General features: G+C 40.1%; 2 protein-coding genes across 6 annotated transcripts in view; one reads left to right on the top strand and one right to left on the bottom strand.

Moving 5' to 3' along the window:
* Window positions 1-6,547: 6,547 nt before the first annotated feature.
* LOC130931798 (RNA binding protein fox-1 homolog 2-like) lies at window positions 6,548-83,248 on the bottom strand. Of its 4 annotated transcripts, none has more exons than XM_057860868.1 (13): window positions 82,289-83,248; window positions 54,645-54,695; window positions 37,287-37,487; window positions 36,891-37,064; window positions 33,884-33,937; window positions 33,651-33,743; window positions 22,422-22,509; window positions 20,399-20,455; window positions 19,956-20,109; window positions 17,354-17,396; window positions 13,203-13,309; window positions 12,562-12,637; window positions 6,548-9,167 (listed from the first exon to the last, which is right to left on the bottom strand). In XM_057860868.1, exons 1-13 carry the CDS (start codon window positions 82,541-82,543, stop codon window positions 9,123-9,125), a joined length of 1,398 nt encoding a protein of 465 aa, XP_057716851.1. In that variant the 5' UTR covers window positions 82,544-83,248; the 3' UTR covers window positions 6,548-9,122. The 4 variants fall into 4 exon arrangements, with proteins under 4 accessions (XP_057716851.1, XP_057716852.1, XP_057716854.1 ...); XM_057860869.1 differs by having other exon boundaries at window positions 20,399-20,452; XM_057860871.1 differs by having other exon boundaries at window positions 37,338-37,487; window positions 82,289-83,247.
* A 14,119-nt stretch (window positions 83,249-97,367) lies between these two features.
* Window positions 97,368-113,820, top strand: part of zgc:65811 (uncharacterized protein LOC393524 homolog) — a 23,511-nt gene continuing 7,058 nt past the window's right edge. The window contains exons 1-9 of one of the 2 annotated variants that reach the window (XM_057816957.1): window positions 97,368-97,484; window positions 97,692-97,784; window positions 104,251-104,356; window positions 104,431-104,528; window positions 106,830-106,904; window positions 106,979-107,080; window positions 111,240-111,335; window positions 111,415-111,498; window positions 111,967-112,163. In XM_057816957.1, the coding sequence (XP_057672940.1) occupies window positions 97,719-97,784; window positions 104,251-104,356; window positions 104,431-104,528; window positions 106,830-106,904; window positions 106,979-107,080; window positions 111,240-111,335; window positions 111,415-111,498; window positions 111,967-112,163 (824 nt within the window). In that variant the 5' untranslated portion in view covers window positions 97,368-97,484; window positions 97,692-97,718. The remainder of the gene's footprint in view (window positions 97,485-97,691; window positions 97,785-104,250; window positions 104,357-104,430; window positions 104,529-106,829; window positions 106,905-106,978; window positions 107,081-111,239; window positions 111,336-111,414; window positions 111,499-111,966; window positions 112,164-113,820) is intronic. The other variant, XM_057816959.1, reaches the window with a different exon arrangement.

The raw sequence follows: 113,820 nt of genomic DNA, 5'->3' as shown, positions 1-113,820 counted from the left end.
AGCAAGTGACAATTTTTGGTCAATAAAAAATAGCAATTTTACATTTCTTCATAATTATTAATCATTATTGTACATTTTATATAATTTTTCATAATTTGTATGTTAAACCCCCCCCCCCCCCCCAAAAAAAAAACAAACAAAAAAATACACAGTGGTTACGGCCACAAGTAACACTCAAAAAGTTGTTTATATTATATATATAATATTAATCATTGCATGTCATTGATGGCGTTAGACGTCCAGTTCACTTAAAACGGGAAGACAGTCTTTGAAGGCCAACGTTTCAGTGCCACTGAGGGCGCTAGACATCCAATTGGACGTCTAGCTCAGTCAATGGCAGCCAGTAAGTGCGTATGACACCAAAAAGTATGTTTAGTTCATATTTCACACAGTGTTTTATGCTCCTGAATGAAATGGACCGCTTGGATGTGTGTGGAAGCAATCGTTTTATATATTCAACTTTTGAATCCCGCGCCATGAAAATGAGTGACTTTCGGCTTCAGTCTCGGGTTTAGGACGAATGTGAATGTGACATCACCCTGGTCAGCATCTCTCAATACGGCGTTGCTTTAGATCATGCAGATAGACTGTGGATTTAGCTTATTTTGCGTATTAATTTGTTTATTTTTCACATCACGCCAGCCAAACGGCTGCAGAAAATTGTTGCTGCAGTAGGGAAAGGCGTGTGAGCTTTTTTGGGTTTAAAAAGGTTCCCGTTCACCGCGGATATTGGCCAAAACAAGCCGTACTAATGTGGGACCATTGGACTTATGAGGAAGTGAGTAAACATCGTATTTTGTATGATATCAAATAATACTGGGATCATGGCATGTTTTAACCCGGAGGTGGCTTTCATTTTGTGGCTGATTGTCCACCGAAAATGCCACTTGGCCGACGATGGGCCGCTTGTCGCACACACCCCTGCCAGGAGAGCGCTATACTCGGCTTATTGCCCTCTTCGTGTGCCCAGTGTTTTGTCAAGTTTTCACCCCCATCAGAAATTGCAACTTTGTCTTAAAAATGGCCGCGAATACAGCGATTACAAAGTAAACACTTCAAACTTTCTTTAAATAAAGGACTATTTACTTACATTTGATCATGGACAGACATGTAGAAAGGTTCTCCTCAGACACATCCTTCCATGTTAGCTGCATGCCGTTCTCTGTTTATGTCTTCGCCGTGTAGTAAGGCATTATTTGGCAGCTACGTGCTGGTCCGACGTTGGCCGGTTTGTCCGGCGGTACTCTCCAGCTGCTTCCCGGCGAGCTCTCCTCTCGCATCAGCGGAACGAGCTGTAACTTGCTCACCGCCGGGCAGGTTGCCGATCGGCGAAGACAATCGACAACCCCCCGGCTGTGTGACATGAGAATACACTTTGAAACATCACTCGGTTTGGGTTAGCATGTCAGCTAGCTGTCACGCCTCTTGGTTTGTTTACATTCTCCGAAGCCGGGCCAGGGAAATGACAAAAGGCTGACTAACTACGGTGGCATAAAATATCGTTCGGGAGGTGAGACAGTAAAGGTGAAGTCGACAGTTTTGACCATTATGGAGTAATTTTGCCATGTCGTACTGAATAGAAGAATTTTTATTATTTCATATTCCATTTAGTACAAGACTTACTTGTCATGACCACACAATTTATTTAGCAATTGGGGAAAAATACTTCGATATAAAGAATATACTGTAATATCCTGTATATCCTGCCGACGTCATCCTGCTGTTAGGGACGCTAGAGCCCTATTATGGTAGGCGTAGCCAAACGGCGGATTTAAAGACTAATTTTTCATCATCTGCGCTTTGCCAAATTGTTGTATATAGGTGAATCGTCTCAAAATATGATTCTAATTCACAAAATAATGTTAAGACTTTTTTATGCTGTCGTACGCACTTTAAATGAACAAAAATAAATAAATAAAAAATACTTTGGGCCTGAAAAGGTTAATAATTATATTTCTGGACTAGAGGAATAAATGAATATGATTTTAATGTAATTAATATTCGTTGACTTTAAATGTGAGTAGAAATTTTATTATATTTTGTGAGTTGATTTACATTGTGTGACCCTATAATGTTAAAAAAATATATACATATATAATAGACAAATACAGTCCTTATGTACCGTATGTTGAATGTATATATCCATCTTGTGTCTTATCTTTCCATTCCAACAATAATTTACAGAAAAATATGGCATATTGTATAGATGGTTTGAATTGCGATTAATTGTGATTAATTAATTTTTAAGCTGTAATTAACTCGATTAAAAATTTTAAACGTTTGACAGCCCTAATACATACATACATACATATATTAAAAAAAAAAAAAAGCCCTGGATATCATTCAATTTGTTGTTGCGGTGCAATTTTAATAATATGAGACTATGAGAAAATTTATATGGGTTGGGAGACATACAATATGGCCACAATGATGGGTTTGACGCCCTGCAACAGTAACAGCGCATTGCGCAAAGGTCAAGTCATCCCTTCACAAATCCCCTTCAATCACATTCAAGTCATCCCATCCTAACAGTGAGCAAGAATTCCCATCAAACTGGCAATTGTCCCCTTGTGTATCAATGCAATTAGCTGGCATAAAAGGCTTGCCGCCGCATCCAACCCATTTACAGCCATTAACAGCACATTTACGGTTAACTGAGATTTCCAGATTGCCATTCACTTCGCTCTCCTTGCTAGAAATTAAGAGGGGATGAAGGAAGAACTGATCAGCGCAGTAGATTTGGTGCAGAGCAAAAGTCAAGAAGCATTAATGCTGCACAATAGTTTCCTCCATCCATCATCCGAGTCACATGAGTTAATGTGCTGCAAGGAACGCGATTCACGTGTCAGAAGACTGCAAAGCTGCTTTCATATCACTCGGCTGTGGATGAAAACAGCGGTCCTTTCTCTTCTGTATTATGCACCACAACGTAATTCACGCAGTGCAAACAAACAAAACTAGCATGCGTGCAAGAGTGAGCAGCACTAAATGTTGGCAATTGGACACAAATTTAGAAGTCATCTTTTTCATAATTTTTTTTCTTGAATTTTACAATGCTCACAGACACAATGATGTCCCTTTATACAGTGCTACCTGTACTTACGAATGTCTCTACAAAAGGAATTTTTAGGTTACGACACATCTCAACGGGAAAATTGGAACAGATCAGGGCATTTACATGGAAAATACGTTTCTACTTACAGAATTTCAGTTCACGAAACTACTTCCAGAACCAATTAATTCCATAAGTAGAGATGCCACTGTGCAGTATTTCATTCAAAAATTCTAAATAGAAGGAAAGCTATCAGGGAAAGTGCGCTAATAATTGGCCCATGGACACAATGATGAAGCCCATTACTTCTTGTGATCCAAATACGGATGAGAAATGGTGGATTCGAATGTTTTAAGCCAATTTTTTGTAAACCAAGTTGTTGGAATTGTGCATAAAGTTAAAATTTTATGCTTTCCTTACTATAGTTAGTCACCAGATAGGATAACTTCTGTCCAGTCAGCCTTTCCTTTGTCCTGGACCATTTGACACCCATGTAGTCTCGGTATTCTATTCTATGTTCTACGCAGAGGTTGCGCTAGACTTTTTCGTTGTCTGTCATTTTGACTGACAGGGTCATAAAAATCCGGTCATAATCTATTTTTACCCGTCACTTAAATTTTTTAAATGATAATAATGACTTATTCCATAGCAGTGTTGGTCAAAAGCGGTGTGTTACTTACTCAACTCTGAATAAATTGAAGAAACTACCAGCCATGTTGTGTCTACTCTCTGCTCTGTTGATTTGTCATCCAAGACTCGGGGTGCGTTCAGGTTTGAGAATAGCGCACGTACTTCTGACTCAAAGCTGTTTGTCCCTGCTCATTCAATTAGGCTACGTTCATACTACGGGTCTTAATGCACAAATCCGATTTTTTTGTCATATCCGTTTTTCTGGCGTGGCCGTTCAGACTACTTTTGTCCATTGAGACCATTCAAGTATTACGCATGCGCTCTAATTCGCAGTCCGACACGCGCCGGTGCGCAGAAGCATCAAAACAAATGACAAGTCATCCGTCATTCCAGGGATATCATATTTTGCTTTTCAAAAGGAGGAGACAAATAACAGACATAAATAATCCCCGTTTAGGCTTATATTCACAGTTTATATGGATCGATAGCATGCACGCACTGTCCGTGCGTGTCACACACACATATGGGCAGTTTGCCCCAACTCTCCAAGACGGGCTGCAGTCAGACCCCTCTCCCGACTCTCGGCCGTGTAGGAAATGTTGAAATATAGCTCACATAGAGCAGAGAGAAAACCGATCATTCTCATGCTTATCCTCAACCCATTTTTATTTTTTTATGACTGTTGTCAAGCCCGGCCCTTCCCCAAAAGCCGTGTTCACCACAAGCTAGGCGCTAGTAACGCACAGCTGAAATCGGATTTGGGACACTGGACGGTACAGACCGCCGCGACAGTCTGGAAAAATGTGGCCCAGATCGGATTTGAACCGCATACAAAAATGACCCAGGTCGGATTTGAAATGGTCCACTTCTATGCGATTTGTCCCGTTCAGACCGTCAAGTTAATGCCTGACTCGAGTCGGAAAAACACGAAAAAATTGGATTCGTGCATTAAGACCTGTAGAATGAACGTAGCCTTAGACAATGACAAAGCTTCCTAACGTTTCCGTGTTTGCTACACCTGAATGCTAGTTCGGACATTTTTCCGAGTAAGGCCAACGACGTCATGCATCAAGAGAGACAATAGCTAATTAATATGCTCACTCGCCATCCTGTGGTCTGGGGTGTGAATTGCAACCTGTCAAAATGACGGATGGACTTCAGTTTTTTCTGTCACCGTTTTAAAAAACTGGTCAACGACGGAAAATATTCGGTTAACGCGACCCCTGGTTCTATGTTACTTTTCTGCCGGGCTCCAAAGTCAAAGGATTCATCAGCGGGGCTTGCTCCGCAACCATATGCATGGAACGCTCACACTCTGATGACGTCACCACTTGCACACATCACTTTGGGAGTGCGCAGCGCTATTAAACATCAAAAACAGCAAAAATGGCGGAATCTCTGCTCTCATTTACTGTTTTTATAATATTTGTAATTTAAATATGTTTAGTGTTTACATTTTTGTGCTTTTTGGAGCAAAAGAAAAATGCCATTGCATGGAGTTGGCGGGTAAGTTGTCTTCCAGGCTGAGGTTGATTGTGTCAAGGAAGTTGCCTGGTATACCAGACTCACCGCTAATCCAGCGATTGAGTCTGGCGACCGTCCGGCGGATCAAATTCCGAGGGCGGAACAACCCACAGCAAACAGACAGCGGAGTGGACCAATCAGCGACGGGCAGACGTGACGTTAAAGCGACAAGTAATTAGCGTGAGCGGAGAATGGAGAAGTTTATTCAACATGGCTAGCGCGAGCCATGTTGACTGTTGTCAATGACTTGTTTCAATGTGTTTTTGGTCATTTAAAACTGGTTTTACCAAGGATTGGAACATATTCCCGGCTCTCCCGTTCGCCATCTGTGTTGTTGTAGAGACGAGTTTCGACGCGCAAGAGTGACATCACTCGCTAAGAACACGTCACGCAAAAAACAAATCTGATTGGACGGTTGATTTTGTACCTTTCTCGAGAGGCCGTTAATGGGCTGGGTCCCAGACTATTTCTCACAGTGTTTGAAAAATACAGGGAGAATAGTCTGGCTGTGCCAGGCAATCAAGGAAGTGCTGTCGCCTTGTAAATCTGCACTCCCCCCTAGGGCCTGGCATGAATACTACATCATTTTCATGCAGAATTGTGACATCGTTCGAATGGAGATGGAACCATATACAGTAAGTGCAAACATGAAATGTGTCGTACTCTCGCAGCGTCACCATGTAAACCCCTGGGTTTGTTATTCCTTGAGAAGTTACTCAAAAATTCCTAGGTTTTATATGCATATATAAAAGCCTTTCCAAGGGTCTCATTAGGACTTGGAAGAGTACTTGAAGGACATTTGTCTTATAACGGGTTTAACTTGGCTTGGTATTCCTTGAGCAATTGCTAAAAAATTACTAGGTTTTATACGGGTGTGTAAAAAAAAAACACAAATTTTCAGTACATAATGTTTTATGCCTTACATTTCCATCACTGAAATGAAAATTTAAAGTTCAAATATCAATCCACAACACCAAAAAGGTGTAACACTATATGTTTTATGTACTTGCAAAAGACAACATAGTCCAACACCAACAATATCGGTACTGCGAGTCTTAATTTAGTAATTGGCTAACCGCTAGCATGCTTACACAACAACAATAATTGGAAAAACTCACCAATTTACTCTAGTTAATACTTGCTCTGGCAATGAAAAATGACTCATCTGTGGTAGTGGCACCTAAAATTTGACAGAATATCAGATGTTTTGGTAAAGCAGCACTTTCCTAAGGCATTTAAATGAAGGACAGTCCCCCATAAATCTAGATGTATGGCCACTGTTTTACCACTTACACTCTGGGGTGAATCCAAATGAAGCAATCACTCATATCCACAAAGAAGTATAAAAACCAAACAGTTTTATTATATACATTCAATAATAATGGAGAATAAACAAAGCAGATACAAGGATGGCAAAATAAAACATTGTGAGAAAATACATAATGAAATGAAAAGTCACTTTGTCAAATGCAATTTTAAATAGCATGTGATACAGAAAAGAGGCCACATGCAATTCATACCCACTTCCTTCATCCCTAGTCATGATATTCCAGCAAGCAGTTTGATGCCAGTACCGTGCAAGGACTGTGGGGTCAGAGTTGTGGACCAGCTTTGTGGAAAGTTGGCTTCTGTCATTCAAATTACACAGTTTTCCCCCCACCTTAGTCATTCAAATAAGATCCCCTCTAGTGAAAAAGCTGATAAAAGTATCATGAACTTTTTTTTTTTTTCCATCTTTTTTTTCCCCCACTGACAGGCAAAATTTTGAAGTGCACCACAGAGGGTCTGCCTTAGCATTGTTATCACTTATTACAAAAGGAAACCCACAGGGGGACATTCCAAATTAAACTTCCTACATATCTGATATGACTGCTGATTAACAAGACGCAGTGAGAGGCATTTGGCCAAAATCAGACAGATTATTAAAGCAGACTGAAATCAGCTCTGGGCTCGGATTTTTCTCACTTCCCTCCCTCACCTCTTATTGGGAAACATCCAGATAATGCTCCCTCATCCCACTATGCTGGAAAAAGACTTTGCGGTCCTCCCCCTTGTCATCTTCCAGCACTAAGATTTGAATTCATGCAAAAAGGAAAAAATCTGTGACATCTGTCCTCCCTCAGGAAAGCATGCATAGCAACACTTGTGGTAATACTTTTAAGGAGTAATAAGACAAAAAAAAAAAAAAAAGAGCGCACGAGAAATACTCACTACAGCACACTGTGTCACAATCATACAAAACATCCTCACAAGGTGCTGCTCTATGAGCAACTCCGGAAAGAAAAATGGTGTCCTGTCAACTGCAGGATTAATCATCTTCACCTCAATATTACCCAGTTTACATCCACATAATGTTCCATTGTTCCAAATTGGAAACATAGCCCTGTTCCAAAAGCCTCTAGGTTTGGCAATTTCAAAAAGCTGAACATGTTCCAAGTCAGTCATCTCTTGATTGATCATCTCTTGATTGATCCAAACAGTTTGAATATTGGGGAGGGGAGCAATCCATCACCAAGTGATCAAACATTCTATGAACAGTTGGAATTGTAGGTTCCCAAAAGTGCTGCAAACATTTGAAATGTGTCTTGCGCACTAAACTGGACTGTTTCAGCCTCTTAAAAAACAGCTGAAAACTAGAGATTAAAAAATACATAATAGTCAAGTACAGGCAAAACCACCAAAATATCAAGTCTAAAATGTGCTTTCTTCAACAATAACAACAACAAAAAAAATCTTTGGAACCAACAAAGGCAAATAATAACAATAACATAGTGCGAGTAAATGGAGGTCGATTACATGGTACAGAGACTTAGGCAGGCCTCCTCAAAAACAAAAAAAAAAAGCAAATCAGAGTGGTGCCAGACAAGATAGAAGAAAATAAACAAAAAGAAATCCTTCCAAAATTGACTGTGTCCTGAATGTACATAAACATTATAATTGTTTATTTTATCAGACCAGCAGCAAGCGGATGGACTAAATTTATAGGCCAAAAATGCATGTCTTGTATAGGAAATCTCTTACGGTAATGGTTCTATTTCTTCTCATTCATCTGTTTGCTTTAGTCACTGCATTACTGTTGGAGCTACAAAGTCTGACAGAGAGGAAATCAAAGGTGTCCATTATTTGGGGTGGAGGCAAAAGAGCAAGCTTCCTCCTTGATAGTCCACTGAAAAGATTCCAACTGGCTCATTTTCTTCATGAAATGAAGAGGACCAGAAATAAAGGCATGTTAAATAAGTATGGCAACAAAAACTGTAGCAGATCAACAAAATACTGAGGTAATACAGAACCAAACTTTTTTTTTTTTTTTTTTAAAACACACACACATATATATATATTGATTTTTTTTTTTTTCAAACTTGCACCCATGGGCGAGTAGATGTGTTGGGGATTCCACGGAAAATCGAGTGTTTTCCATGGTATTGGTTTCTTGGACTGTAGTGGTTCCTGTCAGTCAGATGCTCCCATGTTCATAACAAATGCAGTAGGCCGTTGCTTTTCGTCACTGTTATGTTTTAGAATCTATTGTAGTAGTAATGCTTATCTTGTGGCAGCTCAATCACTGAAGGGCGCAGAGACTTGAGCGTGGGTTTACAGAGGATTTAGAGAAAAAGGTGTAGTGTCGTGTGGCGGATCAAATTAGTCTCTTTTCTCCAGATCCAATAGTGTTTCTAAAAAGTTGCGGTCATAAATTGTGCCGAGAGCTTTTTTCAATAGATCCTTGTCAGACAGACAAAAAAGGGACTTGGTGATGTGGCAACGAGCTTTCCTGCCAATAAAAAAAAGGAGGGGGGAAAAATGGGGGGATGTCACTCTAGTCCACCAGCAAAAAGATTGATGGGTACGTCTGCCAAACAAAGAGCTTAAAAAAAGGCTTCTGGAGGGACATGAAATTCCCTGGGTGGAATTTGTGGCTTTAGTATGGCGCAAACCTACTGTATCCTGCCCTGTATAAACTGGCCTGAAAGAGAAAAGAGACAATGGTCATGTCAGAGCTATTATTATACATTAGGGTGGGTGGATTTGTCTTACAGAAATTCTGTGGATAACTTTAGCTTTATGTATTGTATAATGGAAGGTCAATGCTAAATGCCCCGAGCCAGTACAACTCAAAGAAAAATGAGGAAAATATGCCTCATAAAGTTAAAAAAATACCAAATCTAGCAAGATTGGTCAACTATCACGATAACATTATCAACAACAATTAACTTAATAAGTGACATGGCCCATTAATTTTTTTCAATGCTTTGTTTTTGAGGGTCACATGCAACATTCATAAGTGTTGTATACAGTAACTGCCAACCTGTCTCAGTGCAATGTCCTTTTTTTCTCCCCCCCTCTTTTTTTTCCCCTTAAATTTTCTTAAGCATAATGCCTTTTCCTAATTTTACTCATGTTTGATCTTGTTGTCATCCATAATTACAAATAAATACATACTATATATAAATATATTTGATGCCTTATAAGCGTGACGTGTTTATATATACAGTGCCTTGCAAAAGTATTCGCCCCCTTGAACCTTGCAACCTTTCGCCACATTTCAGGCTTCAAACATAAAGATATATAATTTTAATTTTTTTGTCAAGAATCAACAACAAGTGGGACACAATCGTGAAGTGGAACAAAATTTATTGGATAATTTAAACTTTTTTAACAAATAAAAAACTGAAAAGTGGGGCGTGCAATATTATTCGGCCCCCTTGCGTTAATACTTTGTAGCGCCACCATTTGCTCCAATTACAGCTGCAAGTCGCTTGGGGTATGTTTCTATCAGTTTTGCACATCGAGAGACTGACATTCTTGCCCATTCTTCCTTGCAAAACAGCTCGAGCTCAGTGAGGTTGGATGGAGAGTGTTTGTGAACAGCAGTCTTCAGCTCTTTCCACAGATTCTCGACTGGATTCAGGTCTGGACTTTGACTTGGCCATTCTAACACCTGGATACGTTTATTTTTGAACCATTCAATGGTAGATTTGGCTTTATGTTTTGGATCATTGTCCTGTTGGAAGATAAATCTCCGTCCCAGTCTCAGGTCTTGTGCAGATACCAACAGGTTTTCTTCCAGAATGTTCCTGTATTTGGCTGCATCCATCTTCCCGTCAATTTTAACCATCTTCCCTATCCCTGCTGAAGAAAAACAGGCCCGAACCATGAAGCTGCCACCACCATGTTTGACAGTGGGGATGGTGTGTTCAGGGTGATGAGCTGTGTTGCTTTTACGCCAAACATATCGTTTTGCATTGTGGCCAAAAAGTTCAATTTTGGTTTCATCTGACCAGAGCACCTTCTTCCACATGTTTGGTGTGTCTCCCAGGTGGTTTGTGGCAAACTTTAAACGAGACTTTTTATGGATATCTTTGAGAAATGGCTTTCTTCTTGCCACTCTTCCATAAAGGCCAGATTTGTGCAGTGTACGACTGATTGTTGTCCAATGGACAGACTCTCCCACCTCAGCTGTAGATCTCTGCAGTTCATCCAGAGTGATCATGGGCCTCTTGGCTGCATCTCTCATCAGTTTTCTCCTTGTTTGAGAAGAAAGTTTGGAAGGACGGCTGGGTCTTAGTAGATTTGCAGTGGTCTGATGCTCCTTCCATTTCAATATGATGGCTTGCACAGTGCTCCTTGAGATGTTTAAAGCTTGGGAAATCTTTATGTATCCAAATCCGGCTTTAAACTTCTCCACAACAGTATCTCGGACCTGCCTGGTGTGTTCCTTGGTTTTCATAATGCTTTCTGCACTTTAAACAGAACCCTGAGACTATCACAGAGCAGGTGCATTTATACGGAGACTTGATTACACACAGGTGGATTCTATTTATCATCATCGGTCATTTAGGACAACATTGGATCATTCAGAGATCCTCACTGAACTTCTGGAGTGAGTTTGCTGCACTGAAAGTAAAGGGGCCGAATAATATTGCACGCCCCACTTTTCAGTTTTTTATTTGTTAAAAAAGTTTAAATTATCCAATAAATGTTGTTCCACTTCACGATTGTGTCCCACTTGTTGTTGATTCTTGACAAAAAAATTGAATTTCATATTTTTATGTTTGAAGCCTGAAATGTGGCGAAAGGTTGCAAGATTCAAGGGGGCCGAATACTTTTGCAAGGCACTGTATATATCTGTTTATATATATATATCTTAGCTATCAATTATCTTAGTAGTCGATTAATGTATCAATTTATTAGTTAGAAAAATCGGATTAGAAACATTTAATGCGTTGGAGAATCAATTTTAGGAGATGTAAAACAAAGGCACAAAGGCTTGCTAAGATTGCATTTTCAACAGAGCATTAAATGCGAATGCAATATAAAATTCCAGAGTTTCTTCAAACTATGCACAATTGCATTTTCATTTAAAAATAAATTAAAATACCCGATCTTAGCCTTAAGCTTAAATGCTATAAACTTTTAACGTTTTCTTTTCTTTTTTTTTACCATGCTCTTAAGTCATTAAAACACATATTCCCACAAAAAAACGGCTAAATACACCTATATATTAAATTACGAAGGCATAAAAAAACATTAGCTCAAACAAAAACTTACCTTATGGAGTTCTTAACAAGGATTCAATCATGTTAAATGAGTTATGTAATATTCATTGTTGCCACTAGAGGGCATTGTACTCACCCAAATCAATAAAGCTAAGTGCAAATACTTTCAAAACAAACCATCACAACGCCACTCTAATTAAACGAATACCCGAAGCAGCAAAATTTGATTCGAAGCTTTTTTCTAATCTTATTACTCGAGTTAATCGATTGCTACAGCACGATATATGTTTATGTACTGCATGTATAGCTACTGAAACAACAGTATTTATCTATAGTGCAGTTTTTGTATGTATAGCTACTGAAACAACAGTATTTAAGTTTTGTATCTATAGCGTTTTTTTTTTGTTTTTGTTTTTTTTTTTAATTCCAAGGCATATTTACAGCCAAACTTAAGACAAAAATATCCCTTTCAATTTATTAGTATGGGCCAAAAAAAATAAAAACGTAAGAATGTAGTTAATGATCTTCACTGTTTTTTTATAGTGTGCATGTGCGGTAAAACGTCAAGCTGGAATCGTATGATGGTTGTACACAAAGCAGTTCCTTGTTAGCACAATAGCATGTTTTATATTTGATCCGAGTAGTCGACTAACCTAAAAAACTAATCAGTGTTGACTATCGATAAAATCATTCTTGCCAGCCCCCCAAAATACAGCAACTGAACCAGACACTGTAACATCAATCATCAACTCCAAAGATCTTCAAAAATGTCTCCACTAATACAGTAAATACAGAAACTGGTGAAAAGTCCAACTTATCAAAAAGTGCAATGAAAAGGGAAGTTGTGTTGGAAAGTCTCACCATGGCTCCCACGCCATACGCAGCGGCAGCTGGGGCTAAAGCGTGGTACGGATCTGTCGTGTAAACTCGGCCATAACTAAAAGCACAAACATAATACAAAAACATTTTATTCACAAACAATATTTGGCGGCTATAATCGCCAAAACACTGAGTATTAGGGCCAAACAAAGAAAAAAAAAGAAATTAAAAGAATAAAGTCATTTTACAAAATTTAAGACATAACATTATGAGAAAAATGGTCTTTTTTATGTAATTTTACAAGAAAAAAAATCGGAATATCACTATAATAAATTCGTTATATTATGTATCTTTACAAATTATGAATGCATCAACTAATTTAGCTAAATTAGCTACTGTGTACTTTACGTAGCGCTTCACCCCCTCCATTAAATAGAATCTTGTCATGCTATTTTACAATCAGTTTCACTAATAAGGATGTGTTTTAGGACATCTACATCAAATTTTAATCAACATACAGATTTATACTAATACTTCGTCGTAGCTCTAAATTTTTTTTATTTTAACGGAGGCAGTTCAGCATCTGTAGAGGAACTACACAGCCCAGCAGGACTGTGTAAAGAAGGCGCATCTCAAGCACTTCTACAGGACAGAGAACTTCGTTTGTTGGCGTTTGTCCTTACCTGTCACTGTATGCGGCAGCAGCTGCGGTTGCTCCGGTAACAGCCGCGGGCTGAGTGTACCGATAAGCGGCGGCGGCGGCTGCGGCGGCAGCAGCAGGATAGCCTCCCTGGAGACACGTGCACAACACAACTGACTAAAGGGACTCCTGGAAGAGGGACTAATGGGTTACCGCAAGGAAAATATATAAGAAAGTATACTTGAGTTAAGGGGCCAGTGCTGTGCAAACGGCCCATATTGATATTTGTTGTTTTTAAATATGCTATAATGACCAATTTATGTTATTTCCATAATAGCCTGACTTACAACCCCCGTGCTCTTAAAATTATTCCTGATAACTCAAATCAGAAAGAAAAAAAGCGAGAGAAAGCTCAAGACTTCAGCATATTCCTTTAAACATGTTACTTCTACTGTACCTTCTAAAATGGTTACCGTAATTTCCCGAATATAAGGCGCACCCGTGTATAATGTGCACCCCAAATTTACTTGTAAAATTTGGGGAAAATTATTGTACCCGTTTATAACGCGCACCCTAATTTTAGCACCAATAAACAGAAGAATACAAGAAAACAGAGCTCGTGTACAGATACAGAGATGTCATTTTACTGACTGGTGAAACACAGCACAAGCATAGCACATTGGTAGTTCAAAACATTACCGTAAACTGACAATATTTACGGTAATAATATGATTTGACAACTTCTCCAACTTACCAGAATCTAGGAGAAAACAAACGGATGTGACTTTTCTTTTAAAGGCTGCTGTATAACTTGCTCGTTTCCTCATGATGAATAAATGTTTCTTCCATGGATTGATACGGTAAAACTACTGAACTATTGTTATTTGGGTTTGAGTTTCCCGAGGGACCGATATAGTTGACGGACACCGGAAGTGTGTGTCCTTACATTTGTTATGCTCCGAATTGTGGAGCTGCAATAAACGTCGACTCAAATGAGTTCAAGGAACTAAATTCTGTGCTTTATGAAGAGTGAAAAAAGCAGAATTTAACACAGACGAAATCATTCGGCCGATTAGTGTGAAGTATTACCGAAACAAAATGGTGACGTCACGTACCGTAATGGTCGGCAACGGGTCGCCGCATACGTTTCTTCAACACAACGTGGCCGTGTCAATGAAAAAAAAATCGGTTTATATATATATATATGTAATACATATATATTTCTGTCTCCATCCATGTACCCGTTTATAATGCGCACCATGAGTTTACAAGTTGATTTTGGGGGAAAAAAGTGCGCGTTATATTTGGGAAATTACGGTACATCAACATTACTTTTGCCAAATGTCACTGATACCCACTATAAGCTACATTAAACAGCAAAATTCAAGGTTCAGGTTATTTTCAAATTGAAAACATTCTCTGTACGACATCTCACATATTTTCACCAATTGGGGACTGGTTTGGAAAAAAATCCACCCCAAAATGAGGGTTCACTGTAGCAAAATTATGACAAACACATTTCCAGAAGGGTGAAAGGTCAAACGGCCAAAAAGGACCATGGATTATCATCAACTGCAGGAGACAGTAGGAGGAAAATAGTGGCCGTTATACACGGATGCAATTCATATTGTTGGAAAATAGTATGAAGTTCAATATTTTTTTGCCAGTCATTTCAGAAAGCGAAACTTAAAACATTACATAGATGTGCTATATCAGCTGCTGGTGTTGGTCCACTGTGTTTTCTAAAGTCTACATTCAATGCAGCCATTTACCAGGGAATTCTACTGCACATCATTCTTCGTCTCTACTTCAAGGTGTATGGAGATGCTGGATATAGCACCTGCCCACACTGCGAAAGATACCAGAGGCTGGTTTAACGGCCATAGTGTTCACACTGTATTTTATTGGCCAACAAACTTTGCCTGGAACTCCAGACTCACCGCTGTTCCAGCGATAGTCTGGCGTCCGTTCTGCGGATCAAATTTCCAGGGTGGAGCAAGCCACAGCAAACAGCCAGCGGAGTGGACCAATCAGCGACGGGCAGACGTGACGTTGGTAAAGCGACAAAAAACTCTAGCGCGATGAAATAAACAACGAGGAGAGCAGAGAAGTTTATTTAACATGGATAGCGTGTTGGTTTTAGCGACTCGATGTTTTTGGTCATTTAAAACAATTTAAAAACTGGATCGGAATATATTCTCTGCTCTTCCGTTCACCATCTGTGTTGTTGTGGAGACGACTTCCGACGTGCAAGAGTGATGTTGCTCGTTAAGAAAACGGCACGCATATTAACGAATCTGATTGCACGGTTACTTTCGTTCGGGCTCGAGAGGCCAATGAGGAGCTGGGTCCCAGACTGTTCTCCCGGTGTGTAAAAAATACAGAGAGAACAGTATGGTCGTGCCAGGCAACAACAAACTCCCCTGACCTGAACCCCATAGCAAATCTATGTCTAGTGGATGATGAGAAACACGATACCCAACGATGTTGGTAGCCATAAAGCAGCTTTTAAAGCAACCTTCTTCTAAACCCATGCAGTAGCACAGGTTTAAAAACATACCTTTCAAAAGCCTGACATTTTTGCGCAAAAATCCTTTTTAACTTGGTCTTAACTGTTACTCTAAATTTCCAGCAGACGGAGTTTTAGGTTTGCGTCATCTATAAACCATAATAATCCAAATTAAAAGAAAAAAAACTCACTCTGTGTAACAAATCAACATAACAGTGCCACCTTCTAAAAATTGACATACAGTATATTGAAAATTCCCATGATAGTTAAATTATATAAGATATGCCTGTAAATGTTTATATAACTAAATAAGCATGTACAGCAAATGAACAGTTTTCCGGGAGTGTATCAACAATAACAGCTACAGAAAAAACATTTCATTTTCATGTGGATTCAGAAGTGGACAGGTCAAAGAAAACAGAAGGGTAGACTTGGAAAAAAGATCACATACTCACAGACAAAACCACTCACACAAGCTAATGCTGTCAATGAATATCATCTAAGACTGACTGCATGCTTGACCGAAATTACTGTTCCAACCTAATTGAAACACACCAAACGCCCTTGTGACCTGATCAGAGGACAGCACAGCAAAGCATAAAAATAATCCCACCTGCAACACAACACACTCAACACTGAGGCTTGGTGGATGGATGCAGGGTAGAGAAGATTGGATTATTCATGAGACAGCAAGGCCTTTTGGGTGAGTGAAAGGAGTGGAGGTTGTTAGCAGAAACACAGCTTGTCAGCATGCGGCACACATGCTTGATTAACCATCAGGAAAAGACCATGTTCTCCATTTTAACTTGAGGCCATCAGAGAGTCTCACACAGCAGGCGGCCACACCTCGCTGTGAATGGAACTTCTCATTTTAAATGAAGGGCACTCTGACTTAACATTTGTACCCAAACCGTCTTGCTTCCATTTTCAGCAAAAAATCAGCAAAAAAGAGTGGTAGGTCAATTCCTCAAAATCTTTTCAACCAGGCAAAATCAGGCTCTACTGAAACTGGAAATAGAAACAATGTAGTATTTTAGTGAAGACCCCACAATCAAAAAGTGCACATTTCAAGGAGTTAGTATACAACAAAAAACTAAGCACAATTGGAAGCAGTGGAACATCTACTAAAAGACAATGTATTGTGTTCCAGACCAGATCAAAAAATGATTAAGGTCAAAGTAGGGAGCACAGGAAAGCAATGCACACTGTGGGTTTGGTGTTCAGTTGACCCTACCTGAGGCAATCTGGTACTAAGGACTGAGTCCTGAAACACTAGTCTATAGAGAGAACAGAAACAGCTGTTGTCAACCTGGATACACACACACACACACACACACACTTTATCATACACCTGCAACACTGCTTCATCCAGCCACAGAACAGCTTGTCATAGCATTTACTAATTCTTTTATTATCTTCTCAAATTGGTTCAGCCAAGTTTCACCAGAGTCAGGTTCAAATTTAAAGATTTGCCACTTCCAAAAATATATGAATGGGAAATTTCAAATGAGTGGGAGTATGCTGTGCTTCATACGAGTTCACCACAGCCATGTCCACTGGGCTGGCAGCTCTGTGTTGCGAATGACAGGACGAACATGCCGAATCACACCCAGAGGGAAAGAGCAGGAGGAAGCTGTGAGAGGAGGGGAACAGAGCCTGTGCTGGTGGGCGTTGAGTTTACTTACATATAAGTCTGCAGCGCCGTAAAACCCATCCTGATACACCACGCTAAGAGGAGAGAAAGAGCACGAATAGACAGAGAGGAGGTATGTGGAGATGGATGGAGAGAGAAGAGGTGGAGTGGGGCCAGGAGTGCAAAAACAGAATGGTGCACAATCCCAAAAACCATGGTGGGTGGGTGAGAGAGGGATAGAAAGAAAGAGAGAGAACAAAGACAAGAGATAGAGAGAAGAGAGAGACAAGAGAGAATTATTTCACACCCATGCAGCATGCAGAAGAAACAATCCATTCGATAAAAAGGATACAATCCGTAGACAACCTGAACAAGCTGTTTAATGCTACAGGGGTCAGTGGTGCAAAAAATATGGGAATTTCCCCAGGTCACAATTTGTAAAGTGTTTACAACATGAATATTTTAATGCTGCGATTCCTAACCAGGGTGTTGTGACACACAAGTGTGCTGTGAGAGATCATCAGGGGTACTGCAGGACACTATTCTCCTATGTTTGTCTGAAAATTTGTGTTTATGTTTTTAAAAAGATATAATCGTTCAGATATCTAGGGACGGTTATACAGTACACATGAACTGTATAAGAATCTATAGCATTATCAACATTTGAAAATTTACGAATACAGAATAAGAATTTAATGCTATTCACTAAAAGGCATAAGGTATAAAAATCCACTTGCCATTCATACAACTCTAAGTCATGGCTTCTTGAGAGTAAATCAGGTTCATGTTCAATTTTTCCTTCATTTATTCTTCTTCTGCAGCCTATCCCAGCTAACTCTGAGAAGGAGGCCACATACACCCTGAACTGGTTGTCAGACAATTGCAGTATGTTTAATTGAATGGGCCCAAATTTTATACTGAGAAAGTAAATTTTGGCGTAATTTGAGATCACCATTCTAGTCTATATACGTTTTTTGTTTTGTTATGTGCCATGTTTATTCTAATCTAAAATTAGGGCATTGTTTTAAATCACAACATTTGAAAATTGGCTTGGTGGATATACTTTAATCGTATTAATTAAGTGCATTAATTCCCCGATTGCTGGATGGGGTTACTCATGCTGAAACCTGTTGACAGGTCAAAAGCTCCGGAATACTACTTGTGCTTCCGTGACTTGAGGGGAAGCAATGTTGTTTTTGACAGCTAGCTTGTTCAGGTGCTTACCAATTGTCCTTATAAGCTCCAACCAAAACATCTAATATAATAATGCTTATAACTTAGGAGACACATAGGTGATGTTTACAAACTATAAACTCACAATGTTTTTATAAATATCAATGTCAAGAAAAAACAACTCAAAGAAACACTACAAAGAAAACTCCATTGGTAGAGCGATAACGAGTATATTTACATCATGTTTATTAAATGTGAACTTGATCTCAAGTAGCCACAAAAGCCTGATGCCAAGATGTCAGTTGTGCTTTGAATGGAATATTTCAGCAGTCAAATGTCCATTATGCAAAAATCACAGCACAAAAACATGCAGAGTGTCTATAACTCTGGGGACCGTAGCAAATGGGTGTGCGGCTGTGTGCGTTATTTTCTTAGCATAATGACCGAACGTGGCTGGTGTGTGGTTGTGCAAAGCCACTGAGGCACTGTTTTAATGCCTTTATATCTGTGTTTATTCAAATCAACCTGCAGTCCAAATCATCGTCACGCTTCGGTCCAGTTGACACACTGATTTCTGAGTGGAGTATGATTGTTTGAGCTTCTGCATGAGCACAGCTGTGTTAGACAAACACCTGCTCAAACAGAATTTGGAGGAAAAAAATCTCAAAATAGCGAGGAAAAAGCTGTTACTCAATAGTAACTGATTTCGTTTCTAATGTCTTTATTTTATTGGATATAGTATGTGACTAGAGCCTTGTAGGCAGTGGTGACTGATGTAACTCTTTCAGTGCCATTGACGATGCTGTACATCAATCCTTTACAATTATGTTGCTCTTTTCAACCTTTTGTCGTGAATTTAAATGAGATTGTTATCAGTAGACGTCCAATCCATTTGAACTGGGAGGGTTGCCAACGAATGAACATTTGTTTGTGCGCATTCAGCCCTCCCACTTCAAATGGATTAGAGATCTAGTGGCATCAATGACAGCAAATGATTTAAATACATTGGACTAGGGACAGTCTCTTTAACCAATCAGATTTCTTCTAAGACCACCAAGCTGGCCCACCTCACAATTTTCCGCCCTTTGACTGGATAGCCAGAGCAATCCAAGTTCCACTTATAAACCACATCTCTAGCAATTTGTTCACAATAGTACAATTAATAATCAGGTTTACTGAGTATGATTTAAGATGTTGTTGTTAATAGGAATCAAGTATACTATGAACTGGTTTAGACAACTTTTTATACGTGGCAAAGTGAAATGCTGTTACATAATACAAGGTGGATTTAAAAAAAAAAAATAATATTGATAGTTTCTATAATTGTAATCGTGTTTGCATTAAGTGGATCAATGCGTGTTTGTATTAAGTGGATTAATATTAAATCCTCAATGAAGGTTCTGCAACCGATTGCACCGTCTGCCACTGTACACACCATGTGAGATCTGTCTATTACATGTACAGAGTTGTACAAGTCTTACCCAGGGTATGCAGGGATAGCTGCCTGAGGCACAGCTGCCCGCACCGCGCTGTAGACAGGTCTGCCCCGACCCCGAAGGTGGGCACCACGGAATGCAGCAGCTGCTGCAGCTGTCGTGGCTGCTGCAGCTGCTGAAGGATAGGGGAAACCTGGAACTGAAGACAGCAGAGGACAGGGGAAGAAATTAAGAAAATTTAAAGAATGATTATATATTGTATTGGTGAGGAATAAAACAATACATGTTGAAGCCCAGTGTGAAGTTAAGCAGGGGAAGAAAGCAAACAGATGGCAAGCGTTTTACCAGAGCCTTAAGGGTTTCATTTTATTAAGCAGCAGTAGGGACAAGTGCTAAGCAAGCACACATTAATATAAAGTAAAGCCTGGAAGGTGAATATGGAATTAGGATGAAAGTTTTCCATATTTATTAGGGAGATGGAACCTTACCTGCATAGAGCTCTGGTCCATACACAGCCCCAACCATTGGGCTCAATTTCCACCCTGCTGAAAGTTAAGAGTAAGAGAGTGGGCCAATCGATACAGATACAGGTCCTTCTCAAAAATTAGCATATTGTGATAAAGTTCATTATTTTCTGTAGTGTACTGATAAACATTAGACTTTCTTTAATTTTAGATTCATTACACATAACTGAAGTAGTTCAAGCCTTTTATTGTTTTAATATTGATGATTTTGGCATAAAAAGTCAAGAAAAAACAAAAATCCCTTTCTCAAAAAATTTGCATATTTCATCCGACCAATAAAAAAGTGTTTTTTAATACAAAAAAAGTCAACCTTCAATTAATTATATCAGCTATGCACTCAATACTTGGTCGGGAATCCTTTTGCAGAAATGACTGCTTCAATGCGGCGTGGCATGGAGCCAATCAGCCTGTGGCACTGCTGTGGAGGCCCAGGATGCTTTGATAGCAGCCTTAAGCGCATCCACAGTGTTGGGTCTGGTGTCTCTCAACTTCCTCTTCACAATGGGGATGGCGTAGCTCAGTGGTAGAGTAGCCAGAGGTTGTAGGTTCGATTCTGTGCCCTGATGAACTTGCCTACGTATCGTTGAGCAAGATACTGAACCCCACATTGCTCCTGGTGCTGCGTCACCGGTAGGTAGATGAGGATGAAGTGTAAAGCGCTTTGAGCGCCTTAAGGTGGAAAAGCGCTATACAAGTATAACACCATTTACCATTAACAATATTCCCCAGATTCTCTATGGGGTTCAGGTCTGGAGAGTTGGCAGGCCAATTGAGCACAGTAATACCACAGTCAGTAAACCATTCACCAGTGGTTTTGGCACTGTGAGCAAGTGCCAGGTCGTGCTGAAAAATGAAATCTTCATCTCCATAAAGCTTTTCAGCAGATGGAAGCATGAAGTGCTTCAAAATCTCCTAATAGCTAGATGCATTGACCCTGCCCTTGATAAAACACAGAAGACCAACACCACCAGTTGACATGGCACCCCAGACCATCACTGACTGTGGGTACTTGACACTGGACTTCAGGCATTTTGGCATTTCCTTCTCCCCAGTCTTCCTCCAAACTCTGGCACCTTGATTTCCGAATAACATGCAAAATTTGCTTTCATCTGAAAAAAGTACTTTAGTTTGGACCACTGAGCAACAGTCCAGTGCTGCTTCTCTGTAGCCCAGGTCAGGCGTTTCTGCCGCTGTTGCAGGTTCAGAAGTGGTTTGACCTGGGGAATGTGGCACCTGTACTGTAGCCCATTTCCAGCATCAGATGTTTTTACTCCAGACTCAGTCCACTGTTTTTGCAGGTCCCCCAAGGTCTGGAATTTTCTCTTCTCCACAATCTTTCTTAGGGTGCGGTCACCTCTTCTGGTTGTGCAGCGTTTCCTGCCACACTTTTTCCTTCCCACTGAGGTGCCTTGATACAGCACTCTGGGAACAGCCTATTCGCTCAGAAATTTCTTTCTGTGTCTTAGCCTCTTGCTTGAGGGTGTCAATGATGGCCTTCTGGATAGCAGTCAGGTCGGCAGCCTTGCCCATGATTGCGGTTTTGAGTAATGAACCAGGCTGGGAGTTTTTAAAAGCCTCAGGAATCTTTCACAGGTGTTTTGAGTTAATTCGTTGATTCAGATGATTAGGTTAGTAGCTTTTCATGATATGCTAATTTTTTGAGATGGGGATTTTTGGTTTTTCTTGACTTTGTTTTTGCCAAAATCATCAATATTAAAACAATAAAAGGCTTGAATTACTTGAGTTGTGTGTAATGAATTTAAAATATATGAAAGTCTAATTTTTATCAGTACAGTACAGAAAATAATGAACTTTATCACAAAATGCTAATTTTTTGAGAAGGACCTGTAGTTAATGAAGGGGATAAACACAACATGACAAACACTTTGAGGATCCTTAGCTGAGACCATATCAAAGACAGACTAGTTTGTTTTGATGATCAGGCGAGCACATTGCTTCATTGTTAGTGAGTCAGTGCAGTTGTTACCATAAGGCAGCGTGCTCAGAGCCTCTCCATTAGGGTAGGGGCTGACCATTTTCTTGTTAGTCATCACCCTGGCAGTGGCATTATTCACCTGGCAATTGAAAGGGGATACAGTCAAAGCCCCAAAAACGACTGGACAGAGGACACTTAACTAGACTTCAATGTTGACTACTTCATTATAAGGCCATCACTGTGTTATATTTTTAGAAAACGAGTTAAACTGATATGCCTGCAATTATGTGGTGCAAGTTTGCTTGCCTAGCCAGTCTTTGTGCAGTCATGAAATTGATGATACTGCAATATTAGTTGCAACACTCTTGACCCTAACTGTGTGCAAAAGTAGGTGGGAGCAGTTGTGGTTATTTTTGAGTCATCATGCAATTAAGAGCGAGCTGTCTGGTAAAGATCTGCTGATTCTTTGTGAGATACGAGGGCTGCCACAGCCTAAACTGGTTACATTGCTGCAGTGACTACACGGAGAGCAGGACATTTTTGGCATGCACGATGGAGGATATTTCAGTCTAATAAGAAGGTTGTCCAATCCAAGATTGCTGATTACCACTTCTCGTATCGGAGCTTCAAAGGAACCCACTATGCTTCAATAATTCATCCTCATCTGCTTTTGATGAGCTTAAAAACGAGAGTATCAAGCTCTCTGCCCAAACTCCTATATCAGACTATGCCGCAATGCTAGGATTTATGACCTTTAAGCAAGATGAGGGAAAGTGTGTGCCTGACAAAGAAGGAGCGAGACTGAGGAATGAGAGTACTTGTGTGCTCATAGACACTGTGCTACCATTTAGAGACCATTAATGGCTAGGATTGCCTTCCGTACTGCCTCTCGAACTGCCTCATGTTCTTTATCTGCTCAGCTTCATTCAAATGGAAATTAGGTTTGCCTTCTTTTTCCTCATTGCAAAGGACATGGCCAGCGGCAAATGATACAATTAACTTAGCTTGCCTATCTGTCTAATGTAGACGCCTACGACACTTAAGGAAGTAAATGCATTAGTTTAGTATATTTTTGTTCCAAAGTTAACTTTCATACATGTTGTGAAAACCTGGAATATGCCTATTTTATGGGAATAAACGTCAATGTGTGTCTAGTATGTAGCTGTGTTTGTATCATGTGCAATCAATGGAATAGGGTAACCTGACAGGAAGTCATGCAAATCAACAGAGACCAAAATGGAAGGTAAATCTGAAAATGTCAAAAGGTTAATAATACATTCAGAATTTCTGTCGCTAATGCCCCACCAGTCCAGTCCGACCAACGAACCAAACAAAATAAAATCTAATTTCCATATGAAACCAAATCTGTGGGGTTTACACACCTAAAACAAATACAAACAATACAAGGGAGAGTAAAAGGGGGTGCAAAAACATTTGTTTTAAAAAAATCAATCATATAACACATAAATTACAAGCAGCCAAATATGGGCGCATCACATGACCAAGAGTGAGTAATAAACCAAAAAACGGGAAAGAAAAATCAGCCAATCAGCAAGCATCGGATGCAGCATAGAGACCAATCAAAACAATCGCAGCACTCCCACATCAAACACATGAGACAAAAATGAAACTGGTGATTTAATAAGAGGAAAGGATGCGGGTGAGAAGTACAGAGACAGAGCCAGTCCATATACAAAAAGACAAAAATAAGAAACAAGGGATATTTACATGAATAACACAAAAACTTGTCTAAATCCAAAAATATATATAAGTATATGAAGGTGCATCATTCAATTAGATCTGGTGGCAATTCTCCCGAAGATCTTATATGGTGGGTTGAGAAACAGCACCAAAGGATGGATGAAACAGAGAGTGAGAGATTGAGAACAAGAGAAATAGAATAAGAGGAGAGAGAGGTGGAAAGAGAGAGTGAGGGAGAAAAAGAGCAATCCTCATTCCCAAAAAGGAGAGAAATAAAATGGACATGAGACACTGTGCCAGGCAAGAGAACTGTGTCACAAACTAAGACCAGTACACTATGACTACCACTACAACTACTAATACACAGACAATCCACTACAAGAATACCAAACCAAAAGAAAACAACATGGCAGCATAATAGAGCCCCCAAAAACAGCAACGTAAACCCCGCATCGGTTTGAAGACGCATATGGTTACAACACAGCCTGATTAGTGAGTCGGGGGAACATGGTTTTTCTTTTATAATGTGGTTTTAAAAAAATATATATTAGAGGGGGGTGATCATTTTTTTGTTAGTCATTGTGGGTCTTAGTTCGTCAACTGCAAATTTAGCACAATCGATCACTGTTGATTCCAAAATTTGAATTTGCTTGAATAGTGTGAAAAGGTAACATAGGTTGTATGTATGTTATGGGATTTGCTGAGGTGGTTATTTATTTTTTATGTCCAAGAGGTTCAAGTTGATTTCTCTTTAATTTGGTTTAGAGCAAATTATTGTGCCATAAAGAATTTCATCATGAATATGAAGCTTCCAAATGTATTATATAGCCAAACTCAGTTTTATGAGTAAACTTGCGAGCATGTAAAATGCAGGCAGGTCAATAAAATGAAGAAATTAGCGGTCTGCATTCACTGAAAGAAAATTGTACGCAACAGTGATTTTTTTAAAATAAAAAATAATCAATAGGATAAATACTTCATACACTGATGGACAATAAGCAGAAAGACTGGAAAGCCGTGTCATTGCATAGAGGAGGGTGATTACATTCGATCATTCCCAGTGAGGTGTTAATGGCATGGTGGGGGTGAGGGAATGGGTGCAGAAAGTATTACTGTTACACCATCCAGACTATTGCATACAGTGTCTGTGTGTGCAATGTTGTGACTGCAAAATGATAAAACTACCATGGTAAATATAATGAGTGGCACTGTACTCAAGCGCCCCAGTATTGCAATAGAATAACAGTGCTAATTTTACAATCTGTATGTCGTCCATATTGATAAAGACGCCCATTCTAGGGGTGAGGTGGACAGGGGATCAGTTCAGTGATAAATGTTTTTACACAACTTACCATTGCAGCAGAAACAGCGAGTGGTTACCGTGGAGACTGACAACAACACACAGAAGTCGTCAGGGAAACAGAAAAAAATATAATAAATAAAGGAACAAATAATCCAGGCAACAAAAGAAAGCTAGACGTCATCCCGTCACCATCCATGTCAAAAAAAAAAAAAAAAAAAAACTAATAGCAGCAATATTACAGCTCAGGAGAGAATATGAGAGAAAGATACAGAGGGAAAGGGAATGGTAGCCCTACAGAGACCTGTGCATTATTACAGCAATTAGATACGTGAATGAAAATGATTCTGCCTTCTAAAGACCCAATTTGTGAATGTGAATGTAGCTTGGGTCCAACTGTGCTTTAACCAACAACTGACCTATAGTGAAAGAACAGCAAACAATTAAAATGTAGCCAATAGAGAAAAATATCTTCCTAGTGTATATACGGTGAAGGTTCTCATCATTTAGATGTAGACCACAGAGAACAGCACTTTATTTAGAAAAATGATTTAGGTGAAATAGCAGCAATTTTCACTTTTTACCTACCAACCACCCTAAAAATTTAAGACTAAAGTCAACTAGTAGAAGACATAAAATGGCAAAACTAAAATTAAAAAATTGTGTAAACGATTGCAAAAAAATAAATAAATAAAATGACAAAAAAAAAAAGACTAAATCAACCGGCAATGGAAGATTGAAGAGTTTAGGAAGACAAGGATTACATGTCACAGAATGAAGGACAGAAAAGCCAAAGTGCTATCTTCTTTTGTCTTTTCTTTGATTTTAAATGTACATAATTTTACACATCAAACAGTTTTAATGATTAATTTGTGTCATCTATTTAGAGTCCCACTTTAAGGCAATGATAAGGAAACAGCAATTATATATATATATATATATATATATATATATATATATATATATATATATATATATATATATACACAGTGGTACCTCTACATATGAAGTTAATTCATTCCAGGACATTTTTTTGTAAGTTGAAATAATCATGTCGAGCAGTATTTTCCCTCAAGAATAAATGATAATTTCATTAATAAATTCCACAGCCCGAAAACCTACACTAAATCCTTAATAAATACTGCTGGTACTATTACAAATGGCAATTACACATAGCAAAATAAATCATAAATAAAAAAAATCGGATTTCCTTTAATAATTTAACGAATCGGGTTCTAATGGGGCGAACGTGACAGAGTGAAAAACGTGTGGTACAGATTTTACTTTCTCTTTTAATGTTTTGTTGTTGGCGTCAACTGCGGCAGACAGTAGGCATCTTGTGCTGGACAAGTTCCGAAACCAATGATCAAAAACCTGACGAAGCTGGCGATTTCACCACAATAATAATTGTCACCTAAACCTATAAAGACTGGTGAACGGCGGTCTCAGGAGGACCGTTGAGATCTTAGACATTTTACGGACGTATTGTCGAACCAATTCACTGATGCGCACACCGCGCTCATATTTTTCTATCATTTTCGTCTGGTAAGTGTCACTTTTTTAACTACCTGCACTTGGAACCAGACTTGTCTCTCACAAGAAAAGCTGCGGTGTGTCCGTCGTGCGGCAAAACAAAGAAACTGTGGCGCCGTCATAAATCGTTGTATTTCGATGTCGTCGGATGTAGAAACAAATGGCGAGTCAAATTTTACATCGGAATTGGAAAAGATTGTGTGTCAAAGCGATCGTATGTCAAGGTACCACTGTATATCAAAATGAATCTGGTCAAATCCACACTGTTAGGGCAGGGGTCATTAATCATGACGGCTATCATCCAATATCTGATTTGTCACGACAGATTGGAAATGCTAAAGGTAAATGGCAACCCAAATGAACAGTGCATGGCACCATGAAAAGTGGGGGCTGAAAAGGTTTCTCTACACATACCCATGCATTTATGAGCAACATCTCCAATAAAACCCATTTGGATGATATTACGCATGCAAAACTACATCTCTTGTGGTATACGTTGAGCTTTGTGTTCCAATGCGTTCCAATGTGTTCCAAATTAAAACACTGCGCTGTGGAGGAGCTAAGACATCTTGTTAAGACTCCATCTCACAGAACTAGGGCCAATACTCAATTCAAAGCATGGGATTAGGAAATGGACGTTTAATAGGATGAGTGTTTGCGTTTTTTTCTTCTTTCTAAACAAAAAGGAACTAAAACCTTTGAAGAGCTTGTGTTTTTTTAGTATATGAAAGCGGTATCGGTGTTTATTATCAGTACATTTTACAAGTATGGGCACTGTAGATCCATAGTTTCGGCATTGATACAGATACTAATTTTGGTATACATCCCTCCTAGATAGCATTGCAATTGTTAACTGGTAAAAATGAAATAGATACAATAGAAAAGGTAATCATTCCAAGGTATGATCAAGTTGAAAAACTGAAAGTATGTTGGGATTTGCCAATGACAAGCAATGCCCAAGTGAGAGAGTGGCTAGACTCATTTCTGCCTAGCACTGGGTATTAATACAATCACAAATACTGTACAGGTTTGCATGCCTGGATACAATATGGCATAAACACCAGAGCCATCTTAGTAGGACGTGGCAGTTTTGATTGGGCCACTTCTGTGAATACATTAGAGGTCTCCAGCAGAGTGAGCTTTTCAGGGCGCAGAGTTTTAATCCAGAAAAAAATGGCAATAGAACATAAATAGCAATGATTTCCTCACTCTCAAAATTAGGTTATACGTGCATTCTTAGATTCATATTGGCATGTTCAAAAAATAAATTAAATAAAATGTTGATTGCAAAAAAATACTTTTTTTCACCTTGTGTATAAACATTCCAAATAAGAAAAAATATGCAATGGTTATTCAGTCCAGCTGTAGTAAGGAAAAGACAATGACTTTGATCTGGCCAAATGCCAAATTCCATGCTAACAAAACAACCCCATCACCAAAACGTACTTACATATAACAAACAGCTTAAAAATAAACATGCACGGAAAGAATCTGCACGCCCAGATCATACCTTAGACTGCAAAATGTATTTTCATATGAAGACACTAGTCATGCATAATTAGGCTAAACTAACTTAACTCATGCCAGTGAAAAGTAAGCCTCCTTTACTCATTTAAGTCAAACCAAACAAAGTAAACAGTGGTTCGATATATCAGAGTTTGTGAATTATAATGCTTATTGGTGTGAATGTTGTTACTGGGTTGCCAACTTTATTGCTGAAAATAATATAGTTCAACAAACTCTGAAATGACCAATAAAAGGAAATGTTTACAAGAGCAACTGCACCTGCGAGGCAGAACTTCCAGGCAGCACTGCCACAAATAGAAGTGCCTGGCGTTTTCTCCAAAGAAGGAAGAACTTATAAACCAACTCAGATGTGCCCTTTGCCAGCCCCTTGTTTCATCAAGCCCATGCACCATAAACGAACACTGTACCAACTAACTGTTTAATCACTCACGACAGTCCAACATGACTACTTCACTACTTGTAACACAAGTACAACATTGCATGCATCAAACTTCTCTCAGAGGCAATATTGATTTCATGCATTAATTAGATTGAGACACAATCATCTTAAAGCAATGCAACGGAAAAGACAGGCTGGCACTCCAAGCAACTCCATCCATATCCATTCAGTTTGCTGATTGACTGAAAGTGGAGCTGGCAGAAGATGTAGCAGTGGATGCAGGCTGCTATTTTGTATTTGGAAACGCAACATAGGACCAGAATACAGGACTGAAAGGGACAAAAGGTCCAGCCTACATTCGTCATGCAGGTCCTGCTGACACACACTCTGACACATACAAATGAAAGACAGCACAGTTAGCCCATGCGCAGTTCTGGTTCTGCAGTGACCAGGGTCAAGAAATCCGTAGCAAATAACGGACACAAAAATCTGAATAAAGAATTGCTTAACCCTTTATAGGGCAGTTGACTTTTTTCGTTCATTAAAAAACTACCTATGAAGACCTGGCGTCCCCATAGATGGACATTGCATTTTGGGTCATGCTGGCCACAATTTTACCATTTGGTGTAGTACACGTAAGGCCTACGCGTCCTTAAATGTTGTGTCTACATAAGTGGATGGCAGGTCTCAATTACATTATTATTATTATTTTAACAGCGCTCATTATTAAAAAGTAAAATTACAAATGAATGAAATCAGATACAAAAAAACAAAACAAAATAAATACACTCTGGTTAGGGCCCCAATTAATACTCTGAAGTTGATAAATAGTATATAAAATAGCAATAATAACAGATAACATTTTTAAACCTTCTTTTTTCAATAAACAAAGAACAATCACAGTTTTATCTTTTATTTTAGTTAGTGTTAAAAAAAAAACAAACCCTTTGTTGAATTAATTTATTTAGTAAACTTCCGTCCCACTTATCCTTACAAGGGTCCCGGAAATGAAACCAAGTTTAAAAATTAATAAAAAAACAATGAGAGAATTTTGGCCATAAACTCATTGGCCGCCATTGACAACAGTAGATGTTAAATTCATTTACCGGTAAACTGGGACAACTGGCTGCAAATGCTCATATTTCGGTGTCATTGAGAGCAGTCCGTCAATGGCAGCCAATGAGTTATTAGGTGTTGCTTTAAATGAGCGCCCTAAAACAGTTAAGTAAAATATATGAATGGACTGTATAAATCTCTAGTACAAATTAAGATATACAGTCGTACCTCTACATACGAATTTAATTCGTTCCAGGACCCGGTTTGTATGTCGAAATGGTCGTATATCGAGCAGGATTTTCCCCTAAGAATATTAACATTTCATTAATTCGTTCTACAGCCCAAAAACCTGAGCTAAATCTTTAATAAATATTGCAGGTACAATTACAAATCGGAATAGTAATAACAATAATAATATAACGAATCGGGTTCTAATGTGGCAGTTGTTGCCGTCGGCTACGCCGGACAGTTGCTGTGTTGTGTTGCACATGTTCGGAAATAAATGATTAAAAACCTAATGAGATTGGCGCCTTACTTGCCGACGTTACAATAATAATAATAATGAATAATCGGGAAAAAAAAAAATCCTTTTTATTGTCACCTTAACTTAGACTTGAGGACCGTCGCGATCGTAGATATATTCTGGCTGTGTTGTCGATGGTTCGCTGACACCCACATGATGCTCATATTTTTCTATCATTTCCTTCTTAATTTCAATGGTAAACATCACATTTTTTCCCCACCTGCACCAACCTTTTTGGGACAGAAGTTGATTTCTTTCACAAGAAAAACCGCTTCGCCATGCTGCCGTCGTGGGGGAAAACAATGAAATTGCGACGCTGTGGAAATTGTCGTATGCATGTCGTCATATATTGAGACAAATGACGAGTCAAATTTTAAGTCGGACGATGAAAGGATAATTTGTCGATGCGTTCGAATGTCGAGGTACCACTGTACATAAAGTAAATATTCGTCAGTGCTGCTGTGATTCCCAGCATGCGTCTATTGCATTAGGTGCCACTATCTTGCCCAAGCCACAAGAGTGAGGAAAATAAGTATTTGAACACACTGCAATTTTGCAAGTTCTCCCACTTGGAAATGATGTGCGGGTTTGAAGTTTTCATGGTACGTGCTTGTCCACTGTGAGAGACAATCTAAAGAAGAAAGAAATCCAGAAATCACAGTGTATGATTTTTCTAACAGTTTATTTGTATTATACTGCTGCAAATAAGTATTTGAACACCTGAGAAAATCAATGTTGATATTTGGTACAGTAGCCTTTGATTACAATTACAGAGGTCAAACATTTCCTGTAACTTTTCACCAGGTTTGCCCAGACTGCAGCAGGGATTTTGCACCTCTGCTCCACACAGATCTTCTCTAGATCAATCAGGTTTCTGGACTGTCACTGAGACACACGGAGTTGGAGCTTCCTCCAAAGATTTTGTTTTGGGTTTAGGTCTGGAGACTGGCTAGACCCTCCAGAACCTTGATATTCTTTTTACGAAGCCACTCCTTGGTTATGGTTTCGGGTCATTGTCATGTTGGAAGACCTAGTCCCGACCCATTTTCAATGCTCTAATTGAGGGAAGGAGGTTATTCCCCCATATCTCACAATACATGGCCCTGGTCATCCACTCCTTAAAACAGTGCAATCATCTAGTCCCTTAAAAAGAAAAACACCTTCAAAGTGTCCTTGGGGAGGTACTCATCATTCTTCTTCCTCCAAACACTATGAGTGGAATTAAGACCAAAAAGTTCTATTTTGATCTCATATGACCACCTGACTTTCTCCCATGGCTCCTCTGGATTATCCAAACGGTCATTGGCAAACTTAAAACGGGCCTGGACGGATGCTAGTTTAAGCAGGGGAACATTCCGTGACACAAAATTTTAAATCATGACGTCTTAGTGTGGCGGCACGGTGGCTGAGTGGTTAGCACGTCTGCCTCACAGTTCTAAGATCAAGGGTTCAATCCCGGGCTTCGGCCTTCCTGTGTGGAGTTTGCATGTTCTCCCCGTGCCTGCGTGGGTTTCCTCCGGGAACTCCGGTTTCCTCCCACATCCCAAAAACATGCATGGTAGGCTGATTGAACACTCTAAATTGTCCGTAGGTATGAGTGTGTGCGTGAATGGTTGTATGTCTCCTTGTGCCCTGCACCAATGATATTGGCTGGCAACCAGTTCAGGGTGTCCCCTGCCTACTGCCCCGAGTTAGCTGGGATAGGCTCCAGCACCTCCGCGACCCTCGTGAGGAAAAGCGGCATGGAAAATGAATGAATGAATGAATGAATGAATGAACGTCTTAGTGTATTACCAACAGTAACCTTGGAAATGGTGGCCCCAGCTCCCTTCAGGTCATTGTCCAGCTCCTCCTGTGTAGTTCTTGGCTGATTCCTCACCATTCTTAGGATCCTGGAGACCATACGATGTAGATCTTGCATTGAGCCCCAGTCCGATGAATATTGACGGTCATATTTAGCTTCTTCCATTTCCTAATTATTGCTCCATGGGTGAATCTTATATCACCAAGCTGTTTGGCAATTGCCCCGTACCCCTGTCCAGCCTTGTAGAGGTCTACAATTCTGTCTTGACCGTGGTAGGAAGTTTTCCTGCTTATATGGGGTGGACAGGTGTTTATATGCAGCTAACTGCCTCAAAAAAGTCAAAAGGTCACACTCAAAAAGTCCACCTCTACTCCACTTATTCGTTGGACTTTTTCAAGTCGACTAAGAGGTCTTTGAGGCTAATATTTATAATAATATAATTCTAGCTAATAGACAGGTGTTCAAATACTTATTTGCAGCAGTATAATACAAATAAACTGTTAAAAAATTATACACTGTGATTTCTGGATTTTTTTTTCTTCTTTAGATTGTCTCTTACAGGGGAGAGGCACCTACCATGAAAATTTCAAACCCGCCCATCATTTTTAAGTGAGAGGACTTGCGAAATCGCAGGGTGCTCAAGTACTTATTTTCCTCACTGTATCAGGACAGAGTAAAATTCATTGTACACAGGGGGTAGAAATTTAGAGCATCCGAGAGCAATCTACCATGCATTTTTAATATTGGATGTTTAGCGATCACTCGCTGCCACCCTCTTTCATTCAAAATGGACTCGAAGTCTAAAGCATTTAATGGCAGCCAATGAGTTAAATGAGTGCCCTATAAAGAGTAAACAAAAAATATATAAATGTACTGCATAGACCTTCAGTACAAATTAAGATATACATAAATTAAACATGCGTCAGTGCTGCTGTGATTCCCAGCATGCGTCTGTTGCATTAGGTGCCACAACCACCACTAAGCCACAACATCAGGAGAGAGTAACAGGATTTATTGTACACGGGGGGGAAGAAATTTAGAGCATCCGATAGCAATCTGCCATGCATTATCCTTTCACAGCATTCCTCTCGTGCCCTCCGGTGCCAACCACAAAGACCTCATTCCAATTGTTGGTGGAAAGTTGATGTATCAAATGTGGCTTACAAGTTGCACATCAAAAAGCATTAGAGACAACAGCTTCAAGAGGAAAAAAATGCTGCAGAGGAAAAGTACCCCAGCATGCCTTAAATGTGTTCTTGCACCCCCAATCAGTCTCACCACAAAAATAAATAAATAAATAAAATAAATTACAGCGGACCAGGCAGTGGGATATGAAAGCGCTATATCACAGTATTATTAATGCTAGCTAGCTAGTAATCAGAGAACTACAGAATTAGAATAGTTATAGAGCGTGAGATAGGGCAGAACAGTGCAGTTGTGGCAGATGGGAAAATTACCTCAATCTTACGACCTTCCACCAATGTGCCATGGAGCTTTTCACGGGCTTTTTCTGCATCTGCGCTGGTCTCAAATGTCACAAAGCCAAAACCCTGTGGCGTAAAGCACGGGCAAAATAGGCAGACACTGAGTCGTCATGGGGGAGTAACATTCCAATGATACATTATACATGTTGAGAGAAACGTATACAGTACATTGTGGAAGTAAAGTGCGGGCCGCATCAATGGCTTACCTTTGAGCCTCTCTCATTGAAAATTATTTCCACGTCCAGAATCTTTCCATATTGCTGCAAGCAAATAACACATACCAAGTGCAAAAACATGAATAAAGTTGCCGAGTTTGAAATTCTGAAACTTCTGACTTGTTCAGGTCACCATCTCGCACTAGGGGTCACTAATGTACATCAGACACCGTGTAAAGTTGTAAATTGACCCACATACAATTGAATGTTGACCCCAGAATCTTTCCACAGCTAAATATGGAGCCCAGCTTTAGGGTATGGACAACCCCCCCCCCTCCACATATTTACACTGGAATGTTTATCATTTTAAATTAAATTTTAATTTATAAACAGATATCAATGTATACAACAATGTAAATATGTGTCAGGGTCCATATTCTATACCCTAACTCTAAATTGTGACGGCTCATATTTTAACCCTTTAACACCCGGGCCTATTTAGGCCGAATTTGCATGCCTTTGATGTTGCCTTTATATTTCAAAGGAAAAATTGTTCACAAAAGCCTGGTTGGGTCCATTTTTCAGGACACCATAACCTTTATGTCCAAGCTGTTGTTTTTTCACAGACCAATTATATAATTTTGGACCCATAAACAAAAAAATCCCAACATTTTTTGTCAAAATTTGTAATATTGATGATGTCCCATTGACAACCAAACATGCTCAACGAAACATTTTAAATTTTGTTAATATTTTCAACTTATTATGATAAACATTAAATAGAAAAAAAAAGACTGAATAGTTTAGATTTGATAATCAGCGTTTTTGTTCTTTCTACATACTATGTTAAAAACAGGTGGTGAACATACGTATAACATACGTATAACATCTAACACAAACAGGATTTGGAGGATATCTCTTTGTGAGGTTAGGTATAGCCCCCATCACCTTATCAAATGTATATACATGCAATCAAGCTTATTCAAAACACACACAGATATACAAATCCAAAAGATTGACAGTGGGGAAAAAAAAAACAAATATAAAATTGAAAAAAAGTATTTTCTAAAATACTGACAATAAACTAGTTCAGTTTAATTTTTTCAGGCACGCCACTCTATTCTTAGATATGTTATACTGTATGTGCTAGAGATGTCCCGATCCAATATTTGGATCGGATCGTACGCCGATATGGGCAAAAAAATGTGCATCGGTATCGGATCGGCCAACACGGAAAAATTCCGATCCAGACTTCCGATCCAGTTTTTTTTAAAAGTCTGGTCCGGGTTTTCCAGCGCACCGATTTACATAATCCATTCCCGCTTTTGCTTTGGTTTCCCTAAAATCCGGTCCGCATTTTACGGCACACCTTCAACACACTACATTTACATTACCGTCTCACAATTTACCGAGAGACTTTATCGGTAAAAATGTCAGCTGTATGGGATCATTTCACCTTAAAGGACGACAAAGGCGAAGAGGCAGAGTGCTACATATGCCACAATAAAGTCAAGCGTGGTGGTAAAGCTGTAAGAAGTTTTAATACAACCAACCTAATCAAGCATTTAGCGAAATACCACCACAAACAATATAAGAAGTATGTTAAGAAAACCGAAGACAAAAAGAAAGGTCCTACGCAACTAACACTGGCAGAAACATTTGCTATGCGTGACAAACTGGCACTCGAGTGTCCCAAAGCCCAGGGAATAACAAGAGTCATTGCCGAAGAATTCATTCTGGATGACGAGCCATTATCTCTCGTGATTAAAGACGCACCATCCAACACTTAGAACCACGGTACAACATGCCCAGCCGTCATTACATCCTTGAGCGATTCGGCCGTGGAAGATTCGATAACGATTCACAGACATCCAAATTCCGATTATTGAAATATGTCAAGTAAGGCAGAACTAATACACAGCGGGGTCTTCGGAACGCAATGACAAACGGACCGCATTGCGTCCCAAGAGTAAACATCATGCTTGTCATAGACCCGGGTAATGCCAATGCTTAACTCACGGCTTTAGCTCAACTCATGCCGCTGGATAAAAAACACAAGACTACCTGACTGCTGCTGACAGTCGCTACAAACTACGTCAACATTGTTTTACTGTAGATAATAGATATCATATGTATATAGAACTAGATGCAAAATGACAGACTCGACGGCGTTAGCAACATTGAAGTATTGAAAACTAGTTGCATTAGTTAACAGCCGCCATCTTAAAGCAGGAGACTTCCCTAGTAGGCTGTTGTGAACCTTCCAAGCGAACCTAATTAACTTTTTATCTAAAATACTCCTAAATCGGCAAAATCATGACTTGAATCTATCTTCAAAACAGTTATAAAACTTTCACATGTCGAAAGTAGACAGAAGGGAAATTATGGAATAACGGGAGCAATGTTAACAACTTTAACAGTTGATTCACAAAATTAAATGAATTGAATGTAGTTTAAAGCTGCTGATACAGAATGGGGACTTGAGTATTTTATTTACGATTTTAAAATGTTAACTTGATACTGAAATAGTCGTTTATTTAAACCTGAGAGGCTTTTTATACAATTTTTGTAATTAATGCACGAAACATTAAAAGCATCGAATAGCTTGGGGGGGTTTGTAGGATTTTCCACTGAGGATGTTTGTGTGTTTTGCTTTTTTAAGACAGTTTACAATATTATTTGCACATTTTACTGACTGACTATGCCATTTCTGTTTGTTATTTATAATGTTTTGTGTTTGTCACTGAATAAAACGGTCAGTTTCTTGTTACCAACCGTTGTGTGTTATTCAAACTCACCTAATTCAGCTGGCTAGTTGGTATCAAGAGTACTAAAACCTTTTTCAACATGAGTCTGACAACTAAGTAAGGAGGCTAAATAACTTTAAACTTCAACACATGCTCAGATAGGCCGGTATCGGCCAGTATCGGTATCGGATCGGAAGTGCAAAACAATATCGGTATCGGATCGGAAGTGCAAAAACCTGGATCGGGACATCCCTAGTATGTGCATAATATAATGAAATTTAAACTTAGTTAAACTGTTGCCATATTCTTACCCCAAACATCTGTCTGAGATCCGGGTCACGGAAGCGGAATGGGATGTTTGAAACATGGAGGCGTTTGGGGGTTCCTTTGGCCTCTGGCGAATCTCCACCAGATCCTCCTGCTGCTGGTCCTCCCATACCACACTGGACAGCCGTCTCCCCCTGGGATGTTTCCTCAGTCTTACCCTGTGATATAAGACGGAGAATGAAGAGGCATTGGGAAAAATCAGTAGTTTCAATTTCGCAACCAGTTGTTATTTTGACGTTTGAAAATACAGTAAATAGATAAGGGAAAATAAGCAATTAAGAGGTAATTATCCGTGTATTCCGAAACAGATTCCACGCAGGCAGATAAATGTGAGGCTTGACAGTGGACCAGGAAACTATTAAGCACCACACAATGCTTACATTGTTGTTGATGGTGGTACTGGTGGTGTCCGCATTAGCACCAGCGCCTACCTCAGCTGTACCTTGACCCCCTGCGCCAAACATAGCCCCCGAGCCAAATTCTGTCCCGGCTATCCCATTCTGGGGAGGGGGTGGAGGAGGGAACGCTGAGAAGGGTGGGGCCACCAAACCATCCTGTGCGCCTGTTGAATCCTGAGACCCCTACAGCAATAGAAAAGAAAAAGGAAAAAATTGTCAATGCACATGTTGAAAATGTTTTTTTTTCTGTTATATCGTCATTACACCCGCCCAATCCATTTCTGCCCTCCCCCCTTCTTTTACCTGCATTTCTCTAACAGGCTCGTTTTCAGCTAACCAGCCATGAAATATTTACAACACATGCATTATTGAGGGTATGAAAATTCAATACGCGTTTTGAAATTCAAAGATATAATGATGCACACAAAAAAATAAATATAATCAAACAAGTTATTCATAACAAATTTTAAGACACTGATGCTGAAGTTGTCAATACTAGACTACAGTAGTCAGTAAACACTAATAGATGTGTCTTGGGCCAGATTTGTTGACTACAACAGCTTTTTCTTGCCAGTAATGCAACAATAAAATTAGAGGTGTGCGAAATTTCCGATTCTTAGATTATTCGCGATTCTGCCGTGGAAGATTCGAGAACGATTCACAAATATCCAAATTTTGTTTATTGAAATATGTCAAGTAAAGGGGAACTAAAACAGTCAGCAATGTCTTCGGGATGCAATGAGGAACGGACCAAGAGTAAACATCATGCTTGTCATTCCCTGGGTAATGACAAAGCTCAACTCACAGCTCTGGCTCAACTCATGCCGCTAGATAAAAATACAATAATACCTGACTGCTGCCGACAGCCGTTATAAACAGCGCCCACATAATACTACGGTACATATCACATGTAAAAAGAACTAGATGCAAAAAGACAGACTCTGCGGCGTTAGCAGCACATGTATAGGAAACGTGATGCGAAATGACAAACCTGCCGGCGTTAGTAAACAGCCGCCATCTTAAAGCGGCAGACTTCCCTGGAAGGCTGTTGTAGTGAACCTTCCTCGCCTAGATATCTCATGCATATAGAACTACATGCGAAATGACAGACTCGGTAGCGTTAGTAAAGAGCCGCCATTTTAGAGCAGTAAACTTCTCAGAAAGGCTCTGTTGTAGTGCACCTTCCTAGTGAACCTCAGTAACTTTGTATCTAAAATACTCCTAAATCGGCAAAATCTTGACTTGAATCTATCATTAAAACAGTTTTAAAACTTTCACATGTTGAAAGTAGACAGAAGGGAAATTATGGAATAACATGAGCAATTTTAACAACTTTAACAGTTGATTCACAACGTTAAATTCATTTAATGTAGTTTAAAACTGCTGATACAGAATGGGAACTTGAGTATTTTATTTACCGTTTTGAACCGTTAACTTGATACTGAAATAGTCGTTTATTTAAGCCTGAGGGGCTTTTTGTACAATTTTTGCAACTAATGTACGAAATATTAAAAGCAGCTAATAGCTTAGAGGGGGGAGATGTCATCAATAATCATTTATAATCAAATCATACCCTCTGAATCATAATCGTGATCGAATTGTTAGGTCCCCAAAGATTCCCACCTCTAGATACCACCAACAATAAAATCTACACAGACTTTATAGTCATGCTGCTGTTGGGGCACACCAATTGTATCTTGAATTTGTTTGTGGGTGGTGACAGCAATATTGCTTGCTCATATTATTTCGAAACACACAACACCAAGGCATAGGAAGAAAAACTGGCTGGGTAGGAAGCCATAAAATGATTGGATACACTGAAAGTAAGACACAAAAGCGGATATGAGGTGATGCCGTTCCAAACAGCGTATCAAGCAACATTGTCCCCTGTTCTGCTCACTGCTATGGGCTTGGGTGACGCCTAGAAACACGTCGTTTCTAGGAAGAGTTTTAATTACCGTAACTAAAATGTTTTGCCATAAATGTCTTTTTCTTTCTACCCTGATTGCTCAGTTTTGCCGCAGCCACAGAGGCCGTTAAAAGCCAGCTGAGGCTTCTGACCCATCTGCACCAAATACAGTGTTGGTGTTTTCACGCTTAAAAGATTGAGCTGTACTAAGCGATGAAGAAGCATTCTAAAGTAAAACCTCTATTTGTCTTAGCTGATCACATGCTTCGCTCTTTCATTGCCAACAATGAGAAATCGTCAAGTGGAATCCAGTTGAAAGAACAGTCAAAATTTTCGAAATCGTCTGGCACTTTTTTTTTTAAGCTACTCCTTGAGAAAATGTTCAGTGAAAAAGGAGCCTAGCAGCAACTATAAACTATTAGAGGACATCACTCCCTTTCCCCTGCATTGTACCTACTCAGTTTGCCATAGATAGGATTGGCTCCAAGCGACATATTTTGGGGTGGTTGATTTCCTAATACAGAAGAAGATTGCTTGAGTTGCAAGAAACTGCTGCTTTTATTAGTTTGGATATTGTATAGGTCAAATGCATCAGGTACAAGATAACAAGCATTGGCAAAGACAAGAACGTGGGTTTCTTTATTGTAAATGTGGTTTTAAACTTGGACTTTCAGTTAAAACACACTTCACAATTAAGTTTTGATTAAATAAAAGTTTGACTACAAGCTATTCACTGCAGCAAACATTAGGGAGCACAAAACAATATCATATTCTATTTTCAACCTTTAATACCAAGTCTCAGTAGTATCCTTTACAGCATTGGTTGGTGTGTTATCTTGTCAAGATAAAAATTATTTTACTGTGCCATTGCAGAAAATGGCAAGTTGGAGGCTCCACATTTTTTTCCAGAGGTCATTTTGACACTTTGATGGAACTTAAAATGGGTGTACTATCTTTATCCCCATAGTTCCAATTCCAAAAATCACTGCCATCTCTTTGATGATTTGTTGGGATACTTACCATCCGGAATTCCACATATTATGGACCATCTAGGTAGCATGAAATGACTTTTGAACATGAATTAAAGCATATACGTATTTAAGCCCAAAGAGAGCCTTTCTTTGTGTGAGACTGGTTAGGGATTGCTGAAATACAGCTTCAGGCATGAATGTAAATCTTAGGAGGATCCTGGCTTCAAATGGTTCTTGGGACTCCAAAATCCCCCCAGTAGAGTCAAATACCTGCTTGTACATCAATGGCTTTTTAACAGCTGTTCTCCTAATGCTATTCATTTTCCAAACAGAAATTTTGCTCTATAAGTGTTTCGTAAATCATGTCTGTTTTGATTTTTAAATGAATAAAGAAATAGTGCCTATTTTTATTTATTTTTTTAAGTGACTTGCCAAATAATGTGGAATAACCTTTTAGTTAGACTGAGCTGGTAAACTAATAATCAGCCTGCCTGAGAATTGGATCAGGGATCTAAATAGACAGAAAATGTAAGCAACCAACAACAATAGGAGCAAAGTTCACAAGGAGACATGTGCCGATTACCGGTTTCAAGGTATATCATGGTATGAAAATGTCACGGTTTCAAAACCACAAAAATTTTGTGTCATACCGTCCCTAAGGTACCGGTATTAGCGATCTTTTATGTCCCAAAAATGCAGGGAGAAATCCCTCGCTTGCAGCCACAAAGTTCAACCTCCTCTACTCATTGCGGCTCAGTGTCAGTGTGTCAGCTGTGCAACACGATGGTTGGAAGAGGTGAAACTCCTGAACTTTTTCCCCCCACGACGAAAACGAAATCGCTGGTATGGGAATACTTCGGCTAAAGAAAAGTTACAGACGGCCGCGACTTAGAGGTGGAGGGCCAACCGACATGTAAAACATGTTTGCGGACGGTGGCTGCCGAGGAGGCAATACCTCCAATATGATTTCGCATTTAGACAAAATCAAAGGTTAGTAAACACTGTCATGAACGTTTCCCACCAGCGAAGTGAGTTAACTCCAGCGTGTTTAGTGTCTAGCGGTGGTAAAACGTGTTTTTTGTTTTTTTTTCTCTGTGGCATCTGTCTGTGTTGAGAAAGAGTATGGGTATAATGTAAACACGATACGAGTCGTACACATGTGCTTTTTATGGAAAATAATTCAATTATTTTTGTTCTGATGGTAATAATGTTGAGCTCTTGGTTTTGGCTCCTGTTAAATGAAAAAAAAGTTTTTTTTAACCCAGATATCTCAAAGTAACACTTTAGAGTGGTTATTGCAGTACCATGACACCGTGATATTTTGGCTTACAGTTATCACACCGTCAGAACCTCATAACAGCACATGCCTATTCGCAAGCTGTATTTTTATATCCATATTCAAGCAAAGTTATTTGTACTAAACAGTCTGCTAGGTAAATATGTTCTCTCCCTCTTCTTTATGCTCTATCTATATATATATTTCAGGACCCCAATGCAAAATGTACTTGCTATAGATAACGTGCACTGCACAAAAAAACAAAGAAAGTACATTTTCCTGCTAGTTGTAAAGTATCTCTTTATAGTTTAAAGTTGACCGAGTTACATGATGGAAAAAAAGTTTTTAAAAAGGTGAGGGAAATGAATTATGGGGGGAAACTGATGCTCTAATGGAGATAGGTCGGGTTTCAGTTTACATTGCGCAAACAATGAGGCTGTTGGTTAAGTACAGCAAAGCATGTAATGTACTGCATCAGCAGACATTTTAAGAAGCTCCATAGTAATATATGTGATTATATTTTCCTTCCCGCCTCATGTACACACAATAGAAGCCCATTTGTTTTACCTGAGACACCATATGTTTTCCCATACACAGAGCAGATGAGGGAGGGAAAATCTGTCTTTCACAGGAAACTTTTCAAGCATGACTCTAATGATAGTCTGCTGACCTGTCTGCTGAGCCACAGTGAAGTATACACTAGCCAAAGATTCTGAATGTGGGAGCTAGCTCCCGACAACAACTTATCAAACAATTCCCATTCCTGTTACTTTGCCCAAAGTTCCATGGGAGAGATCTGGGGGGAAGAAAATTCAACTCTTTTCCATTAACTCGTTTATATTACAGTGACTAGAGAAATACACTCCACCCCTTTCTTTCCCTCCATTCCCAAGTACAGTACTGATCCACCCAGCCACTCAAAACCCATTCATTGTAATGTCCATCTAAGTAAAGGCTACTGCCCATCTCCTTAAATGGACGATTGAGTAGAGAAGCCCTCTTGTGATCCTTGCTGACTGAGGGCTATGCATTAGAGGTTCCTTAGAAGTACATCCGCTGTTCATTGGCCCACCCTTGGAATTGACAGCTCTTCCTTGACAGGAAAGAAATTCAGAACAGAAAATTATACAATAATCATATTATATATTAAGTGCGAAACATTAGAACTCGACAGAAGTCAAAACTGCCATTTACAAGCGAACAATATCTATGTATGGGATGATGAAAAGATTTAACAGCATCATGTCACCGTTTCACCATTACCACCCTCTGGTACAAAGGTAAAAAGTCAAGGAAAAATAAACGCGAGTTCAAACTTCATTTCGTCTATATTCATCACAGATTTATAGGTGCTGTTAATCGCAATGTTCAGCAAAACTCATTCATCAATCACTAACTGCCGGTGCAGGTGGGGATTATGACTGGGTACAAACTACAACGTCTTTAATTCAATTCTTCTTATGAAAATGTACAAGGGCAAAAATTACCTGTCTTCAAATGTGTTTTCTTTTTTTCTGTATATGTACTGAAGCTTAGTCTGACAGACGGCTACTGAAATGTAATAAGCAGTGTTGTTAATCTTAGTTTCAAAAATTAATTACAGTTACAAATTACTTCTCCCAAAAGGTAATTGCGCTAGTAACTCAGTTACCTGAATGTAAGAATAATTAGTTACTTGGCAAAGTAACTGGTGATAATTTTCATGTTTTTTTTTTTTTTTTTAATCAAAAACAAAAACAAAAACAAAACAGGTCACACAATGTGAAGTTTAAAGGGTTTTTGGGACAATTGGCCCTAGCCCAATTCTTTACCCTAAACTTAACTAGACACAGGGATATTGCGGATATTGCAATAATTAGTAACCTTTGCTATGTGTGGAAGTCATTTAATGTTGTGAATCAACCGTTAAAGTTGTTAAAATTGCTCCCGTTATTGCAGTAGTTCCCTTCTATTTTCGACATGTATAAGTTTTAAAACACTTTCATCATTTAAAGATAGATTTAAGTTAAGTTTTGTCGATTTAGGAGCATTTTAGATCAAAAGTTACTTAGGTTCGCTAGGAAGGTTCTCTAGAACAGAGCCTTCCAGAGAAGTCTGCTTTAAGATGGCGGCTGTTTACTAACGTATCTAGTTCTTTATTATACATGTTGCTAATGCCGCCGTGTCTGTCATCTGCATCTAGTTCTGTATATACAGTATGTGATATCGACCGAAGCATCATGTGGGCATAGTTTGTTGGCTATCTGCTACAGTCAGGTATTATTGGAGCCACCTAGCATAGTAGCATCGCTTTTGCAACGGCGTCACACTCCCTTGCCTCCTCCACACTCCTGCTCTGCTCTCTCGTCTCCGTGAGTCCATCTTTTTCTGACTTTTCTCGCGTCAGTCAACCAACATCGTAACGCACGCCTTTCCTGCCTCAGAAATGGTAACTGCGTTGCCAAGATGAGAAAAGTAATTCATTAGATTACTCACTAATGAAAAAAATAACGCCGTTAGTAACGCCGTTAAATTCTAACGCCGTTATTAACAACACTGGTAATAAGGACCCTAAATTGGGAAATGCAATTAAAAACATGATGTACCTTGTCACATAATTGCTTGACAGACATGAAGGTTAAGATTGGCGGTGTGCCAATTCATGGATTATTAGATTAATCGAGATTCGACACAAGACAAATCGATTACGATTCATAAATGTACAAAAACGATGATCTTCCCTAATAACCTAATGACAGCCGCTGCCAGCGGAACGAAATTCAAGACATGTCTGCCGCCCGGACACGTTAAGGGGCGCACAATGTGAGGATGGCGACAGCGGAAGTTACTGATTTACTCCTGTACAAAAGACTCAAAAATAAATTGAGTATGAGAGAGGCAAACTCCGGGTCATTGCACTTTGGGTCCTCTTGTGTGCATAAGTTATTTTTTAGAGCGAGAGGGGAAGAGAGATAGTTCACTGCTGCTTGCCTTTCAGTTGTCTAGCAATAGTTTCAAGTCATGTTAATTGAAAAACGTCCCGAGTTTGTTGCTAAGTCCCGTGTGCGTCTATAAGAGGTGAGTAGACTAACCTTCTTGTACTGTTTAGCCTTTATTGTTGTTTTTGAGATGTTAACAGTTAGCGCCGAGCGTTAGGCTAGTAAGCGAATTTGCTAAAATGTATTTCCATGTCCATTTGTGCGTTTTTCTTTGGTGTACAAAAGTTACTCCATATGCAGATGCAGAACATGTAAAACTGGGATTAAGTACAGCGCTAAGACTTAAAAACATGCGAAATAGCACAGGAATCTGTGAAAACAAAGTATATTGGATAAAAGAGGTCTTTTATTTCTAAAGGCTCTTCATGTTTTTTCCAGAAAATGTGAAATTTGTTCCACCAGTGTAAATTTTATTGTATTATTGAGAGAAATAGGTACTGCCTTTGAAACAGGTAATGTATTTTCACCTTCTTGTGAAAAAGAGCAGCTTAAAGTCAGCTTTGTGTTGTATAGGCATGTTTCCATTGTTCCTACTGGATCATTAGGTGATTAGAAATAAAACGCAACGGACATAAATATGTTTTGCTGCTTTAATTAATGAATACTGGCAAATATACCTTACATAAAAGTAGCCACAAAGTAAGAAAAAAGAAATCCTGAAAGGAAGGGGGAAAATGCATCGAAAATCGTGATCATTGTTTATACCGTGAAGGTAATCGTTCAATAATTGAATCTTAGCACTCTGAATCGTAATCGAATCAAATCGTGAGGTGCCTTAGATGGCACACCCCTAGTTAAGATTGATGTGACCAAAGAGTCAACTTGATTATTAGGAATGCATTGTATACTTAAAATTGGTTAAGCACAGATGTTTCAGAAATACCAGCCACAAGTTTTTTTTAATAACTTGATGGAAATAATATTGCACTCTTCAATATCTAACTACAGATGTCTTAATTATATTGGACACTGAAAAAGGGAAGCATCAGAATTTCAATCAGTAGCCGATTGATAAGTAACTCACACATCCAGTTTGATTATCCACTCTACAGAAGACATATTTTTCAAATGCTCCTGCTGAGTGTGATTTAGACTGTACTTGTACTCTTTTAGCCCACGAGTTAGGCACCATGGAATTAATTTATCTGTTGTTTGTCAAATATCCAAACCTAATATGAAAGACTCGTTCAGTTTTTCCCTCTTGTGGATGTCACTCAGATTCAATGTTAGACTACTAGGAATCGATTGAAGAAATGCTGCCAAGCATCAGAAAAAGATTTTTAAAAATTGAGAGAAAATGTCCAAGAATGAAAGCAGTGATATATGTTCAATTAAAAAATAAAATAAAAATAAAAAGACAATGATTTCTAAAGGATGGCGACTGAAAATGTTTTCACAACCTACAGTTGCAAAAGAGTTTTTTTTTTTCTTTCTTTTTTTTTTTTTTTTAAACCTCTCAGATGATACATTAAATGTGTGTTCTCTCTGCAATGAAAATGTGTCAGAACAACCGGGTCTTGGCACCTGTCAGCATCAATCCAAAGACACTGGAGATTAAGATGCATAGACATCTTTGTTGATGAGGTGGGATTGCTTAACCAGAATGTAAGCACATTACATCACATGAGACAAACAGTATACTGTACATGACACTGTGTGCAGTCATACCAATGGTTCATGCTTGTCAACACAAACCATTTAAGCAAATTTTGCTGCCTCGTTTTACCCTACACAGGACCAATAAAGAACTCAAACAGCGACGATAACATGCTTAAACAGAGCCTGTATACAGCTCTAATCCCTAGCCAGTCTATCTGCTACGGAGCACAGAAACAGACATTTAATAGCAGTCAGGCGTGCAACTGCAATCAACTGTAAAAACATAGTATGCAACAATGTTGCTAATAAATATAGAGCTGTGCTCCTTTCAATCTCTAAATCTTAAATGGGTGATATACTGTATATGCATGATCAAAGGTATATTAAGATGTTACAGAAAATTATCAAACATGAGAGCAGCTCCTTGTCAAGTATGATGATTTTATACAGACATTTCCAGTGCCCTTGGTTACTGTTTGTATGAGAACACACATTCGTTTCACACTTCCGGTCTCAACACTAAGTTGCTAGGCTGTGTTTAAGAGCTTACCAGAAGTGTGGTTTGGTAGTAGACCCCCATCATGGTCTGATCTGGTACAACAAATCTTGGCCAGCTCTCCACTTTCACGGTCTTTCTTGTCTCTTTTTCCTGGTACGTCTCTTCCCCCCTCCCTGCTCCTCCGCTCTTCGGCCTGGGCTCCACGACCATGAGCTGACAACGTCTTCAGTCCGCATCCGTCATGCACATTCAAATTCTCCCTCGTCAACTCCTCCCTTCCCTTGCTGTGTCGCTTCTTCCAAACAAGCCTCAACTGCCTGTCACTGTCTGGCTCTTTTTCGGCGTCTCACCAGCCTGCTCTGCTGCTCTGATCCCTTCAGGCCTAAGCGTCTTTGCCTTCCTGACAGTCAGTCTCTCCTCTCCTCCTATTGCTCTCTCGCCCTTTTCTGTGTCTGTCTATCATTCACTCGCTCACGTTACACGTCCTGCTCTTCCCCAGTTCCCGCCTCTCTTTTAAACTTCACCTCCTTCTCAGTCTCAGTCTCTCCAATCGAATAGAATATCCATGAAGCCAGCTAAATCTTCACTGGGTTTGAATCAGAAAGGATTCACTGCAGTGTTCCCAGTCCCTGAGTGAAAAGGAAACGGGAGTGAAGAAAAGGCTTTCTTCAATTCAGACTGGTGTGAGAGTACAGAAGGCGACCCCCACTGCATTGCAGCTTTTTTAGATGATTTATTTATTGCATGACAGCTCTTCGGCTCCAAAAAGAACAGCAGTAGCTAGCTACTAGGGCAATCTGAAAAGACCAAGCTTTGTGGGTAAGATCCAAGTTCTCCATCTTCTACAGCCGCTGCCTTCAAAACATAGTTGGAAGTCTTGCAATAAGGAGTGAATGCCACGACTATAAACACAAACCTTATAATTATCTTTATTATAATGCTATGTATGTATGATTATTCTAGACGTGGCTCCACATATCCAAACAGCGTATTGTTGCAGAGAGGAGAATGCAATTTTCTGCACGTGCACCATGTGCAAGGTAAGAAGCACTGCGGAAAGAATCCCTGATGCCAAGCTTTTAGACATCTGCTGAGTCTGGCTGGAACTGAGTCCAGAGGGAATGAGTAAGGGCGGGCTCAGAGTAGGAGTTGGTGGGGGAAAGGAGCATCGGGAGGGAGTTGTCCAGAGTGGGGGCAAGGACAATGGACCAGTGGATGTGAGCGACAGATAACAGGATGAAGAGATAAATGGATAAAGGGGCTGAGTGAAAAGAAAGAGTGAGGGATGACAGGATTAGGGCTGTAAGTGAAGAGGATGAGAATGAATGAGGGGATGAGCTGAAGATTAAGCACATGAACTGAATTTTGCGATAAACACTCAAACACATGCACAATATGTACACAGCGATGTGCTATGATCATATGCTATTGAACCTTCGTTGGCACACAGAATCAAGTAAAATCAGCTGACAAAGGCTTTCCTCAACAAACACCATCCACAGTTAGCCAATAGGCTGTGCTTTTATAAGACTAAACAAGTAAACATTGTCTAAGTTCATGACCACCCAGTTATGTTGGGAAAATGTTATTTATTGGTCACCAACAAGTAATGTGCGATGAAAGATCTTAGCGACTCACAACCAGGGTGCTGTGAAATGATCAAATTTTACTTCATTCATACAAAATTATTTTATAAAATCCAAATACATCTTTGTCCATCTATCAATGGTGACTTGCAGAACAACCATAGTCCTCTCCAGCGTTTCCCCTACACAGTAATTATCGTGGCGGGCCGCCACACCAAAACAAAAGCCACCACACCTTGCAAATGCGTTTTTAAAAAAAAAAAGATTTAAAGATCCATTCTAATTTTTAATTTGTATAGTTTAACATGACTTCTAAATGAATATACAGTGCCTTGCAAAAGTATTTGGCTCCCTTGAACCTTGCAACCTTTCGCGACATTTCAGGCTTCAAACAAAGATATAAAATTTTAATTTTTTGTCAAGAATCAACAACAAGTGGGACACAATCGTGAAGTGGAACAAAATCTATTGGACAATTTAAACTTTTTTAATGTTGTTCCACTTCACGGTTGTGTCCCACTTGTTGCTGATTCTTGACAAAAAAATTAAATTTCATATCTTTATGTTTGAAGCCTGAAATGTGGCGAAAGGTTGCAAGATTCAAGGGGGCCGAATACTTTTGCAAGGCACTGTATGAAGCTCATTTGTACGCACGATTTACCATAAGTCTTGCAAAATTGCACGTAAAATACAAATTGTTCCGTTACACGCTTTATTTTGAGTGTATCAGTTCTACTGAAAGCTTGCGGCTGGTACGTCGGCTCCGCGCAGAGATGGAAATCGGAAGACATAACCACAGAAAGGCATTTGAAGTTATTGAATGTACTTCTGGTTTAGGACCGTGAAAACGACCTTGATATACTGACATTGACGTAATGTTTATGTTCAATATGTGTTTTTGACCCGAATCGGTCGCGTCCTACTCCTAGCATAGCATTTGTTCGGTGCTGACATCACTCGTTGTGACTGAAGTACTGTATTTTGGAAAGAGAAAAGTTCCTGAGGACGAGGGTCCGCTAACAAAGTGACCATTATTGTTATTCGAGGTGGGAATCTTTGGGCACCTAACGATTCGATTACGATTCAGAGGCTACGATTCGATTATAAATCGATTATTGATGACCCCCACCCCACCCCCCACCCCACCCCCCACCCCACTATTAGCTGCTTTTAATGTTTTGTACATTAGTTACAAAAACTGTTTAAAAAAAAAAAAAAAACCTCACAGGCTTAAATAAATGACTTTCAGTATCACGTAAACAGTTAAAAACAATAATATACTCAAATCCCCATTCTGTATCCGCAGCTTTAAACTACATTCAATTAATTTAATGTTGTGAATCAACTGTTAAAGTTGCTAAAATTGCTCCCGTTATTCCATAATTTCCCTTTTGTCTACTTTCAACATGTGAAAGTTTTGAAACTATTTTAAAGGTAGATTCAAGTCAATATTTTACCGATTTAGGAGTATTTTAGATAAAAAGGTTCGCTACAACAGCCTTGCAGGGAAGTCTACTGCTTTAAGATGGCGGCCGTTTACTAACGCCCGCATCTAGCGTTCTGTACATGTGCTGCTAACGCCACCGAGTCTATTTTGCACCTAGTCCTATATAAATATGATATCTACCGTAACATTATGTGGACGTACTTTGTAGCAGCTGTCGGCAGCAGTCAGGTATGTCGTTGTTTTTTTTATCTCGCGGTATGAGCTGAGCTAAAGCCGTGAGTTGAGCATTGGCATTACCCGAGGGGCCGGGTAATGAAAGCATGAGGTTTAGCTAATCTCGCTCCGTTCCTCATTGCGTCCCAAAGACTGTGCGGCGCGCTGAGTGTGTTTTGCTTCCGCTTTACTTGACATATTTCAATAATTGGAATTTGGATGTTTGTGAATCGTTCTCGAATCTTCCAGGGCCGAATCGTGAATAATCTAAGAATCGGAAATTTCGCACACCTCTAATTGTTATGATGATTTAGACCGTCACGTTCCGAAATATTTAATTAGCATCTGAGGCAAATTAAATATTTCGGAACGTAAGGTGCAGTTCAGTTGCGAATGTATTACCTCTCACGTTCGGAGGAGTAGAAATAACCAAATGGTTATGGCAAGCGTAGTATTATTTTTAATGTTAAGAGAAGGTTTTCAAAAACTGAATGAGACGAGATAGCACGTAGAGATGCAGATCAGGAAGGCGCACAGTCCAGGGTAGGAGAAGTAAGCAAAAAAGCAAACAGGAAATCTAGCTAGGACCCAACATGGACAAAAATGGCAAAGTTCAAGCCGTGGTTGTACCACAAAAATCAAGGTGAGTGTTTACAATCGTGCACCTATCATTTTTAATAATCATAATTGTAATTACTTTACCTTAGATTGTGATACTGAAAAAGGTTCATTGTCTATAACCTGGCATAATCATTACTGGAAAAAAAATTACAAGACAGATGGCATATTTGCATTTAAAGAAGTATTTTTCATCTCATTGAAACAAATCATTATATGAATTTGTACTAACAATCAGAAAAGTAACTCCCACAAAGACACCTCAGTTTGAACTGAAAATGCATTGGCTAATGTAAATTTTAACATATTTGATTAAAATCCAAATGGGTAATCCATTGAATGTGTTTCAGAATATGGACCAGGTCAGCACGATGTCAAAGATGGCATCACAGACTGATTAATGGGGAGTGCTGCTGACGGCAACCGTCGGACATTGCGTTGACAATGCCCATCTCAACAGTGAACTGGGAGATTTTTCTTCAATGAACTGAGTAAGACATTTGGTCAACTATACATTGTACAGACTGTACAATGTGGGTTTGAGATGCTTGAGTGTTTTCATTTCCTAGATCTCATTTTTGTCCCATTTCTGTGTAGTTGAAGACAGACTTCAGGAACAGGGGAACCATCTTGCAGCATTCCTCACATTGACTATAAATGGACCACCTATTGCCGATTCCCCCCATACCCACTCTTTTTTTTTTTTTTTTTTTTTTTTTAAAGTCCAGGAAAATCAAGTGTACCCAGGCAGGATGCAAACAGGTCTTTGTTATGGTTCTTGAAAAAAATGAATGATGAAAAAATTAAAAAATAATTTTAAAAAATCTTATTTGTCCTGATATGAAACAAATTCGCCGCGGCACAACATGATGGGGTTGTCAGACTCGGACGCAGTCCACCGCCACCACAGCTTCAAAAAATCCTAGGGGAAACCCTGCTCTCCCCTAGAACAGTCAGTCATGGATCAGTGAAAGTGTTGTATATAAACTAGGGATGCACCCAAAGCAAAATTCTTGGCCTAAGCTGAAAATTGGAAACCAAAAGGCCGAATAATACACATGGAAACAATTCATGTTTTTTTTTTTTCAATTATTATTTTATTATTATTGTTATTTTTTTTATTTAATTTTTTTTTAGATCAGGTGGAAATAAAATATGGTCTCTTCTCACAAATGCGCAAACATCTTACAAAATGTCCTACGACCCCCGAGGCTCGAGAAATTTTGTTTGAAAGGTGCAGAATGAAACCCCTTGGGAGGATGCGTTCGCGGCGGCAGGCAGCATTTTGTGGCAAACTCTGAACGCGTCTTATAGCAGTGGTGCAGCCGTCGCCGTAACATTTTTTTTCGGTCGGCTTCATGGCCGACGAAACCTTGATAAATGTGCTTTCGTGGAAGTTTGGGACACTCGAAAAATGGGTGTCACGCCTCCAGTTGCTAAAATAAATGAGATCTCGATGTACATTGGTCTGGAACTGAAGTTCACAACATCAACAGCTAGTAAATCATCAAAGCTAGTAAAGCTCTTTACAAGGCTATTAGAATCTCTCATCTCCTTAAAATAGGATTCGCCGTTATCTTGTGCAACAAGTGGGATCGATCGAGAAGTTGCTCCCAGCCGGATTAAACGGCGACTGGCAGAGGGGGATTGAAAAAAATGTGACAAAAAGAGGAAGTGGTCGTGCCATAAAGTTATTGTACTAAACCACAGCAAACGCACATGTATGCATTTAAATACTACTTTATTTGTATACTGCTCGCTTGATAAAACTCCAAACTACTCACACACGGGCTCAAATGCGCACTACTCCATGTGACACAGGACGAGAGGCAACTTTGCTTCTCGCAGTGTTTTGATTGCCTCATCGCAAGAGGACTATGGTGCTTCACACTGTTCGGTAGTAAACTTTCGGTCTTTTAAACGAAAACGAAATTTTAGAAGGTTTTCGGCATGGAATTTTCGGTCACATCTCTAATATAAACTGCATTCAACTTTAATATATAACAATAATATTAAAAAAATGATTTTTCATTATTTTAGTATTCAATGAAGTTCGGGAAACAAAGTATCTTAATTCTGCATGGTAACCCCTGGATTACAACATATGCATTCTAAATAATAATTTGTGCACAATGTGTGTTGAATAAATGAGTAGTAAATCCTTTATAAAACAAGTGAAGTGTGAACATTCAGCTTACGACCAATTATCCCAAACCTCTTCTAGAAAGCAGTCACTTAACACACAAAGCTTTTACCTGTGATGACAAAAATGCATAATTTTTGTATATTAATTGAATGTCTCTTTCTTACTAGCAGACATGGGTGATATAAAGACAATTAGCTAGTTTTTTTTCACCATACTTGCTTAATAGTGGACCTTTAAACTTCAAGATTATGGCTAGGCATGTGCCGTTATGATATTCTGATGGTATGATAACCTTACACCAAAATATCCCTGTTTCACAGTACTGGAATTATAGCTCTAAATTGTGTTACTTTGAGATATGTGGGCTTAAAAAAACAAACAAACAAACAAAAACAAAAAAAACAGCCACAACATTATTGCCATCAGAACAAAAAAAACTGAATTATTTCCCATAAAACGCACGTGTGTATGACACTTATCATCTTTACATTATACACACATTCTCTTTCCCAACACAGACAGTTGCCAGAGAGAAAAAAAAAAACATCTTACCACCGCTAGACACACTTAAACATGCTGGAGTTAACTCTTGTAGCTGGTGGGAAACTTTCATGACAGCGTTTACTAACCTTTAATTTTGTATAAATGCGAAATCATATTGGAGTTATTGCCTCCTCGGCAGCCACCTTCCGCAAAAATGTTTTACATGTCGGTTGGCCCGCCTCCTCTAAGTCGCAGCGTTAGTCGCAACTTTTCTGTAGTCGAAGTATTCCCATACCAGCAATTTCGTTTAATTTGATAGGGGAAAAAAAGTTCAGGAATGTCACCTCCTCCAGCCATCAGCGAGGGATTTCTCTATACTTTTTTGGGACATAAAAAATAGCTAATACCTTATGGACGGTATGACGGAAAATGTACAATAAAAAACAGTACACCTTCCCTGAACTGTGTTTTCATGATAGGTGCCTAACAGCAGGGAAGTCATCTTAAATGCTTTGCTTCTGTTAGTTTTATATCTCCTAGTTCTTCCCATATACTGCCTTTTCTAATTCACGTAATTTACTTGAGAACACTACAGAAAAAAATCAAAAGACAAGTTGTTCAAATGGAAACAAAGAAAACGACATAAAATACTTAAAGCAGACTTTGTACTTGACAGTTAAATTCTTCTACGCGTGCTCTTTTGCCCTAGCCATGGAATCTAAGATAGCTGTATTCCAAGAAAGGAGATGCTAAGTGCAGAGAAGGATAATGAAGGGATGGGGAAAAAATACGCATATATGGGAGGATACATTTTCCATGATGGGCTGTGCAGACTAAGTCTCTGGGGGAGAAGCATCTCACAGAACAACACTTCCCTCCTGTGGCACCGCCAGAAAGCTACAACCCAAACACTGCAAAAAAAAAAGTGTGTGCTCTCAGGCATAAAGGTGGGGACACACAAGCTCTTTGTTATTAGCCCACCAAAATAGAAGTTGCAAATGCATACGCAGAGATTCATCCCCCGCTCAAGCACTGAGCTAGTCTGAGCTGCCGAAAGTGCACTGCTGCACAGGAGAAGATAGGAAAATTGTCAAAATGCCTTCCACAACGCAGCACATAAGGCTGTCATTATGGCGAGCCGAGCAATATTCATGGGAGAAACGCTTAAAATAAATTGGGGAGTGGAAAAGAAACAATATGAAACAGTATTGCATGTGGAGGGTGACGAGCCTACACTTTGAAATAGGAGCTCAATCGCAAGCTGGTTCTTTCATCCTTTCCTCCGAGAGGCTTTTTTATGAGCTACCAACGGATGACGCAGCCGGGAAATTAAAGAAAGCCTGGCGGAGTTAGAAAGTAAATCCTGCTATACAACTAAATGGATGGCCTTGCTCAGTTAAAAAAAAAAAAAAAACTATTAAAGGATTGAGGAACATATTACTACCTACACCTAACTTTAATAAAAATGCTCAACTACGGTAATTGATCTCAAGTAAGAAAAATTTACCATTTGGACAGTTGCATTTTAAAAAGTTATGCATTTTCTATGCAAATTATGTATGTATTTAAAAAGTGTCACTATAAACCTTTGTTTAAAAAAAATTACTACTCTTACCTGATTGTGAGGAGCGTATCCATGGAAACCAGGATTTAAGGGCTCATTGTTCTGAAAGAGACAAGAAGAGGAGAGAATTAAGTGGTATGTATGACGATGTATATGACGGATAACTTAACTCATCTGGGAAAGGGGAGATGTTTTTGGGGGTTTTTTCTGTATAGAGTGAGATTTTTGGATTAATGGTTCTCATTCAGTTTTCATTGGTGCAAAAATGTGTAAATACTTTAAAAGCAATTTTCCAACATTAACAGATGGTGGCCACGGTAAAAGTACACAATGTAGGAATGATGGCCAAAAATGGTACTGCAACTAGATCAAAAATATTGACTGGCACAAAATGCCCTCCACCTTCGGGTTGCCAGAATAAAACTTCACATTGGAGAACCTGCAGAAAAAGAACTTGAAGTGGCAAGCGACGAGTCCTATGCAGAAGGTATATCTTATTTTTAATTTTCATGCAAGATGTTTTCAATGTAATAATATTAATGTAGTAATGACGATTAAAAGATCTGTGATACAAGGTCCAAGTTAGTTTATGTCACCATGACCATAGTGAGGGAGGGCTACTTTTCTCAATGTATAAGCACACTGGCAAAGAAATATATACTGTAATTTGGTAATGCATTGACAGCATCCACAAAGACAATATAATTGCTCGATCCATTTTAATTTAAATTACTGACTAAATATATACACACACGTAAAGATTTTGTCTTTGCCCCGGTCAATTGATCCACATCCTAAATAATGTAGCACAACCACGGCAAATTAATGCATATCCTTGTTTTGCTTCTCTTGTTGTCTTGAATCCTTTGAGATTCATAACGATATTTTTTTCCTGAGAGGTAGACATAATTCAGACTGTCAAAGTTGGCGCAGCCTTAGTTCACATGACGTTCAGAGCTGTGGCAACCCGGTGAAAGACTGGAACCTGTTCTCTTGATTGGCGCCAATGATGAACACTGAAGCAAAACCGAAACAAATTTGCGACATGCAAATTGTCTTTTAAAATGGGAAAATCTCCGCTTAACCATTGAGAACCGTTTTAGAAGTATTTCCAAAAAAACATGTTTCTTTAATATCTATTGAAATATTATGGCCGTTTCATGAATAAATGAAGGCGCAAATCCTACATTGTGCACCTTTAACAAACTTAACAGCCAGGGGATTCACACATCAGTGTAACTCACAAAACGGAGGGAAACCTACCCCTCTCAACCAGTCAGAAACTACCCCAGAAACCGGTGCTGAGTTTTTTTTGTTTCGTAATTAATTTTAATTAGATTATTCCTGTCCCCTGTCCCCTCTTTCTCTATCATCATAGTGTTATTTTGTCCCGGTTAAAGCAACTATTGTTTGCTGCAGACTGCGGTGACGAGGAGGCAAAGGGGAACAAAAGAGGGGGGCAGTAGGGCAGGACTGGAACAATGGGTAAAAGTTAACCAAATGCTGATATTTTGACAGCAGACAGGGAGAAGACACGAGCACAGAACTGCCTGCTGGCGTGCCTTGCAGAGAAAACATGACCTCCTACTGAGACTCATGCCAAAACTCTCCTACAGGAGATGAAAAGAGGAAAAAAAACATGAGAATGTCGTTGAGGGGTCGAAAAAGATTGTTTTGCGCATGTAGCAGGATGAACAGAGGATGGTGCAGAAAATTAAGGTAAATATATGAGGTTCAAAGCTATAGCACTAAGGATCAAGAAAAAATGTTTCAGCATGTGCAACTCCACAGTAGCGAGAAAGACAGATTTGGATTTCTTATGAAAAGTCAAAAGAGTTAATCTCCTAACCTCTAGCTGCCTGGTGAAGGAATCCATTCCTGGTGACATTCATTCAAACAATCAAATACAAGTGAATGAAAAAGTGACAGCCCATTTGATCAAAATGAATAACGACTAGAATGCTGACTGAGGCAGGAAAGTTAATGGAGTTCAACTGTGGCTTGAAAGTATGCGTGCTAAGACCAAAAACAGATGTGATTCAGATGAATCGCAGATTGAGCCAGGGGTTAGTCAAGGTATCTGCAAAGAGACTGCTCAGACACCTACAGTACAGTATTGATACTGTGGCTAAAAGTTTGCACACACCTCATAACTAGGGTTGGGCATCGTTTGAAATGGAACTATTCCGGTTCCGATTCCGAACAATTCTCGATTTGGATTTTTTTTAAGAGGCAGGGTCAAAAAAATCTATAGTTTAAAAATGTATTAGTTTATATTAATGTCTTCAAATTTTTTTAAATTTATTAATATAAATTTAAAATGTATTATTATTTATATAAATTTTAAATTTATTATTAATTATTTTTAATACAATTAATATGAAATTAATTATATGAACTTCTCACAGGGTTATTTTTAACTTGTATATAAATATCAGTCTTGTAACTCAAATGTGATTAAGTTTCTGTCCACAGGAGTGCACTTTCACAAAGATGTTTATTTTTCAGAATCTCGTGGAAAAAACATTTACTTGTATTCTTTTGCCATACATTAACCTTAGCTGGAAGCTAAAACGAAGCATTAGTATAAATTCTTCTCTTGATTATAATTTGATCTAGATGAGGCAAAATAATGTTTCCTTATTTGTAAAACCGATTCTGTTGTGTTTACAGACACATGCAGTGTTTATGTTGTGACAATACCAGTTAGGCCAGTGAGTGGCGCTGTAGTAGTGTGTACGTATAAAGTGGAGACGAAGAAATGAGAGCGTCTGGCTAGGACGCTTTGTGATGTGATGCTATGTTTTCACTGCTACGAGTTCATGAAAAAAGTAATCGAATGCTTCATATGGCTGCTTCTTTCTAAATAAGCAACACAACAGATTCCAAAACAAAAATCCTTTTAAGGCTGTTGAAATTAACGGAGGAGTCTACTGCTTTAAGATGGTGGCTGTTTACTAACGCCAGCATCTAGTTCTCTTTATATGTTCTAATACCGCCCAGTCGGTCATTTTGCATCTAGTTCTATATACAGGTACATGATATCGACTATAGCCCGCCGTAATAATAATACGACTTATTCTCTTACTATTTTCCATCCATCCTTCCATCATCTACTGCTTAATCCGGGGTCGGATTGCGGGAAAAGCAGAAGACAGACAAAATGTATTGTTTTACTTACCTGGTTCTGACGGTGCAGCCTGTCAACTACGTAGCACTCAGCTAGTTTTGCACATGGCACTCATGCATAATTGGTCGTGCAGCCACCTTTGCATGATATACTGTAGTTGTGTTGCAAATGTTGCACTGAGGTGACTGGTCTTTTTTTTTTTTTTTTGTAAAGTTAAACCAAACTTTTGAGTGCCGCCACACCGTGTCCATGGTTGAAATCAAGTTGCAATGCCCAAACACGCGCTTCTTGTGGCTTCTTTGTGGTTTTTGGCAGCATTTTTTTCCTACTCGACGGTTAGGGCATCGAAACACAGAATCGAAATCTAAAAATTCGAACTTTTCCCGGAGAACCAGACTGTTAGAACCGGGTCTCATCGATGCTGAATGCTCGATGTCCAACCCCACTCGCAACTGCCAGTTTTTGTAACATTAAACAAAGAAAAATATTGAAACTTTTGTTACAGCAATAATCAGGCATGAAAATGGGTCAGGGGTTAAAAAGGTGAGAAGGGTGTGGAGGAAATATGTTCCAGCACACTGTACACCCCAACAAAATATTGAGCTCTGTCGACCCACGCTGTGTTTCAGCAGGGCCATGCAGAGACCGGTGGAGGGGCTGGTGCTCGTAGATCAAAAGGAGCACATGAACAAGTATTTAATACACCTTAAAACAACATAACTTCAATTTTAACCAGCTTTAGATAATAATTGGCTGCGACTGTGACATACTTTAATTGGGAGGGGGCAACAGTGAATAGAAATCAAAACTGTCATCAACACTTTCTGGCTGTGACTCAGTCAGTCTGCCTCTTTTCTTCCTTCAACCTCTGCATCAAAACTTCCTTCCTCAACTTGTTCATCTGAGAACAAACCACATCAGATGGTCACTGAGCCACCAACAGCACAGTTTTCTTAAAACTATTATTTCATTATTATCCATACTTAACAACTCTAGCACCTAATGATTAATAAAGCAATGACATAAAAATCTTACAGAAAAATAACATTGTAATTGTGTTTGTAATTGTATTTAATACCCGACTATCCTTGCAAACTTGTTCTTACCAGGTCTGCTATTCAACCAGCTGATGAGGTATCCACTGCCTTTAGCAGCCTCATCTAACTCCTTTTTTTATCCCTCAATCTCCCTTCCCTACGACGCATGTCTATGTAATGAAATATAAATATTTAAAAAAACAAAAAAACAGACTCGCCGGTGGCTTTTAGTTTTAAAGCTTTCTTAATTTCTTTCTCAATAACGATGGAGGTAGATTTGTGTTTTTATTATTCAATCAAAAAACAAAGTTACTTCTATCAAAAACAAAGTTGCTTCAATCAAAATACAGTGGTACCTCTACATACGAAGTTAATCCGTTCCAGGAGCTTGTTTGTAAGTCGAAATGGTCGTATGTCGAGCAGGATTTTCCCATAGGAATACATTATAATTCCATTAATTCGTTCCACAGCCCAAAAACCTGCACTAAATCCTTAAAAAATACTGCTGGTACTATTACAAATGGCAATTACATATAGCAAAACAAATAAATAATAAATAAAAATCGGATTAATAATATAATAATAATAATACTAATTCCTGTAATAGTGTAACGAAACGGGTTCTAATAAGGCGGACGTTTTTTTCTGTACCTGAAGGCACCGCGGCGCTGACGTGACAAAGAGGGAGGGGAGCGGGTGAAAGTTTACTTTCGCTTTCAATGCTTTCTTGAGAACATCGTCAATTGCGGGAGACAGCAGGCGTTTTGTGTTGAATAAGTTGTGAAAGAAATGATGAAAACCTGGCGAAGCTGGCGATTTCTCTGGAGATGTTACCACAATAAGAATTGTCAGCTTAATTTATAAAGACTGGCGAACGATGGTCGGAGGAGGACCGTGGAGATGTATTGTTGAGCCATTTCACGGATGCCCACCCTACGCTCATATTTTTCTGTCATTTGCATCTTCATTTAGAAGGTAAGCGTCAACTTTTTCCTTGTTTCACCACCTGTACCAACCTTTTCTGAAACCTGTGTTGATTTGTCACACAAGAAAATCCGCCGTGCATTCGTCTGCGGTGCTGCCGTTGTCGTCGTATTTCGAGCATGTCGTCGGATGTAGAAACAAATGGCGAGTCAAATTTTACGTCGGATGTCGAAAAGTTTGTGTGTCGAAGCGATCGTATGTAGAGGTACCACTGTACAGTATATACTTTTAATCCCCAAAAAGTCACTTCAATTTAAAAAATTGTTTTTGATTGCAAAAATAAATTTGAGACAAAAAAAGCATTTGAAAACTATTTTTCTTAAATGAAACAAATTTTTCCATTGAAGTAATGTTTTGCGTTTGGGCCACATTTTGGCTAGGACATTTGTGTCTTTATTATTCAATCAAATAAGTTGCTTCAAACAAAAAAATATATATAAAAAGAAAAACTTTGCACATGTGTCAATCATCGTTTACCAAAGCCTGAGAGGGTTTGAGTAGACTCACTATGAAGCATTTAATAAAGCCAAGCATTACCTTACTACTTTATTCTTGTTTAAAAATAATTCGGTGGGGCAGTAACATGTTTAAAACTTATCATAATTCTTACATTTTGAAGTGCTTGAAAACCATTTATAAATGATACTTTGGTGAAAAAAGTGAAAAAACGTCATATATGTATCTTTTTTCCAATGTAAAATCTGAATAAATGCATTGAACACGCACCAAAAAAGTGGGGGTGGCGCTACTTCGCGGTTTTCACTTATTGTGGCGGGTTCTGGTCCCCATTAACCGCGAAAAACGAGGGATCCCTGTATTTCTGAAAAGCTTTAAGAAGCAGGACTCATTCCCACCACTCGTCGGGCCGGTGTTGTGCCGACACCGGCCGTCAGCTCAAATCCAAGCCGAAAATCACGCGTCTCCGGCGGACGACGGGAGCGATGTGAGGCGCCACCTCCATCCGAGAGCATGCCGCTTAATTTGACTCAACAGTGTGCTTCTTCGTCTATATTACCGCTAAATACACAAGCTTGACGCCAATTTAACGGGAGCTTTTTTTTTTTTTCATGGGAGATTTGGCTAGCTCTGGCAGTGTTCAACGCAAGCTGCAACGAATGGCAGTAACTTTTTTATATCGCAAAATGTGAAAACGATTGAAACCATTACTCGCCAAATTCAATCTGCTGGCAAATACAGGCAAGTGTGTATGCTGCGCTCTGGTCTGCCCCGGTGTGGATAAGGCCTGCTTTTTGTTTTCGCAGCTTTGCAATGCCACCCAAAGGCTCTCCGAGTGCTCCATGTACAGTAAGGAGTGCGCACTTTTGGAATAATGGAACGCAGCTTGGGCCGATGATTGGTTCTCGTCAGCAAAGCATCTAGAAGGATTTGCTGACTGTGTTCTTAAGTGCTCAGTTTACATACAAAGTTAATCACATGATGATAATAATAATAATAATTAAATAAAACCTCCCGACCCCCCCCCCCAAAAAATAATTTCTCCTCGGATCTACGCAAGTCACGTAGGTCGCCCTTTTTGACTTCAAAACGGCGAATTTCGCCGAAAGGTGAGAGATTTTCATGCCTGAATAATGTGACCTGTAGTATAACTAAAGAGAATGGTTTAATAGGGTAAACATTGATAACTATGCACACCTGTGAAACCACATTACTGCAGACATTTTTACTTTTACAGTGGTACCTCGACATACGATCACGTCAACACACGATCTTTTCGACATCCGAGGTAAAATTTGACTTGGCATTTGTTTCTATATCCAACGACATGCTCAAAATACGACATGACAGCACCGCAGTCGGACGTACGGCGGATTTTCTTGTGAGAGAAATCAACACAGGTTTCAAAAAAGTTGGTACAGGCAGTGAAACAAGGACAAAGGTGATGCTTACTTATTATTGAAATGAAGATGCAAATGACAGATAGAAAAGCGTGGGGTGTGCGTCCGTGAACTGGCTCAACAATACAGTCGTAGAATGGCTACCATCTCCACGGTCCTCCTACAACTTCCGTTCGCCAGTCTGTATTAGTTAAGGTGACAATTATTTTGTGGTAACATCGCCAAAGAAATCGCCAGCTTCGACAGGTTTTTATCATTTATTTCAGAACTTGTCCAATACAACATGCCTACTGTCCGCCACAGTTGACGGTGTTTTCAACAAAACACTGAAAGTGAAAGTAAACTCCCAACCGCACCGCTCCCTCTCTCTGTCACATCAGTGACATGGTGCGGTCAGGTACAGCACGCAAAACACGTCCGCCACATTAGAACCCGATTCGTTACATTATTACAGGAATTATTATTATCATTTTATTATTCTGTTTTTTTTTTTTTTTTAATAATTTATTTGTTTTACTATGTGCAATTCCCATTTGTAATAGTACCAGCAGTATTTATTAGGATTTTGTGTAGGTTTTTGGGCTGTGGAACGAATTAATGGAATTATAAAGTATTCTTATGGGAAAATCCTGCTTGACATACGACCATTTCGACTCACAAACAAGGTCCTGGAATGATTTAACTTCGTTTGTAGAGGTACCACTGTACTTACTACTTTTTTTTGTTTCAATAAATTTGCAGAAAAAAAAAAAATTTTTCAATGTGTTCTTGTTTGTGGATTTTTGAAGAAAAATTTAATAAATTTGGCAATGGAGCTGCAACGTAATAAAACATTACATCATTTCAATTCAACACGTTCAAAATACACTATATAGTAATGTCAACACCACATAACATTTGCTTTAGAGGAAAAACATAACGGCTGAGTAATTTGCGGAAAATAACCTATTTTTCTTAATATGACTGATTTAATACTTGATTTTTTTGTTTAAATGCAGATTTTTTTTTCACTTATACAGCCATTTTGTTTTTAAACTTGAAATGAACAAGATCAAATGTTAGATATTTTTGTCAAAGTCCCATGAGACAGAAAACGCAGCGAAGCGCAACAGTGTGCGGCAGACTTAACACAGTGGTGACTCTTCTCACTGACTGCTTTACATGGCTTCAATCCCAATGACCAGTCAAATCATAGCCTTTTCAAAGGTTAGCAAACTGTGCTTTACTATACATACAGTATATAAATTGTTAAGTCAAACCACATCTGCTCATGATTTCTGACTTCAAGTTTGAAAAATTGTGGAGAAAAAGAAATTAAGAAAAAATGGTGACACCTGGCTGTTATAAGAAACCTAGGGAGGCAAGTTTATGACAAGGGTACAGCAAAACTGGAACAGAAAAAATGTATTTCTAAAACTGCTCCCATAAAGTTGGAAGATTTGTTTTTAATGTCTTGGTAAGATGAAGAATTAAGATTCAGTATCCATGCCAACTACTGCCTGCAGTGTGTCCCAGAGGTTTACTGAGTGAAAGGCAGGTATAAGATAAGAGTGGGCAAAAAGATTTTATATGTGAGACCCGTCCTCCATGAAACAGCCTTTTCTTTGTCTTCGCTCTCTTTACTTCCTGTTTCATCTGGAACCAATTTCCCCCTTCACGCTTTGTCCCCAGGGGGAACAATCTCCTTGGTGCAACATATTAGAGGGGAATGGGCAGGCTCATATTGGACAATACAGTGACTCTGTAAAAACAGCTGGTGGTTAAAGACAGGCATTTTGTGCATTGCTAACATTACTAGGTCTAGCTGAACCAGACTTCGAACACCATGAGCTTTAGAGTACATATTTACACTATATACAGTACTTTACATTTCATTGAAATGCCTAAAGCATGAATCATACGAATAGAAAATAACTTGCCTGGCACTGCCAGACTGTTCTCCCTGTTTTTCCAAACACAGAGTATAGTCTGGGACCCAGCCCATTAACGGCCTCTCGAGCGAGTACAAAATCAATCGACAAATCAGATTCGTTTATTTGCGTGACGTATTCTTAACGAGCAACGGCACTCTTCCGCGTCGGAAGTCGTCTCCACAACAACACAGATGGCCAACGGGAGAGCCGAGAATATGTTCCAATCCACGGTAAAATCAGTTTTAAATGACCAAAAACACATTGACAACAGTCTGTTTCGCGCTAGCCATGTTGAATAAACTCCGCTCTCCTCGTATGTTTACTTCCGCGCGCAAGTCCCTCGTCCCGCCAGTCGCTGATTGGTCCACTCTGCTGTCTGTTTGCTGTGGCTTGCTCCGCCCCGGAAATTTTATCCGCTTAATGGTGGCCAGACTCAATAGCTGGAACAGCGGTGAGTCTGGAGTATCAGGCTAGAAAACAATAGCTCCAGAAGTGCCTGAGATAATACAATACTGATACAAGTATAACTCCATTTACGATTACCATTTAACCAATCAGAGGATGGAGAGAATACTAGTGAAGGAGACAGCAGGCAGAGAGAGAGGTGTGGCTGCATCTGAGTCGAAATAACCCTGTTTTAAAATATTTTCATATAAGCCGGATTTAAAAAAATAAAAAATAAAAAAGGCCGATACAGAGACTTTTCGGTAGAGTCTGAACCTGATGTAACACAATCACAAGCCCCAGTACTAATAGATCATATTGCTGCATGATAACCACAAGCTCACCTTTTTTACAGGCATAAAAGTGGGTCAGGGGTTAAAAAGGTGAGAAGGGTGTGGAGGAAATATGTTCCGGGGCACTGTACAACCCAAAAAAATATTGAGCTCTGTTGACCCACACTGTGTTCCAGCAGGGCCGTGCAGAGACCGATGGAGGGGCAGGTGTTCATACTGTACATCAAAAGGGGCACATGAACAAGTGTATAATACCTTACAACAACATAACTTTAATTTTTAACCAGTTTAAGATTATAAGTGGCTGTGACTGTGACATACTTTAATTGGGAGGGGGCAACAGTGAATAGAAATCAACACTGTCATCAACACTTTCTGGCTGTGACTCAGTCAGTCTGCCTCTTTTCTTCCTTCAACCTCTACATCAGTGAAAAAACATGTCTTATATGTATCCTTTTTCCAATGCTAAATCTGAATAAATACATTGAACACGCACAAAAAAAAAATTGGGGGGTGCGCTACTTTGCAGTTTTCACTTATCGCGGCTGGTTCTGGTCCCCATTTACCGCAAAAAACGAGGGATCACTGTATTTTTTAAAAGCTATAAGAAACAATCATTCCCACCACTCGTCAGGCCGGGGTCAGCTCAAGTCCCAGCCTGAAATAATGCGCCTCAGGCGGATGACGGGATCGATGCGAGGCGCCCCCCCCCCCCCCCTCCATCCAAGAGCATGCCACTTAATTTTACTCAACAGTGTGTTTCTTCATTTATAATACCGTTAAATACACAATCTTGACGCTAACTTAACGGGATTATTATTTGGTTTATTCGACTAGCCCTGGCAGTGCTCAAAGCAAGCTGCAACGAACGGCAGTAACTTTATTATATCACAAAATATGACGATTGCAATAACGATTGAAACCATTACTCACCAAATTCAATCCGCTGGCAAATGCAGGCAAGTATGTATGCTGCGCTCTGGTCTGCCCCGGCGTGGATAAGGCATGCTTTTTGTTTTCACAGCTTTGCAATGCAACGAAAAGCTCTTCAAGCACTCCATGTGCACGTGAAGAATGTGCACGCGATTGGAATAATGGAACGCATTTTGGGCCTGTGATTGGTTCTCGTCAGCGAAGCAGCCAGAAGGATTTGCTGACAGTCCAGGTGTCACTTTTTTAAAGGACCGATTTCTGAAGTGCTCAGTTTACGTACTAAGTTAATGACAAGATAATAACAAGAATAGCAATAATTTTAAAAAATCTCCCCCCAAAATTTTCTCCTCGGATCTACACAATTCATGTAGGTCACCCTTTTTGACTTCAAAACGGCGAATTTTGCCGAAAGGTGAGAGATTTTTATGCCTGTTTTTAACTTTCTGGCTAACAAAGATGCCAGCAGGCAAATGCCAAATGAAACTAGCGCACATCGCAGTAATTTAGACCTGGCCAAAACAGTGGAACACATGACAACTGCACGTCACAAAAAAGGATCAAATAAATACATTTGTCTCAGTAAACAGTTTTCTTTTGTGCTCCACTTCAATGAAGTTTGTCATGGTGTCTTTATTCAGTATATTGTTTCCATCTTTTGAGGAGTTTTTTTTTTTTTTGCTCCGATGTACGACAAAAAGATACTTTAGTGATGTTTCTACGCTGCAAAAAAGAATTTAGGCGCTAAGCTACCAAACTAACAAAAACCTGGATAAAAACCACAATACCAAAATCTGAACCCATACTATATCCAGTCATCTAATTTTTGATAGTTTGGTTCTGCAGCGGAAAAAGAGTGGGAAGACGAAAGGGGAGTGAACATAGAAAGGCGGGAGAAGGTTTAGAGCAACATCTGGAATCAATCTGTTGAGAAAAGAGGGTGGGAGCTGGCTGGACAGGAGGGGTGGGGGCGGATTTAGAGCAACAAATGAAAAAACAAAGAAAAAGCGAATGAAAATAAGGACAGACAGAAACAGAAGAAAGGGAGGATGGAATGCAAGGATAAAGTAAGAAAAAAACTAAAGCAATGAGACTGGAGAAATGAAGACAATGAGTCATGGGAGAAGAATGCTGTGTGATTTATATTTTCTTAGGAGGTGGGGTGATGGGTTGTGGGATTGGTGATGGTGGCTGAATTTGATACCTGTTCTCAAACATACTCAGTATGTGCATGCTTTTTACCATATGGTACTGCTTTACTGAGAACATTACGTCTCTTTTATCCAATCAATGTGTTAATTTTTCCAGGCAAATGGATGGCTAGAATTTAAAACTAGAGTAGTTTCCACACAGTGAGTTTGAAATGCAGTTTATGAAAAAGGCTGGGCTTTGGAAGGCTGACGTTCAGTGCTTCAGGCTGGATCAACAACACACATGCTCTGGGGGCAAAACTAAAGGGCGTCTCTCTTGTTTATTTTCTCTCTCACCAACACGCTATTTTAGGAGAGGGAAAGTAGTTGAGGAGTTACTGAAGCAAACGAGTGGAAATGAAAAAAAAAAAAAAAAAAAAGCAGTGGTGGCAGAAGGTAAAATGACATGAGGTCGACAGATGGTGAAGGGGGTGATGGCTAGTGGCGGGACAGACAGAGGAGGGGAGCCAGTTAAATTACAGGGGTAGTTATAAGCATTTTATAAAGCTGCCTTAAAGAATCCACCAAAAAACGTATCTCATCCCAATCTAAAGAACGAAATCCAGCCATAATCAATGTAAGCAAACTCATATATCAATATCCATTATTTATTATTACAGTGGGACAGAAAAAGTAGAACTGATAGCCACGTGGGGGGAAATAAGTAAACAAAAATAGAAAAAGTGGATTCTTCACACATTGTTGATTTCTAAACATTGGGGGAAAAAACTCGTAACTGCAGAATTCACTTAACAGTCAAGTGGTACTCATATTTTTTTTTTTTTTTTTAGAAAACCACTGTAGTGCAAAAACGTTAGACAGTTATGTGAAACTATTTTGGGACCACAACAAAAAGGAGGAATTACATCACTTTCCTCTCAGAGCAGCAGAAGAAGCAAATCTAGCTGATACTACTGTTATTTCTCCAATATCTTAAAAATAGTAAAAAAGTATATATCTCTCTCTCACAAATTAGGAGGTGAATACAAATTATAATGCTGTTAAATTATAATTGGTGCACTCTTTTTTTATAGACTCAGTAAACCATTTTTAAATTTTGTGTATTTTATTTGCATTGAATTCAATAATTTTGCATTCCACAAGTGAGAACCAGAGCCTGCGTACTACTAGTGATTTCAGGTACCGGTATTTATGCTGCAACTGAAAAAAAGCCTTTGCTAACTGGTTGGATGATGGGGGGTCTGAATTACAGAACTATGAGGAGAAGAAGGTTAGGAGGCACAACTGTAAGACCTGGGAACAAATACCGAGTTGAATTGAAGCGATGCTAATATTAAGTTGTGCAGCTGACAAAAAGATAATATGTGATAAGTTGTTAACACAACACATGCGTGCTTGTTGTCTGGCTTTGCTTTTCATGAGAACCTGTTTGTTATATCTTTTTAATATTATAACAGTATAGTAAAAGAAAACTTTTGTCAGCCGCCGTTTGTTGCAGACAAACTACATATTCACATTCAAATATTCAGCAAATATAACAACATGTGAAACTATGGCATGCCAAATAAGAACTATTTATTAGTGTGCATGATCATGCTGTACATAAACAGTACGGTATGCACTTGTTCGACCAACTTTACCAGTGGAAAAATTGCAGCCTGTATTGGGTTAATAATAAAATTGTGCATTTTCAGAAAGGTTTTCAGGCTCCAAAATTATGTACCCGTGCTGACAAAAAAAGAGCAAATCTGAAGTCTTACATTACAGCTTCCATCAACACTGGCTGTTACTCTGGGACTGCAACTGTGAGTCGCTTCTCTTTTTTTCATGACTATATTAAAACATCTGATTAAAATCACTTGTGCTGGTATTTCATCAAAATACAATTCTACACTTATTTTTTTCCAGTTGATCAAAAAGACTAAATGAAAGAGCAAATTGAATGGAGAAAAAAATGCTTTCAAGTCCTATTCATAAATCTGTGGCAGTCCATTACAGATGACCTCGTGTAAGGAAAACACTAAATTGACATTTTGCTGTGTGTGGGTGGAGATGGGATCACATATGACAGTTTGGGGGCAGCCGTGGGGAGGAGGCGCATGAGTGTGTGAGGTGGCAGGGTTTGTGCGGGGTGGGCCTACCATAAATGGAGAGTGTCATGTTAACGTGGTGAAATTATTATGTTAATAAGAACATAGAAAGAAAAAAAAGCATATCTGTTCACTTTTTTGCGACTTGGCTCCTCCTAACGTTGACAAATACTATAAAATGTATTAGTAAAACACACGTGGATGCATGGACACAAACACATAGCTGTTTTTAGCTTATCGGTGTCGGTTCAAAAGTCAGGTGCGACGCTGCCGGAGCTGCAGCTCAAAGTTTAACAGTAATCTTTAAACAGCAGGAGAAATCAGGTATCACAAGGCAGTGCGGGCAGCACACACTTGACTGGTTTACCACTTAAAGTAATTGAGAAAGGGAAAGCTTTTATTTTCATTGCTGTATGACTCAGTTAAAATAAATAAATAAAAAGAATAAAAATAAACTAAGCCTTGTACCGACACATGGGAAATGTAATTTTGCTACCCTACTAACAAACCACTGTCACTATTCAACATTTTAAAATAATCTGAGGTCTGAAGCACCATATACTTTCGTAGATAACTTGTGCTTTAGTTTTGGAGAGATGAGAACCTTTCTAATGCCCAATGTTCTTGTTGTTTACTGCACAGAGTAGAGTGATGGCAAAATAATTTGACTATGTAAAGTTAACCACCTCACTGATTTTAACGTGAACACTAATTGTCTTTCTGCATGATCCCTACAGCATTTGTGACGCATAAAAGGCAAAATCATTGTATTTTACAGACATTTGCAATATTACCTCATCTCAAAACTTGACAGTAAAAGGTCCTGTCTAGTCAATTTCAGCATTTTTTCCCTAAATACATGAAATATGTTTGAAGATAAGTGCTGAAAACATAAAAACACAACAATTTAGTGCCGAATTGCTTTCTTATAACAATAGAAACCAGGAATTTTTGGGTGGGCCTAAAAAGAACATCTACTGCTGTCAGTAAATACCTGGGTTTCACCCACTAAAACCACAAAGTGTCATCAGTACCTATTTGGAGCTATTGTAACTTCTCCATTCATTTGTCGATCAAGATATGCCTACAAGTTATAACCCCTCTGTCCCCAAAATGCACATTCCCTTGGGTGTTTATGGTTTGTCTCTTGAACTTTGTGTAATAATCCACGGCAAAACAGCCAGCCGCATCTCAGCAAAGGACGAGGGGAAAAAAACGCCACCGGGAACCCTTGGAGGGCTGACCGGGTAAAAGTGTTGCATCATGCAGCAGTGACCGGCACTGGCTGCATCAGGGTCGAATACATATCTGCCAATGGCCACTGCGTTTCAACACAGGCAGGTTCTGCCTAGGGTTCAGAGTTGCCAGACATACTGCATCTCTTAGCCGGCGAACTTAGCATTGCTAAGAAGCCATCGCAATTGTACTTTTCTGGTCATCTTAGAAGACACAAAAATCCATGGGCACTCCTACTTAGTCTTGCAATCTGAAGGCAGCCTCTATATTTCATGATTTTAAAGTTCTATTTTACATAGCTGGTGAGTTTTATTCAGTTAAATTTGGCGGTATTGTAATCAATACTGTTCTTCATGGCAGTGTTTTCCAACCCTTTCTGAGCTAAGGCTGAAAATCTTAAAATTTAAAACTCTGTAGCCTATATTAACAATATAAAGTCACTCACATCAAAGTTTTATAATCAAGAATCAAATAAATACAAAAAAAAGGTAGTACAATATCTAATTCTTTATTATTATTATTATTATTATTTATATAAACCTGGGCTTGTATGAATGAACACAAATGCAGAGCTCCTGGCAGGAATAAAAGACAAACACGAAGCTCTTCCTAGACAGATCTTTGTCTGTTCAGTCAGTTCAAAAGTTGACATCCACGGACCCCAAACAACTTCCTGTTCACGTGACATGTGACACGTAAATATAACAACTTTATTCTCGTAATTTTATCTCGACTTTTTTTCCCAATATTACTTGAATCTCCTAATATTAGGCCAAAAGCAGTTTTGTGTTCACACAGACTTTACGTCACCAAAGGTTGAAGTCCATGAAACTAAACAACCTCTGGTTCACGTAACGTAAAAATAGGCAACAGAACAACTTTGATCTCATATTATCAAAATTTTAATGTTGTAGTATTACAATGTACAACTTTTTGGCAGATAATTTTTCTTTGATTTTCACACCCGACCATCTCTCACGGCACACACAGTGGTTGGAAAACACTGCACTATGGTGTAGAGGTGTGCATCGGTACTGCCCTCACGATTCGATTCGATTACGATTCGGAGGGCCACGATTCGATTCAATTCGATTCGATTCGATTCGGTTCGATTCGGCAATGCATCGCGATGCCTTAAAGCCTGGGATGCATTAAAATTCTAAAGCAAAGCATATTTTTCGTGAATCATGAGGCAACACAAGCGGTTAGACATTAAACAACTTTTTATTGGCTCTTGTGTCACTCCTGGTTGAAGTCAAATGAAAATACTTTTATATATTTAAAAAAACAACAACAACAAAAACAGATCACAGCATTTAATTGGTGCTTTGAATGAGACCAGGGCTTTCTCTTTTTTTTTACACATAGTAGCAGCCTTTCACACAGTGCAACATCTGAACTCCTGTGCAAAATCAGTAATAACAGTCACTGTATTTTAGTCACAACAACCCATCGATATAAATATTCAAGTAAATATTAAAGAAAGTGACAAAGAAAATATTGTAGTGCAGCAGCATCTTTATCGCAATATCAATCCAGGGATCAGTTCAGTTGCAAACAAAACATCCAACTAAATTGCAATGTAGATCAAAAGTAAAACGTAGGCCTAGCCCACTATATATGTGCAATCAACTTAGAAATGCAATCAGTAACTACTAGAGCTGGGAATCTTTGGGCACCTAACGATTCGATTACGATTACGATTAAGATGGTCCGATTCGATTCTAAAACGATTATTGATGTGCACCACCCCCCTTTTTTTTTTTTTTTTTTTTAATTTTTTTTTTTTTTTAAATGTTTTGTACATTAGTTAAAAAATTGTTCAAAAATACTCTCAGGCTAAACCAAACTACTATTTCAGTATCAAGTTAACATATAGCAGTAAACAAATATACAAAAATAACAGTAAATAAAAAACTCCAGTCCCCATTCTGTATCAGCAGCTTTAAACTACATTCAATTAATTTAATGTTGTGAATCAACCGTTAAAGTTGTTAAAATTGCTCCCGTTAATCCATAATTTCCCTTTTGTCAACTTTCGACATGTGAAAGTTTTAAAACTATTTTAAAGATAGATTCAAGTCAATATTTTACCGATTTAGGAGTATTTTAGATAAAAAGTTAATTAGGTTTGCTTGGAAGGTTCGCTACAACAGCCTCGCAGAGAAGTGTACTGCTTTAAGATGGCGGCCGTTTACTACGTATGCATCTAGCTTTTTGTAGATGTGCTGCAAACGCTATCGCTACCGTAGTGCATCTAGTCTTATATAAATGATATCTACCTTAACATTATGTGGATGACGTACTTTTGTAGCAGCTTCAGGTATGTTGTTGTGTTTTTTTATCTCGTGGCATGAGTTGAGCTAGAGCCGTGAGTTGAGCATTGGCATTACCCGAGGGGCCGGGTAATGAGAAGCATGATGTTTAGCTACTCTCGCTCCGTTGCTCATTGACCGCGCAGCGCGCTGAGTGTGTTGTACTTCCGCTTTACTTGGCATATTTCAATAATCGGAATTTGGATGTTTGTGAATCGTTCTCGAATCTTCCACGGCCGAATCGCGAACAATCTAAGAATCGGAAATTTTGCACACCTCTAGTAACTACCACATAACAATAAAAAATAATGAATTAAAATGAAGTGCAGCAGCATTTTAGCAGACATAACAATCTGTTTCAACATGAGGAAATATCTTTTTTTTTTTTGCAATTGAGAGAGCAGAGAGATAGTAGAGGTTAGATGAGGCCTAAAAAATCCAGCCCGACCCGACACGGCCCGCTAGTATTGAAGCCCGACCCGGCTTGGAGTGACGCGGAAAAAAAAAAAAAACGCAGCAGCAGCAATTTATTTTCATTTCTTCGAGATGGCAGAAAAAACGCATGTTTCTTAATGTTTAAATAGTCTACATATTTTTGTGATCATTATAAAATCATTTACACAACAAAATAACACTGGGAAAGTTTAATATTAAAAAAAAAACATGCGATTTTGCAGACACACAGAGGAGAAGATTCAAAAGGATCACATTTGTGTTGCCTTTGTGTGCATAAAAAAGTGTCTTCCGTAACGAATTCTCAGTTGGCAGAAAAAAAACGCAAGTTTTCTTAATGTTTAAATAGTCTACATATTTTTGCGATCATTATAAAATCCTTTACTCAACGAAATAGTGCTGGGAAAGTTTAATATTAAAAAAAAAAAAAAAAAAAAAAAAACAGTTTGCAGACACACAGAGGAGTATTCAAAAGGATCACATTTGTGTTGCCTTTGTGTGCATAAATAAAAATGTCTTTCGTAAGGAATCGCAAACGCCACAGCGGAGGAGAAGAAGAAAAAGCGGGCGGCGCCACTGCTTCATGTGAGTGCACAAGCAAATGCACAGTACAGAGAGCCTGCTCTTGGTTTTATCCCTTTTTTTATTTTTTTTTTATTTTTATATATAATTTATTAGTCCGGCGCGGGGCGGCCCGACCCAACCCAACCAGAACGTGAATGCTTAACATTTTGGGCCCGACCCGTTTGGGTTCGGGCACAAGATCTAACCTCTAAGAGATAGGACATAACATAACAATGGCTGAAGCGGAGAAAGAGGGAGCAAGAAAGATTCTTGATGCACCTAAGACATTGAAAGCTGACATCTGGAGACATTCTGGCTTCTATGAGGTTGGTGGGAAACTTGACCAGAGTTATGCAGTGTGTAAAAAATGAAACATGACAATAATAATACAAATGGGGAAACCAAATCCACTGCATCACCGGAATTGCGCAGGGAAGATTTTTGAACGTACTTATATATTTAAAAATGCGCTGAATCAATTCGGCTTGTTGCCCACATCGAATCGAATCGTCCATGCCCCGCATCGGGATGCATCGCCGCATCGATTATTGTTGACACCACTATTATGGTGTGTCAAATTGAAAAGATATTGTTTGTCATTTAGCAAGATTTTTTTAAAGTATTGTTGAGACAGTTTTATATAGCAATAGGTTCACAATGAACATAGACATCGGATGATATCAGTTTCTTACAAAGGATGTCCTGATCACATGATCGGAAATCCGGCCGATCGCGATATTTTTTAGAGGATCGGAATCGGGTGAAAAGGATAGGATTTCTAATTAAAAAATATATTTATATTTTTCTGCTACATGCTTGTACAGCCTCTCACTCTCCCTCCTGCTGCTTTTCTTGGTCAGCAGTGCAGCTGGAGGTTGCTACTTAAAGATAACGATGATTGACAGGTTTGTAGCTTTGATGTTGCTAGTGAATGCTCTGTAGCGCTCCGATCAAAGTTACAAATGAGTTAATCATAGTCTAGTCATTCTTCGTTGTCTAGACGGTGTTCTCAGCACGTGAGCATTCAAGCGTGAGTGAATTTAAGTGGACTCTCTTATATGAATTTTATGAATGTTACGGAGAGTGTTTAAAAGTATGGCATTATTGAAAAATGTGGGTGCGCCTACATTTTCTAGTGGTGCACCTTAAAAAAAAAGTTAGGCACACTCGTGCAACCAATGCAAAAAGTAAGTGTGGAGTGTGTTAATTTTTTCCAATATCATTCAGGCCTAATTTATATATATATATATATATATATATATATTTTTTTTTTTTTTTTTTTTACTTTTTAAGGGCTAAAAAGTAACATAATAATCCAGAAATAAAATGGCATTGCTAAAAGATACAAAATTATATATGTTTTATACTCCGAAACACTCGTGGAAAAAGCGAAAGAGGAAGTGCTGTAAAAAGTACAGGACTGTGACATGTTTGGAACTTCTGTTCAAATAAAAACAGAAAAAACAAAACATTTTTTCGGTATGGGATTGGGACTCGATATCGGCAAACGGGACATCCCTATTTCTTACAGAATAATTATCTTGAGCAAAAGTATTGCGGTATCAACACTAGATTCTAAAATGTATTATTTGGAAAAATCATTGAAATTGGACAGCATAGGTCAGTCAACTCAGTTGTCAGTCCCTTATCATAATGATCTATTTGTACATATCAAGCACACACACTGCTTTTGCTGGGCCCGTTGGAGCGATCAGTCTGCTTAATGCCCTCCCCTAAATGAGCTTTGATCTTGTTAGTATGACACAAAGCCTCTTTACTGCCAACGATAGGACAAATCGGCTCTCCGAAACACAGACGGAGTTAAAACAGTACTGCCAGCAATTCTGCTAGTGGACTGTAGTTTTGCGTTGATGCGAGGCGTCAATACTACCCACCAGAGACTGCACAGAAGTGGGCTGTCCTGAAATGAACATATCTATTTAAAAAAAAAACCAAAGCAAGAGATTAACAAGTATGATTCTTGAGTATCGGCGGTCACATAACCTAAAGAAGGTAAGAATAATCACAAAGCATAACGGGACATGGTGGAGAATATGGGGGTTGGGTGGTAGCTTGCCTGTGAACCCAGAGTCAATTAGCAATCTGGAAATATGCCTGGGGGAGACTACAGTGGTGGGGAGGGTGTTATCAGAGGACAGCTAAAGGGGAGTAGGAGATGCATGGGGGCTATATGGAGGCGTTTGTGAGTCAAAGCGGGTGAAGGGGATGGAATCAACAAAAGGGAAGAAGCGCCTGCAGCACTCTCATTTATTATTACAGTGTTGATTAGCAGCCAGGAAGGTCAGCATATCTTGTACCATGCGCCCTCAGTGGGAACACTATAGTAATGACTGGCTGCATCTAGGAGTTTCCTCTCCACTTATCCAAAGCACCCACTCTGGTTCAGTGGTAACCTTTTCACGGTTTCGTAGTGTGCTATGCGAATGAGTAGCAAACGCACTGAGATACAGCAGTAGGTTAGTATAATCGCAAGGGAGGCATTCACTGAGGTCACTGTGATTTTAAGGCAGAGTACGAACACTGATATGTTCAAATATTTTAAACTACATTTTCAGCATAAATAATATTTGGCGTTGTGTGAACAACTACAAAGTATTTTTAATGTGAATGATATGCCATCCCTGTTTTTAAGTGCATATTGATTATGTTGCTTAATAAAACTCGGACAAAATAAATGGGGAAAAAATGAAGTAATTTGATAAACAAGAAAAAACACTTGTAATGAAAACAAGATTATTACGTTAAAAAAAAAAACGAGGGTGTCATTTTTTAACAATTCAAACAGTCAATAAAATATGTACAGATGTTTTCTCAATGGGAGGTGTGCAGAGCATAAACATTCACAAGGTCTGTACACCTTTTTTGACCATTTAGGGGCAGCCTGGAGTCCTGACCCTACAAGTGTTGTAAAATGTTGTGTTAGTCTTAACTTTTTAGGGCAATTATTTTGATATAATAGAAAGCAGCAGGATAAAAACGTGTTGGCAATTACACATCTATGGACTGCATTCATTTAGTTCTGTAAATAAAGGCCCCAGATGGAATTTTTTGTATTACTTTTTTTTTTTTTTTTTTGCTCACATTTATCTGTGGAAGATATGCACCAGCATTGCTTGTTGTCTTGATTATTTCATATTTTAAATCAGTGTTTTTCAACCGGTGCGCCGCGGGACACTAGTGTGCAGTGAGTGATCGTCATGTGTGCCATGAGAAATTATCCAATATCGCATTTTATCTCGTCGGGTGGAGTTTCAATGGGAAGGAAGGAATAGGTAGGAAGTTCTCAGTCGTGTACAGATCAGCAAGGTATCGCTTTTGTCGTGTTAAAGAACTGCTCGGATTTCTAGCCATCAGCCACATTGCACAGCACATCTACTGTACATCATTTGATTAGACTCATCAAGTGTCGATATACACGAAAGTATCCTTTCCATTTTATCCGCATTTGACGACAGTCAATCCTCCCCGTGTTTTGTTCCAACACATTGTTGAGGACAGTAAGGTGGCTGATGGCTAGAAATCAGAGCAGTTCTTGAACGCGACACGAGCAGATTTGTCATCTCCCAGCGAAACACCAGTCGCTTCACAACAAGTCGATGGACTATTTTGTTCGCTTCCGTGAAAACAGAGAAACAGGCAACTTTTTTTGAGAAAAATTACAAAGGTAAATAAGGAAGCCTTCAAAGCCTTGTTACCTTGTTGCTGAACTTGTTGCTAAATCCAAAAAGTCCCACATTGTGGCAGAGATATTAATACTACCTGCCTGCAAAGCCATTTTCAGCGAGATGCTCGGCCCTGATGCGGTTAAAGACATTGCGAAAGTCCCACTGTCTGATAATTCTGTGCTTTTCAAGCCTACCTGCGATTAAAAATAATAATCGTAATAGAGGATTACGAAGATTACTGCCAGGATATCGGCTTTGTGTTCATCTAAACAGGCTCAAGTTTCACACTGAGTAAGTATAAATATTAATAAATTATTTTACAATTAAATATACCGTAATTTCCCGAATATAAGGCGCACCCGTGTATAATGCGCAACCCAAATTTACTAGTAAAATCTAGGGAAAATTATTGTACCCGTTTATAAAGCGCACCCTAATTTTAGCACCAATAAATAGAAGAATACAAGAAAACAGAGCTCGTGTACAGATACAGAAATGTCATGTTACAGACTAGTGAAACACAGCACAAGCATAGCACATTGGTAGTTCAAAACATTACCATAAACTGACAAGATTTACGGTAATAATATGATTTGACAACTTCTCCAACTTACCAGAATCTAGGAGAAAACCAAACAGATGTGACTTTTCCTTTAAAGGCCGCTGTATAACTTGCTAATTTCATCATGATGAATAAATGTGTCTTCCATGGATTGATACGGTAAAATGAAAGTGAGAACGTAAGTCGGAAATCCGTGAGAGCTCATCGCTGTCAACATGACAGTAACAATAGGAACCATTGTTATTTGGGTTTGAGTTTCCCGAGGGAAAGATATAGTTGACGGACACAGGAAGTCTGTGTGCTTACGTTTGGTATGGTCCGAGTTGCGGAGCTGCAATAAACGTTGACTCAAATGAGTTCAAGAAACTAAATTCTGTGATTTATGAAGAGTGAAAAAAGCAGAATTTAACACAGACGAAATCATTCGGCCGATAAGAGTTAAGTATTACCGAAACAAAATGGTGACGTCACATACCGTAATGGTCGGCAACGGGTCGCCGCATACGTTTCTTCAACACAACGTGACCGTGTCAATAAAAAGAAATCAGTTCATATATATACAGTATATGTAATATATATATATATTTCTGTCTCCATCCATGTACCCGTTGATAATGCGCACCATAATTTTACAAGTTGATTTTGGGGGAAAAATGTGCGCGTTATATTCGGGAAATTACGGTACTGTACGGAAACGTTTTTGGTTTGTGGTGTGCCGCAAGTTTTTTTTCCAACGTAAAATTGTGCGTGCATCACTCAGAAAGGTTGGAAAAACATTACATTAAAAATATATGAAAAAAATTAAGCTGGAAAATCTTTTTTTTTTTTTTTTTTTAATTACTCTTTACAAAGTGATCATTTTTGTTTCCAAATACCAAATAACTAAGCAAAATTACAAATAGGGAGTGACGTCCTCACTGATCGTTTTAAAACAGTTATATAACTAATTCATGCAAATGGCTACAACTTTGCTTTACTACGGCTGCAAATAGTCCCGTGAATTGATAATGAAACAGTAACTGCTTGTTGCAAATTTATGTAACATGTCAGAAAATAAACCCCTATAAAATAACTAGCTATGGCCTTATACTTCTGTACAATATTTAATGTGCATGCATTTATATAATTATTATAAAACAGTACTGCATTGTTAAAGCAGAGGGGGATTTGGGTAAAAGGTGACTATATTTCAAAAAAAATTATTTTCTTAGGTATTGGTGTCATTTTACGAGACAATTAGCAGGGAAAATACTGATAGTGTCCTTTTCAAGCTGTTTTAATTGGTCATTTTGCTTTTCTCTGAAAACAGCTGGATTCTCATTAATATGTTCGTGACAGGATCCCATTTGCAACATTTTATGTTTACATTTAAACTCTTTGCTCCGTCTGGCAGTTGCTAAGTGGCTGTGTCAGTGACCAAACGTTTATATTCACACCTTGTGAATATATTACTGAGTGGGTAGTCCAGGAAGCACAAAGTGGGCAGTTACTTGCATAATAAGGCACGGTGTGATGTCACACCATCATCTATTTCAAATCTGCTCAAAAACAGAGCGGTTTGACTGAGAAAAGTGAAGGCTATCAAATCTTAAACTTTATAAAGGAAGGTCAAGGTCAACTTTAAATAATTTGTTAAAAAATATGCAAAAACGTGACTAATGTTTGGTAATTATCAGTAGTAGAAGGATTTACTATTCAAGCACCCATGAAGGCTGAGGTCGCTAGTACAGTGGTACCTCGCCATACGATCGCTTCGACACACAATCTTTTCGACATCTGACATAAAATTTGACTCGCCATTTGTTTCTACATCCGACGACATGCTTGAAATACGACGATTTTTGATAGCACCGCAGTTTCTTTGTTTTGCTGGAAAACAGACGCATGGCTGATTTTCTTGTGAGAGAAATCAACACTGGACCCAAAAAGGTTAGTGCAGGTGGAGAGAAAAAAAGAAAGGTGACACTAACCATTAGAGGTGGGAATCTTTGGGCACCTAACGATTCGATTAGGATTCAGAGGCTCCGATTCGATTATAAATCAATTATTGATGTACCCCCCCCCCCCACACTTTTAATGTGTACATTAATTCCAAAATTGTTCAAAAATACCCTCAGCCTAAACCAAACTAATATTTCAGTATCAAGCTAACAGTTAAAAACAGTAAGCAAAACACATACTGAATTGTGTACGTCATCCCCTTCATTGCTCGTTTGAGGTCCTCCCTTCAGGCAGGAGATTCAGAATCCCTCGTTTTAAGTTAAGTAGGAAAAAGAACTCCTTCCTACCCAGTGCAATTCAGTAGCTTAATTTGCACAATTCTTGCATTGAGATGCAAAACTGTCTACAGCATTTTAAATTTGTAGTCTGTGTTATTTTATTGTATGAGTTGTTGTGTTATCTGTTGTCTGTATGCTTACCTGCTGTTAGACAAGTTTCCCCCTTCTTAAGGGACAATAAACTTAAACTGAACTGAACTGTAAATAAAATACTCAAGTCCCCAATCTGCATCAGCAGCTTTAAACTACATTCAATTAATTTAATAAGTAGCTAAAATTGCTCCCGTTATTCCATAAGTTCCCTTCTGTCTACTTTCGACATGTCAAAGTTTTAAAACTGTTTCATCATTGAAAGATATATTCAAGTCAAGATTTTGCCGATTTAGAAGTATTTCAGATAAAAAGTTAATTAGGTTCGCTACAACAGAGCCTTCTAGAGAAGTCTACTGCTTTAAGATGGTGGCTTTTTACCAACGGCAGCAAGTCTGTCATTTCGCATCTCATTCTCTATATATGTTCTAACACTGCCGTCGTCTGTCATTTCGCATCTAGTTCTACATATATGTGACAACTACTGTAGCCGTATGTTTGTAGCAACTAGCAACTAGGCATTGTTTGTGCAAACTGTCGGCTGCAATCAGGTATTATTGTTTTTTTATCTAGCGGCATGAGTTGAATATGATATTTACTCTCGGTCCGTTCCTCATTACATCCCGAAGACCGCGCTGACTGCGTTTTAGTTCTGCTTTACCTGGTATAATTAATCAGAATTCAGATGTTTGTGAATCGTTCTTGAATCTTCCACAGCCGAATCGCAAATAATCTAAGAATTTGAAATTTCGTACGCCTCTATAAATTATTACTAAAAATCTGAATAATAATAATTATAGTAATAATAATTATACCTGTAATAACGTAACGAATCAGGTTCTAATGTGACAGACTTTTTTTTTGCTTTACCTGAACGCACCGCGAGCGCGGTTCTATTTTATTTTCTGTTTTGATGCTGGCATCAGTGTTGCACAAGTTGATAGAATAAATGATTAGAAACCTGACAAAGCTGGCGATTTCTTAGGCAATGTTACCACAATAAAAATTGTCATCTCAACTTAAGACTGGCGAACGGAGCAGGACCGCTGACCGACATCGACATTCTACGGCCCTATTGTCGAACCAGTTCATGGATGCACACACTACGCTTATATTTTGCTATCATTTACATTTTCATTTCAATGGTATTTGTTTTGCTCTTTGTAGTTGCTATTTGCAATAGTAACAGCAGTATTTATTAAGGATTTAGTGTAGGTTTTTGGGCTGTGGAACGAATGAATCGAATTATAGTGTATTCTTTCTGGAAAATCCTGCTCAACATACGACCATTTCAACTTACAAACAAGATCCTGGAACGAATTAACTTCGTATGTAGAGGTGTACTGTATATTGCAATCATAAAGTATTCTCATGCAACTACTGAGATGCTGTTCATCGACTGTCGCAACTCATCAGACAGTCTCTCCAATCTATCCCTTCCCTTTAGTTCTTCATCACTATCACAAGTAGAGGTAAATAATGTAGCTGATCTTTCTTTGTGCAGCTCTTTATTTCCCAATAAATCTATCCTGACAACATCTATGCAGCTTTTCTTTTTCCAACTAAATATCATCATCTCTCTTTGTCCTCGACAATGCCCCCCCTGCTCCAATCCACTACCATCACGACACACACATGCCCTCCACCACTGTGGTTGGAAATCAATACAATTGATGGTCAGGGAAAGTCCAGCCCATGCCATGGTGCTCGTTCCCACATCATTTTTACAGGCAGCTTCCAACCTTTTACCGTGAAGTGTGTTCAGCATAACTGGGCCATACAGGACCTCTTTGTCATTGGAATTGATCTGCTGCACGGCCAATTCAAGTATTTTACCAGTGCTGCACGATTCAATTACCCACGGATGACCTCAAATCTCATCCACGTTCCCTGCGGCAGCTGCTAATGAAATTTTGCTGCCAGAATATGGCAGACGCAAACAAAATTTGAGATCATATCATTGGTATTGTGGACCAATTAAAGCACACCGGAGTAGTAATGATATGGCTGAATGTGCCAGTGAGATGCAGTGAATGAAACACACAAATTTAAGGGATTATGAATGTGTGCGGATGCTTTGCAGCCTCAGCAGTTATGAAAACGGAGGAAGACCAGAATAAGGAGGCCCGCCTGAGCGCCTCGCTCCTTTCGCCAGCACCAAAAGGCTCTGTTCTTTGTCTTTCACAGTGGTGACCCCTCCCCCAATCCCCTGTCTGCCTCCCTTTTAACACCTAGCGACAATCAAGGGGAGTAGGTTGGAGGTGGTGGGGCGACATGGCGCGATTAATAGCACATGCAGAGTAGGCATCAGTTCTTGATGTGATGACTCACTGTAAATTGCCAACAGCCTGTAATTGTGGCTTATGTGAATAAAATATTCCAAGCGTGCCTCGCAATATGCTGCCCACAAGACACGCAGGAGGAATGGTTCTGATCTCTGCCGTCTGTCACAGCAAATGGAGCCTGGATCATGTTACCTTTGTCTGGCTCGCTCATGCTCTACATTTCATAAGCAAGACACAATTTACGGTTTCTGCGTTCGCACACGGCTATGTTGTTGGTTAAAGAAATGAGGGCTTGTCAAAACATGAACATCACTTTTCGAGTGATAAAATACACACGACTGCGATGGCAACAAAGGAATACAGAGGTGACAAACTAATGTTTACTTGAGACTCCTACCTGTCCAATATCGCCGATAACACTCCCAGTGCCGTCTATCCTTGGTCTTTTGCACTCCGCCCCGGTCAGGTCAGTCAGCGCAGCGGCTGCGAGCGCGTCGGGTTCCGGGTCTCCCCGCTTCATTCCCCGGACAGCCGCCGGACCCCCGGCCGCGCTTGTATGCGGCACCGCTGATGTATCGATGTCTCTTTCTCGGTCCATTATCCCCCGACTAACGGGTAGCATTATAGATGCAACGTCGGTCGACATTAACATTGGACAGCAGAGAGTCTCCACTCAAAAATAATGTTTTTCTTCTTTCCTTCTCCTCTTGGCGTTGTCCTCAATCGAAGGATTTGGATGAATAATGGCCAAGTGAGTCTAGTAACTCATCAATTCAGGCAATTATTTTGCGTCTTACTTGCGTACGCTACACAAGATAGAACATAATGCCCATGTCAGAACAATGGCTAAAGCAGCACAATTGATGGTTTTTTCCATCAAGTTAAACGACGCCAAATAAGTGACCCAATTTAGGGAAAGACCACACGTCCGACTCTTGTCCGTCTGACAAGCTAATTAGCTAGCTAACCTTAGCTAGCTCGCTAGCAATACATTCCGCTAGCTGTGTGAATAAACGTGGCTCCAAAAGAGCACTCTCGATAAACAGCAGGACGGGAAAAGGTGGCAAATTGTCCTCCGCTAATGCAAGGACAGACGAGTCTGAATGCCTCCCGCGTCTAATGTCGGTTTCTCAGCAAACCTTTGTGTCGCTCCTACCAGGCTTTCACTTGATTTCGTCCGTCCCTTAACACGCCGTGGGCTGCTTTGGAGTGTGGATGTGGCTTCAACACGATTTCCTCAGGTCTGAATCCCACTTGGCCTCACTCCTAGTGAGGAGGGAGTCTGAGTGGGCTGGTCCACGGTCAGATCAGTATCCATTATAGGGCATAGTTTGGTTATGATGACTGATCTGGGATCTGTTTTCCTTCCGTCTCCTGCGCCAATATTTCATCCTCCCTCCCATTCCATCATTTGATTTTAATGCTGGCAAATAATTCTTTTTCTTTTTTCGTGATGACCGTATTGTCTGTTAACTGTAAATGTAAATGTTGTAAATGTTTCTTTTCCCGCTCCAAATAACATATAAATGTGAAATAGAGGGCTAGGAAATAAAAGAAAACATGTTTAAATCATTTACTTCTTGATAGTGATAGACATTAAATCAATTTCAACTGAGATGGCCGACTTCTGAGTGATCATGTGTCTTGTAAATGTAAATGTTGTAAATGTTTCTTCTCCCACTCCAAATAACATTTAAATGTGAAAAATAGGGCTAGAAAATAAAAGAAAAAGTGTTTAAATCGTTTACTTATTGATAGTGATAGACATTAAAACAATTTCAAATGAAATGGCCGACTTTTGAGTGATCATGTGTCAGTGCGTTTGACGGCGATAGACGTCCAATCCATTTGGACAGGACATTGGCAGCAAAATGGCAGATCCTCCCACTCCAAAATTAAGTCTATCGCCGTTAAGGGAATCCAGTGGGTTGATTTATGAAATAATAGCCGTTTGAACAGCTTGAACGTTAAGAGTTAAATATCACATTTGATTCATAATGTATATTTTATTTTGTACAATTTCTTTCTCCGTGTAATGTTTCGACACTTTAATAATTACGTACTTATGCCATGGGTTACTCGCTTTACGTAACCGAAATTCGCACAGACGACTAGACGCGCTACAGAGGTAAATTTATTACATATTCATTTATTTGTAAGCAAAAAAAAAAACTATAGGATTTTTATATATATTAAAAGCAGAAGCGCATGTAACTTTGCGTACAACAGTACAGAACACGCCTAACCTAAGGAGAGGTATGCTCCTAACATCGAAGCTAAACAAATCAATCATAATGGCTTTGGCAAAAATCATCCGAATACAAACCATAAAGAATCCACGCGAAGACAAACCATCAGTTTCGAGACGCACACAAAACTATGATACAGTTAATGCTGGAACAAGATTTTTATAATGTTTGAGCGCCTCCTAGTGGATCTCAGGCAACGCGGGCTGCAGCAAAATATTTAAAGAAATACAATTCAGACATAATGTACCTGCAAGAGCAGTACAAAACCACAATTAACTCATCGGAATTTTGCTGGGTTTGTTTTGTTTTGATACTTGTCTTGCTGGTACAGCAACCAGCATATGCTGGATTTCTTAGCAGGAACAGTTTTGCATTTCCTTGGAATTAAAACACCTAATTGGAGGAAGTTTCTCCTTTATTGTGGTCTCTGAAATGAAGAAATATTTTCTGACAAAGACCTCACAACAGAGAAGAAAGGCCGTATAAATGTATAAATCTTCAAGCATAAAAAAAAGCCAACTGCCAATGTACAGTGTGGCAAATAAGTATTCAGTCAACCACTAATTGTGCCAGTTCTCACACTTGAAAAATATTAGAGAGGCCTGTAATTGTCAACACGGGTAAACCTCAACCATGAGAGACAGAATGTGGAAAAAAACAGAAAATCACATTGTTTGATTTTTAAATAATTTATTTGCAAATCATGGTGGAAAATAAGTATTTGGTCAATACCAAAAGTTCATCTCAATACTTTGTTATGTACCCTTTGTTGGCAATAACGGAGGCCAAACGTTTTCTGTAACTCTTCACAAGCTTTTCACACACTGTTGCTGATATTTCGGCCCATATCTCCAAGCAGATCTCCTCTAGAGCAGTGATGTTTTGGGGCTGTCGTTGGGAACACAGACTTTTAACTCCCTCCTCAGATTTTCTATGGTGTTGAGATCTGGAGACTGGCTAGGCCACTCCAGGACCTTAAAATGCTTCGTACGAAGCCGCTCCTTTGTGTTTCATTGTCATGCTGAAAGACCCAGTGTACAAAAGACTCATGTGTTATTTGTATTCTAAACAGGCAAACTCCGGGCCGCCACATTTTGGGTCCTCCTCTGCCTGCCTGTATGGGCGCCAGTTAATTTAGAGCGAGGAGGAAGAGCGAAAGTTCGTGGCTACTCGCCTTTCAGTTGTCGCCAGTAGTTGTGAATTGCATTGAGAAATTTCCTGAGTGAGTGTGCAAGTCCCGTGTGCGTCTATGAGAGTAGCGCTCTGGCCGGCGCCCCAGCTTATGTGAGATAGAAATTTGAACCACCCAGATCTACAGTCAGGTTTCCTAAGCTATCGCAAATCCTCCCCCACATTAATTGGTCCTTCGAGCCCGGATAGTACATTTCACTCAAGCTGACTAAATGGATGTTCCAGAGTTTGAAGCCTGTGGTGCACGCTCACATCGGCAAAGACAACCTCCACGACGTTATGAAGACTATGAGATGGATTTGGATAGCCTCAGCTCTCATTCATTTCGTCAAATGATCACAAGGGGAACGGCCGAGATGACCCCCCTTTCCTCTATATGTTCAACCCCCTCCCGAACGCAGCTGAGTCGGGATGCTGCCCTCCAGCAACATGGTGCAGGCCACACCCCAAGTCATTTGTGGCATGCCCCTGAGGAACAGCCAACCTTCCAGCTACGTCCGTACAGTGAACATGAGAGGCTTTGTGATCCACCGGCACCACGCCACACCTTGAGCCAGGCCACTCAGCAAGTCATAGTCTCCAGAGCTGAGTTAGAAAAAATCCAACGTGAGCGACACCTACTCCAGCAGTTCCAGCAGCGCATGATGGCAGATATCCATGAATTGAAGGCAGTGAGTAGAGATATCCAAAAGGGGCTCCAAACTACACGTGAGTACTCAAAGCCTCTTGGAGCATATGGACCCCCTCCAAGTTCCCATGATGATGACATTGAAGATTGGCCCCTGCCGCCACCACCATGTCTTGTCGAGGAAACGAACCAACCTAATATTGAACACCTCAGCCAATTAATGGGAGGACTTAAACCCATGAAGCCTGAGTTGTTTGCTGATGCTACCCATAACACCACCAGAGGGCGCCCACTCACATACTCCCAGCAAGCTAACCCACTTCAGATGCTTGCTGGACCAAGTGCAGCTGAACCAATAACAAAGTTCATCTCCGCGCCTGACCAAGTGCCTCCAAACCCAGTTTCAAGTCCTCGTTATCCACCTCCTCATCTTCCATCTCAGCAAATACCTGCCCACACTCCACGACTAGCGTCAACGCCTGGTATGCCTTCGACTCAAAGCACTAATCTGAATGCTGCTTATTATGGGCCCCGTCCAACTCTTCCCAACCTCTATAAAAATGATCCTGGTGAGTTCACCCGCCTGAAAATTGCCCTCGAGAACTTATTACCTGCTGACAGCTCGGAACTGTTCAAGTACCAAATCCTCATAGATCACTTAAAGTTAGAGGAAGCTAAGTTAATAGCCGACGCTTACCTCTACTCCCAGAATCCTTTTACAGATACCATGGCAGCACTGAATGAGAAGTTTGGACAGCCCCATCAGCTAGTCTTGAAGAGGATCGCGGCAGTGATGGACTCTCCTGACATCAGAAGAGGAGATGTTGCTTCGTTTGAAAGATTTGCACTTCAGATCCAGGCACTGGTAGGGATGCTCAAAACCCTCGGAGCAGATGGAGAAGTGGAGTTACGGTGTGGATCCCACGTCACTCGCTTAGTCAGTAAACTACCCCCAGAGCAGCGAGCAGAATTTCGGAGATGCATGTTTGCTCGACGCGGCAGTCATTGCACCCTCGACGACCTTGCTCAATGGCTGAAATATGAGTCATGGTGCCAAGATTTGGATGGACAGATGAGCCCCACCAGGAACAAAGACAAGGAGAATGGTCCAAAGCCAGACAAGCGCCCACAAAAACGGCCAATCACCATACTTCATGGCTCAAATAATACAACTAGAGAAGTTTCCATTCCAAATAGTACCTCCACCATCTCGAAGCCACCTTCTCGTTGTGCCTTCTGTGACAGCAGTGAACACCACATCAGCCAGTGTCAAGATGTCAGCCAATTAACAAAAGAAGAGCTCACCGAGTGGATCAAGACCAACAAAAGATGCTGGCGCTGTGCTCGTTCACACCAAGCAGCGCAGTGCAACCTCAAGAAACCCTGCCAACTGTGCCAAGGTCGACACGTACGTGCCTTACATGATGTTAACACAGAGAAGAGCCAAACGACCCCTGCAACATCATCCCAGAATAGTGGTGAGAGTCAAACAAGAGTGTTCTACCTCGATCGACCAGCAGAGGGAGGCAGAACCCTGCTCAAAGTTGTTCCTGTGTCACTTCATCATGGCAAATGCACTCTTGAAACTTATGCAGTGCTAGACGATGGGTCAGAGAGAACAATGTTGCTGCCTATTGCTGCTCAGAAATTAGGCCTCCAAGGCACCCCTGAAAACCTGCCGTTGCGCACAATCAGACAGGATGTGCAAACCCTTCAAGGCAGCAGTGTGTCATTCATCATCTCACCTAAGGCCAGATCAAACACTCGATACCGTATCACCAATGCCTTCACTGCATCTCCAATTGATTTGGCCAATCAGACTTATCCCATAGAAGTTCTCAAGAGGAAATACAGGCACCTGTCAGACATTCCCATTCAGGCTTTCAAGAATGTCAAACCGTTGTTGCTTATTGGCAGTGACCACCCACACCTTGTCACTCCTACAGCGCCAGTGCGCATGGGACCTCCTGGTGGTCCTGCGGCAGTTCACACCCGGTTGGGGTGGACTCTTCAAGGCCCTGCAAATGTTATTTGCCTGCCAACTAAACCTCAGCAATGCCTGTTCAGCACTGTCTCCCCTCAAACAAGTGACTTAATGAAGCATGTAGAACGACTATGGCAGACAGACCTCATACCCCTTCAGAGCGCCAAAGCAGTGACACGCTCAAAGCAAGATCATGCAGCTCTTGACCTGTTGGAAGAAAAAACAACCCGCGTGGAAGTCAAAGGTGTACTGAGATATGCCACCCCCTTGCTGCGCAAGAAAAATATGCCACGTCTTCACACCACGCTGGATGCAGTCATGCCTACCTTAAGGGGAGTGGAAAGGAGACTGCGTAAAGATGGTGAAAAGGCCAAAGTGTACCAGACAAAGATGGATGAGTTAATCCAAGCAGGTTCTGTCGTAAAGGTCAACCAGTCAGATTTGGACCAAACCGACGAGTCATGGTACATCCCCCATCACCTCGTCAGTCACAATGGGAAACACCGCCTTGTGTTCAACTGCTCCTTCCAATATCAAGGGCAAAACCTGAATGATTGCATCCTTACTGGGCCCACCCTTGGGGCCTCTCTCCTAGGCGTCCTTCTAAGATTCAGAGAACACCAAGTGGCGGTTAGTGGAGATATCAAGTCAATGTTCCACCAAGTCCTTCTCCTCCCAGAAGACCGGCCTCTCCTGCGTTTTGTCTGGCGTGATTTACGCAGTGAGGAGCCAGTGGCGGTATACGAGTGGCAAGTACTTCCCTTCGGCAGCACATGCAGCCCATGTTGTGCCACCTATGCACTGCAACGCCACGTGAGGGATAACAGTACACCTGGAGATGAGGTAAGAGCCTCAATTGAACAATGCTTCTATGTTGATAACTGCCTGCAAAGCTTTTCCTCCATCACTGCGGCTCGAGATCAAGTGGACAAGCTGAGGTCCCTCTTGTCCTCAGCTGGATTTGTGCTGCGCCAGTGGGCCAGTAATGAACCCAGCGTCATCAGTCACCTTCCAGAAGATGCCAGGTCCGACAGTGCTGAGCTCTGGATCACACAAGACCAAATAGACAGTCCGGAGTCAACTCTCGGCCTCAGCTGGCACTTCTCCACCGACATGTTGTGCTACAAACAACGGCCAGTGCAGTATGGTGAGCCCACCATGCGCAACATCTACAAAGTCCTCGCCAGCCAATACGATCCTTTGGGCTTCATCCTGCCCTTCACGACCAGAGCCAAGACGCTGGTAAGATGTTTATGGGACAAACCAAGAGGCTGGGATGACCCCCAGCTACCTCCTGATCTTCTTCAGAAGTGGAAGAATTGGGAAGAAGAGCTCCGCTTCCTTCCACAAGTGCACTTCCCACGCCCCTACCTACCAAAGAGTGCCTCCAGTGCCAAGCAACACAAAGAGCTGCATATTTTCTGTGATGCCTCCGAACAAGCTTATGGAGCTGTAGCATACCTGAGGGTAGTAGAAGAGGATGGTTCTGCGCAGTTGGCCTTTGTGATGGCTCGTTCCAGGGTATCTCCAAGACGCTTGCACTCCATGCCTCGACTGGAGTTGTGCGGCGTGCTGATTGGAGCTCAAATCGCAAAGCTGCTCAGTGAAGAACTCACATTGGAGATCGCTAAGACTTTCATGTGGACTGACTCCACCACGGTTCTTACGTGGCTACGATCCGAATCCTGTCGCTACAAGGTTTTTGTCGGCACCCGTGTAGCAGAAATTCAAGAATTGACCTCCCAATGCATATGGCGCTATGTCGACTCCGCACAAAACCCTGCTGACGACATCACCCGTGGCAAGGCACTCCAAGACCTGGTATGCCCCAATCGCTGGTGCCAAGGTCCCACCTTCCTGCTCAAAGAACCGGAGCTATGGCCAACTGATCCTGTCACCTCTATGAATGACACCCCAGACCCCACCGAGCTCCGGAAAACTGTGTTTTGTGGTCTGACCGGCGGAACCTCTGAACCAGCACACCAAGATTTGCTCCAGTACAAGACATGGACGGAGTTGCTCCACAGCACCGCCCAGAAGCTTCATGGGGCGGCTAAAGAGGACACTTGTATTGGTGCTGAGGTCTATCGCCAGGCCGAAATACTCCTTTTAAAGAGGGCCCAACTTGAAAGCTTCTCAGAGGAAATCCGCCTACTCAGAGCAGGCAAACCTGTCCCACGCTGTAGCCGTCTCCTGAACCTGTCCCCAGAGTTGGATCAAACAGCAGACCTGATCAGAGTTGGTGGTCGGCTCCGCAGATCGGAAGATCTAGCCTACAACAACTTGCACCCGGTCGTCCTCGATCCATCGCATCCCATCACTCGTCTCCTCATCCAAGACTTTGATAGCCGATTGGAACATGCAGGAGCTGAACGTGTCTCTGCGGAAATTCGCCGATCCTATTGGATCTTGAAGGGACGAGAAGCCATCCGCCGCTTCCAACGAACCTGTGTTGAATGCCGACGTTGGAGAGCCAACCCGACCGACTGTGCCCAAGATGGCTGATCTACCAGCAGCCCGGCTTCGCCTCTTCAAGCCAGTGTTCTACTCCACCGGCGTCGACTGCTTTGGACCCTTTAGTGTCAAAGTGGGGCGGCGTCTGGAGAAGAGATGGGGCATCCTGTTCAAATGCCTCACGACACGAGCAGTGCACCTAGACGTCCTCACATCAGTGGACACAGACTCCTTTCTTATGGCCTTGCGTCGTTTCATCGCCCGAAGAGGAACTCCTGCTGAGCTGTACTCAGATCAAGGAACCAACTTTAAAGGCGGCGAAAGAGAACTGTATGAAGGCTTTGCAGCTATGTCATCTGACCTCCAGACGCTGCTGGCCCCAAAACAGATTAATTTCCGCTTCAATCCTCCCGCTGCGCCTCACTTCGGCGGTGTATGGGAGCGAGAAATCCGCTCAGTGAAGACTGCCCTATACACCACAGTTAGTGCACAACCACTGCAAGAGGAAGTCCTTCGTACTGTCCTCATCGAAGTAGAAGGAATCCTGAACTCCAAGCCGCTGGGCTATGTCCCTTCCGATGTCAGCGATCCTGATCCTGTGACCCCCAACTGTCTCCTGATGGGGCGGCCTGACGGATCCCTTCCACAGATAGTCTACCCCAAGGAGGAGCTACTCACACGTCGTCGATGGAAACACGCCCAGGTGCTTGCTGACCACTTCTGGACCCGCTTCATCCGCCTGTACCTTCCTGGTCTCCAATCCCGGCAGAAGTGGCAGTCATCTCCCGCAGACGTCGCAGAAGGAGTCGTCGTCATGCTGGTGGACCCCCAACTTCCACGAGCCCTATGGCCTATTGGACGCCTCATCAAAGTGCACCGAAGTCCTGATGGTCACATCCGGTCAGCAGACGTGCAGATCAAGGACAAGATCTACACCCGGCCGGTCGCTCGACTGGTTGTTTTGCCAGCTGTCCCTGCGGAGGACGGGCCTTTGCCTTGAACTGGTTTGAACTGTGTCGCCTTTTGTTTGTTGCAAATGTACGTTATACATTTGGGGGCGGCTGTACAAAAGACTCATGTGTTATTTGTATTCTAAACAGGCAAACTCCGGGCCGCCACATTTTGGGTCCTCCTCTGCCTGCCTGTATGGGCGCCAGTTAATTTAGAGCGAGGAGGAAGAGCGAAAGTTCGTGGCTACTCGCCTTTCAGTTGTCGCCAGTAGTTGTGAATTGCATTGAGAAATTTCCTGAGTGAGTGTGCAAGTCCCGTGTGCGTCTATGAGAGTAGCGCTCTGGCCGGCGCCCCAGCTTGTGTGAGATAGAAATTTGAACCACCCAGATCTACAGTCAGGTTTCCTAAGCTATCGCAAATCCTCCCCCACACCCAACCACGTCTCATCTTCAATGCCCTTGCTGTTGGAAGGAGATTTTCACTCAAAATCTCTCGATACATGGCCCCATTCATTCTTTCCTTTACACAGATCAGTCGTCCTGGTCCCTTTGCAGAAAAACAGCCCCAAAGCATGATGTTTCCACCCCCATGCTTCAAAGTGTGTATGGTGTTCTTCGGATGCAATTCAGTATTCTTTTTCCTCCAAACAAGAGAACCTGTGTTTCTACCAAAAAATTCTAGTTTGGTTTCATCTGACCATAACACATTCTCCCAGTCCTCTTCTGGATCATCCAAATGCTCTCTAGCGAACCGCAGAGGGGCCTGGACGTGTACTGGCTTCAGCAGGGGGACACGTCTGGCAGTGCAGGATTTGAGTCCCCTGGCGGCGCATTGTGTTACTGATAGTAGTCTTTGTTACTGTGGTCCCAGCTCTCTGTAGGTCATTTAATAGGTCCCCCCGTGTGGTTCTGGGATTTTTGCTCACCGTTCTTGTTATCATTTTGAAGCCGCGGGGTGAGATCTTGCATGGAGCCCCAGATCGGGGGAGATTATCAGTGGTCTTTTATGTCTTCCATTTTCTAATAATTGCTCCCACAGTCGATTTCTTTACACCAAGCATTTTACCTATTTCAGATTCAGGTGCAGGTCTACAATTTTGTCTCTGGTGTCCTTTGACAGCTCTTTGTTCTTGGCCATGGTGGAGTTTGGAGTGTGACTGACTGAGGTTGTGGACAGGTGTCTCTTATACCGATAATGAATTAAAACAGGTGCCATTAATACAGGTAACGAGTGGAGCCTCGTTAGAAGAAGTTAGACCTCTTTAACAGCCAGAAATCCTGCTTGTTTGTAGGTGACCAATACTTATTTTCCACTCTAATTTGGAAATAAATTCTTTAAAAATGAAACAATGAGAGTTTCTGTTTTTTTCCCCCCAGATTCTGTCCCTCATGGTTGAGGTTTACCCATGTTGACAATTACAGGCCTCTCTAATCTTTTCAAGTAGGAGAACTTGCACAATTGGTGGTTGACTAAGTACATATTTGCCCCACTGTATATAAATTTTGTCATTGCAGATTCGAAACAAACATTTAAAGTGCCTGTGACATGAAAGAGCATGTTTATCTCATAATACACGCGGTATTTTATGCTCCTGAATGAAATCGACGGCTTGGATGTGTGTGGAAGCGATCGCTATATTTTAGAGCTGAAACGAATACTCGAGCAACTCGAGTAACTCGGGTTTAAAAACTGATCCGAGTAATTTTATTCACCTCGAGTAATCGCTTACTTTGACAGCTCTAAGCATCACGTTTTGCTCGGTCTACTTTTAATGCGGGACAACGCGCTAATGTCACGCGCGTAAAGGAAGAAGCAAAAAAAAAAAAAAAAAAAAACTTACATCAGCCGACAGCCGCTAAAAACGACGCCGACGTTGCTAAATACTAGCCCGCATGATGTTACGTTGATAGCAGGTAGCGTCTAATGAGTCTCATAGAGATCACTTGTATGTTGAACTAGATGCGCATTGACAGACTCGGCCGCGTCTGGCCAGCGTTAGTAAACAGCCGCCATCTTAAAGCAGTAGAGCGGTAAGCGCTAATAAAGAGCGCTAAGGGCTAATAAATAAGATTAACTAGCTCACGTAACGTTAGCCCTGCGGAGGGTGAGGTTTCTATTAATTATAACCACTGTCGATGCGTGGCTAACGTGTCTTAAATACAGGCTTTAACATAACATAGCGTTGTGGAGTGATGAGGGTATAAAATTAAAATAATGCTAACTATCAATTTTAGCTCAGTAGTCATTGCTGGATAAAACACCAAGTAGCACTGGTCCCTAATGTGCTCCAATACAGCCTGTATCATACATTTATTTTGAGCACTGCAAAAACTCAAAATCCTATAAGGACTTACAGTTTAGACTAACTTCAAACTTAACTAGAACTTAAAAATGGCTTGACACAAATAGAAATTCAATGGAAACGTGGGGAAAAAATCCTAACTTTTAAGTGATGTGTGTTATCAAGCGTAACGGCATTTTTAGGTATATATATATTTTGTTTGTTTAATAAGATCTAAAGGTTTTTTGAGTGAAAGCAGTGAATTAGTCTTTTTTTTAAATTATTATTCTAGTTACATCTGAGATGCAATTGTTGGCTGTTTTCAACAATATACATCAAAAATAAAGACATTGATTGACTGAAAATGGTTCAAGATTAGATGAAATGTCTTGTTTTCTCATGTATATTTATAATTGCTCTTCACCTAAAAATATATTTGTTTTATCCGATTACTCGATTAATCAATAGAATTTTCAGTCGATAACTCGATTGCTAAAATATTCGATAGCTGCAGCCCTACTATATTTATTTAGTTTTTTGAATCCCGCACCATGAAAATGAGTGACTTCCGGCAACAGTCTCGAGTTGAGAAAGAGGGCGCTGTGACGTGTACGGAGGAAGCAGTCCTCTTCACTGTACAGCTGTATATGTTGTATGAGAAGGACTAAGGATTCAGCTGATTTTGCAGATTAATACGTTTATTTTCGCATCACGCCAGCCAAACGGCTGCAGTAAAATCTTGCTGTATGAGGGAGAGGCGTGTGCGCCTTTTTGGAGTTTCAAAAGGTTCTCATTCACCGGTGGATATTGGCCAAAACAAACCCTACTACTGTGGGACCATGGGACTTACGAGGAAGTGAGAAAACCGTGTTTTGTATTATGTCAAATACTGGGATCATTTTAATACGGAGGTGGCTTGCATTTTGTGGCTGACATGCTCTTTGTCCCCTCGGCCGACAACCGGCGGCTTGTCGCACATCCCCCCGCCGGGTGAGCACTATACTCGGCTTTTGCCCTCTTGGTGTGCCCGGTGTTCTGTCATATTTTCCAACCGATCAGAAATCAAAACTTTGTGGTAAAAATAGCCGTGAATACAGTGATTACAAAGTAAACACAACAAACTTTCTTTAAATAAGGGACAACTTACGTTTGATCATGGATAGGCATGTAAAAAGCTGTCCTCATACACATTAGCTGCACGTTAGCTGCACAACAACTGCAGCCGCCCTCCTCCGGGGAAGAGCTTTAATTTGCTCTCCGCCGGGTGGTTTGCCGATCGGCGAAGACAATCGACAACCCAGTCGTCATGTGAAATGATCCAGGCTAGTTTTGTGTGATTTTCCTCTTCGAAGACTTTGAAACATCATTCGGTTCGGGTTGGCAGGTCGGCTAGCTGTCACGCCTCTTGGTTTGTTCACATTCTCCGAAGCCGGGGAAGGGAAATGACATAAGCCCGATTTAGGTGACATAAAATATCGTTTGGGAGGTGCGACAGTAAAGGTGAAGTCGAAAGTTTTGACCATTACTGAGTAATTTTGCCATGTCGTGCTGAATAAATGCATTTTTATTATTTCATATAGACTGTTATTTGTCATGACCATGCCATTTATTTAGCAATTGGGGAAAAATACTTGGATAAAAAAAAATATCCTGTAAAAAATATTGGAGTAGAGAGACTGAAACAATGACATTTGCTGCTCTCTTTGTCGCGTTTTCCTCGTTCTGAATAATTCCCCCTCAACGGGCTGACTGGTCCTTCTCAAGCCATTTATTTAGCTATTGGGGAAAAATACTTGGATAAAAAGAATACCCTGTAAAATATTGGAGTAGAGAGACTGAAACAATGACATTTTGGGGCTGTCTTCGTCGCGTTTTCCTCGTTGTGAATAATTCCCCCTCAATGGGCTGACTGGTCCTTCTCAAGCCGCACTAAATCAGATGAAATCGTGACTCCGCTGACGTCTTCCACCTGTTGGGGACGCTAGAGCTCTATAATGGTAGGCGTGGCTAATCGCCAGATTAAAAGACTCTCTCTCGTCATCTACGCTTTGCGAAATTGTTGTATACAGTCGAATCGTCTTGAAATATGATTTTAATTCACATAATAATACTATTTAAGACTTTTTTCCCCTGTCATACGCACTTTAAATTGCTCTTCATCACTTAAATTAGCATAACTCTCTTGCGTCGTTCCTTGTATAGACCCTACCCACGTGACGTCACAACTCCGCCCTCCTGACTGGTGCCGCCCAATTGTCCGTCAACACATCGTGTTTACCTGTTACGGCTACATACATTCCTCCTATTTACGGTGTGTTTTTCTGCTCGTTAACATTAATAATCAAAATGGTGAAGGCGTGTGTGGCAGTCGGTTGCAATAACAGAGAAGATAGACGGAGAGACTTGAAGTTCTACCGGATTCCGAGAGACCCGGAGAGGAGAGAGCGAGATGGGCTGCTGCAATTCGACGAGAAAACTGGGCTCCAAACGATTACCACAGATTATGTAGTAGTCATTTTATATCTGGTAAGATGCATTTAATATATATTTAGAGGGTTTGGGGCTGACAACCACAATTAAGATCATTGCTAGGCTAATCGCCGACAACATACACGTATGTATGTAGTGAGAGTGCTATCGCTAAACCATATAAACATTAAAAGCCCTAGCTCCATTGACAAATGACATGAAATACATTAGACTTGACAGTGGATGTTAGCAAGAACAAAAGATTTTGAATTGAAAATTTCGTAACTCACCTTTCCAAGCACAAGATAGATTCCTACCGAATTTTCGTGGACGAGGACCTGTTTCACCCAACCAGCAACGAAGTATTTATAAGCCTCCAAGCTCTTAAAGTTTTTCAAACTTTCGTGAGAATAGGCTGATTTTGTGTGGACAAGATAGTTTTAAATATCAGGGCAGCAGATGTCTGGCAAACACGGCGCAGACAGCGGGTCGAAAAACATCGATTTAGGCATCAAATATGGATCTGGCGAATGGATAAACTGAAGCTTTTCCACATAACGCCTTTTATGCAACGCATCAAGTGAGTTTACGGCATCCGAAAGCACTGGTGTTCTGCCAAAATATCCTACATCGGCGAAACGTCCTACATTAGTCGAATTTGACACCCAAAGTACTACCGTGCGCTCTAAACTTGTTTTGTTTAGATGCATACAGGAAGAAGGTACTAAAAAAATGCCTGCAGAAAATACTTAAATGTAGTTATATCAAATAAGGACGGTTTAAACACGCTACGTGACTAATGTGGTCAACTGCTTCAAATCTAACACAAAAAAACACAATGGTTAAAAGTATGAGAGGGTAATACATGCAAAAAGTATCTTTGAGGCTGTGAAAAGGTTCTAAATAACTAAATAAAAACAAAAATAGTGAGTAATCGCCGCCTCTAACCGATGTGCGCATGCGTGTGAATGAATGCGCAAGCGCCCTGAGCATTGTGTAGGACGTTTCGCCGCGTAGTAAGGAATGGCCGAACACCGGGTCTTCCATGAAATGCATTATAAATTGCTCGATCAATTGAGACCATTGATAATACACACAAAATGACGGACAAGGGGGCGGAACAATACAGCGATCACGTGATTTTGTGACGTCGGTGGGTAGGGTCTATTGAGAATATCCTCCCCTTTTGCAGCAGTTTCCCGTAAACCTTCGTCCATTGGTTAAATTGTATGTCGGTCATTGTGACTCAGCCAATAACATAATTAAACGCGCCCCTTAAGAGGCGGGGAATAACGTTTCTATCGTTCGTTAGAATACAAACTCAGTCTCATAGGGGATTTTGGGTTGGACTCAGAGAGACTTGTGTCCCGTCATTTTAACACACAGGTAAGAGGATAAAACAGATTTTTAATGTAATTTGATGCGATGTCGCACAGTAATTTTTGACAATGTGTCCATTTCACAACGTACAAGCTAAAGATTGTCTCTTTGTAATAGCGCTCGTTTCTGAACTGAATAGTAACATGCGTACTAATGTCAAACGTGTGTATTGTTACATGTGATGCACTACTGTTGGTTTAAAACATTTTACAGACTCGCCAATTTCGCGATTTTCTCATCATGGCTTTGGACGGATGCGGCGTTGTTTGCAAATGTCTGCTTTACATCTTCAACCTAATTTTTGGGGTAAGTTTTAACAATGGAACACAGCGTCTGTGATATCTGGCTGCCTGTGAAGTTTGACGTGTCACGACTTTGATAAACACACGTAACATGAATCCGCTTTAGTGAAACAAATCGTTCATTATTTTTTATTTAAAAAAAAAAATCAATTGATAAAATGAAAGTTTAGAAAAGGAAGGGGCTGAACTATTGCGTGGGCTTGACTGCATGGTTTAGTTTCGTTTCTTCGGAAATGCGCATAGTTCTGCCTCCTCCAACCAGCCAGCTGCTAACATTCAGTTTCAAGAAAGAACACCGTTCATTATTTTTTATTAAAAAATAAAAAATCAATTGATAGAATGAAAGTTTAGAAAAGGAAGGGGCTGAACTATTGCGCGGGCTTGACTGCATGGTTTAGTTTCGTTTCTTCGGAAAAGCGCATAGTTCTGCCTCCTCCAAATAGCCAGCTGCCAACATTGGGGTTTCAAGAAAGAAAACCGTTCCCTATTCATCATGTCGGGCACACAGTTAACCCCTTAATGTCCGGGCCTATTTTGTCTGATTTTGCATGCCTTTGATGTTGCCTTTATATTTCAAAAAAAAAAATTGTTCACAATGGCCTTTTTTGGGCCCTATTTTTTTCAGGACACCTTGAACTTCATGTCTAAACTGTTGTTTTCTTCACTGACCAATTATAAATCAACATTTTGGGATCAAAAAGACAAATTACTACAATTTTTGGTCAAAATTTGTAATATTGATGAACTGTTGACAACCAAACATGCTCAATGAAAAGTATTGAACCTTGATAATATCTCTTCAACATGTAAGGATGAACATTCAAACCAAGAAAAAGGAATCAATAGTTTTATATTTGGTAGTTCAACATAAACAGCAGGCACTGGTCCTTCTCAAAAAATTTGCATATTGTGATAAAGTTAATTATTTTGTGTAATGTACTGATAAACATTAGACTTTCATATATTTTAGATTCATTACACTCAACTGAAGTAGTTCAAGCCTTTAATTGTTTTGATATTGATGATTTTGGCAAAAAAGTCAAGAAAACCAAAAATCCCTATCTCAAAAAATTAGCATATCATGAAAAGGTACTCTAAAGAAGCTACTAACCTAATCATCTGAATCAACGAATGAACTCAAAACCCTGTGGAAGATTCCTGAGGGTTTTAAAAACTCCCAGACTGGTTCATTACTCGAAACCGCAATCATCGGCAAGACTGTCAACCTGACTGCTGTCCAGAAGGCCATCATTGACACCCTCAAGCAAGAGGCTAAGACACAGAAAGATATTTCTGAGCGAATAGGCTGTTCCCAGAGTGTTGTGTCAAGGCACCTAAGTGAGAAGTCTGTGGGAAGAAAAAAGTGTGGCAGCAAACGCTGCACAACCAGAAGAGGTGACCGTACCCTGAGAAAGATCGTGGAGAAGGGCCGATTCCAGACCTTGGGGGACCTGCAGAAACAGTGGAACGAGTCTGGAGTAGAAACATCCAGAGCCACCATGCACAGGCGTGTGCTGGAAATGGGCTACAGGTGCCGCATTCCCCAGGTAAAGCCACTTCTGAACCTGAAACAGCGGCAGAAGCACCTGACCTGGGCTACAGAGAAGCAGCATTGGAATGTTGCTCTGTGGTCCATAGTACTTTAAGATGAAAGCAAATTTTACATGTCTTTCGAAAATCAAGGTGCCAGAGTTTGGAGGAAGACTGGGGAGAAGGAAATGCCAAAAAGCCTGAAGTCCAGTGTCAAGTACCCGCAGTCATTGATGGTCTGGGGTGCCATGCCAGCTGCTGGTGTTGGTCTGCTGTGTTTTATCAAGGGCAGCATCAATGCAGCTAGCTATCAAGAGATTTTGGAGCACTTCATGCTTCCATCTGCTGAAAAGCTTTATGGGTTTACTGACCATGGCATTACTGTGCTCAATTGGCCTGCCAACAGTCCTAACCTGAACCCCATAGAGAATCTGTGGGATATTGTGAAGAGGAAGTTGAGAGACATCAGACCCTACACTGTGGATGAGCTTAAGGCCGCTAGCGAAGCATCCTGGGCCTCCGTAACACCTCAGCAGTACCACAGGCTGATTGCCACCATGCCACGCTGCATTGAAGCAGTCATTTCTGCAAAAGGATTCCCGACCAAGTATTGAGTGCATAGCTGATATAATTAATTGAAGGTTGACTTTTTTGTATCAAAAAACACTTTTTTGTATTGGTTGAATGAAATATGCTAATTTTTTGAGATTTTTTTTTTTTTTTACATGACTTTTTATGCCAAAATCATCAATATTAAAACAATAAAAGGCCTGAAGTACTTCAGTTGTGTGTAATGAAACTAAAATATATGAAAGTCTTATGTTTATCAGTAGATTACAGAAAATAATGAACATTATCACAATATTCTAATTTTTTGAGAAGGACTAGAAAGGCATAGGCGTTTTTGGCCTTTATACATGCTCTGGGTGGAGTAAAGTGCAAAACAGTGAAAAAACGGTGAAAAAATCTATAACATCTAACACAAAAAGGGTTTGGAGGACATCTCTTTGTGAGTTTAGGTCTTGCACCCTTCACCGAAAGAAAACATTGTACACACAATCAAGCTTCTTGAACACACATTTATATACACAAATTGAGGAGACTGATTGTAAGGGGGAAAAAATAAAATATGTGGTCTGGGCCGGTGGGGATAGACTTCTGCCGTGCTGAATTCTCCAGCCTCACCTGCGCTGACATCTCATCCTTCTTCTATGCTGACCCCTTCTCTTTCCAGTGGGGCAGTGGGTGTATATTGCGCTGTATCACTGCACTTAAAAAAAATTTGTAAGTGTTGATGAAAATAACAATATATGCAGATATAAATAATAATAATGAAAATCTCTTTAAAAAAACAAACCCTAACTAAATATTTGCTACATCCCTAATCTTCATATAGAAAGAACACAAACTATAAATGCCTGGCTGAGTAAAGTAAATTGTCTTACCTCTGCTCGTTGATGGCGTCGCTCACGTGTTCAAATCCGTCACATTCTTCACTCACGGCTCATCCAAAGAAAACGATGACAAATTTGGTCCATCCCTTTCCTCGAGTTGATAAAAAAGAGCAAATGCTTGCGCTAAACTTAGTTTTCGATTCATTCACAATCACAAAGTAAACACAAAGTCGATCGCTCAATCAAAACGGCCACGGCTTGCTACCTTGCGACTCGCCTCCCTCCCTCTCGTTGGCTAGATCCTCGCTCGGGGCCGTCGTGATATAATTTTCGCATTGTGTGCCTTCATTGTGACATCAGAAGGGCTCCTTGGATATGCGGTACTTTCGGATTTGAAAAAGGACAAGAAATGATGAAAATATGGACATAATCAAATGATCCATGCAGCGTTTTAATGTTTATTTCAGAAGACTATAAAACTTAAATGAAATTATTATCTCACGTTTTACTTGGTCGATTGACTTCAAGTAAAAACGAGAGTAAACCTCAACTTCCACACTTTCATATTTGTTTGTTTTTTAAACCTGTCCTGTTAGCTGTTTGACACAGAGAATGGAAGTCTAAGTGCCCGGATAGTCTGAACAGTTTTAATGTTTCACATTGAGAGTCTGACATACTCCCATTGTGATGATTCAACATACCTCGTTTATTATGACAAAGCAGCAAACAGGAAGGGGTCATGGGGGGCAGAAGAAAAGAAACAAGAGAAGAAAGAAAAGAAACAAATTACAATAAGAAATACATTGAACGTCTAGACTAACTACTAATATGTTGGTGCCATCTTCAGCTAGATGTATTTCCGGTTGACACCATGTGGGGGCCCTGTTGACCAGGGAAAGAGGGGGACGGGGGTGGGGGTGTCTATAAGCTAAGTGCTTGAAAGGGGGAAAGCAGACATGTCCAAAGTCTGGTCCGCGGGGCCAAATGCGGCCCGTGGTCAAATCCAGCCCCCAGCCTCTGTCATAAAATCAATAACGTCTGGCCCGCACAAAGACTTAATAAATTGGTCAGCAGTACTGCTATCAATATATGAAGGAGCTTACACACTAAATGCTGCTCCTCATTACCCACTAAAAGGCAGCAGCACTCTTAAGCAACATTACCCTGTGTGATCCTTTACTTCCAATTTTCTAAAATGGAGGCAATGAACAAAAAAACAAAAAAAAAAAGTTGACTGCAACGGCCAACGACAAGACACGCTGACGTGTACGACAAGACTACAGGGAAGATACGCAGCGAGAAATTGAAGCAACTTGAAGGTAGTTTAATTTCACAGCAGCAGTATTTCACAAGAGCCCGAGAGTCGAAAGAGAACGCCACAAAGGCTAGTTGCGAGATTGTTGAAATTATTAATAAAAAAATAAAGCAAATGTGACACACGGAATGGCTTGCTAAAATTTGCTTAAAGATATTGTTCTACGTGAAGGACGTCAGCCAAGGTCGGCCCCCCACATTTTTACCACACCAAATCTGGCCCCCTTTGCAAAAAGTTTTGTGAATGTAAGCCCGTTGGCGACCGACCTTATCCTGCCCCATCACCAATCCTGGCACCGGGACCCCCCACCCAAGCGCACCCTATAACATCCCGCCGCATGCGAGCCCCACCAGGCGCGCGACAGCCACGCAGACGACCAGAGACGCCACGCGGGCGCCAACCTAGGGCCCCGGCCCCCACCCTGCCAGCCTGGGGAAGGAGAGGGGGGGGGTGTTCAGCGCAGCCCATCCCTCCTCCCACAGCCCAGCAAAGGAGCCATCGTCACCCCCCCGGGATCCAGGGTGGTCCACCCGGGCCACCCTCGCACCCATCAACCGGCCTCCAGGGATGGCAAGTTACAACTTCCGCACTTTCAAACAAGACCAACCAGCACCACGTGGGTGACGTAATTGCAACGTGAAGAGGCTTCAAAGACGACATGCGCTGAGGACACACCGGCGCGTCCTACATCTTTTAAGGGTTAACCCTTTAATACCGAACGTGTCGGCAGCGACGCGTTTATGCATATCATCTTTGAAGCTTCGTCACGCTGTAATTACATCACCCACGTGCTGCTGGTTGGTCTCGTTTGAAAGTGCGGAAATTGATGTCCACACCAGTTTTTATTTGAAGTCAATCGGCCAAGAAAAACAGGAGATAATGTCATTTGAGTTTTATAGTTTTATTGCACTTATAAATATGCATTAAAATGCTGCATGGGCCATGTATCCATCTCCATATTTCCATCATTTCTTGTCCTTTTTCAAAAGCGAAAGCAGCACAAAAGACTACTTATCCCAAGAGTCGTTGTGATGTCAGGAAGGACAAACCGAATGTGATCATTTTTAATAAATTTCCGAGCGAGGCGCCAAATATTGAAAGGGAGGCATGCGAAGCAAGCAGCGGCTGGTGTCATGCCGAAAAATGCACAACACCAGTTGGTTTGAGCAAGCGACTTTGAAACGTGCAGAATGAATCTAAAACTACATTTAGCACAAGCTAATGCATTATTTCATTAACTCAAGGAAGAAGATGAGTCGTATTTGTCGTTGTTTTCCTCTGATGAATCGGCGTCTCGGCGAGTAGAAGTGACAGTAGAGCGCAAACGGCGAAAGAGTAGGCTGTGTGACGTTGTGTATGACGCAGCTCCGTGACCTGTTCAAGAAGAAGCTTTATTGAGTGCGCACAAAAAAAAAAAAAAAAAAAAAACTTTATTGGGTCGCATGCCTGAAAAATTTGAATTGAACTACTTGTCAATATTTTTGAAAATACTTTGATGTTAAATATATTTTTTCTTCACTATAATCTTTTCAGTTTTTATGTCAAACATAAAACTATTCAATCTTGTTTTTTTCTATTGAATGTTTATCCTAACAAGTTGAATAAATATTATCAAGCTTCAAAACGGTTGGTCGAGCATGTTTGGTTGTCAATGGGACGTCAACATTCCAAATTTTGAAAAAAGATTTTGGGATTTTTTTGTCTTTTTGGGTCCAAAATGTGGATTATAATTGGTCAGTGAAGAAAACAACAGTTTAGACATGAAATTCAAGGTGTCCTGAAAAAAGGGACCCAATTTGGCCATTGTAAACATTTTTTTCTTTGAAATATAAAGGCAACATCAAATGCATGCAAATTCGGCCAAAATAGGCTTAGGTGTTAAAGGGTTAAATGCTATAAAATTGAAAAATCTTTAGAGTGTTACTGGGCTACTGACCAGAATGTATTTTTGTTTGAAAACACTTCAACCCATTCACTGCGATTGTCAATCCTTGCAAGTCAGTCTGGTCTTCTGTAAGATTTATAGGAGAGGAATGAGTCTAGCCAATCAGACCGCAAAACCAGCCCAAATTACAATCCACTGTTCAAGATAATGTCTCACTGCCATTGACAGTGACGGACGTCCAATCCAATTTGACGGGTCTAGCAGCGATTGAACGATCAATGACAGACATTGGTGAATGTCATTTTTTTTTTTTTTCATTAAAAAATTATCCATTCATCATTTGCAGATCCTGGGCATCGCCATGTTGGGTCTGGGCCTGTGGCTGAGGTTCAGTGAGAACACCAGACCAATTTTCGAAATGAACGCCTTTGACTCCACAACATTTGTAATCGGTAAGTTTGGCGTGACCTGACATATGGTGCTGTCGTAGTTTGTTTCATTCACATTCATTTTTTTTTTGTTCAAGGTGTGATTGTACTGATCGTGCTTGGAGTAGTAATGTTGTTCGTAGTTTCGGTTGGAGAGCATGCAGTCTGCTACGAGAAGAAATGCGCTCTCCATGCGGTAAGATGCTTTATTCTTCAGGCCATGTAAACAAAGGAGACATACAGTATAATGCTAGGTGTAGTCGTGAAGCCTTTAAAAGGGAAGGTAGAAAGCACATTGATTGAGTTGCAAGTTTCCAACGTCAGTAAATTTTTGCAACATAAAACTAGATGCTATGTTTCTCAGATTGACTTTGTAAATTTGAAAATGTTTATGATCCCAATTTCGGAGTGGAAATTAAGTTGCCGTCACATTTTTGGGAAAATAGTGGCTAATAGGGTCTTAAACGTCAAATAGAAAAGAATTGCTTAAGCGGCAACTCTGACTGCTTTTGTAGACGAGTTAATCACTTTTCAAAGCCAATCGTTATAATTCGTCGATAGTGCACCTCTTTTGAATTTTTGAGTTAATCCATGAAACTCATCATCAATTGCCCAATCCTATTTTGGCACATTATTTGTCAGAATTCAATACAATTCAAAATATACAAAGGATAGTAATGACAGCATGGTCACTATGGTAACATCGCAGGAATGAATATGTGAACACTTGTTGTGGTAACATGAAAACCGAAAGCACTCTTGCGATAGCCAATCAAAAATAGTAACATTTGGTGTACTAGGAGTGTGAAAAAAATGCTCATAACTTTGTAAACTCCATAATTTTGGGCGAGTTTCATCTAGCGAAAGGTTATCATGTTTTCAAGGCTACAATCCCTTTGTTGCAGAGCAAAGGGTGGAACAGCTGCACAAATGAACGATTGTGTGGGGAAGTGTTGTATTCATCTCAAGAGAAATAAATCTTGCACAAGACGTAATCAGGAAATGAATGTGTCCACTTGAAAGGAATCTTTATCTGCTGCATATTTCACCGTTTTTACGCAATCACAGAACGTTCTTCGTCCAACAAGTTTTAAATAATCCACATGCATAGTACTCTTCCTCTGGCCAACACACACCGTATTGAAAGAAAAAAAAATCATACTATTATTAAAATCTATTTTCAGTGTTAGTCAGTGTTTGATGGAGTTGAAAGCAACCTTACCAGCATGTCTGCATAGTGAACGATTGGTTGCTGCGGCGATGGCGTCGCCTAGACATATCAAAGCATATTTGAATAAAAAATGAGGCCATTTTTTGATCAAATGCTTAGAAAATACAAAAATGTTCCTCCCCTGGCCAACATGCATCCTCCCAGCAAGTTTGAGATTATGTGTGAAGTATGATATGATCTTATTCTACGCTACTGAGCTACAGTAGTATTTAAAAAAAGTCTGTACCTTTTGGAATTTCTCATATTTCTGCATAAAATCACCATCAAATGTGGTCTGATATTTGTCAAAATCACATAGATGTAAAAACAGTGTCTGCTTTAATTAATTAATTTATTTTTTAAATCTGTCCTGTTCAACTGTTTGACACAGAGAATGGAAGTCCAAGTGCCCGGATAGTCTGAACAGTTTTAATGTTTCACATTGAGAGTCTGACATACTCCCATTGCGATCATTTAACATACCTCATTTATTATGACAAAGCAGCGAATCGTGTGAATCCTTTGTGAGTGTAAGCCCATTGGCGACCGACCCTACCCCGCCCCCTCGCCAATCCCGGCACCCCCCCACCGGAGCGCGCCCTATCACATCCCGCCGCATGCGAGCCCCACCAGGCGCGCAACAGCCACGCAGAGACGCCACGCGGGCGCCAACCCAGGGCCCCGGCCCCCACCCAGCCAGCCCGGGGTGGGATCCAGGGTGGTCCCCCAGGCCACCCACGCACCCATCAACCGGCCTTCAGGGATGGCAAGAGGGGACGCACCACCCACCCCACGACCTGACCTAAAGCCAGTGATTCATGCCAGACATCTCAGGAATCTGACTGAACTACAGCAGTTTTGTAGAGAAGAATGGGCCAAGATTAGTCCTTATCGATGTGCCAGACTGATCTGCAGCGACAGGTGCAGGTGGTTGAAGTTATTGCTGCCAAAGGGGGGGGGGGGGCACAAAATATTAAATGTGATAATTCACTTATTTTCCCCTTTCTGTCTTTGTTTGCATTCTATCCTCATTGAAATCTGAAAACCTCTAAATGTTTGGGTGGTTTTAGGTAAAGCAGACCGATTTTTCATCTGTGTGATTTTGACAAAGATCAGATCACATTTGATGATTTCATGCAGAAATGTGAGAAATTCCAAAAGGTTTAGATCCTTTTTCATACCACTGTATATTCTGATTATATTAAGTAGAATACATTGGAAGCCAAAATTCTGGAGGATAAATGCCATCATCAACAGGCAACGATAACGCTCGACTTGCTCTTTTAGTTCGCTGTGCTCTTGTTCATCCTGGCGGCTGCGGAAATTACTGTTGGAGTGCTTGCTTATTCCTCAAGGGAAGAGGTAAGTGAAACCCGCAAATAAATGGGTACTGCAGTAAAAGTTTACAAGCCCAATGCTCTCCATGTCATTTGAAGGTTGGAAAGAAGGTTGCGGAGTTCTACAATAGCATCTACACTCTGTTTGTTGCCCGTAAAGATGTTGGCATTGGTGTTACACTAGTTTTCATCCATCAAATGGTGAGAAGTCTTTAAAATAATGCTTGATATTTGTCATTTTTTTTGATCCGTTTCAGTTAATTGTTATTATACTGTATAAGTTATTATACTGTATAATTTCATCACAGTGGTACCTTGACTTACGAGTGCCCCATCTTTCTATAATGGACCTAGCGACTGGCGAATTTATTAATTTTTAAATTTTTCAAATTCTATTAGAAGGGGAAAAAATGTTTCGTAAATCTTCATTACAATCCTTAGCAAAAAGTATGGAAAACCCGTCTCAGACGACCACTCACTCAAGACATTTTATCATGTAGAACAAACTCCGATAAAAAGCTTGAAAAAATGATTAGTTCAAAAGTGCAACTCTTTAGCATTCAGAAACACTAAAAGAAATGAATCAAAAACATTGTAGTGGTCAGGAAATGTTAATTTTATGGAGCAAGTGCAGGGAAATAAATATGGAATCACTCCATTCTGAGGAAAAAAAACATGGAGTCATGAGAAACAAACAAAGAAATAACAATCAAAACACATCTCTAGTATTAAGTAGCACTACCTCTGGCTTTTATGATAGCTTGCAGTCTCTGAGGCATGGACCTGTTGAGTATTCTTCACAATTTGGTGCCAACTCTCTTTGATTGCAGTTGCCAGATCCTCCTTACAGGTCGGAGCCTTGCTGTGGACTATTTTATTTTATTTTTTTTCAATTTCCACCACAGGTTATCAATAGGGTTGAGATCTGGGTTATTTGCAGGCCATGAAATTGACTGGATGAGTCTTTCTCCAAGAAATGCTTTAACAGTTTTAGCTCTGTGGCATGATGCATTGATCTTCTTGGAAAATGACTAACATATATTCAATTGAAGGGATAAGAAAGCCGTCTAAAATTTAAATGTAAACGTGTGCATTTATTGAAGATTTAACCACAGCCATCTCCCCAGTCAGTGCTTTTGCCTGACATCCAGCTCCATATCATCAAGGACTGAGGGAATTTTGATGTCTTCTTCAGGCAGTCATCTTTGTAAATCTCACTGGAACAGCACCAAACAAAAGTTTCAGAATCCTCACCTTGTCAAGAGTCAGAATCTGCATTGGACAAGGTGTCAAGAGTCAAGAATCTGCATTGGACAAGGTAATGATGCTGGAACATTTGTTTGGTGCTGTTCCTGGGAGATTTACAAAGAAGCCTGATGAAGACATCAAAATTCCCTCAGTCCTTGATGGAATAGCCACTGGGGAGATGGCTGTGGTTAAATCTTCAATAAATGCACAAGTTTACATTGAAATTTTAGACAGCTTTCTTATCCCTTCAATTGAAAATATGTTTGTCATTTTCAAAGATGACAATGCATCATGCCAGAACTAAAACTGTTAAAGCATTTGTTGGAGAAAGACTCATCCACTCAATGTCATGGCCTTCAAATAGCCCAGATTTCAACCCTATTGATAACCTGTGGTGGAAATTGAAAAAAAAAAAAAGGTCCACAGCAAGGCTCCGACCTGCAAAGATGAGCTGGCAACTGCAATCAAAGAGAGTTGGCACCAAATGGATGAAGAATACTCATCAAGTCCATGCCTCAGAGACTGCAAGCTGTCATAACAGCCAGAGGTGGTGCTACCAAATACTAGAGATGTGTTTTGATTATTTCTTTGTTTTTCATGATTCCATATTTTTTCCCTCAGAATGGAGTGATTCAATGTATATTTCCCTGCACTTGCTCTATATTTTTAAATGAACATTTACTGTCCACCACAATGTTTTTGATTCATTTCTTTTAGTGTTTCTGAATGCTAAAGAGTTGTACTTTTGAACTAATTCATTATATTTTCAAGCTTTTTATCAGAGTTTGTTATACATGATAAAATGTCAGAGCAAGTGCTCGTCCGAGACTGGTGATTCTATAATTTTTTGCTTGGGGTTGTACAATAAAAAAATCTTGATTTGTGTTAAGAGCCAACATTTCATTTATGAGCATGATTCAGATACGCAAAAGAACTCACATCTTGCTGTTTGCGCCTTGTAAGTTATATTCTTTTGTTTCATGTACATGAGCGTTGTGTTGCAGATTTTGTTGTTTATATTTTGTTTAAATTTATTGTCAAACTTAGTTGTGGTGATAGGAGTTACAACTCTATTACCCAGCGTGCAATATAATTACCCTTGGGTCCACGAGATGTTATATACGTACAAGTGTACTCTACGGGCATGAAAATCACTCACCTTTCGGCAAAATTCGCCGTTTTGAAGTAAAAAAGGGTGACCTACGTGAATTGTGTAGATCCGAGAATTTTTTTTGGGCGGGGGGGGGGTCGTAAGTCCATCTAACTAACGACACGTTTTATTGAATTTGCTAAGCCTGTCGCGATATGCAATGAGTCCATTTATCACAAGGTAAATAAAAATGAGGGCGGTCATTTTCACGGCTGCATTTTATCACCGCGTGCGTGCATACATTTGTGCGTGCGTGTAGATGACATATGAGACTCCAGTTGTGGCCAGACGTTTATTGGGCAACAGCACGCCATAGAATTTTAGTTGACACATACAAAATAAGGAAACACATCTATCTTAAACACTGTAAACATTAGCATTGCTACACTGAGACTAATAGGGAAAAAAGACAACTTACTTTAGCCTGCTATAAAACATTGGCAGTCTTTTCCAAAACGCAAACTTGCGGTTAAAAGGTGACACTTCAAACATGAAAAATCGCTGGTTAAGAGCATTTGCAAATGAAAAAATGAAAGAAAAAAAAATCTATTTGTGACACCACATGACAAAAAGTGCTTTTTGCTGAGTGTAAAGTTGTTAGCGGTTTAGCAAACGTACTTCCTGTGAACATTTCAAAATAAAAGCACGTTTGTCATATAAATAACGATCTCTGGAGTTAATCCCAAATACTTCAGAATTAATACTATAATATGTAAATACTATATGTAATACTACAGAATTCAGATTTTACACTAAGAATTAACTTTAAAATGACAGCCTTTTTAAAAAATATGATTGGCAATTAATATTAAAATTATTATAATACTATTATATATAGTAGTATACTATAATAATAATGCTGGACATTTTTTAATAAGAATTGTTTTGAATAATGTTGGAAAGGTGAAGTCAGTGTTCTGAATCTGTTTACATTCCATTCTTTTGCACTAGTAAATGCTATCAGCTAAGCCTACACAATATATCATTTGAACATCACCATCGCAATGTGCGCATTCGCAACAGTCAAATCGCAGGACGTGCAATTTTTTTTCTTTTTTTCATCATTTAAACTTTTGTTTTACTTCAAACGCAGCAAGTGTGCAGATCCTGGATTAAACTGAGTTATAAAAATTAGGGCCGATGGCGCCATTTTTCAGAGCATCGGAATCGGTGAAAAGGATCGAGTTTTTATTTAAAAACAACACACATTCATGTTTTTCTGCTTAATGCTTGTACAGCACCACAGTGTCTCACTCTCCCTCCTGCTAGGCCGCACGACCAAACTGTTTTTCTTTGTCAACAGTGCAGCTATCCCGAACGGAGCTATTCAAGTTATTTGGTGAAAATATTCTCGTTTTAATATCGCAATATGATTTCGGAAACTCACCAAAAATCGCAATGATAGTTTTTTTCCAATATCGTTCTGGCCTACTATCAGCATTTGACCTCAGTGTTCATGTGTGATTATTGTTATTTACATGTTTATTTGTACTTAAAGAATTTAAGTGTTCCAAAATGTTTTTGTGAATTAATAAACGTCAACAAAAATTTCATTGCTAAATTAGTAAATTAGTCGTTTGGGACAGCCCTACCGGAACATATTTAACCCCTGACCCTATATTGCACGACTGGTAGATTGAAAACGAAACCGTCCATGAAAACGAAACTGTCCATCAAACGTTTGAGCATGATTTTCATGCCTCTTTTGCTAATTAGAAGAATAAGAGACAGCAGAGTACATTATTGCATTGCTATGACTGAGATTTATCACAGTACGGATTTTGTAAAATGAATCATTTTTCGTAATATGAAGCAAAAAAGAAAACTTTGCGCTGATGAATTTTTCATGTACCAAACCTTATGTATCTTAAGCTACCACTGTATTTGGAATCAGTTGCTCAAACTTTCTCAGTTGACAGTGGAGAGATCTTCTTTAACACACCATCTTCTTCCAACGTGCAGCTTCATTGCTGTGGTGTGACTGGGATAGCATTGTTGGAAATTGTTAAAGAGACTTGCCCTGCGCCACAAGGGGTCTTGGAGACGTTATTAATGCCTGTAAGATTGACCTACTCAGATTTAAGGCGTTATGGTTGCATATGTCCAAGCGTGCTCAGTGTCTGCTGTCTTCTTCCAGACATGTCCCGGAGTCATCACTGATTTCTTCAACAACAATGCACCGATGGTGATGGCCACCTTTATTGGAATTGGAATGTCTTTGGTAAGCAAAGTGTTGGACAGTTCAACATCAAGCAATAGAAAGTGAAGATAAATTCTCTGATTTAATTAGCTAACCTCTTATTAAGAGTAAAGCAATATTTGTTGCGTTTTAGTGCTCCTCCCACCCAAATTTCTTTCGTTTTTTAAAAATGTATTTTGTCTCATTAAAAAGATTCAATCTATTGTAAAGACAGATTAGATAGGGGAAAAAACATAGATCAGATGTAAGCCAAATGTATAAATGAATTATTTCTATTTGATTACTTTTTGTGTAGATTGTATGCAAAATATAATGAAACTAAAAACAACACTAGTTGATTATGGAAAAACTTAAGAGACAACAGTCTTGGTGGTACTTGTTCATGTTTAATGTTCTAACCACTTGAAACTCTGTCCCCCCCTCTTCTCCTTCATACATTTCAATCACTTTCTTGCCATTCTTTGTCACCCTTCCCATCGTCTCACAAAGATCATTGCGCTGATATGCAGCATGATCCTCATTCACAAGCTTAATGTTTTCAGCTCATCTTCTCATTACATCATCTTGACCAACACTGCTCCTTCACTGTCTAACGTGTCGCAGCTTGAACTTGTCTCCGAGCCTGATCAAGAACCAGTTATTTTTACTCCTCTCACTGCAGTCAACATCCCAGTAGTCCAGGCCTAGTAGGTTAAAATTACTTTAATAATACAACTGTACTTCACTGGTCTGGACAATTGTTATAAAAAAAAAAAAAATGTACTTAACTGTTCTGGACAATTGTTTGGCATGTGCAACAAAGCAATCACCATGACAAAACAAGGCACACCAGTGTCATTAGCCAGGCGATAACCTAGTAAGGCGAACTCCTCAGTTCAACACTCGGCTACTACGCCTCAAAGAGAAGGAATACAATTTTAAAAGAAAATAAATATGCACAGAGAAGACATTGTTTGAAAGGGTTGAGAGGCCATCTGTATGACTCCATACAGAGGCAATGGCTAATATCAAAACCTGTCTCCCACATAAAAGGCCGTCCTTACATCCGTTCCAAAGAACTGACTATGCCCTCCATAGATAAGTTTTTTTGTTCATTTTTGACTGGATAGGCAATTTCACTGCCTCTTTTAGTAGCCTACTGAACAGAACTCAAAGTCTCCAGTCACCATGTTTTTTGAATTGGCATCGTCATAAATACAACTAAATTGTGCTACCCTGTCAGTGTCACGTGTGTAAACACATTGGCTCACTAGTAAAAATATGTAAAATGTAACTGATCTAGTTAACACTTTGAACTTTCCATTAGATCTACTTAAGTACTACATTTTCTAAGTTCTGCTTATTTAAAATGTTAAGTTCTGTGTACTTAAAATTGAGCTTTCGGCAATAACTCGCCTTTATTTTCCATCACAACTTTTTTTTCTTAATACAGTGGAGCTGTTCTTAACTCACCGGCTGCCATTGATGGCACTAGACGTCCAATCCATTTGAAGAGGGGTGTATTCAAATGGATTGGACATCTACTAATCTTAAAACTCATTTAAATTCACAGAAGGATAAAAGCCAAATATTTGGACGTCTATTATCCTTAAAATTCGGTCATTCGCTGCAAGCCCTCTACTACAAATAGATTAGACGTAGGGTTGGGCATCGAGCATTGACCATCGATGGGACCCGGTTCTAACACTCCAGTTCTCCCGGAACCGTTCGAATTTTAAAATTTCGATTCTATGTTTCGATGTCTTGACCGGCGAGCGGAAAAGAAATGCTGCCGAAAACCACGAAAAAGAAGCCCCAATAAGCGTTCGTTTTTGCACTGCAACTTGATTACAACCATGAACACGGTGCGACGGTGGTCAAACGTTTGGCTTAACTTGTGGTCAAAACTTTGGCTTAACTTTACCAAAAAAAAAAAAAAAAGACCAGTCAGCTCAGTGCAACATTTGCAACACAACTAAATCATGCAAAGGTGGCTGCACGACCAATTATGCACGACCGGCTTCATGGAATATAGCCTAAGTGCCAAGTGCAAAGCTAGCTGAGTGCTACGTAGTTGACACGCTGCACTGTAAGAACCAGGTAAGTAAAACAATACATTATGTCTGTCTTCTGCTTTCCAAGCGACCAGACCCCGGATTAAGCAGTAGATGATGGATGGATGGAATAGTATGAGAATAAATCGCATTAATACGTCGGGCTAAGGTTGATATCACATGTAAATAGACCTAGATGCGAAATGACAGACTCCTGGCGTCAGTAAACAGCCGCCATCTTAAAGCAGTATACGCCTCCATTAAAATCCACAGTATTAAAAGGATTTTTGTTTTGGAATCTGTTGTGTTG

The sequence above is a fragment of the Corythoichthys intestinalis genome, chromosome 16, assembly GCF_030265065.1.
Source record: "Corythoichthys intestinalis isolate RoL2023-P3 chromosome 16, ASM3026506v1, whole genome shotgun sequence".
In the NCBI taxonomy this organism is placed as follows: Eukaryota; Metazoa; Chordata; class Actinopteri; order Syngnathiformes; family Syngnathidae; genus Corythoichthys; species Corythoichthys intestinalis.
The sequence above is the reverse complement of the archived record's forward strand: the minus strand, read 5'-3'. Positions and strand labels throughout refer to the sequence as shown.

Bases quoted from the DNA above. Each gene is read 5' to 3' on its own strand.
- LOC130931798 (XM_057860868.1), bottom strand. From the start codon at position 82,543: ATGTTAATGTCGACCGACGTTGCATCTATAATGCTACCCGTTAGTCGG. The intron at 22,510-33,650 runs GTAATTTTCCCA...TTCAATTGCCAG, and splicing joins TGGAAGGTCGTAAGATTGAG to GTGAATAATGCCACTGCCAG. The intron at 20,110-20,398 runs GTAAGGTTCCAT...TGCTGTCTTCAG, and splicing joins TGGACCAGAGCTCTATGCAG to TTCCAGGTTTCCCCTATCCT.